The sequence below is a fragment of the Aulostomus chinensis genome, chromosome 7 (genome assembly GCF_037954235.1).
Source record: "Aulostomus chinensis isolate RoL2024-O1b breed Wild chromosome 7, RoL_Achi_v1.0, whole genome shotgun sequence".
Lineage (NCBI taxonomy): Eukaryota > Metazoa > Chordata > Actinopteri > Syngnathiformes > Aulostomidae > Aulostomus > Aulostomus chinensis.
The window spans coordinates 20,400,785-20,544,963 of record NC_141326.1 but is presented as its reverse complement, the minus strand read 5'-3'; the positions used below and the strand labels follow the sequence as shown (position 1 = coordinate 20,544,963).

Below are 144,179 nucleotides of genomic sequence, written 5' to 3'. Positions count from 1 at the left end.
AGGAAACCCTGGGAAAAAATGAGGGTACCTCAATCCCATGCTGGCTATCCTTTCTTTTAAAGAAGGATCATGCACAAAAACCATGAATCTTTGAAGGAGAGGAGAAGTTTGATGCCAGATTTAGCTATTAGTTCATTTCCATGTGTATTCCCTGGGCAGACATTCACATAAGAACCACCTGACATCATTCATGTAAAGTCATCTTTACATGCAAGCTCTTTACAAAGTCAACAAGCCAACATCACTGCACAAGTACATATTCATCCAGGGCAACCACAAAGTTACAATTTATTACAATTAAAGTCAGAACCAACTGGCTTGGTTCCTGAACAGCAAATGTTTTTAAACCATGAGAGACAGACTAGTCACTGTCTGTGTTAAGCTCAGCTTGAAATCTATTCTAATATTTGATGGCTGTAAATAAGAAGGAAGATTGTGCAAAGAAGATCTTTGGCAGTGTGATATTTAAATCTGGAGCAGAATGACAAAGTCTGCTCATTTGCTCAGAATGGAGCTGAAAAAGGCCTTTAGAGGTGGGGAAGCAGTGTCACGAATTCAAACTTGCAGGTATTGAATGTGACTTTTAACCACGCTCTTGGAAGGACTAATTAACAGCAGTCTTCTATTTCTTTTTTTGTTGTTGATGTTTCCTGCTGAGACAAGCCGAGAGATACATTTTTCCAACGGAACAGATGTCAAAAACAAAACAGTCTTCCCTGTTTGTTTATTCATATCATTATTGTTCAACTGCAGTGACTTGTGACAGATCAGATCATTACTCCTCCCAAGCATCTCAATTTGCACAAGTTGGTTCAAAACACCCTACATTGTTCAAAGTACAAAGGAAATCACTGAAATCATGGTGCCCGGGAGAGGGATCCGCATTAATAATGTTGTCACATACTTGCTGTATTTATATACAGAAGAAGGATCACATACTCCTTTACTTCACCACAAAACCACTATCTGTTGCAAGCATGCTTCAAATCCTATTATCGGAAAATCCTGAGTCAAATAACCTCCCCAGTGAATCTCATAGGACCATCACTCAGCTGGCCTGTGTGTGTTATGACAGAGAGGTAGAGAGAGAAAAGAAGAACAGCAGAGTGTTCAGAGCAGCTTCTGAAGACACAGAAGTATAATCACACTATCTTGTGCAGTGGTCTCTTTCTATATTAACCATGCTTGTGAAAAGAGCTTCGCTAATTTTCTCACAGCCGGGAGACAGAGGAGACTCTCCAGCACAGAGAGTCAGAGACGGAACTGAACCGGTAAAGGTTCCAGGGTTGACATGACAAAGTTTTTACCAGACAGGCAGCCTGTTTGTGTGTGTGTGTGTGTGTGTACGGGAAGCAAGGAAGCCTTTTGGCACAGGGTTTGAAGGCTGGGAATCCTAGCCGGGTTAATAAAAGTAGCCCGTGGGGCACTGTTTTTCCAGGCGCTCTCTGTGATGTTTGAATGTGAACTCAAACAAGCCTTCATTATGTGGCCACAGCCCTGGAGCCCCTGGTGCTGGGGGAGAGGCCCTTCCACTGACAGCCATGGTTTGCTGGCGGGTGTAGACGCCTACCCCTCTGCTATGTCTTTTTCTCTCTTTTTCACTCTCCCCTTCCTCTGATCCCGTTCTCCACACTCCTCTTAGTCTTTAATCCTGCATTCCCCCTCTCTTTCCTCTCTAGTGTGATCCTTCCACCTCAATCCCTTTACCTCTCTCTCTCTCCCTTGCTCTAATTCCTCCTTCGCCCCTGCCTTTCGGATGTCTCCCTATCCACACATTTTTCCAATCATCCTCCATGAAGGACAGCTTTAAAATGGGCCCTTGTGAGACCTGGAAGCCTCTAATCCACCATCTTTGTCTGTGGGTTTAGTTTGGTATGAAAGTAACTCTTTAAAATACAATGACAGCTGCCATACATACGTAGGAATATGCCTCAAGACGCTCTTTTTTTCAAGTTTGGTGGTCCACACTACGTGTAGTATACATTTGCCCATCATAGATAACAGCTGTACATCATGATCTAAAATTGACACTCGTGAAAACATACATTATCGCTTAACATAACATTATCCTTGGCCTTATATGCTGCTGCAAATGCTGTTTCATGGGTAACTTGGAGCGGACTGCTGCACAGAAAACATTGTACTTCTTTCAGTGAGTCAGTTTCTCTAAGATCTAGGATACAATGTTACAGGACTCTTCTAAAACTAATGTTCTGTGTCCAACTCCAAATAAAGATGGACATCCAGAGGGAAAGCAAGAATAAGAAGTGAAGAGGCACACAGAGAAAAAAAGAGATCTGTAATTTAAACCATCTTTACCTCCAATGACTGCAGCTGAATGTTTCCTGACCCAGTGGTAAAAATAAGCCCAGCTTTTCTCTTAGTTTGATCCAGAGACACCCGCTGTGTCATTCACTGACAGAAATGATTAAGGGCACAAGAGATATTAAACGTCTGGGATGTCCCAAAAAATAAAATAAAACCAACAATACACATTTGGAGAGCAGTGCACAGCAAGGCGTAGGAGAAATGAAATTGACAAAGTGTGTCATTAAATCTGATTGTAAGACAGTACTACACGTATACTTTCATTGGAACATCTGTTTATGTTGTATGTCTAATAGGATTGGACAATTAGATAAATATACAGGCTACTGCCAAGTCCATCTGCAGTTGTTTTGTGGCAGGAGGTGATACTGAGGCAATTCTGTCATTTTATTTTGATTGGCAAAAATCTCTGGGAAAAAGTAACCTGAAGCTCATTTTAAAGCCTGTGTGAATAGAAACCACCAGTTGGAGTTGAGCCACATGATGGCCATCCTTCATTTCTGACCATCTTTCATTAAACAGGGCAGAAACTATAATTGTTCATGTTTTACAGAGAGTTTAACCTGAGTCAGGTCATACAGCAATGATAAAATCACATCCATCAGTACTGGATGACAGACACAAACTGAGATATGAGAATCGGAATCGGGAGCACATCTCTACTTACAATATTTCCAATAATAATATACAGGCTACATAATTGAGATCATCTTATCTAATTGCCAGACAACGTGGCCATCTGGTTGCCAGCCACCAGTGTGTTTGAAGTCTGTGTGGCCATCTCTGTGTAGGGCTGATATAATGTCTGCATAGCCAGAGGCAAGGAAAGGGCCTGAGACTACTAATCGTCTGCATAGCTCCACTATGACAAAATGATTCATTACCATAGAAACCACTAATGTGAGTCATTTTTGAATAATTATCAATTATTCATGGAGCAGGTCTCAGAGACTGTTCTGTCTGATTTGTAAATGCTAACTAACTACCTTCTCCATCATTTTTCCCATAAGTGAAACAAATGGCTGCTTCTCATCCTGCCTCCACGTCATGTTGTGCACTTCACAAAGAGCAAAAACATATCTCAGCTCATCTTCTTTCCCCTTCAATAAACATTGGAAATTAGATTTGTGATTAATAATCCCACATGAGACAGTGTCAGACATGATGTCTCCTTACCTCCTCTTGGCCACAAAGGTGAGATACAGCAGAGAGTGTTTCATTTGTAGCTATGCTGGAGGCTGTGAGAGCTGTGACACTGACGTGATGGGGCTAACTGACATGGAAACACCAAACGCTCTCCAGGAATCCCAAACACGTGTTTCATCAAGTGGTGTTGATAACTCAGCATATTCTGCCACCGAGAATCCAGGGAGTATCAGTGTCAAAGAACTCCCACTATGTTGGGTCTTGTATCGGGCAATTACGAGGAATCTTACTGCTCTCTCCTGTGGTGAGCACTTGGGACAGGTCAGCAAAAAATGGAGGGTGAGAAGCACTCTAAAGTTGAGGCAGTGTTAAGTCAACACCGCTGAACAGTTTGTCCTGTTGAAAGGTCAGCCATCCTCACTTCCCTATGACCTTTGACCCATGATTTCTTGCCTCCAGCACTGTGCTGTCTGTTCTGTTCCTCCTATCTGTCACTCTGCCAGTTTCAAACAGCGCCACAACTCAACACTGTCTGTGACCTGCATGTTACTGTGACTGGATGCTTGCTACCATTAACAAGAACAGGGCTAACACAGCTCATCCAGTGGAAAGTCTGAATGACATGCAACTGCTTGTGTCACGCTTCAGAGATAAATGGCCTGGGACAGAAGCCAAGATGGCAGAAGCCACAGCCAAGAAATTGCCCCAAACAAGCTGAGAGAAAGAGAGATTTGTTCTATTACTGAAAAGCCAAAAGCGTTTTTGACATTTTTTCCATCAAGGGTTTGTATGTGATGCGTCTTAAGCTGGATTAGCCTTTCAAAATATGTTTTTTTGTTGTTTTTTCTCAGCTCTGGGCAAGGATGTCTGAAAATGATTTCATTTCTTCATGAGGAGTGAGTGACTTCCTTGTGTATATAGAGACATGGTCCAGTTAGATAGCGCTGTCTGCACAGGCTGGAGTCAGGGCTTCTCAGCCCACAGATAAGCGGGGGACAGTTTCTTTGGGTGCGTGCGTGTGAGTAAGAGAGAGAGAGGTTAGCTGAGCAGTTCCTAACATCAGACTTTTATGAGAGAAATGCTTCCTTGAAAATAAAAACATTTTCATTCAATATTGTACTCACTCTGAAAGAAGAGGAATGTAAAATTCTTTCCTTAATCTTAGACAATGTGATACATTTTTAAAGAAACCACCCTACTAGACCGCTCTATGAACATGACAACCAGGTCAACTTCTATCATATCGATAAAGTGTAACATAATCTGCTCAGCTCTGGATCAATGGTCTGATCACTATGTCAACAAAGCATTTTTAATCTGCCACATGAACTCTGATTGAGGGTAAATCAAATTCACTTTTTCATTCAGTAATGCAGACAAAAAACTGCCCCACCATTTCTAATTTAGAGAGACGCGCCATACTGACAATGGATGGATGAAAGAAGGCTTGGGGGAGGCTGGGGTTGTTGGGTCTGCAATGTCGGACAGGACTGGGACTCTGTCGCCTATTGATCTGCCCCCCTGGCACCTCCATGCAGACTGTTGTTGAGAGCAGGTCTGCCGACCCTTTCTTTGCAGAGCCAGGCAGATTTGAGTGGTGCCACAGCCCAGCGGCTGGGATGTGCAGTGAATACAGTCTGCGCAGATCAACAGTGCCTTGTTTAGCTTGTTTTGCTGCTGCTGAGCCAGCTGATAACAGCGGCGCGAGAGAGCAGGCGGCCCTTGGCGGCAGTGGACAAGGCCTGGGGAGGCAGACACTCTGGCAGCAGTTCCCTTCCCACATCCCTCACTCCCCACCCCCGCCTGACTAATCTCACCTCTGTTCTTTTCTGTCTCTTTTCACAGAGGAGGACTGCACCAGTTAATTGCCAAGTGAGAGTGAAAACTATCAGTCAGCATTGCGAGCAGAAAGACAAAAGCGAGATGAACATCTAGGAGACTGACAGGACAGGAGCAGTTAACGCATTCGGTTATATTCAATAGTACAATTTCAACCTCAGCCTTGCATACAAGCTCTGTAAATATATCTCTGCAAAAACATCAACTCTTTCTGCAAAAACAATGATAATGATGTTTTGAAGCAGATCAGATGGAATTAGGTATATTCATTGTGGACACAGCAGGCCAGCATTAGAGGTCTGAGACACAAAGTTAGTGTAGATAGTTTTCCTGCAAGCCCACAGAACACAGAAGAAAGATGGGAGTTGAACTGCTCTCCCCCTCAACACCACAAGCTGTCGTCTCATTGTCTTGGCCCGGCACCAGGCGCTGGAGTAATTGCAGCAGTGTGGCATTGTGGGGAATACTTTGCATTCCGACTTTCACAAGGAAGTTTTTCTTCTTTCCCTCCCTCACACTGTAACCTGCCACAGATAAAACATGTCTCAAACAGTGTTGTTTCCACAGGCACCCTGAGACAATGTGGTGTGTATGTTTGTGTGTCAGGGACAGATTAGTCACATATCTTCTGACAATAATGAATACCCCTCTACAGTATCGTGAACCTACCATTACAATCCATCATCTTGACTCTTAGAACCCTGCTGGTAGCCCAAACAAACCAGAGGATCAGCAATCAATAATGGGGGGATGTTTTGCCCAGAACACACACCCCAAGACCACCCCCACCCATATTCCTGACTTGAGAGGCCACATCTGTTTTTAATATCCTTGCCTCTGTGCTGTGGAGTTACACAATCGTGATCAAGTGTGCTCTGAAAGGCAAAAACACACAAATATGGACAAGGGCGCCAATACCAACACCCTTTAATGGCACACCAAAGGAGTCAAGAAAAAGATGACTCTTTCCCCCATTTCCATTGACATATCTTATTGCATATCTTTCATTTTCAGATTAGAGGAGATGGGTGGAAAAGGCAAAAGTAAAAAAAAAAGTCTTCATCGAGAGTTGAAGCATGCGTGGCTACTTCCTGGACGAGTGACTCTGCTCGTCCTAAAGAAGCTTGCTTGTTTTAAGCTCCACCGTGTCTGCATGGCTGTTTGTGAGTTGCTAGACTATTTTGTTCTACTTGCATCCCCATCCAACAACAAGGAGAAGTAGTTCTGAGCTGATGCTAGACCTGGACTACATGCAAACCCTCCTGAAATTACTTTGCTTTCCATAGGATAAAGAGTCACAATAAACCCACATCATCATGTATAGCATGTCTTTATACATCTGCATATATCTCCCTAAACCACCCCCTCCGTGGATCTCAACTGCTTTAATTTCACATCAACAATGAAACCCTGTTTCTTTCTTTTTTAGATTAAGCGAACTGTAAACTATTCTGTTGTTCTGAAAATCGGACAATAATCCCATCCCCAGTGCCTGATGTAAACACTGGTCTGGCTGATAACTTGTTCTTCGGCTATCGAAGTGCAAAGAACTGGTTGCTGTCTCGGTGTAAAAAGGGTACAAGATGTCAAATATGAGTACTGTAGAGTGTCTGTGGAATTTTCAAGAAACTGTGTCGCCTCATCAGGGGTTTTGGTACGTTTTGACCAGCACAACTGTAAAATTGCAGGGGTACTGTGGAAACACAAAGCAACATCTTGCAAAAACTTCACCTGCTTTGCATTTGAAAATCGATATCCCAACAAGATTAAAATAAAGGTATACATTAGAAGAAGCATGGAGGTTAGCCTAGCACTAAAAGTAAAACTAACCTAAAACTGCCTATGAGAGCTACCCCAGAGCAAAAACAGACAGGCACACACACACACACACGCAAAAATGATCTAAATTACCTTTTGCTATCCCTGACACTTTTCCTAACACAGCACTGGTTACCACAGAGTTTTCCTTCTTCCACTGAGATCTCATGCTGGTGTTCATTTTAGCTCTTTTATGACGATGCCAATTCAGACTCAGCTCTCCCAAGTACCATCATTTAACTATTGGCTTATGGCATTCTGTCATTCTGTCCCTCCATTACAATTATCAGTTTAATTAGCAGATTCTAGCCATTTCTAAATGCTTGTTGAACAGAAGCAAAATTAAAAGCACACCATTAAATCAAAACAAAACAAAACAACATTTTCATTTACAGACCGTTTTCAAATTTTGTTTTGTTGGTCAGTCTAGATTTCCTCCACATCTTGACAGCATGGCTCTACCTATAAGGTACAGAGAAGAAAAAAAAAGGGGAGCAGCCATAACACTGGTGCCAAGAAGAGCAGAGGTTTGAGAAATTGTCAAGTAAAAAATATAAAGAAAAAAAATCAGTTAAATGTGCTATAGCTCTTAATACAGAAAGTCCTATGATTCTTGTGCTTGGCCCTTTTTGTCCTTTGGGCACTAAAACTGAAAAGAAGTGAGAACTTCTGGGTGGCTCCATTCCAACATCAACACACAGAATGGTCCACAATTTTGGATGGAAAAACTTACAAGACAAAAGAGAAAATATGTAGTAACTTGTCAAGCAACTTAATGATGCCACTTTTAACTCCACCCTTCTTAGTCATCTTGTCTGCCATTCAATAGACATTACTCTTTTCCGTTCCCATCGCTGTATTCAGTCCAAAGTGGCGCCAGTGGCGGTGTCTTGGGCATCTATACTCTTTAAATGAGGTCCTGGACGCCTAAAGCTGCCAACTGTTCAAGGACGTTGCACCTGTACCTCCCTCATCGTGACTCACCAAAGACATACTATCTCTTATTCTTTTAATGAGAAATCTCTGACAATGTCTCCAAGGTTCTGATCATTCTACTCAGAGTAAACTTGCCTGTCCACTACCAAACAAGCAGGGGTGCAGCCAAGACAAAGAAAACAATGGGCAGACCTTAATGATGGAGATAGTGTTAGCATGTCAGCAGTGGCTGGGTGATAACATTTATGACCCATGTCTCAGGCCAGGTTTCTGCCTGGGTGGTGCTCTGCTGGTGCCACTTAGTCTTCCACACACCAGCTGATTGAATGTTTCTTGTCTGTTTCCCACAACAGATTGCAAGCTGTCTAGCCATCCTTGAATACCCCCACACCCCACACCCTAAACTACACCCATATTGCAATGCTTGACTGCACACTGTGAAGCAGTGAGCGCTCCAAGTGCTATCGGCTTCATCAGACCCTGATGATAGTGTGGAGACTGGCGTCTGAGCTGGCCGATAGCCGTCAGCACTCTGTTCAGAAATAGAGATGTGCAAGAACAGAAAAATAACACAGACCTTGGCATTCTTTCTTCCTTAGCTTTAATACTGTTGTTAAATCATCACATCTTGTGTTAAATATGCCGTGATCTTTTCTTTGAATATCCAGCCCGCCGGACTTTTGTCTCTCATGTTGAGTTCCATAAATAACAGCGTGCACAGGAGAACGTGACTCTCTACATGTCTCCCTGTTCCCGACCTTTCTCTTCAGTAAAAAGGTGAGGTGATTGCAGTTCAGAGGTTGAGCGCTGGTCTGCTGTGCTTGTACGCTGCAGCTTCCTGTCAACTCTAAATCGACTGTCGTCTATAAAGGCGGTGCAGCCAGACTGTAGTCTGGCAATAGGGTCACCACACAGGACTTTGTATTCAAAGAGGAGAACAAACAACAGAGACCTTAACCCTCAGGATCCTACGCCACTTTCTAATCTCCCTTCAAATATCAGTGGACTCATAATGGTAAAGCTCGTGCACGTTACAGCAAAGTGTGTGTGTGTCTCAATTCATTTCCAAGCTTTTGAGAGGATTGCCACTCTTATCAATCCTCTCATCAGTTCATGAAAAGAGAGCAAAATGTAACATAGGTTTGTTTTTAAATCAATCCAGAGCAACATTGCAGTGCAGTGAATCCTTAGCTTTTCCAGCAGACTTGCAGCTCTGATTGTAGCCATGCTAAACGAGGTCAGTGGAGACTCCAAGTAAATGGCCGTGTCGCCAGTGCTCTCTGCTGCTGAGTCGACTGACGAAATAATGAACCGCACAGGCTTGTTTGATTCCCTCTGGAGACAGCTGAGTGGGAGTCTGATCCACACACAGCCCTGGCTCCCACTAACCCAATCTGCTACACCCTGCTCTTTCTCTCTGTCTCTGACCCAGAGACAGTGTCTACGCGGGCCTTTTTAGGGAACATCTATACGCTGTGATTTATTGTAAATTAAAAAGCTGGGAGCTTGGTTGCACAGCTTAAATGCCCTCTCTGACTACCTGGCCACGCTCCACACTGTCTGAACTGGATTCCATTTCCTCTCATGTCCATTTTGTTGCTATTGTAGCTGACCAATAATTCACATGAAATTGTGTGTTTTCAAGGGGAAGGTTCATTTAGCCCTGCAGTTTGTGGTGCATACTGATCATGCTAAAATTAGACCGCTGGCACGTATTTTATATAAATGTTATATACCACAATATTATGTAGCTGTTCATATTGACCCTGTTGTTAGGCTGTCTATGCTGTCAAAATAGAGAAAATAGTGCTTTTGGCTGGATTTCACTGCACCATGGTAGTGATATAATTATGGGTCTGTGATATTATAGTGCAAAATCCTGAAAACTGGTAAAGGCGCAGTGATGAAGGAGCACAAAAATCTAGCATTCCTCTGGGAAACAAGGAGGTTGGCTAGCATGCAGGCAGTCAGTGGTGATGTGTCTTGGCAGGCAGAGATAGGGGCATTGTAGTCATGGACCCAGTCATCATCATCTGGCCACACATTCCTACCCTATCTGTGCAGTAAACTGCATCTCCTTCTCCTGCTTATCAGCTGTGAGGAATTTTCTATCACAGGCCCTCTTTCTCTCTTTCTCACTATCTCTTCTGCTTGCTTAGTCCGACTCCCTTGCTGTTTTTTTCCTCTCTTCCTGTCTCTTCCTTCAAGCTACAGAACTGACACACAGCAGAAACGGTTAATGGTCATTAAGATAAGGAAGCAAGGAGACGTCAGGCCGCTCCTAGGACCGGCTGGAACCCAAACAGTTCTGATGCACATTGCGTCACTGTGATGGGATGCCCGTGGCCCCCTGGAATCATCACTTGCGTCATGTGGCGCATGCACGAACTAACACATTTAGTCAACATCATCTGCATGAATAGCAATTAGGCGTTGTTCTTCAGATTTAGTATTTTAACTCAGTGAGAGCTGAATGTACAAAGCAAGTGGAACCTTTATGCTAAAACTAAATATGTTCCTTTTGTGTCTTTGTATATTCTGTCTTTTTAATATACTTCTAAGCTGAAAACAGCACTTTTAATAAACTCTGCTGTACAAAGGCACTAGCACCCCTGACACTTGACTTTGGTGCCACACACTGATTGCATTACAATTCCTTATAATAATTTTTTTTTTAATTGAAAAAAAACCCGACTTTTTTGCAATCAGCACAATCATCATCCATTTATAAACCATTATTTATATTAATATTTGTAACAGGCTCAACAAATATAGTATCTGACATGTAAATTCATGTTTTCACCTTGAAGAATCTTTGACTGGTTTTATTTCTAATAATGGTCATCACAAAAAAAACTAAGATTGAGCTATTTCAAAGAAACTGAATTCATGTTTGCCTGAAAAACAGGTCAGATCGAGTACAGTGTATGATTATTTACCACTGATAGTCTCACCAAATGGTAATCATAGAGAAGATGCACTGCATATCCCTGCGTTCTTCATAGAAGATTAAATTGGTGTTTAATTTTAGCTGCCTGAGAAAGTGACAGTTATTTTCTCCTTTCAGCTGATGATAGGAACTACTTCTGCTTCTGCACTTGGTGTTACACGACACTAGACCAGTGCCAGAGGCTGTAAATCTGAACTTGCAGTATCCATCCGTGTTTCTACTGGTGTTTTTCCACGTGCTGTACCACAACTGTGTAGCTATCAAGACCAGACGAGACAGCTCCAAAAAAAACAAAAAACAAAAACAAAACACAATGTACAATACATCAATACAAGTTCATTTAAAAAGTATTCTGTTAGTTACTGTTATTTACCTCTGGCACAGTTTTCTGTTTCTGTATTTACAAGGCATGCAAAACTGAACTGTTTTACCACAATACACAAACCAAGCTTCAATTTGCACATGTGAACTGCAATTTTCACTTCAGCTTAGCCTGAGTGTCTGTGCATTTTGTTAGGGTTGTTATTCCTCTCCTTAATGCACAAAACAAACTGAACTGAAACAGAAACCCAAAAACAGTGATACAACCCTAACGACGGGCTGACTGAACCGTTGCACACTGCACCTGGAATGTACACTTTATGATGACAATAAACATTTTTTTTGTTCCTTTTGCTTTAAATTATGAAATACTGTTTTCTTTGCTCGGTGTTTCAATTACGAAAGACTGACACTGTCTGCGTACGGATTGGCTCCTTATAAGAACTTTTTAAACAATAAACTTCAGTTGAGATAATTGTTTTATAATGTACAATACATCATTTAAACATACACGTCCCTTATAATGCAAGTTGATCTCAATACAAATATTAAGTACAAGCCAGAAAAATGTTAAAAATGTTTGTATACTTTTCAGTGTAGATCAGAGTACAGTTAAGTATGTCATATCTTATTCATGGTGGCAGTCCACTTTTACTTCTTACTCATCAAAAGCAAGTTGCAGTTTTTGTCTTTTAGGGAAATATCTCGTCTCCTACTTTATTCCTCCAATTTAAAGTATGTTTCAAAGTGAAGAATAAAATTATCTTTGCATCTGTGTAGGCAGAAATCTAATGAGCACAGTCTGTCATTAAGAAAAATAAACAAGTAGCAGTACACCACACCAGATCAATGATTTCACACAGGGGATCAATAAAGTATTTCTGATTCCGATTCTACAGTGCAGGTTCATTAGTGGCTTTGGTAACCACTGTAACAACAATCGATACTATCATGTCCTTTAGGCATTTTTAAATCTGGTCTCTACACTCTGAAAGCTGAAATATGGCCACAAGTACTGCCACTGTGCCCATAATCCCATAGTATCGAAGCACAGGCAGAGGGGTCTCTCTCCCTCCCTTTCACCCCTGTGATGACAGACCCCTGAGAGGAGCCCTTTGTTGGTAATTGAGCTTACCTCATTTTCAAAATACCAGAAGCCCTGCTGGTTAATAAAAATGTGTCTATACTGGGGTACATATTTCTGGCAGAAGCCAAACAGCACTATACACAGAAAACAGAGCTCTGCTTGTTAAATTAGACCAGAAAGGTTTGTTTTTTTCATACCCAGACTTTTCTTTGGTGAAGACTTTTTCCCTTGCTGCTTTAGCTACAGTGGGAGAGTGGCTTTGCGTGGAGACTGGATGGCAGGGACCTTAGTAATATCCACCAGGGAGCCTGTAATTAGTCAGACAACAGTGCTGCCATCAGGCCACGCCTCCAGCACTAAGCAGGTCCTGGCGTCTTGTTAACGTGTCAGCTAAAAGACGTTTCCCCTCCTCTTACTTTTTCACGTTCTCTCCGATTCCACTCAAGAAATACATTCTTTAATGCTAAGCGGATAAACCACCTTCAGTGGCATAGTAAATTAAATGAAGATTCTCTTGAACTGACAGTCGCAGAACTTTAACAATCTCAAGGTGTTCTGAGGTATTGATACTCTCAAGAGTGAAGGCTTCTGATAGACAGGATGCTATCCTTCTCCAACAACTCCCTGGAAGTCCTCTAGTGAATTTGAGCTCTATTACACAGACAGAATAAGGCAGGAATGTTCAAGATGAACTCTAGATTATAGCGCAATGAGCTCCATAGTGCTGCACGTGATCATACATAGGCACACAGGAATGCTTTTTCTCCCCACTTGCACACAATCTTCAGCACTAATTATTGGCTATCTTACCATCAGTGAGGAGACTCGCAGACACAAGTCTTTGAAATGTGAGCTTTGTCCTAGCCAAGTCCTGCCTCCCTTACCCCTAATTGGATGATTATATCCAGGACAACATTATTTTAACTTGGACTGAGACGTGTGAGTCCTTTAATGCGGAGTAAATTCCTCTTGACTTGCTATTTGTACCCATTACAAATAGTTACCAGCTTCAGTGTTGTGATGTAAGTGTCAGGTTTCTCTAAATCTAGCTACTTGATTAGAGTCAACAATGTCAAAATAAGCACATCAGAATAGGAAAAATCTACACTGCTGAGACAGGGAAAACTATACTATTAGCAACATGAGAATTGTAAAATGTCAATTAGCAGCATAAATTGCATGAGATTATTTGGTTTGATGTGCTATAAATACTGCTACCCTCTTACTCTGTAAAGGTCTACATGTCTTATTCAAACAAAAGAGCTCATCATGTTCTTTTCCTCCCCAAATCCAACAAAAGCAACGGACATATCCTACTTTAATTTTGACAGACTGAAATCTCATTAATGCCAGACAAAGTCGCTTGTTTAAGCCAACTTGTGAGGGCTCTTTTGTGGTCCAAGGGGATGTCAAATAGCGCGCACCCTTGGTAATTTACACACTCATTTGAAGGCCACGACAGGACTGGGAACAAATCAGGGCTCGGGTTGGCCTCGTCAGCATTTTAGCTATTGCAGTGGTCAACGGCGTATCAAAAAAACTCTAAAAACAGACAAAGACTCTGGAATATTTGCTTAAACTCTCCGTGCCCCATAATCATGCCAGTAATGATAGTGTGTTTGCTTTGTCCAAACACCAGGGGCTCTGTTCTATACACATAGAAACACACACAAAAACATAAGCATATACACACACACACACACACACACACACACACACACACACACACACACACACACACAGAGTGCTTGGATAATGATGGATGTGAAGAAATTACAGACTAAGGGCATTGAGTTTCTATATTGACATTTAAATGCACAAAGCACATAAACAGGGAAAGACAACACTGAGGTCATATTCCACTTACACGGAAACAAACTATTAGCAAGATCATAATGGTCACTACATGGGCATTCAGATTCTGACAAAAGTTTGAGAAGACAAAGGCTAACAAAGACCAGTACACATATTTTACCCTTATTGTTGCATATTACATTATTTGCTATTACTTGTGCTTTCCTACATCAAATATTACGCAAGTATTTAGTTCTCCTGGTAATGACAAACACCTGTATGTCATATGGCTCAGGGATGCAAATGCATGAGTCAGTGGCAATGCATTCCTGAGCCATTTCCCTGAGAGACATTAAAAGCTTGAATAAAAATACGATTAAATATCAAAGGCTTTGGTTAAGAAACAACATACTCGTAGGGGAAAATTGTACAGTTACGGAAAATGTGCCAAACAGCTTGCCAGTTGAAAAACAGGTCATGGAAAAACATACACATCCAGCACAGAGAAGAGGCAAAACCACAGAGTTTCATGGGTAGTCTAGTAGAATCGTCATTATTCATTTAAAACATTATCTTTTCTTTGTTGACAATAACAAGAAATTATGCAGGCAGTCAGTGTGTGTGTGTGTGTGTGTGTGTGTGAGAGAGAGTGTGTGTGTTTCTATTAGTGTGTCCAGGCACATACAAGTGAGCTTCAATTGCATGCAAGGTCATTTCCTCTCTCTTGACTGAAGTGAGTCAGAATAAATTAAGAGTAATACAAACACATACACTAAATCAAATCCTGGTGTATGCATCACCTCTGTCGCCTCTGGCTTGTACACTGCCTTTAACAGTCAAAAGTGTGCCAAGGCATTACTACAAGAGCAGTCAAAAACTAGGCCTGTTACATGGCTCTCTAATTGGAGAGCATCCTGTCACGACACGACACTGAGTGAGTGTGAGTGAGAAAATGGGCACTTGTTTCCTTAATGCTCCTAAGAGGGAAATAGCATTAGTCTTGTCACAAGGTCAGGGTTCACATCAGGGGTATGGTGGCAGGAGACAAGTCAAATGGCCGCCTCGCTGGCGACTGATGTTTGAGGTTATTGACTGCCAAGCCCAGCAGGTGAACAAACACTCTGTATTCTGAGTAACATGCAGCTGCTCCTGAGGAGCTGATGCTGTCATCACCTGGCGCAGAATTGGAGGTAATACAGGGCTCAGAGTAGTCTTTTCAACTGCCTTAATGGGTTTGTGTCTAAAGATTCCTCTTCCCGATTTGCGCTGCCTCCTGAAAAGCAAAACCTAGAGTACTGTAATAATAAGGTACCATTAAAGTGCTGCTCCTCACTTAATTTGTTCCTCCCATATATTCAAATAACATCTGAGCTGGAAAATTCTTAAACGGTAATGAAAACTAACACCACTTACCGCAGTTCTGAAGGCACTTGAATCCCAAACATCCCAATGAGAAGTCTTTACTTCTGACATAAAAATGTTTTTTTGTTATCAGTTTCCTAGGTTGCAATTCTGTTTATCAAGGCTGACATTGATAAAATACATGGTCTTAGCTGAATTGTACAACATACAACAAATTAATTTAAAAGTATTTATCATAAACTACACTTGTCTATAATGACATCATACTCATTATTCTTGATCTTTGTACAGAATTTTTTTTTTTTTTTCCATTTCTCAACCAAAACCTGCTGGTCAACACTACGAGGAAATATATTAGGAAGTTAAAAAAAGTGCAGTGGATGAAGTATATTTTCATCTCGATGGTCAGGAAAGTAACTGAGGGTTCTTGGTAATGTTGTTTAGAAGTTTCAAGACTTTTTGAGGATCTCCAGGTAGCTATTTTTTCTTTGGAGAAAAACAAACATGTATACAGGGGGGTGGCATGGCTCAGAGGTAGAGTGGCTGTCGAGCAACAGAAGGGTTGCTGGTTCGATCCTCACTTCCCCTAGTGACCATGTTGAAGTATCCTTGAGCAAGATACTAAACCCTTAATTGCTCCTGATGGCATTCCAATCGACTGGCAACCTGTCCAGAGTGAACCCCACCTCTCACCCAATGTCAGCTGGGATAGGCTCCAGCCCCCCCCCCCCCCCCCCCCCCCATGGATAAGCGGTAGGAAATGGATGGATGGAAACATGTATGTGAGATAAAAGTGTACCACATATGTTTGCCTTGACCTGGGTGGCTTTCCCTCTGAGTGCAGCACACCAAGCTAACCAAAGAAACGCATGATGCAGAACAAAAAATAGGGCCTTTTTTGTGCTCTTTCCCAGGCTGCCTAGTTTCATTAACATTTAGCCCTTGGCAGCACCAACTTTGGCAAAGGACTGACCTGCTGGATGACCACTGTCAAGGAGCCTCAGCACATCAGGGTATATTATCTCCAACTCGTCACACTTAACCTCACTTCACCCTGGACAGAACCCTCCTCTGGCACTTATCCAGTGAGTTCTGAGAGCAGATGTATTTGATAAGTTTATGCTTTGGTTCAATAGACGCAGTTCAGATGAAGTAAAGCTTGAGAAAAGTCTTCAGATCACCGGTTAAATGGGCCTAGTGGGAGCCTGGTGGAGTGAAATAGTGGCAGCAGACAACCACTCAGAGTCCAGGGAGGAAGTTGTATGATGTTGTGTTAGCAGTCATTCTAACCTTGCTTTGCCTAACCTCCCTCAACTGACCAGGTACTCCCCCTCCCCTTCTCCTAACCCTCATTTTCACCCACAATGCACCTGGAGCAAGGCCAGGGCTGCTGTTAATTTGCCCTCATTATTAAGTTAAAGGCAGCACGGGCGGCAGTGCTAGAGCTAATGAGCAGTGCAAAGCTGGCTGTGCTGCTCCCAGCCTCCTGTCCCAGCCATTAGAGAGTGGAAAATGAGTCAAGGGTTGTGGAGGCATTAATTGAAGACTTGAATGAAACTGTCTCTAATCTGAGTAAACCCTGCTCTGACTGGGAAGGTCTCAACCCTCACTAAGAGACAGAAAAGCTCCTGTTGGGGGCAGAATGTCCATTTCGGTCAACGCTGTGTAGGAGAGTGAGTTGTAGGCAGGAAGTGAGTAAATTGTAAACAACATGTCTGCATGATGAGTGCTGAGTAATTCACCAACAGCACGTTGCAGCTATTATGTACATGAGTGTATGTTTATGGGATTCATGTGTGTAGAAACCTTTTGGCGGTGTTTACGCAGAGATGGTATCTAAGCTTTGTGGGTGGCAAGGTTTCTGTGCAGGGCGAGCAGTGGCTGGCATGGAGGAGCTAAGAGAATGGGCACTACAAAAACACACATGTGAGAGACAACAGGGCACTTGGCATATCTAAAGACAATGTTACACTTCAAGCTTTCAAAGGGTGGAAAAATACTGATTTGTATGGCATAAAGTGTACAAAGCTGTCCAGTACTGTGGAATAGTATCCCTCTTAAGTCATCGCACTGTCTATCATCTAGTTCCTCAGTCAAGACCGTGAGAGACTAGAAGGTTTAGGAGTCCCTATGTTTAGATGACTTTAAGGGTTTTTCCTCTGCAGCCGTGCTAAATTGTCCAAACATGACCACACTGGCATTCATTTGCACTCTATCCCAACACAGCTTATCCTGACCACACAGTGACAATGTTTTTTCTGGGAGATACTAGGGAGATAGCTGGCCAAATCTTTGAAACCAAATCAGCAGCTTACAGAGATCAGTGAGAGGCTCCATTTTGATATTAAGAGAGAGAGAAAGCTCAGCTCACTGTTTAGGTTAGGCTGAACTGGGCTAGGAGAAGAGAATAGCCTGAGGCTGGAAGAACATGGGAGGCAGAAGATGGTGATGACTGTGTTTGCATGAGTGCGTTTTCTAGAATCTTAAAAAAATACCTCTTAGCTTAGATTTAGTGTCAGGGGTCAGAAATTGTGGTAACCAAGCTGTATTCAAGTACCTATGTATGAGTCGGTGGGTTTATATGCACAGTTGCAGATTAGGCCTTTTAATTGGCTACTGTTGCAGTCCCAGTAGTTAATGACAGCAGTATTTCAGCCTCCGGAACGGTGGGTGGCGACATGTAACCTTACAGCTGGTTGCAATCAGACTTTCACATAACAAACAACTTAGCCAAGGGAAGTGGCAACCCTCCAACAGGAGACTTACAAACTTTCAAACACAGGTAAATAAAAATGGATTACTCCCTATGAAGTCTAAACCTTGTCTCCTGATGATAGCTCCCTTGACTGTGCACTGTTTGACTTCCACTTTAGATGCCACTGCAGGGCCAACAGAAAATGCGTAAAATAACTAGGCTAATTTAGTGCCCGTGTTATTGCAACTGTATCATCTGGTGTGTTAGTCTGACTTTGAGCAGTCCAAATACAGTCAGACTAACACAATACATTGACTTTTTCTTTTTTTTCACCATCATATGAACTGGTTGGGGTCCCATCACCTTTTACTGTATAGTTTTAGTTAAGTCTGTGGTTGGGGACAGTCTACAGCAAATTCCTGTCACGGTATTGTCCTCCTACAGGGTCTGCTGCTGATAGAGAGCACTTAGCCATGTTTATAGCTGCACAGGTTCAAAGAGAGGCCAGCAACACAATGGAGCAGGACAAGCTGGCTGCAGCACCGCTGTGTGGAAAACACCATCACACACCAAGAAATCATAACAAGGACATAGAGGGGAAAAACTCTGCACGGATTAAGGAAATTACCATTTTTCCCCCCATTCTATTTCACCACGTTCAATTTTACAAAAAAAACATTTCCTCCACACAACAACAATATTAGCCAAAGGGTCACAATAACGGACCTTTAAGAAAACTGACAACAGGAATTAAGTTCAATCAAAAAAACAAAAACACTCCATATTCCGTCAAAAATATTTTCCAGGTCATGGTGTAAATACCTCACTGATACAAACACTGACCTATGATTGGAGAATACACGCCACAACACCATTGGCTAAAGTGAATGGGTGGGATCATAAGGGCAATGTTGTCAAAATTATTACATCAGTGTGCATGACACTGCTGGATGGTTTTAACTGCTCTGACTTCATGTCGACTTCCCGTCATTAGAACACAAATCTAGGCACACTTGGCGTCAGTGCAGCTGAAGGGCAGACAAGAAGGCCACATTAAAGGGATAAAACTGGAGTTTGGGTTTGAGTAAATGTTTAGCTAACTCAGCTTCATCACCTGTCCGGTATTTAGCTAAATAGTGTGCTGACATTGACCACCACATACAATAAAGGCAGCCAGTCTTCCCATGGTGGCCTTCTCACCCCTAACAGCCCCTGTGACCTGTCCTTCAGCCCCCCCCTCCAACGCTTTAATCCAGCTAACCTTGTCAAAACCACCAGACCTCATTCAGAACAAGCAGAGGACTCTCTGCACGCCAGTTGCCTCTATAAATAGAAATTTCATTGAGGAGCAGCAGGCTGAATGGGAGGTATTGTAAACAGCAGGGCAGGCTAAAGCCTTTCACAGGGCTAACCTGGGAAAGTGATGGAAAGTGACATGCTGCAGCCATGAGGCATGCAGTACAATAACAAACTGACACCACTGTACCACTGTCCAACATCCTTCACTTCACATGTGAAGGTTTCATCTCACATTGTTAATGGCCTCAAATTTACTCTACAGCATTGCTACCAATGTTGCTTCCATTCAGCAACAAAACAATGTGGTTCATGTTCCAATGTAACAACACACGTAAGCCAAGACATTAACTTTTCAAACTTTCCTTTGGTACAAAACACAAGAGGTTTTGAGGGAAGAGAAGGTTGCTTACTTTGCATTTTGAATGGCAACAGTCTTCATCTTTAAAGGGGCCATAAAGCAGATGGTCTGCATAGCTTACCCATGGTTGTTAACAGGTAATAAGTAGATAAGTCAGCAGTTTTTTTTTAGCCACAACTCTTCATCAGCCTGAGTTGAGCTGTTTCACTGATCATTAATTCAGTTTACTTGCCCTGATTTCTAGGCAAGCCAGTGTCAACAAGCCTGTTTTGGCACAGGTTAAAAGCTTTGGCATGGGTCTTCCTCTGGAGGGAAGAACATGTTGTATAAATCAGAAGATTATTTTGTGAATGAAACTGTGCCACGCAGTGACCTAAAAATCTGAGTGACATCTCATTCAGTCAGTCAGCTATTTTGAGAGTGATGTTGTTTCATAGGTGAGACATTTCAGTGAGGCTAAGCACACACATTCAGTAGGACGTGCTGCTGGTGCAGCAGAACAGCAGGAGTCTGAATCTGGCTTTGACTCCTGTCTGGGGAAAGAGTTGAGAGGGCATGATTTTAGATTATATGTGCTTCTATCCACTTCTGGTCCCTTTAGCTCTCCAAACCTTTAACACAAGTTGACAGGCTACAAAGAAACTTTAGCCTAGACAGGCACCTACCAAACCACAGAAAGAGTGAGAGAGAGGGGCTGAACCATGTTTAAGCCACTCATTTGATTTACAATTCACACGCAGATCCCGGCCAGGGGGCAAGGATTTTGGAGAGGAGAAGTCAGTAGCCAGGCTTAACTTAAAATGTCAAATACTTTACTTTGAATTTATGGAAAAAAAGACGGTTCAGAAGACCCGACCACATGCTACCGAACGTTTTTCCCCTTTCTTGAAAAACTCTTAGACACAGACTGGCTCTTTCACTAAGGTGTAGCAAAACAACGAAGTGCTTCAGGCCTGAAGGCCAGTGATACCTGATCATCAAACTGCCACCAATTAGAGCATTAGGAGTAGTCATTTATTTTGCCTATGTTAGGGAAGGTGCTAAACTCCATGAACCATTCCCTCATACCCCTGCTGAAATTTCATCCACAGCAGCCCTGGCCCCACAGAGAGAAAGTGGGATATTGAGGGACTAAGTGAGGCAACGACTCCAGGGACCCTGTCAGACCAGGGACAGCCTGAGAAACAACAGCCCCCCAATCATTCCTCTTCTGTCGTCACAGCACGACTGGGGAGCAAGGTATTACAAATTCATTGTTTATGATAGAAAAAATTTGCACGCATTCAGAACGATCCATCATAGAGGGGCTACCAGAGCGCAGGGCTTGGAGCTGGTGACTGACACCCCCCCCCCTTTTTTTTTTTAGCCTATGAGCTAATGCAGGTAAAGAGTGAGGTTTGGATCTACACTGCTCCCCTCTATACAGCCCCACACCCAAATCTCCCCATTTAGGTATTTGTTGAACCTCCTGCACTGAAACCAGTGTGTGTACAGGAAAAGATCAGCAGCACACACTTTTCCATGCATGGTAGGATATGAAAGAAGAGCTCAATAGGCCAAAAAAAAAAACCAAACCCTCAACAGCAAGAGTCACTTAAACAGATACATACATCAGCATTCACAACACTAAATTCACTGAACTGAATAAGTAACATATTTTCTGCCAGCTACATCAAAGCTGAAACAAAGAATCAGTATTTCACTGTTTGTACATTTGGTGATGAGAACTGACTGCAAAGACAAACTCTGAAGTGTATGCAGAGCGTTTCAGTGAAACAGGAAACTGTGTGTTTGCACGGTGTCTCATCCACGAGATGTTTCCAGGTACTGCTCGAGTGGTTTCCTCAGACTTCCTCTGAAGCTAAGCGGCCGACACCTAAGCTGTCGTGGGTATATCCAGCTCAAACTCATCTATCAAGGAGTGTGAGATACTCCAACATGACAATAGATGGATCCTGATTGTTGCATAACACATAAAGTAAAAAATAATAAAATCACTAGCTTTTTAACTGTTATCATTTATTTTGGGGTTGAAAATGCTTTCAAATAACATATTAACATTAAAAATTCATATTAACATTGAATAAACAGATTTTTACAACAGTGCAAAAAAAAAAAGAAAAGCTCACTCCATCTGAAAAAAAGCACCCTCTGCTGCTCAGCCTCTGAACTATCCATCCTACCACCCATAGAGGCCTCGAACAGTTCAGGATCAGGAGGGCCGAGACTTGCGGGCGAGACAAGAAGTCAAGCTATCAACAAACAAACAAAGTAGCCACAAAAAAGAAAAAAGATTCAGAATCACATGGAACTAGCTTTGGTGTGAGTCAACACACAGAAAAGAGAACAAGAAAAACATGGTTTTCAAGGAACTGTTGGAAAATCTATTTTAGCATAACCAACAAAGCCGATCGCTAAACACATAAACACATAAAAAAGTGCATAAGCCTGCCTTTACAAATCAAACTTAGACGCAGTTAATCATGTTCGAGGCAACAGAAAGGAGTACACCCCAGAAGTCATGCAGAGCATTCTATGGTATCGTTATGAACAACCCTCATTAATTGTAACAGTTCCAAGAGCACGAAGCCCTGGAAAACTGAACAATGGAAACTGCCAAATGTGCTCTTTCTGAAAACCAGACCAGACACAGACATCCCCAGTAAAAGCAATGACAAATATATAATAATATACCTCTTCACTTATATTTGTCATTTGAATTTATATCGGTCTATATTGTGTTTGTTTGAACTGCTGAAGACAGATGATTAGACATAATTCCCTACAATCAAGAGTGGCACTCCTGCATCAGGAGTCAAACCAAACTCAAGACATTTCATCCAGCTGCTCTATAAAAGGTCTCCAACAATAACACCTCCCCACTGAAAGGAAATTCCTCCGCCTTCACTGCTCTGCTCGTGCTGAAACACACTTAATCCTGCTCTGGTAATGAGGTCATTTCATAATCTATGTTTCACCCTTCTTTTTATGATATATCTCTTTCTTTGGTTTACTAAACTACAATATATTGAATCTGTTCTTGTGAGAATGTATGATATACATGGGTATTTCCATATAAGAATCTTGGATGCTTTACAACTTCAGTTTCTCTTATATGTTAGATTTTTCTGCAGCAAAGGTCAGAGGCCTCCAGTGATTTAGGACTGAGGGAGAGGAGGAGAGGAGGCAATAATGGAGCAAGCAGAGATGTTGTTGAGAACTATGCCCTGCCCAAACCAATTCTGATCACCTCTCTGAAACCATCTGATTGTGGCATCAGCCAGCACAGCCTTAACTGGAGGTGACAGTGTGTCTGCCAGACACATTACAAGTCAGAGGAAATTGGAGATAAACAGATAAAAGAATGCAATCTCTGCTGGAAGTAGCGAGGCACAGGGGGCAGGAAATAAACCTGTATTTAAGCTGATTACCCGAGCAGAGTCCCGGCCCCTTTCAGCAGGTCTGTACAGCCCAGCTTCACCACTACCAATGTTGTTAATTAGAGATTTGCTAAGGGGAAAAAAGGCAGCCTTGTCAGACTTGCTGTAGTGTTAGTGATGGCTGGCTGGAGGGGGACATGCAGAGCTCTTAATTGGGTCTGTATGCTGTATCGGTGGCTGGCTGGAGCGCTGGTGATGATTGCTGTGAGCAGGTGGCCGTGGTGGCAGCTCCATGCAGACCGTCCCAGGCCAGCCTGTCTGTTCTTGTCAGGACCTGGAACACTGAGCAGACAGCTCCTGAGCCCCACGCTCATTACGCCAAGTTGCCTGCCCTGTTGCTTAGCAACACTCTCATAGCCCCTCCACAACACTTCCTGCCCAGTCCCACAATGTGACCAACAGTCGTGGAAGACCACTTCACACAGTCCCGCTATGGGAAAAAGGTGAATACACCACTTCTCTCAGAATCCTCTTTAAGTACACTTACTACATTTTTATAAGTACAACATGTCGTACATTAAGTCAGCACTAATGCATCATCAACAATAGTGTGCATTAAATAGCAGTGTGTCCATACCAGACTGAGAGTTGAAAAAGGCACTTAATCCTTGTCAAGAGACTTTATTAGAGCTGAACTGTAGTAGACGAGCATTAATTAGCAGATCAAACAACAATCTCTGTATTTTTTCCACCCTGTCTGATCAAAAATGCCCAAAAATCTGCTGTTTTCATCTTTTTAAAGGTTAAATTACAGCTGTTTTTATTAATCTGCTTTAACTTGTGTAGAAAATGATAATCAGTTTAATGACCTGACCATGTACCTTAAAACATGTGCACGCTTCCACATAAGCACAGGACTACAATCTTATAAACATTCTCATTAAATCTGCTGTTCAAATTTCCCAATAATAATCTTAATTTGTTTCAGAGGATAATAGAATGTAAAGAAGGGATGATTTTTTTCACAATTAACCCAGCATCCTAACCCAGGAATATGGAGAAACAAATGTATCAATCTAGAAATCAGATTCCAGCTGCAACTGTTCCCAGGGCTATATTTTTCTTCAAAACAATCTCGGTGCCAAGGTGAGTCTGGTTGGCACACAAAGAATCTTGTGAAGAATATTGAGTGATACATTTGCTTGAGGCAAGTTTTACAAGAAAACCCCTGAATTTGGGATTGTAGGAGGACAGTACGTTTTCACAACACCATTTTTCCTGTTTTGTATTGCCAAATGTCATTGGCTCATAGGGGAAACCTATGTGCCCAGAGGACATAACCTTTCTTTTGCTGCGGTTAGATTACTCTAGTCAGTAGTCAGCCAAAGTTTCATGAGTCAATGGAATTTTGATGATTGCTTCAAATGAAGTGTAAAAGAATCAATCATGTCAGGGTTTCACTGGACGGACTTGGGAGAAGGGCATGTGGAACAGTGCCTGAGCTGGAAATTGACAGGAAACAGTAGAATGACATCAGTTATGGCACAGCACAGGCCAAGGCCTGTTTAATGAGATGGAGAAATCAGTGGGCTTCTTATAATGCCTTTTAAAACATGGAGCACACCTCTTGACTTCAGTTGAGAGTTAAAGAGGACAGATTTCATGCAGCCACATAAGAAACAGGAGAAGAGTTGGAATCCAATCAAAACCAACATCATCCACTAATATGCAGTGACTAATCTGGCAGTAATAGATGTTATTTTCACTTTTTGCTTCTCAGAGGGTTATGACTTGAAACTGAAATGAAACCAACATTGGACTGTGCTGCACCTAAGATCTGTATTATTCAAGCTGATTTAATCCAGTCAGCAGTCCACTGAATGACACATAGTCCCCACAGTTCTGTCAGTGTTGTGAGTGCAGGCTGTCCGCTGTTGAAAAAAGTCAAAATTAAATCACACTCCACCCTAGAGGTTCTGTCTAACATAATAATCCGCGGGAGGACTTGTCCACATTCAGCGGTGTCACTCTAGTTACTGAAGCTGGATAAAGAGGAAAACTCTCGGCCCAAAACTCACTTAATCCTGCCAAGAAGCCCACAGCATTCACGAGCTGAAACCCCAATGGCCGATCATTTATCACTGGCAGTTTGCACGACTGGAATGTCTCGGTTTGTGCACTCAGAATATCAGACAAGACGGGTGGTGTTCATGGAGATCAGGGCCGCTCTCATGTCGGCCGATCAAAGCGAGCGGGGCTGGCACTATAACCTTCACACACAGCTGTGTCTTCCCTGGAGTTGCACTTGGGCTGCGGGTGCTAGACCTCACTGTGGAAGTGCCTGTAAATAAATGGTTTTGTCACCGTGTTCACACATTCCTCCAACCAATGGGCCTACTCAGCCTTGTACTTTCATTAGCATCGGCTGTCTTCCCCACAGCTGATTGTTGACATCACCGCATCACGTGGATGTTGCAGAGGTAACATAAGACATGAGACAATTTGGGTGAGACATCTACACGGCCCGTGGCTGTAAGCTCCAGAAAAAGGTTCATAATGTTTAAAAGGGGGGGGGGGGGGGGGCAGATGCAGACAGTGTCTCTGCTAAATAAATTTTGCCATCTACTGCTGTAAATGAGCTTTTCCCGAATGACGGGTTTAGCTCTCCCATTGGCTCTCACACCAGAAGCTTGTCACAGATGGATGAAGATATTCAGCCTGCGAGATGTCTGGGACATATTGGTGAGCTTTTCAGCTTTGAAGAATTCATACATAGAATTCATCAATTTATAAAAGGCATCAATTTGAGGCACAGAACAAGCGCCAGTGAGTGGCTGATCTGGGGCTCTTGTCATGTGTTCCAAAACACATTGGTGGGAGGAAAATCAGGGCAAAAATCATGTAACTGGAACCAGGAATTAGAAATACTGGTGGGTTGTTTCCACCAGCTTCTTCATGCTAGGCTAACACACATGTCTCTGAGGAGTTGATCGTTTCATCTATTCTCTTTGAGCAAGCAAACACATAAAAATTATATCTTGAAATCCAGCAATAGCCCTGAAGATTGACCAGGGGTTGGTTAATACGTGTGAGATATTCAGGAGGAAATGCAGGAATGCAGTACCTGTCCAATATAGTCTTTCCAAGAGGAATGTGAGGAATGCCCAAATCTCTGGAGCCAGTGTTTGCTTTAGATGAAATGATAAGAGCCTCTCAGTCTTGCACTGACTATAACTGGGACACTATCCAGTAAAAGAAGCCAAATGGAAGACATTCTAACTGGATAAATATTTAGCTGTAAAATATGACACATATAGAAAGGTGACAAATCAAGGAAAAGCTGTGATGCTTTCATGATTCTTACTGTATCATAGAGTCTAGATCGTCTAACTGTCAAATGATAAGGAAGATAGTCCCTCATTTGGAGTTTTGATGATGGTGGTGGCGGTGGAGAGTGTGGTGACACAGCACTCCTAAATATCTGTGCTCAACAAGCCTTTTTTCAAAGTATTTTGACTTGACAAAGAAGGAAAAGCTTGATGGCCACATTCAGTTTTGGCGAGCCAGAACCAGGGCTTGTCTGACGGTGACAATTAATGGAATAAAGCCATTGTAAATCACCTGTTTTTCCTGCTTTTGTTTGAACCTTTATTTATTCAGCGAACATCCTGATCATATTCACACGGTTACACACATTCATACTTGGAAGCTGCTCAGTGCCAAGATTTGACATTCAAAATGTCTGCAGCGAAAAGGAAGTCAGAAGTCCAGTCGATACAGGAAGAGGGTCTGGTATTCCAGACAAGCGCATATATTTTGTGCCTTTTCAACTACAAACTTCACCTAGTTGGGTTGGATCCAGTTCATGTTTATGTTAACTGTACCAGGCCCACCTCTTCAACAAAATCCACACTGGATCCTGGTCCTTGGTCAAAAAAAAAAAAAAACCAAGGAGGAAAATTCACTAAACTGACTAACTTCCTGAACAAAACAAAGCAGGTGAGGAAACGCTTTTAAGGTGCTGTCACAGCCTAGCATTTGCTTTAATCCAGCCCTGGTGCAGTTCAATCACTGGTATGGTTCGTTTGGGCATATGTGAAAGTAGTAATCGTACCCTGGTGTGGATCAAAACAACCGGTCTGAGACCACCTCCACCAACTGGTACTGGCCCGTTTTCAAACAAATCCCAGTGAAGTTCAAGTAAGAGCAAAATCCAACCCAGATCCGACCAAATACCATGAAGCAAAACAAATTTCAGAGCATTATGGGCTGTCTGTGTGCTGCATTTGTTCAGATGTAAACCAAACGACAGGTAACATGACAGGAGAGGACTGACCTGAACTTCTGTTGAGTCTCAGCATGTTTCAAGCTCCACTCCATTATATACCCCCCCGCTACCGTTTTTTGCTTTGGTCTGCTTGACTTTGCATGTTACACCTTTAGTATGTGAAAGCATCGGCATTCATCATGTCTCTCCAATCATTTATTCAGAGTTTTTTGTTTTTTTAATTCTATTCATTTTATCTGCCATCTGTAGTTCCATACAGACTGACATGGGCTCCTCAGACGTCCCTGCCTACTCATGTAATGAGCCTTATTTTGTAACCCTCCAATTGCTTGACTCCTCTCAGAAGTCAATAGGACTTGTTTATTTGTATCATATTCCAAACTACCTTTCACCACATTTTTAGCAAGGCAACTGGATATTTGAGGCTAAAAAGGCTCAGTAAGAGAGAAAAATGAGTGGGTAGGCTGCAAATAATGAATCATTATGAAAAGACAACAGCAGAAAAGGAAAACAGTGGATTTCCTTCTGGCTGCTCTGACATGACTGGGATGTTTAACTTAGAGTACCAAGGGAGGTGAACCACCCAGCAGGAACGCCAGACTCAGAAGAGTAGGAGAGTACGCTAGAAAGAAAGGGAGAGAAAGAGAGCAAGAGGCAGAATGTGATTAATCACACTGCAGCCATAGGGGCCTGGTCTGGTGGAGGTACTCTTCAGTTCTGGGTCTGTTGGTCGCTTGGAGAAAGGCCAGTGGGACAGGAATGCCCTGTATGGGTGGTCAATTAGTTTACAAACTTCAGCTGTGACAGAGCATTCCGTTTCAGCCCCAGTCCCAAATTCCCTCCCGTCCTCCATGACCAAACCACATCATATCAAGCCCAAAACCTCATGCCGCGATCTGAGGCATTCCCCGAGCTACAACATAAAGAAGCTCACTCAATTTAGCCTAACCTAAATCATCAGCCTTTTGCTGTGGTAGCATAGGATCGCCTTACATTCAGGATCTGCCAATGCTTTTAGGCTCTATGCAGTTTTCCAGGCGTCATTCTAAAAAAACAAAGACCTCCAGTCAATGTCACTTTGATTTTTTTTTAACTTCCAGAACATCCCAACATTCTGCACATCCTTTAGGATTTGGCTAAATACACACCTCTAGCTCAATTCATGTCACAGGAAGAGAATGATTTCAAATCAGAATGTGGGACAAACATTTTTGTCCAGGAACACAAGTGCTTCGCATGCTGATTATCAGAGTTTGCTCGCTCAGGCTTTAGCTACACTCGCTTGACAAATGAGAGCAGCATCATAGCTATGGTGGGCACCTAGCTATACACTTACACACACACACACACACACACACACACACACACACACACACACACACACACACGCTCAAGTGTTGATAGACAAAAACCACACCGTGAGACATACCACAGGGCTGTGGTTAATCTGGTGATTAACACTATTATCAATCATACTGTGTGATCCAGTGACAGCGGGCCCACTGGGACTAAGGAGCTGACTGATTGAGCGTGCTTAAATGTTCATTATCCAAAGAATGAAGGTAATGCAGACAATTTTACATCCTTTACATGTTGCTGACTTCTACTCAGTTGCATAATACGTACAGGGTATGACTGCCTTTGAGCATGGATTTCACTACATAACGGAGCATTTTTACATAGATCTATATCAGCACACAAAAGCACGTATTCTGATTTTCTGACTCTTCGTACGTGATGATTACAATGTAAGCACTGTATTACAGTTGTCACAGTTTGTGTGTGTGCCAAAAATCATGAATGTGTGGGAGCTCAGGACAGGAAATGTAAAGGCTGAGGTAGTTCCTTGGAAACAAAGGCTCAAGAGTCACATGAGCCTTTCCTTTCATAGGCGCCAGTGGCTCCCGTACACATTACTGTAATTTTTCAGAGAGAACTTCCTGGATCGGCCACGCCCACCTTTCCCTTTACCTTTTATAGATGACCTGACTTATGACACATCACAACAACAAATGATATTAACTAAAACAAAGAGTTTTCCCTGTTAATCTATCTGTAATCCTTCCCACCTTTGTTAAAAAAATCTAACTTGACTTGATTCCTGTGCCAAAAAATACATCATCATTTGTCTAGACCTGTATTTTCATCCTTTTGTTCCTCCCCTTTTTCCCTGTGGATACACTTTCATCTGTCAGACTGTGATTTGATTCATTCAGAGTCTCCCTTCAGTCAGAAATGTGTTCTCTTCTTCTTCTCACAGCTCAACGTTTGAGCTTCACTCTGTAGAATGACATGTGTGCACAGTTTTACACTGGAAGACTGTTTTCACATTCATTGATGAAAGTGTACATCTTCTCTGTGCTCAGAGAAAATCAGATTTTAAGAGGCGCTCCTAGTAGCAGGATTTGTGGCATCACAAATATTATGGAAGCTAATCCTGGTCTAAAATTCATCATACATACATTTCTAACGAGGAGCATGGATTAATTGAGTTTTAAAGCTATACAGCACCACCGTTTAGGCGGCTACTTATGGTTAGCCCTCTGTTAGCTTGACAGTTGATAAATCATATATATGTATGTAAAGTAATGCTGCAGCTCTTACAAACTTTCAAATATTTGCAGACTGAACAGATTAAACCACAACAGTAAAAAGAGTCATTTCTCTGGGTTTTTGTGATGGTCAAAACAATTCATCTTCCATTTTACAGCTAAAACCTCTGTAGTGGATCAGCTGGTATCATGTTCCAAACTATAGTTTTAAAAGTTTTAACATAATTGCGTTGCACAAACAATGTCAGACACCCAATGTAGTGTTTGTTGAGGATTGTTAAATACATTAATGCATGCATGGATGGGGCACATGTTGCACATGCCCCAAGCATTTAGACTTCATCAACACAAAAAAAAAAATCTCACCGACTTTCTGAGAAAAAAGCAACGTCTATAGCAAGGCTCTGTCATAGCTGTGCCTTGAGGAAGCCTTGATCAGGTTTTCCCATGATTTACCTGTGACCCACCGACCCAACTGACTCCACAAACCCTTCACCACTCTCTTACAATTTTAGCTCTCAAGGTATCACTTTACAATCTGTATCATTATCTTCTCTCTCTCTCTCCGTCTTTCATCCCTCCACTATTCCAACGCTCTAACCCTTGTTTTACTGGCCCGACTGCGCTGTTCAAAGGTCAACTCCCCCCTTCTCTCTGCATCCCCCGCCTCCCTTCCTCCTCTCCCTTTTAGGAGGCCCCTCTTCCAACACGCCCAGCACTGCATTCCACAGACTGTGGGAGCACCTTCAAACACTGCACAAGCATAGCAGACTGCCACTCACGGCGGCATGCGGGGTGACTGAGCCCTGGTCTCAGCTGCCACCAAGCCTCAGCTCGGGTCTCGATCCCTGCCAAGATAGCTTTGATTGGGAAGAAATTGCAATGTAGCAGCAACAGAGACTGTGTGATGACAAGGAGAAAGCAACTGTAGCTCTAAAGGAGCAAAGTGATAACTGTGCAGCATTAGCCACCTCCAAGCTGCTGAAATCAACTCCGAGTGAAACCGTCGTGCCACAGTGGGGCCTCTCATGTCTAGGCTGAGACGCTGGCAGCTGCAATAGTGGGGCGCAGGCCTCAGAGCACCTTTTCGTCTGACCCCCAAATCCTTAAGGTCTCTACCACACTGACACCCAGCTCCAGTTTCAGCCTCCCAAGCTCCTCTGTGCTCAGCTCTCAAAACAATAATGTTCTTGTACACAGTCACACACACCACAACATGGCAAATGTACAGTGCTGTAATGAACACTCAATAAATCCATTAGCTGACCAACACATGCATTCCAATCTTGAGTATTTCCCTAAAGGAACCGAAGCACTAAAGGTTAAAGGCTAGAGGTACATATATCTTTGACCTTCTCCACTACAAAGGACATGTGAAATCTTTGAAAAACCTGGTAGGTGCTTTGATTTGAATTACTAAAACGAAAATATCTAGTTAATACCTAAATACGATATTTTGAAGAAACATTGGTTTCCTAAGAGGCACACCTCAATCAAATGCTGTTGCACTGTAGTAGGTTATACTGAGTGGACTTACTTTATTTTGTGAACCTAAAATCATGTAAATCATTTAAATACCATGTAAAATAGCACTTCACTACATTCTACAACAATTCAACAGCAGCACACACTGGACACCCACTTGTCATTTCCCTCGGTGCTGCTGTCATCTCATCTGGTTCAGGGACGGTATTTCTGTGTTGTGCCAAATAGCTGCTGCATTTCACCTTAAGTATAGACAAGATAGATCATTACAACAAGTTATGGGCCCAATTAAGATACTAGAGCATTTCACATATGAGGCACATGATGTCTAAATAACACAGTGGCGTTCAGAGTCATAGACTGGATGGCCATTAAGGACATAAGCACAAATGGCATGAGGGTAAGTGAGCTACATCCCATTCTGATAAAATATTAAATAGCATATGAGTGTATTGTAATTGTATGGGTCTAAATAGGGCAGCAGAATTTTGAAAACAGACCTGATTATTATTTTGACTGATATTGCCAGTGCAGTATGATTAGCAACATAACAGGGAATGTTAATTTGTAAATCATTCATCCATTCAAATGTTTATGTTGTGGTTTTATTGGGATATGCATCAAAAAAAGATATTTTCTTAAGTCTCTAAGTACAACAAGATGTGCAGTCGACCTGACATTCCTGCAGAACAACAATATCTAATTTAAAATGCTATGTCAATTCACAATTGGCCTTTAACAAATAATCGCACCCGGCCACATTGAAATTTTGATGAAATCTGAATTAATTATGCAGCCCTAGGTTTAACTTTGCATGTATAATTAAATAAAATTTGGGATTTTTGACACAATATCTTAAAAAAAAATCACCTGTCCGTAGTTCAAGTTATATGACCAAATATCTCGATAAGACTACAGATTTCATCACATAATAATGAGTGGTTCTATTGAATTCATTGTCCAAAACTGCCCACTGTTCAAAGCCCACCTGATTTAGGACACACTGATGAGAGGTCTCTGTGGCTGGCCCTCATGTGTTGGTCCCCAGTCCTGCTGTGTTCTGTGACTATCAATGCACACATCTGGAAGGACTTAGTCAAGGAATCCTATAAAGACCCTAATGGGCTCTTCTAACATTTTTGGTGACTGATTAAGAGCCGTTTCAGATCTTGTTCACATCAATGAGGACCATCTGTAATCTATTTTCACCGAATTCTCTATCTAGCAGCGTTACTAGCACTTAGTGTAATGAAGGATTTAGGGGATACCTGCTGACTGTATGTTTGTTTAAGGTGGGGGCTAGTGGGCTATTTGCCAGCCACTGGTGTTAAGGTGTCACTGACATTTAGTTTTGCTAATGACTAAATAAAACTACCATTTGAGGTCAGGCAACATGAAAGGCACATTTTCACACCTTGCATATGACACGTAGCATACAGTCTGCTGAGGTAGCGTTAGCTAGCAGCCCTCGCTTTTAAGGCCTATTTGGCTTCCAATTGTGTGACCCTTATGTTTTATGAGAGGGGCTAACACCATGAACTACATTTGTTACAAATTAGGCTTTCCAATGCCGTAAAATTGACACCTGCCACTTCAAACCTTTCATAGGAAACGAGGACGGGCGTTGATAACCAAGCTGAAATAAATTGCTGCTTAATTGCAATGAGCGAAATCCGCCTGGTCAACCTGATTGAAGTGAGTAATACAGCTAGCGTTGACTTAGCTAAGATTCGCTTACAACCACACAGGAAATATTTTCAATACACATTGTCTAGTAGTTTAGACAACACAAGTCTCTTACCTTATAAAACTCAGTTCACAGTTATTTAGTTTCTCCCTGGTGAAATTTAGGTTGTAATTTCAGTCACTCACCACAAGATGTCACTAAATACTACGAGCCGCCATCTCGAGTGATGCCTTCAAGTGTTCCTCGTAACATTGAATTTCAAAACTGAAAAGGACAGGAATTATAGTTGTGGTTTTTGTTAATCATTTAAATGCAATGTCTGAGGAATCTAGACCATGCTACAAAAGCATCATAAATAAAAGGAAATACACGTACTTCTTGTTTGCCTCTCTGACAATAGTTGGTCAAGAATGTCTTTCTTGTCTAAACAAGCAACTTCGACAACTGTCAGTTGCAGGTGCTCCATGTTGTTCCACAGACCTCCTGTCAGTCACGCATTGATTGTCAATATGAAAAGGAATGATACATTACGATTATGATCGTTTTAACAATATCAACAATCAGTTATAATAAGAAAGGGTAAATAAACAAAAAAAAAACAGTGCGATGAGGGTTTTTTTTTTTTTGGATACATAGCTTATATTAGCAGTTATGTTTAAAAAAAAATAAACCCTTGATTTGCGAATATGATACTCTGTCAAAATACTGTTATCACTGTAGCGATATAACAGATATTTTATCCCGCATAAAAAGTTACTGCTGTACAAGAACACGGGAGAATCCTTGTAATGTTACATGCAGTGGTCTCTGTTCGAAATATGATGATAATGAGAGGGAAAGGGGTGATGAGATGGTGATGATATCTAAATGCAACCCATGCAAAAACATGTTTGTCGATTCCCAAAAGAAGAATAGATGTTTATCAGTCTAAACCCGTGTGTTGCAAACGTTTGTTCAAATGTGTCAGCTAATCCTTAAAGGTTTATCAACAATGTTTTTTAATTGTATTTTTTCTTTGGAAACAGAGTAAATGGGAGATATCGCGTTCTGTTTTTCTGGAAGTATGAATTCATACTCGTAACGAGAAGTACTCCCGGATATAGCCTCATAGCAACCGGAAGTAAACTTTAGCTTCTAGCTATGTACAACAGCTAACCATCGGCTACCAACATTCAGTCACTTTCGGAGTCACATTATCTTGTGTATCAGTCCTTTCGCCGTTGATATGCAGCCGTAGGCATCACTATATACATAGGTAATGCTCTTACTCTGGTTTCCACTCTCACTTGACAGGAAATAAACCGCTATCTTTGGGTTTCTTACCGCTGTTCTGTTAAACAGTGCTCTTTGTGGCGGCCAGTTTGCTGAACATGGTATTGTACGCTGTTTTCTGTCAAGACAAACTTCAGAGGTGATGTGTACACTGTCTTCCTGCTACTAACGTGGTTTGCCTTGCATTGCATTGCCAATGAACGTTACAGTGGCTGTAAATAGATTTGGTGAACCTTTCGACTGTTAAACAAAGCCCACATAAGTACGACTGGAATGTGTTGAAGAGGCTACATTCCTGTGTTTATATTTCGCAGTTTTACTCGCGTTCTTGGGAAAACGACCTTAAAGTATAATCTCAGTTAAGTACAGGTTATAACAGAAGTATTGTGACACGTTATTATCTTTTCCAATGTGCAATCAACTTATCCTGTAAGAGTTTATGAATGTTTAAAGATATTCCTAAAAACCAGTGTCATCCCTTTCAGTTTTGAGGAATGGTCTCACTGGATCAGAACCAGTAAAGATGCACAGCCGCCTGCAGGAGCTGAAGAAGGAAGAGGAAACTCTCCTTAAAATCAAAGTCATGTTACAAGACCAGCTGAACAGGCTGAAGGTAAGACTTTGAGATATGAGTGTGTTGGACGTTGTTTTGTTTTGTTTTTTTAAATATTAGTGTTCAACGCATGAATATTCTGTGTTTTAGTTTGAAGAGGGGGCGTTAAAATCGATCATTAATGCTCAGACAGATGAAGGAGCCTCTCAATGCTCATTTCCAGAGACTGAGGTACAGTACCAGAGACCGTTACACAAAGCTCATGGTCATTGTGGCTTCACTGTATTAAAGGTCGTGTTGCATATCTAGTTTACATTGTGACTGATCCAGCTTGAATGTGTTTTCATGTTTCTGCTCCTCTTCCTCAGGTTCATATCAATGTTGACGATGAGAGTAAGATTAATTGCACCAAACTGCTACTGAATGCTGCTGTAGATTACGACATGGAAGAGGAGGAGGAAGAGGAAGAAGATGAAGAGGAGGAGGAAGAAGATGAAGAGGATGAGGAAGATGACCAGCTTGAGTTTGTGCCTGAGGAGGACGAGGAAGAAGATGATTACTGAGATTCTTCAGCTTCAGAATTTGCACCATCGTCAACCACGTGTAGATGGACATCTGTTTATTTGTTCACCTGTTTTGTACTATGACGTTTAATTTATTTGGATAGAGTGTTGTGTTGATGTGTGGTGCTAACAGTATCTTCGCATTTGACTGATTAAAGGCATGTGTCACCAGGATTTGACAAAATGTTGGAATTCATGTTTTGAGAAATACCAGACTGGAGTAAGACAGTGTTATTAGGTGCTTCTAGCTTACTAGACATGTTTGTATTTGGAGGACAATAAGCAGAACAGTTCACAAAACCAGATGTTGACATGTGTCTGTTAGCATGGAAATGTATGGCTGGGCCATATAGGAAATTAATATTAAAAGCACAAAATAAAAAGATTTGCATTATATTTGCTTTGTTTTTCCCCTTTTTAATGGTTTATTTTTAATAGCATTTTTCAGTTTTTGATATACGTGGCACTCGTGCATTTGAGAGACAAATTCATAGGTATGTGTTTTCACAATATGTTTCTCGAGGGCTGTATTGGAGCAGATGTATGCTGTCTGATGTATCTAATCTTCAGCTTTAAGCTATGGTCTGTTAGAAAGACTTCTTAATTGTGTTCTTTGAGGTGATACTGATGTTAGATAATTGTCATAACAGGCAGGGAGACCCCGTGCTCGAGCCGGGGCTCAAACCCAGAACCTTCTTACTGTGAGGCAACAGTGCTAACCACTGCACCATCATGCACCGCCCTTTGCCTATGTCATTTTTGACAAAAATATATTTTTTGCCTAAATCAACTCCTTATGATGTTATGTCTCCAGTTTTTTGTTTCCTGAAAAACTTGAAAAAATGACTTGGGGGAGTGTTTTAAGAAGGCAACGTTGCATTCTTGCTGCTGCAGACAAAGGAGCTGTCACAGTGTTCATACTCGCCAAAACTTTAGTGGATCGTGTGTGAATACAAAAACCAGGATTCATTGTTTATTGTAACAAACACTATTAAGCCTATATTTATTCATTTTAGTACAAGAGACTCATACTGTGTGGACAGACCTTTTGAATTTTCTCATTCAAATGTTGCTGTGAAACACTGTCTTCCCTCTATTTTGTGTTTTCAGTTGTTTGCCTCATTTTCAGACTGTCAATATTGACTGCCATCCTGAGCAGAAAAAAAAATCTGCATGCGATCAGAAAAACCTCAAAAGTCTGTCACAGCTTATACAGTAAGAATAACAAAAATACAGTATATGTCTGTGTCAATAAGACCCTTCTGATGTGGCTTGTTAGAGTAGGTTAATACAACTGGACCAATGATGAAAACAAACACGTCCTCTATTGCTGTTCACTTTCATGTGAAGTTGACAAGGCTGCAGCAAACCATGGTGGAGAAGAAGGCCGGATCCTCACTGTCCCCGTTTCCTGTCTCATTTGGGTAATCTAGAGATGAAACAGTTTAAGGTCACAGAAGAAGCTGTTCCTCACAGCTCTATTTGATATGGAGAACACAGCTCACCTGCTTCGAAGATGACGTGATCAACCAGCGGTCTGTCACTGAGCTGTAGGGACGTCCTGACCTCACGAGGACCATGTCCACTGGACACCTCAACGCCCCACACCACAGGATGCTCTCTGTCCAACAAACACACTGGTTGGTCACTTCTTTGTGATCACATGACAGTCAAAATACTTGTGAGAGCTCACATAAACACTGAGGTAGCTGTCAATCACTGAAACTATACTCAGAGGCAGGCATGGGCTTTTTTGACAGCAAACAATTATCTGGACATTATGACACAGTTTGCGTGCAGACACTTGCTTACTTCTGGTAGAAATGGCTGATCAGGGCGGGTTTGATCGGCAGTTTGAACTCGTGCTCCTCATCGTATGGGTTTGTTTTGTAGTGCTGCAAACATGATCTATAAAAATGGAGGAACAGAAAAAAGACAAAAAAAGATGTCATCCATGTAATGATGCACTCTCATAAATACCTGGAACTGTCAGCTTGATTTACTGGGTGAGAAGGAAGAGGCGGTCGTAGGGTAAACCCAGGAAGGTGCTGCAGGTCACTATGATTTCCAGCAGATGGTGCAATTTTCTCAGGCGGATGACTTGCTCCTGCAGATCAACCTCTGCGCTGAGGTAATAACACTGTGGAGTAAAACAATCACACTAACTGTTTTGTCAGCAGTTATTTCAGTGTAGTCGACAGTTAAATGGTTTGGAACTCACCAAATGGTTTAGAGTTGTCAATTCTTCACCTGAGAAGGAAAAAGAAATGACGTACATGAAATGTGATGGTGGGGTTTGTACTTACTAAACCATCCCAAGCCAAATATTATAGTAATACACACACAATCTGGTATCAAAGCAATATAAAAGAGGTTACCAATGAGATAGTTGATGTAATCTTTCCTCATCTTGTCCAGACCCATCTCTAGCAACATGTGGACGGGGGTGACGCCTGTGAGAGACACATGGTCGATCTGCTGGTGGTAGGACTGCAGGATGAGCTTGCTGAGAGAACTGCTGCTATCTCTGTGAATCTGGAAACCAAAACAAAATGCAACATTCACAGATTCAACCCATCATTTCTCTGTGATAACCAGTCATCAAAAAAAAAAACACACACACACAAATTTCCCTGTTTTGGGATCACTGAAGTTCTATCTATCTATCTATAAGGAGCATTGTTCCATACCCAAGGTTTAATGTCACCATATCGCAGAGCTTCAATGACTAATTTCAGACAGTCTCCGATGTCTTGATATGATTTCACACCTGTAAAAAACAACAACAAAAAATTAGAAAAAAAAACAGTTTGGTTAGGATCAATAAACTCAGTATATTTCACTGAGATTCTGACTCACTCCTTCTCATGCGAACCCACAGCTGCTCCACAAAGTCCAAATCGCCTCGCTCCAGGAGAGAGTTGAAAATGGGTGTGTCTGCCTCGCTTTTCAGCTTTGTGCTCTTTCAGAGAAGATGGAGAAGCAAGAGAGTACAAGATATACTCTGAAATAAACATACCTGAGATGCACTCGCTTTGCTCTTAGGGTATTATACCTCAGGTGATTGCGTTGATTCCTTATTCTGTAGAGTCTTTGCTGTGTTCTGAAGCTCTGACATGAAGCAGACAAAAGACAGAGCACAATCTTAGCCCTCCTGCTCCTCGTAAATCTGCAATAATTACACACAAAACAAATACCTGCTAAGTAGGCCTTGGTCAGAGTAACAGCTGACATGCTTTCCAAAGGGTCCAACCATTCAGCCTCACCAGTTCTCAAGCCATCAGCAAGTGCCTGGAACAATACAATAAATAAAAAGTTATGCACCAGAACTTGCAAATATTGCAAGGAATTGCTAAATTTGATCATTGTGAGACACAAACCTGAAGGAACTCCAGCTCCCTGTATATCTCAAACATGGGGCTCCTCATGTCTCCACTGGAAACTTTGATATTCTGTATGTGGATAATGTCAGACTCAGAATGATCAAAATTACAACACTTGTTTCTGAATTAGTTCATAAATGAAAATTCTCTTTATGTAAACAAAAGTAAGTCTTAGTAGTAGAGGGGGGTTTCAAATATCAACGCACTGCACCAGGATAAGTTTACGAATTGATTGTGATGCCACCTTTATCTCAGATTCAGGGTGAGCCAATCATTAAAAACTTGTCAGTTTTACCAGATGAATGTGAAAAAGCCATCTGCTCTGAAAGTTCAAACATCCAGATGAGGAAACAATAGCAAAACTTATTTTGTGTAGAGGGGGTTTCCATTTAAATGACTTAATGGTACTTACCAGTGTAGCTGTGGAGGACAGGGGTGGGATTTCAAGGATACTCTCCACATGACTCCACTTGAAATCCACAGTCACACTACTCTGTGACTCAATTGTGGTGTTTTCAACAACAGTGGAGCCAAATAAGCTGAAGCGGGCACTGCCTTTCATCGCCATCTGGAGGGTATAAAGTTCTAATGTGAACACTCTTACAATGACATTCAAAATAGAGTGAACAGTCACTTACTGAAGATGAGTGATGCCTTTTCTTGTGCTCTTGTTTAATCTCGTCTAAAGTTATGAGAGATTTTCTGTCCACTACTGGACCTGAAATTTAAAGTTGAAATAAAACAAATGTGATCAATATCAAAATCAGGGGAAAATGATAGACAAATTCTATTTAACTTAAAGAGAGCATCTGAGCAGTACCTTTGCATGTGACATAGTATAATTTGACACCAGATGGTTTATTGCCAGCACAGACAGTTTCAGCTCCAAACCAGGTTGTTTGAACTGGATCAGACATGTCACACCGGACCCACAGAGGGAGTAATGTAGGAGTGCTGTCCATGGCAGAAACCTTTGCATTCTGGGATAATGTGTACAAAGACAGCAACTGCCTGCACAGTAACATGAAGGAGAAAGAAATTCTTCTCAGTCACAGTATACTACATAGTTTCACTTGCAATATAATTTTACTTAATTTGGAATGTATATTTAACTTTGCAGCTTTGGTCACCTTGCTTTCATGATAGTGAGTGGCTGAGGTCCCAATTCTGTCGGACATGCACTGACATCATCATCAACAGTGTCATTATCGGCGCAGTCTGAGATCTCGGAGGTTTGCACACCATCAGGATCACTTATTTTTGGAACCTTGTGAATTTAAGAGAAAAAAATAGTGATCCAAAAGTGAGAAATAATAGGGCAAATAATTCTAAATATAAAGTTTCTATAAAAACACTCTGCAGGCATTTATTTTTTATGTAATGTAACACTTGCTTTCATGTTGGTATACAGTTACAATGCTTGTGGATACTAAGAATAAAAATCAAGGCTGGCAAATAAAATCAAAGCTGGCGGAGCCTCTTATTCCACGTTTGCATGTCAAATAGGTAATTGGTGACATATCAGATGAACTGTCAAAATGAGAATCTAAAATGAACAAATAAAAGGTGACCTTCATATGTTAAATTATTTTGGGGCATTTACTTCAATAAAATCTTTTCAGACAATGTAATAAATCAGGCACTTTGAATATTATCACCTTCAGCACAATGTTATTACTCACAACTTTTTCACAGATGAAGACTGTCTGGCCTCCACAGAACATATTCAACACCTCAATTCTGTCTCCATTCCTTTTCAAAATTTGAATATCATCCTGAAACACAAGATATATCAACTTTAAACTGCAATTTAAGTCACGTCAAGTGAGCTGAATGATTGACGTTTACGTCGCACAAAATGAAAATACCTCATATGTGCACGAATCCTTGTTTTCCTCGTCTTGAATAGATCTATAAACGTCACATCAAAAACAATTATCAGCAAGAGGTATCTGAAAACAAGCTAAAGGCTAACAAATACAGCCATCTCCCTTCCAGGCGATAATTAACGTAATACAGCAGAATGTAAACTCACCGAAGAGTATTAAAAAACTCTTTGGCACTTGATATCAACTTGGAGCCCATCCTTTAGTCATGTACGCAGTTAAATAGGAAATAACTAACTTAACTCTACAGTAGACGACTAGAGAGCAACATATCTTGCTGTTTTTGACAGTCGCGCGCTCATTCATTCTGTGACGTAATGAGGTCACAGGTCATCAGTTTAAAGTTGCAGATTTTCTATTTTTAAAAATTCCATAAATTTAATCAAATAATTCTGTTATCATTGAACATGAACTAGAAAAAAAAGAAATTGAAATAATATTTTTTTAGTAAGTAGTTCGGCGTTCTTGGTATCACTCCCCAACACGCAGTGAGAAAACTAGTTCCCACCATGGAAACCAATTGTAAAGCGATAGTGTTTGGCCTTTAAATCAATTTAATTATGTTATTTATTTTTTATCTCATATAACATTTGCATTATATCTCCCTCCATTGTTGTACAAATGGACTGCCGATATATTAGTAATGCCGAAGGCGGAAGGATACATTTCCAAAGCGTCGGCATACAGCTTTTAGAATGCTCTACATCCTTCCTTTTTACTGTGGCCGCCCTGTCGTGTGGAGCGTGGTTCCCGGCGAGCCGAAAATAATTACCGAAAATGGTAAGAATATAGATATTAATCGTGGGTATGAAGTTCGGTGTGACGCGTTGATTAACCCTGGTCCTTATGTTTATCAAATAAGGCACTGTTGATTGCACCAGGAGAGCTAAAGTTGAGCTGTGTAAGAGCAATGAGTAGGAAGCTCAATGCTAGCCAGGCTAACACGCGGAGCCATTTTGATATACGTTAGCTAGGTTGGTGGTGTAACTCGTTTACACGTGTTGTTATATCTACCTCAGTAGCTCGCCAGCGATAGAATGTAGAGGCGTCGAACTTTGATGTTGAGGATCTGGTCCACTATAGTTCATCAGCTTGAGAAAAAATTACGTCTTTAAAAGACTGCCCACAACGAGATTCCAGTGTAATAGCAAAACTTGGCCTGTTAGTTATGCTAGCTAGCTAAAGTAGGCCCCATTGCCCAGGTGATACGTTCATTTGTAAGTAGGTGTAACTTAGATTATTTCGAATATCCTTCCAGCACGAAATAACGGTTAGTTTGCAGTCCCCTGTTTTGAGATTGCATTCATGTTACATTGTAAGTGTTATAAAGTTTAGATTGTCTGCCTTCAAATGCTAAGTCTACATACTCTTAAGCTAATGTCTTATAGCAATGTATTTTTTTCCTGATGTCACTGCATGTGATTAATAATAATTGTGTGTCCTTAGGCCTGTGCCCGACCCCTGATCTCGGTTTATTCCGAGAAAGGAGAATCCTCAGGCAAGAATGTTGTCCTACCAGCTGTGTTCAGGGCACCAATTCGCCCTGATGTGGTGAATTTTGTGCACACCAACATGCGCAAGAATAATCGCCAGCCCTATGCAGTCAGTGAGCTGGCAGGTGAGTGCATGTCAGTTAGTTGGCACTTTTTAAGATATAATATGTGGAATGATAAAGAGACATCAATTTGCTTTTCATCTTCTAGGCCACCAGACCAGTGCAGAGTCCTGGGGTACAGGAAGAGCTGTGGCCCGTATCCCTCGTGTGAGAGGTGGTGGTACTCACCGCTCAGGCCAGGGTGCTTTTGGAAATGTATCCTTGAAACTAGAAATGTTAGTACTGTAATAGTGCCCTTAAATACACACTGGTAAGGCCCTATGATATCTGATACAGTTTTGCAATAATTTAATCCTTTTTTAAGTCTTGCAAGCATGCTGCGACTGGCTGCTATCTGGGAATGAGTTGCGTTTGAATAAAACATCAGTCTGAAATTATGTTGCATTTACAACAGCTAAGTGGTGACTGGTGGCACTGCTGGTGGACAAAAAGATTGAGTTAAGACAGTGATCTTTGATTTTACAGTTGTTTCAATGTTGTTGTCCAATTCTGTTTTTGTTTAACTACAGAAATCATAGGGCCCTGCTTCAAATGTCAAGTCAAACGAAAATTTCCTGGCTTGCAGTGATGGTGTAATTTGCGTCCGACTCTGTGACCAGTGACAGTATGCCTGCTGTCATATGCTGGCACAGTTGATTGATGAACATTGTGTCTGAGCAGGAATTGTAAATACTTTTGTATTGCTTGATTTTTCTTGGCAAACCCCCTTGACTTCTTTGTAGATGTGTCGTGGAGGGCGCATGTTTGCCCCCACTAAGACCTGGCGCCGTTGGCACCGCAGGATCAACACAACCCAGAAGCGCTATGCCATCTGCTCTGCCCTGGCTGCTTCTGCCATTCCTGCGCTTGTGATGTCCAAGGGTAAGCTCTGCTAAGTATATGTAAACTAGAATTGGACGATAGACATTTGAGGTCCACCCCGGAACAGTTTTGCTTTAAATATGTAGCACAGATTAACATTTGGCTTGCTATGATGGTGTAATTTGCGTCTGACCCTGTAGACAGTGACAGTTGCCTGCTGTCTTAAAGCTGTCACAGGGTATTGATGTGTGATCAGTTCTGAGCAGGTTCTGCTACAGGATTGTTGTGTGTATTCTGAACAGTTGTGAATACTAGTAGTAGGTTGGATTTGTTTGTCTGATAGGACACCGCGTTGAGGAAATCCCAGAGGTCCCACTGGTGGTTGAAGACAAAGTTGAGAGCTACAAGAAGACTAAGGAGGCAGTGCTGCTGCTGAAGAAGCTTAAAGCCTGGAATGACATAAAGAAGGTAAAATAGCCACTCAGTGTTAACTGTTATTTGTAGATCAGCCCATGAGGTGATCATATTAAGAAAACACGTGTGAAACTGAAACAAGATGATACTGTCACTGCCTGTTTAGTGTTGGGGGCTGTTCTTTAAAGAGTCATGTGATTGTCTTTAATCATTTTAATTTGACTTTACTTGAGAAATGTTTGCTAAGTATCGTTAATGTACCTGAATATAGTTTGCAAGTACTAATGCTTTGTTTTGAAAAGGTATAGTGAATATATGTACTTTTGTGTTCAGGTGTATGCCTCCCAGCGCATGCGTGCTGGTAAGGGTAAGATGAGGAATCGTAGACGCATTCAACGCAGAGGGCCGTGCATCATCTACAATCAAGACGCCGGTGTCACCAAAGCCTTCAGAAATATCCCAGGTGATTTTTTTTTAATGTTTTTCCAAATTAAAATAAATGTCTGACAATGGCACTTAAGGTGTACAATCCTTAATGCCTTATTCTACTGAACAGTTTGTATTCCTACGTCGAATAGAATCCTATCTTGCATGCTGTCGTAGTTAAAAGCACAGTCGTGACGAACTGTACTTTTACAGGCATCACTCTGCAGAACGTAAACAAGCTGAACCTCCTGAGGCTCGCCCCTGGTGGTCATGTTGGACGCTTCTGCATCTGGACCGAGAGCGCTTTCCGTAAGCTGGACCTGCTGTACGGCACGTGGCGTAAATCTGCCTCCCTGAAGGCCAACTACAAGTGAGTTGCTTTTATGAGACTAAAACACCGTAGCAGGACTAAATTGATCACATGACAGTGATGAGCTTCCACTTCATGGTCCGTGTTTTTGAATATCAGTGATATTTATTGAAGTTCTGAGTTTGAGCATGAATACTGTTCCATTTCATGTTTTCGTTTGTTGTATGAGGAAATTCATCATGACTTATATTTCAGCCTGCCAATGCACAAGATGACCAACACAGATCTGAGCAGGATCCTGAAGAGCGAGGAGATCCAGAAAGCACTTCGCCCACCAAAGTATGAGCTGCTCACACGCTGTCTAGCCTCTTTTTTTTTTTTTTTTTTTTTTTCTGTTGAACTATGATGATTTTCCACTTCAGGTCCGTGTTTCTGATTCCTGATTATCTGGAAGTCCTGAGCAATACAGCGTTAAGAGCTGAAATCACATGTTAGAAGACTTAGTCAAAGATAAAGCTTGTTTATTTTCCATTGCAGCAAGAAGATCAATCGCAGAGTACTGAAGAAGAATCCTCTGAAGAACTTGAGGATAATGCTCAAACTGAATCCTTATGCCAAGACGGCAAGACGTCATGCCATCCTCAAGCATGACCCTACGGTGAGAAACAAAATATTTTCAAGGTGGCATTTAGAAACTCAAGTTAGCCTCTTACTGAGTGAGATTCTGTCCGGTGTTTTCACAGATCAAGGCCAAGATGCTGAAACCCAAGAAGAAGCCTGGAAAGAGGAGGGCACCTGCGAAGCCTAAGGCAGGGGCACCTGCGAAGCCTAAGGCAGCGGCACCTGCGAAGACTAAGGAATAAATCCAGACAAAGAGCAGAACTCATTGTTAATTAAAAGAGTGGTTTCAAACGTATGACTCAGATTTCTCATTCAAAAAATTTTAATTCACAAGACTCAAACTCACAAAGATTTTAAACTAGAGTTTAAAGACACAAGGGATGGAGGAATATCAAGCACACAGGTTGCGAAGCATTAAATCTTTTTAGAAAAAATGGCTTTTCAGGGCGGCCTGCAATATAGCCTTAACAGTTGAATACATAGTTAGACTTGGCATGTTTGTTTGTACACTACATATACACACAGATCGCACAACTATATCCAATAAACATAGGGTATAAATGATAAAATGTACTCGGAATACAAATTTGAGAACTTGGCGAAAGGGGTTGGTTGTAGTTTGTCGACACATGAGATCACATTGCTGTTCCACCGTGGGTTGGTGTCAGAGGCTGATTAAGTCCAATGGTGCTACACAACCAGCCAGCAAAGTCGACCTGTTCAGCCTCAGACTGTTTAATAAAAGGATGCACCTGAGGACAGAATGGAGAGGTGTGAGCTCAACACCAAAAGTCAGAGGAGGTGGCAAAGCAAGTAATTGTATGAAAGGAACACCAACCATCAACTGTTTCAAGTCTGCTCTTTCTGCGGGGTTCTTTATCAAACTGCAATGGAAACACATGTGTTGTGTATGTACCACCACCAGAGGGCAGCAAGTCCAACGTCACGTCGAATTTATTCAACAGGTGATAAGGAGAATTTGCTTTACGTACCATTTATTCACGAAATCTTGAAATTCAGAGCCAAATATCCCAGGCAGTTTTGGTGGAGGCTGTAAATCCAGACATTCACCATTGGTCAAATACCCAGTGGCATGAATGCAGATAACCTAACATGCCAACGTTTCCAGGTCTCTTGATCATATCAGGGTACTCACCTCATTGACTATATAATCCAGTAGCTCAAAGATGGCCATTGGTGGTCTGCTGTCGGGTCCATATGCTGTGGGGGAGGACATAAGCAGCTGCAATATTAACAAAACCAAAACAAAAACCCTCCTCAGAATTCTGAGCCTGTGTCATGACAGACGTACAGCTGCCTGGCCGTCCAGGGGGCCGAGGCTTTGGCGAGGACTCAGAGGCTGCTTCCCCTTCCATTGGAAAACCAAAAATCTGTTCCAGTTCTTGAGCGTCAGGCGGTGGAATAGGGAAGCGACCGATGGCCATTTCAACCAGGGACAGTCCCATACTCCAGATGTCTGACTGGACAGAGTAATGGGTGCCCTGTAAACGCTCCGGCTGCACAAAACACACAAGATATATTGTAAAATAACTACAATCAACACATGTATACTGGCAGGTGTTAATCACTCTTCTGGGTGCGGTTCTCTTGCATCATGAACAACTATTTAATGTCTACAAAGATTATGGTTGCATGCCAAAGCAATGCAGCAAAATATTAATGTCCATTACATTATGAAGAGGTGGGTCAATGTGGATGTTAATATTATAAATTGTGCTGTAATTATGAATCATCAAGTCCAGACCTGAGAGTAGACATGCTTGTAATCGCTGCGTTTGAGGTGTTTATGTGTGCAGCAGAGGAAGGGGAGTATTTCTATTTTGACTCACAGACATATAAGAGCGTGTGCCCACAAAGGAGTTCGCCATGGAGTCTATAAGCTGTCCGCTCACTCCAAAGTCACACAGCTTGATCTCACCACGAGAATTCACCAGGATATTAGAAGGCTTGACATCTGAAAGAGGAACATGCAGTATTCAGAAGAACATGGGGGTGCGCTGGAAACCCCACAGAGCAAAGTGTTAAGGCCTCTGTACATGTTGAGCTGTTAGTCCGACCAAACCTATGAACATTTACATCTATTTAGTTTATTGACGATGGGGAAATTAGGTAAATATCAATACTCTGCTGCAGTTTATCAACAGTGGTCAATTATGCATTTGTATAAATACTGACATGTTTTAGTAATCACAAGTGACTGACCTCTGTGCATGATCTTGTGTTTCTCCCTCAGGTAGGAGAGCCCTTTAATAACCTGGAAAGGTAAATATTTCATATCAGCACAATCAGGATACCCTTCACATGGGAGGACATGATGTTGAAGTAGGAAAAGCAGAGGTGGAATCAAGCGACGTTAATGATGGAGGGATTCAGTTTGGTCGAGCTGTCTGATATTGTGCATCGTCAATCTGTAATGTAGCTCACCGGGACAATTGATAGATTGAAGCCGTTGTTAATTTCAGTTTTTAAACCTGTGTTTTTATGTCACGACGCCCACAGTGAGATGGGCTTCAGTAGTTTATTAGGATGAAAAATAAAAAAGGTGCTTTTAGCTAAATGCCAATGTACGTATGCTGACATCTACCTTAACTCCTATGTGTGTTTGCAAATATCTAGCTAAATGTTCCAATGGGTATGCTCATATCTATGCTAACTGCTAATATAGGTTCTATATGCCTACTGCATTCTCTGTCTTAGTTTAGTTCCGAGCATACTAACATTTACCAAGTACCCTAAAATATGGTCATCAAATCGAGCTAGACTGTCACATTTGCTGTAGTGCTTAATGCAACACCAGTACAGCTTTCGGGAACATGGGACTACTGGGAGATGTGGGGGGTGGTGGAGCTACTTACAGCAATGCTGACTTTTCCAAGGATCTGTTCTGGAATCTTTCCTGCTTTCTTAAGCGACTGGTCCAGGGATCCACCATCCTACGCTCAGGGGGATGACAAATATGAGCATGAACTGTTGTTAGTCTCTGAGTTTACGTTTCATATTTGAAATTCAAATTTTTTATTTTTTTACAACAAATAACATCTTAAAACTGACATTGGCAGTCACGTTATACTTTTCTACTGCTATCATAAGTTATTTATTTCTTGTATCAGAAACATACACTCATGTGTTTACCTACTATTTGTAATTTCCTTTCTGTTGTATACGACATACAATAATGATCGTTTTCTACATCTTGCAAATTATCCAAACTTTTTGAAGCATTTCGTGCTTATTTATTGAGCAACGCTATCTGAGGAAGGGGGCTAGATATTACTAGAATGTGGAGGCGCTGTACCATATGCTCCATGCAGATGCTTATTTCTCCATCACTGTAGAAAGCTCCATAAAAGCCCACAATGTAGGGGGAGTTACATTCATGCAGCACCTGCAGCTCCCGAATGATCTGGTTCCTGATGGCAGGTTTGATCTCCAGGTGGATCAGCTGGAACACAGGGAACATCTGATCATGACCTCATTTTAACCCTCATATTAATCCCATCCAGAGTGACATAAATACTTTTTATAACCTCAGTTTAGATGTCGTCTTGCTCCCTGTTTGGATGTACATGCATGGAATTAGAAAAATGTCATCTAAGAATTTACCAACGGTTTTCTCACAGTTGCTTCACCTAAGCTGTTGTCTACATTTTACCTTTCTCGCCATGATCAGGCCAGAGGGTCGGTGGGAGACCTTGAACACCACCCCTCCGTTACCCGCTCCCAGCTCACATATCTTCTCAAAATCATCGTCCTTCAGCTCTCCAACTTTCTGCTTCTGTGTCAGAAATGCTTCCAGACGTTTCCGTTGCTGCTCGTCCAACTCCAGCTCCTCAAGTTTCTTCTGCAGCGCCTCCAAGTTTGTTCTTAAAAATAAGTTGGAAAAACAAAGATGGAGATGAGTGATGCATTCATTATTAACGTGTTCATCCCTGAATAAAAGCTTCTGGAGTTCATTCAGACAGAGCTTTTGCAGATGTTTCTTTCTCTGAACTACGGTCTGTTCCCACAGGGCACATGAAGGAGCTGCGTCCGGATCTACTGAATCTATCATATCATTGAGGCCAAATCGAAAACACAGAGCTTGGCGTGGGATTCTACTACTGCGGTTGCCCCCGGGAACGATGGCAACCAACCAAGGAGCTGCAGACAGCCAGCAAGGGTGCGTTTCAATGTTCCTTCCCTGATCAGAATGTGAGGAAACTGTTGTTTTCCTCTGAGTGCAGACACCGCTCCACTAGTGTCGTTGCCATGGCAATGCATTTCCTTGAGAAGTCAATTGTGTAATAAACTCTGTGACCTACTGCTCTTTGACCTCTTCTTCGCTTCCAACCTTGACTTGATGTCATCTCAGCAGCTTGTAATGCAATTTTTTCAAATTTTTGTCTTATAAAAAAGTAAGCATATATCCCGTTTGAGCAAAATCACTTTCATGCAAAGAAAAAAAGCTGCAAATAATTAAAACGATAATGTTTTTTTAAAACCATTTTTTTATTTCACAATTTCATTGTAAAAATCACTGCATGCTGCATCCTTATCAATTAGTTCAAGAGCCAGTCCTCCATATTTGCATTATAATATAAACTTCAAGCACATTGGTTTTCTTTGTACTTCAACACGACTCGGAAGCGCACAGCAGGGGCCACACGCTGCTCCAGCACTCAGTGGAACGAGGGTTAAGTGCTTTTATTTTTGACAGTGGGCCTGCATAACCATGGAGACGAGGCGATGAGTTCGAGTTGGCTGTGGGCGGCGTGGGCGTTTTGTCGACAAGAGCTGAAGGTGGAGGATGCTGGAGATGCAGAGATGAGGAGCGAGCTGAACACACTCCAAACGCAGTATGTGGGAGGGACTACAATAACTGAACACTGCAGCCCCCCCTGTAGGAGTGGAAGGAAGCGAGCATGACTCTGGCCTCTTGTACTCCATCCACACAATGTCCAAGGACATCCAGCAGAGAGGCAGAGAGTAGACGTTACGGTTATCATAAAGATTGTACGGTTGAATAAGTCTCAAGTAAAGAGGCTGCGGTTCTGAGACCTACATAGGTTTTCAATCCATTATAGTTCCAAAATAATATTTCCACTCGCATCTATAGACAATCAGCACAGAAACTGCAGTTGCACGTTAACAGACTTTTATCTCCGGCTCATTATTTATGTGTGAGTGTATATCATGTGTGCCAATGTGAAAAAATACACTTTCTCTAGCAAGAACAAGCCAAAAGGCTCAGTTAGATAAAGCAGATTTGCATCCATCTGTCCCAGTGTGAACATCCAATCTTCCTCTCTTGCTGCTCTATGAGATGAGACAGGTCAGTAGTGAGATCCCGATTATTTCATACACTTAATTCTTCTTACTGTCCTGACATTTATTTCTTACTCTGTTTGTTCTGTAGAATTGTACCTGCATATTATCTGAATATACTCTTCACACTATTTTGTATTATCCAGCATGTTGATAGATAAAAAACAACAACATTTCCTATCTAATTATTCAGGTACTATGATGGTAATCCACTTTAAGGTGGATTGTTCTGATTTATTGTTATCATGTGTGTTTATGTTTACTTAACTGCATCTGGATCTGTGAATAATGAGGTTTGTTCCATCTGCTGCCAGAACAGAAAGTGAATACCAATAAACCTGAACCCTCGACTTTTGATACACGATACATTTATATTAACAATGGATTCTGTTTTAGAGCTTTAAGTATAATCAAACTGAAAATCAATGTTAAAGAAGATAAATATATATCTATAATAAATACATGTTGTGTATTGCAACCCCCCCCCCCAAAAAAAAGAAAAAAGTCATTGCACAACAGAAGTCGGAATAATTCAAAATGAAGCTGATGATTTGATCCACTTGCAAGCTTTGTTTGTTCTCCCAAGATAAATTAAAGAAGATCTTATTCAGCATTCTTGAGTGGGATGACAGTCCTTTTTTTTCTCCAACTCATCCAAGAGTTCCTGCCATCATCGGCACCACACAAAACAAAACAAGAGCATCATTGCAAAATGGAATGTGGCATAATAATCAGCTTTCTCTGGCCTTTACAGAACCACGAGGGAACAAATCCAAGAAACAAAACAAAACAAAAAAATCTTGGAGGGGAATTTTAGTGATGCTTCGTGACTGAGGAGCTCTTGAACAAGTCAGATTCCTCAGCGGTCAGATGAAGGTGTAAATAGTTTGATTTCTGTCCAGGCAGAGTATTGTCACGTGTATTGTTCTCTGTAAGAATGAATGTCTTAGAATCAAACAAACCCCACACAGGTGTTTTTCAGTTCTTCCAGCAGATAAGAGGCCAGGCTAAGGTCAGTGAGACGTCAACAGAACTTGTGTATTAACAAGAACAATGACGGCTGAAGGAAGCCAGAGTGACGCACGCACAAAGATTCCTTTGATCCACAGTGGGATCAAAGCTTCTTCTTCATCTTCTTCTTTTTTTTTTGACTTGACGAAGATCTGATATCTATTTGTCGCATGCTCCCAAGCACCTGCAGGGAATTTCATTCAGTTTTGTAGGTAATATTAATTTAAGAAAAAAGTCCAGCTTGTGACAAACTGCAGAGTCTTTGTTGTCAGTGTTTCTATTCGAGGTATGAACTGAGGCATGGCACAAGTGATCCCAGAAACACTACGCCCCCTGACTTGACCTTGACAGCACCCACGCATGCCTCTTCCTCCTATTTGCTCCATTAGATCACTGTTTGCACCAAATATAGACACCCGTCCTGTTTTAACAAATGTAGAGCAAAGGGGCCTGGTTCTTTAAATTCACTGGACCGAACTAATCCAAGCTCTCCACAAACATCAAACATCCATCTTTTGGTTCCAGAAGGCCTTGGAGGCATATTACCCTCCACCAAGGAGGTCATGTTTTCACCTGCATCTGTCGGTTTTCACAGACCCCTTCAGTTTTCAGGAAAATTAGTTGAAGGATGTAGCTTATATTTTGGGGCTGAACTGTGTTACGGTTGGTTAGATACATTTTTTTTATTACGACTTTTAAAATGATAGTGAACCTACATGAGTGTATAAAATCAACTGTCCTCCTTCCTTGTCATCTTTAAAAGCCAGCTGTTCTGGTGCTGACATAGATTCCATTCAAGTGTGGAGCAGTAGCTTTAGAAAACCAGGCAGAAATATCGCAGCCGAACACAACGGGTATTGAAATCTAGCAACGGACCTCTTCTCTCGCTCCCTCTCTCACCGTGTACGCAGCTAGCTCAATTGAGGTTTTTTTCAATAAACCCTTCATCGATACCTGACCCACCGCCAACCTCTTCTTCACTGTAGCAGAAGCTGCAGGTAGAACCCCCATCCTCATCCTCACGATTCCTTAAACAGGCCATTTCTGTGCTGAACACCCTCAACTAAAAATAGCAAGATAACAACTCAAAGCCCGATTCTGAGGTCGAACAAGCATTTCCTTCAACCAAACATGACTTGATGAGTTTCGAGAGTGGTTCAGGTGAATTGCTCAGTTGAAGAACATTAACTACTGTGGTGCAAGAAGTGGAAACACTTTTGGAAATGGCTCTACTTCTCCGTAACAACTCGAAATTGGCTCCAGCTTTTTAAGTATGGATTCATCCTGCTTGGAGATTTAAAATGTTGGTGCAGGAGTTTAGTTACATGCAGCATGAAGAAGAGTTGTGTGTTGTGTGTTGTGTGTTGTGTGCGGGGAGGGTTCTAGTCATCCACCATCCCTGGACTGAAACAGAGCTACTGTAGGGTTTCCTACAACAGCTGCACGCAGGGACACAACTGGCTTTTTAGGGAAAAAAGATACACCAGCACTGTACAGCCTGTCAGCAGTATGTCAGTCTAACTGTCACAGTACACGATACAGTCAGGCGTTAATGTACGCGCGCGCACACACACACACACACACACACACACACACACACACACACACACACACACACACACACACACACACAAACCTACTGGCCAAACTCTAATCCATGAGCCTAAAATCAGTGCTTTGTTTAAGAACCTGATCAATTTATTGGCCATTTTATCAGCCAGCCAAAGATGTATTGTATCGGCGTTCTGATATGTGCCAATATTAAAAAATTGTATTTTTTTGCAGCATTTTTTCAGTCATGTATGTCAATGTTATGCCATTACTTTGTAATGTTATAAAGTATTTTTTTAATGAAGAAAGTTTTTTTTTTTAAAAATAAATTAGCTTTTTGGGTTCCTTTATGGGGCTGCACGGTGGTGCAGTGGTCAGCACTGTGGTCTCACAGCAAGAAGGTTCTGGATTCCAATCCCGGCTCCAGCATGGGATCTTTCTGTGTGAGTCTCCATGTTCTCCCTGTTCCTGTGTGGGTTCTCTCTGGTACTCAAGCTTCCTCCCACAGTCCAAAGACATCAAGAGAGGACGAGGCTGATTGATACTCTAAATTGACTGTAGGTGTGAGTGTGAGTGTGAATGGTTGTCTGTCTGTATGTGTTGGCCCTGTGATGGACTGGTGACCTGTCCAGGGTGAACCCTGCCTCTTGCCTGAAGGCTGCTGGGATAGGCTCCAGCCCCCCCGCGACCCTTAACAGGATAAGCAGAGGAAAATGGATAAATGGATGGGTTCCTTTACATTGATATATGGATAAAGAATTGGTGCTCAATGAACAAAGAAAGGGTCTATTTTCAATCCAGCACATAAATTTCACTATATTAGTTGTTCAAATCAGTAATTATTAATTTTTTTCTGCTCCAAAATCCCATACTGGTCGAGGCCTACTTCTATCTTTGTGAGGACCTTCATTGATTTTCATTCCATAAACCCTAACCCATTAACCATCACAACCAAATGCCTGACCCTAACTGGCACCCTAACCCTACCTTGGGTCTAAACCCGACCCTTAAACCCCCTTTTTGAACTTCAAAAAGTCCTTTAAAGTTTGACCAGGCAAAATATCCTCAAGCTGTTGGTTATACACATATGCTGGTCCTCACTAAGTAGCAAATACAAGAACACACACGCACTCACTTCCCACTGTGGTGTAAAGAGGAGTCCTTCAGCAGAAACTTTAAATCTGAATTCCCAAAGGTTGCTTCATCCTGACATGCTGCTCGTCGGCCCGCCACAGCCTGCACAGCAGCAAGAATGTGGTCAGCTCTCGCCAAGCATGATGTCATCGCTAGCAACAAACAGGCGCATTTTTATCATACTGATCTTCAAACCATCAAACTGTTTGAACAACAGCTAATTTCATCTTTCCATTTGGGACTAAAGCAGAGGTTTACTCTTCAGGTCTTACCCGAGGATGAGGTATAAATATACTAATGATCATACCGTGTAGTTCACTATTACTTCTCTGGGTACTCCAAGAAGCTTTAGAAGTGAAAAAAAACAAAAACACATTTATTTTATCAACTAAACAATCCCAAACCAAAAGACACGCAGTACATTCTATAACAACAGCAAAAATCCTTCAAATATGTTTTCAAAAAAGCTTATTTTTAATACTTTTGCCATTTGCCTTAATGATGAGAGGATTAACTAACTAACTGTCAGTGATTATGAACTTGGATCCTAAATGTTGAGCTATCATTAAAGTTTTCACATAGCGATCTATCGTGTTGTTCATCTCTGAGGTCTAGCGTCTCTTAAGATGCACGATACCAGGATGAAGCATTCCATCTCTACAGCGCATTAGAGCACCAGCCATCTCAGGGATGACATGTTATGTAACCTGATCCAGCTTGTTGCTGGACTGACTGAGCTTTTCTCTGCCAACTGAGAACTAGAGCGTGGTGTCACAACTACTCAACATCTCCATTATTTTATTTATTTATTTTTTTTTGGTGGTGGGAACAGGCCACCACAAAACTTTTCCAGCTCACAGAAAAATGATTCAACAGAGGTCAAACACTGACTAATCAGTGTCTGAACAGAAGGAGCTGCCATCCTGCTCATCTAGACACGATTCCAGGATCAGCATCGATCTGCTGGGCTGATAGAGATGCAGACATTTACTCACGTCTCTACTCACTGTACAAAAAAACAGTTTTGTTGCATGATATCAACATTTTGTATTTTACTGAAAAACACGTGTGAAAATGTTGTGAATTTGAACAAGTGACACCTTTCTTTATTCCCATATATATTTAGAAACGCCAGTACATAACACAGGTGATTTACAGAACTGTTTCATCATCACAAACAAGAGATGATGAGCAAAGACGATTACTGTTAAGACTGATAACGTTTTACTGCACGGAGGTGCAGTGGTCAGCACTGTTGTCTCACAGCAAGAAGGTTCTGGGTTTGAGTCCCGGCTCCAGCACGGGATCTTTCTGTGTGGAGTCTGCATGTTCTCCCTGTTCCTGTGTGGGTTCTCTCTGGTACTCCAGCTTCCTCCCACAGTCCAAAGACATCAAGAGGGGACGAGGCTGATTGATACTCTAAATTGACCGTAGGTGTGAGTGTGAGTGTGAATGGTTGTCTGTCTCTATGTGTTGGCCCTGTGATGGACTGGTAACCTGTCCAGGGTGAACCCTGCCTCTCGCCTGAAGGCTGCTGGGATTGGCTCCTGACCCCCCGCCTGCCACCCATAACAGGATAAGCGGAAGAAAATGGATGGATGGATGGATTTATATATATACTATATAAAAAAGTGTTTTTCTGTTGAATATGATAAATTGAGTGCATTTGGATTTTTGAGAACAGGGTAAAATGATCAGTCAACTCATCAGAGGGTTTGCGGTCCAAAATAACATATTAACTGTGAGAATCATCAGTACCTTCCCTAAATACTTTTATGGCACTGATCAGTTTTCTTAACAACTATTGAATATACAAGGAAGCCTTGTCATTCAGTATCAGCCAAGCTGGGATTCATATATTTTTTGATGTAAAACTGATTTAAACGATAAGCTTCCAGTGTCCTGAAATATAAAACTAAAGAACAGAAACAGATAAATGCAGCTAAACTGATTTCTATTCCCATCTTAGAACAGCAACCCAATCCTTGTTCTTGTGCTCATTCAGGAAAAAAATTATAAATTAACTGTTGATGGGGATGATTAGTTATCAGTTGCAGCTCTCTAGTAAACATCACGCGCACGCACACACACACACACACACACACACACACACACACGCGCACGCACACACACACACACACACACACACACGCACAGGGCTCAGGCAAATCATTTCATATCATAGAGGCAAATACTGTAAATATGGCTGTTCCCGGCGTAGACATAGACTATTGATCACGCATCCGTCCTGGTGATCAATCGGTATATCGATAAACATCAGACTGCTAGTTTAACACTCACTCCGTGGCGCCGGTTCCGTTGATAGTGTTTCCATCGGGAATGGGGTTGAGTTGAATCGGCTCCGGCTTCCTTCTCTTCTGCATATTACACGCTATAAGCAATATAGACGAAACCACGAAGAAGAAAAAGATCTGGTCTGGTACCGGAGGAGAGAAGGAGAGGACGAACAGAATGGCAAACACTTCGGTGCTGTCATGAGCAGGAGGAGCAGCGGTACTGATGATTTTCTAAACGGGTGGATGTGAATCATCCGGAAGATGAAACGTCACGAAAATATTTACATTGGTTTCCGCATGGCTGTGCCGGGGATAGCGCCCCCTCTGCTGGTGATGGGTGGTTTTACAACCCTGAGGTGCTTGCAGGGGCGTAGAAAGGCTTCCACGTTGACCTTGTTGACCGTGTTAATCGTGGAGGATACAGCCACCAAAAGGAAGAAAAAGCACATATTACCATTTTTATTGAATTCATGAATCATTAAATTCAAGACCCAATCTGTTTTCTGTTCATAGAAAAACTGAAAAAGTGCTATAGAATTCAAATTCATGAAAAGAAATCAGCGGCACGGTGGTGCAGTGGTTACCACTGTCGCCTCACAGCGACCGTAGGTATGACTGTGAGTGTGAATGGTTGTCTGTCTATATGTGTTGGCCCTGCCATGGACTGGCGACCTGTCCAGGGTGTACTCCGCCTCTCGCCCGAAAGCCAAGATAGACTCCAGCCCCCCCCCCCCCCCCCCCATGACCCTTAATCAGGATAAGCGGAAGACAATGGATGGATGGAAAAGAAATCAAATCTAGCTCTGCATCTGATTTATTTATTGAAGCCCAAAATCTCATCAGCACCAGCATATGATTTAATGGACCCCATTTCATATATTAAGTGTCTTTTATCATGGCCAGTGGGACTTTTGCAGGAGCACGGATTAACATGCTTGAATTAAAAACAAACAAAATCACAATTCTCTCACTTCTCCATGTCATAAAACTGTCTGCAGCTTTGCAGTTTGAGTATTAAAATTGTTTATTCAATTTTTACACTCTTCAATGCAAGATGTTCCTGTAGGTAACTAAAAGATAGAAGAACCTCTTTGCTCTTGTCCCGCTGTATTTGAGGTGCATGTTGACTCTCTCCGATTGTTAGTCAGAGGTTGGTGGGCTGCTTCAGACAGGAGCCTGTCAACTCGTCCAGTGAATGATGAATCAGCTGTCAGTCCTACTCCAGCCATTTGGATTAAATATCAAGCACAACTTGAAACTGGCTGCAATTCTAATAATCTGCTGCGAAGTCTCAGCAGACTGTCCTGGCACTCACAAGGCCAGTGAGCCGTGCTTGGTTTACCAAAAAGCATCAAGCTTCCAAAATCATCTTCTTCTTCATAAACCGGGAGTGACAGAGAAGAAAAGATTAGTTGTGACCTGTCTCAATCTCATGGACAAGAATCATATTAATTCTAAGTTGCTTTTGACAAATTGGGGTGTGGGCACCCAAGCACATCAGACCAGACTATAATAGTTGACTCCCACACGGGCCATAAAACGGCCTCACTTTCAAAAAAGAATGATATTTTCAGTGCGCATAACCTGTGAGAATGAGACGCGTCCTTCAGAGGCGCTGTGAGCCAGTGCAGTCACGTAACAGATATTATTCACATAAAAGGCTTTTTCATCAAGCATATACAGATTCATTTGAAGGTTTGGCTCTATAGTGTCTGAGATTTACCCTCCAGCTGACTGGAATTTAATTTAGGAGGCTGAAAACGGTGAGCATTTGTATTCAAAGTCCTCCGTCTCTCAGAGAGGTGTTCTGTTTATGTCACCTACTCAGATGTTTGACCTTAACTCTGCACGAGGACGCATGAATCTGATGAAAGCGTCTCACTTCAATTTAAATTAAAACGTGCGCTGGTGAGCAGGATTTTATGACATCACATCTGTATTCGTTTTTGCAGGCGACTGTAGTTCAGAGAGCTGCAGTGGGAGTCCAGCAGCGAGCTAACACTGGTGATCCGCTCCTGAATGAAATCAACAATATTGCTAATATAGAATACAGACATAGTTATTTACAGTTTCTGGTCAGTTGTTTACACCAAAAATGTTCTTATCTGTTTAGAATGATTGAATATCACAGAATATTGTGGAAAATAATAGATCCCCTGTTTAAAAAAAAAAAAACCCACAATGGTAATTTCTTTATAAAATGAAGGAAAAATACATTTTCAGCATAATTAATATTATCACTGTCAGGGACACATCATTGATTTTCAACAACATTTATTTTTATGCTTTTTTTGCGCAGAATCTGATTTTCTTTTAATGCTTCTGCTGTATATAAAGCATAAAATACACCATTAAAAGCAGTTATGATCAAAATTAATGATCCCAAAACCATTAAAATAATGAAATCCTTTACTCCGTCAAATTAGGCTTCCATTCTGAAGCGTCTTCAAAATTCCAGCTTTTCTTCATGTCTTACTCATATTCTGACTGAGACATGTCAGTGATCAGTAAAATAGATTTTTATGGACTTTCTCAATACGTTCATGCACTCCACACTCATCTTTTGTCATTCTTTTTTAAAAAGAAAGAAAGAAAAACAAAGGGGGGAAAAACAAAGGGGAATGAATGTATTTGCCCTAAAGGTAAAAAACAAAGACAAAGAAAGAAAGCGTTATCCTTTTGAAGGCAGTAGTCCAGAATGAAAGCCCAATATAATAGAATGCATGATTTTTTGCTGATCAAAACATTCTAATGGGTTTCAGTGGGACGTATTTGTCCTCCGGTTAGTCAAAGAAAATTTTTTGTTATTTTTTTTAATCTGGAAAAAATAATGCTGCATAAAAGTCAACATTGTTCCAAGACTCTGGCATGTCCAGGCTGTGAAAAATAAAAATTCCATTGTCCTGAAATGCTCCACAATATAGCAGCAACTCTTGTACAGATGAAAAAAATGTGTGTTGTGTGTATGTATGTTTTTTTTGTTGTTATTGCTTGGCAAAAGAGTGTATTATGGGGGGGGGGGGGGGCTGGAGCCTATCCCAGCAGCTTTCAAGCAAGAGGCGGGGTTCACCCTGGACAGGTCACCAGTCCATCGCAGGGCCAACACATAGAGACAGACAACCATTCACACTCACAGTCACACCTACGGTCAATTTAGAGTATCAATCAGCCTCGTCCCCTCTTGATGTCTTTGGACTGTGGGAGGAAGCTGGAGTACCAGAGAGAACCCACACTGGAACAGGGAGAACATGGAGACTCCGGGGCTCAAACCCAGGACCTTCTTGCTGTGAGGTGACAGTGCTGACCACTGCACCACTGTGCTGCTGTTGTTAAATCATATTACAATAACTGAAAACGGAATGCATTAATCTGACATGTCTTACAAAGTGGGACACATTCACTAACTCCTTAAGAAACTAAAAATCATTAAATGACCCTAACCCAACGGATCATCAAAAATAGTGAAAGATTATTCAAGAAAGCAAAAATAAACCATTTTGAAGCAAGTTGCTATAATTCATTCCATTCGCGTTAATAGAATCAAAATTATTACATTTAAGCGGTGCGTGATGGTGCATAAGGGCTGGAACCATCCATCCATTTTCGATACCACTGAGGGGTCACATGTGACAACTTGAAATGTCCTTTCATCCTGTGATGTGATTTAAATGTCCATACACAGCTTGTAAACGCTAAATTGGATGACTTCATGTTTCTTTTTGTGTGGACTGACCCTTAAATGCAAACAAGTGAGAAATCAGCACAGAGCCAGCACACTTTAGGGGCGCTGGGAATTGAACATTGCTACAGACATCAGACAGGCCACCAACTTCCAGCTCCAACACGTTTACTCTCCAGACTTCAGCGTGCCACGAGGAGACAGCAGATGAGACATAAAAGGGACGCGCACAGATGCACTGATCGAGGACGAGCAGCGATGCTGGAGAACCAGAATACGCTATGTCTTGTTTGATGCTGTGGATTTGTTGCCTCATCCACCACTACTTTGTTTGGGGAGTCGGGGATTTGTGGTCAGGGATTACAGCAGGACACAGAGGCAGCTTCTGAAGCAGTCGATAACAGCAGCCAGTTGCTCCGGCTGAGAGGAAAAAGCCAGCAGTTGAGGTCTCAAACATGTAAAATGTGTTCAACATCTCAAGCAGGAAATGAGTCACAGGATGGGGACGAGTGTGTACTCCTGCATTCTTAAAATAACCGTTCAACATTATTGACTACATGTGGATAAGATTGTTTCCTTCACCTTGAATGTTCCTCCCCGTCCCTCCGGGATGGAGAATATTTAAGTGCAGGCTATAACTTCTTCATCTTTCTTTCTATAGAATATGCCTCTAGCAATATATGATTTTCCACAACTGGCAACGAGAATAGAACAGAGCATGAAAATGATCGTTCCAAACAAAGGAGAAAAAAAAATCAAGGAGGGGAATAAATAACTTCAGAGTATTTCCAAAAAGGATTAAAATTTTGTTTGCAGATCCTTGAGTTGCGGAATGGATTTTCATGTTTCACACTGATCATTATGTCCCTTAGCTAGCAGCAGAGGGAAGGTGCGGCTGTGCCTGTCTGTTTGGATGAGATAACTCAGCAAGCTAATACAAACGCAAACTGTGTCTTCTTTTACTTTTGGCCAGATGTAGTTCATCTGGAGATGAGCCAAAGACGGCACACAGAGGACAGCAACACTCTGAACGTGACTGCAACGGTATTTCCAAAGAAGAGCCGAAAACAGAAACATTTCATCTGAGTTAGAAGTACTTGAAAAAGATGGAGCTGTGACCACGCGCGCGCGCGCACACACACACACACACACACACACACACACACACACACACGCGTGCGCACACACACGGGGCACACTGATAGGTGATGGAGGACAGATGCGGGGAGCTACCTTTGTGTGTGCGTGTGTATGAGTTGGAAAGAAACTTAGTTTATTTACACCGCACCTGCACAGCAATGATTTTTGGTTTGGACTCTTTTCTATTTTACTCTTGAGTTTCTGCTTTTCTGTATTTTCTTATTGCTCCTTGTTTGCTCATTTGCACAAGTTTTTCTACATATTTCCTGTTTTATTCTGAAAGTTACAATCCTACTCTGCTTGTTTTTCCTGTGTATATCTTTTTCCCTCCTTTCCCGTGTGCTCACCTGTGTCTCATCAGCTCATTAGTCCTCCTCCTCACTCACAGCTTTGTTCCGTGTGTCTCATCCAATCAGATTCCTCCCTGCCCTCACGCTCCACCACCTGTATTTTACTTTGTTTTTTCTTTCAATCTTGTTTTCGTACCTGCTCTTCTCCTACTGCGTTACCAAAAATCTCCTTGTCTTTCTTTAGTAAGGTTTTTTTCCTGTTTATCTTATAACTTGTCATAGACATCAGTTTTGTCTGTGTTTGGTTCCTCTTGCCACCACTCAACAATGTAACTGGACAACATTTTCTTTCTCAGCTGAATTACTAGTTATTTAACAAATGCCGTTCCTATTTTACTTACAAAGAGTATTAAGCAACTGGTTAGAGGTTCAAAGGAGTAATCATGAAAAACTTAAATGTTAAACTTGTGATTTAAAAAAAACATTTATGGTTCTGTTTCTATGCTGGTGTGATTACAAACAAATGAGTGTTTCATAAAGACTGAATTTTTTTGTTTTGTTTCACACAACGGCTAGGAAACATTCAGAAGTTGATGCAGAGGGCCTCTGTGCTTATTTGATATATTGGAAGATGATAAGTGGTGAAAAGTCTTTAAATACAGCTTGAGTGGCTCTGCAGCAGGCAGCCAGCTGGCCACCCACTTCTGCATTTAGTTAACTGTAGCCTGCGATGCCAAGTGACCAAAATGTAATATCTGGGTGAAGTCTGGTGCTTTTTCACGGTAAACACTTGACAACTGATTAAGTTTAAAGTTGAGGCGCTGCGTCTTTCAAATATTAAAGTCGATGTTTAAGGAGATTTCAAGTTAAATGTTGGAGATGGATGTTTGAGCAGCTTCAGCTTTAACGTCAACCTGATTGTCATTTTCAACTCTTAATTTAACGATCTTTTATACCACATGTACTGACTTGAATCGAGGTCTGGTTCCAGATGCTTAGGGCCTCGCTGGAGTGCAGCTCTGTCAGGTGTTGGTCCCTGACCTGAAATGGTGCAGTTCTTATATTTTGAACAATACACACTACAACTTGAGCTATGTAATTCTTCCAGCAAAAAAAAAAAAAAAATCAGTCTGTCCCTCAATGCCTCCTTACACCTCTAGTCTAAGATAATGGGTACCACAATGATTGTCTGGGACTACTTTCAGCTGTGGATGAATACATATTTAGTGCTCTGGTGAGCAGTGGCAGAGCACTAGTTTCATTTGTTTTAAAATTTAGTTTTCTACTTCATAAGGGTCACGTCATCCACCCCCAAATGTATATGGCTAGAAAACCAGCAGGCACATCCCGCATGTGAATGTACCCCTGAATCTGTGTGCTATTTAGCTGCTACTCTTTTCCATCCTCTTGTGATAAGCAACTCTAATGGTGGAAAACTGCCCGGTCTGCAGGCTCACCGATTTCGGGAAAAGATGACATCAAGGATAATCATTATTTTTTTAAATATATAAAGGGTATGAAATGGAAATGAATCTTGGAAGAGTTGTTGGGCTGGGCACTCATCAGGGGGTACCCGTGCTGTGCTGGACTCTCCTCCGTCTCCACCTCTAGTGAGCGTTCACGGCAACATTACCGAGCACCAGGGTTTCACCAGACGGACAAAACCTAGAATCAACTCATTCCTGTTTTAATTTAAGAATGAAAAATAGCCTATAGAAAATGAAGCTTTTAAAATGCCTTCCTTTCAACGAAGACATCATGCATGAAGTTACACAGGCACACACCAGGGTGAGCTGGTGCTGGTGGATTTTGAAGAATCAAACTTAAATATCGGAGGAAAACCTTCTACTTGGCTGGGTAGTCGCATCTTTTTTGAATGGTTCAGAGGAGAACTGAAATGTGCATCCTGGCAGAAAAAAGTATAGGATGTAATTACAATAATTAAGCTCTTCCGGGCAATTTACCTCCTTTCCTCTCATATTATATTGAGCTGTAGCAGGCAGGTATATCTAGCAGGCAGATAATCTTTCAAGAATGTCCATAAAGCTACAGGTTGTAGCATATAAGTGGAGTGTGTTTCTGAATTGGGTCGTTTTTATCCGAAGGATTTTGATTGATGTGTGTGTGTGTGTGTGTGTGTGTGTGTGTGTGTGTGTGTGTGTGTGTGTGTGTGTGTGTGTGAGAGAGAAGAGGCAGGATGATGGTGCAGCATCAGCACCAGCACCCATGACGTCACTTGAGTTTAAAGTGGGCCGCGCTTCAGCCAGTGGAGGAGAGAGGAGAAGAGAGGAGCAAGGAAGCAGCGGCTGTTCTGCTCGCTCGCAACACCTCAACTCTGACCGTCGCTGGGTTTGACAAAGAAACGACGCTGTCTACTCCTAAAAGCACCTTCTTCGTTTTGAGTTTTGGCACCGTTTAAAGATGGAAGACCGTGTTGCACCCTGGACATGTAGAAACCTCTTTTCTTGACAACTTTGAATCTCCCGAGGGTGAGTTTTGAATTCTCTTCCCAGAAATAAAAATGTTTAGAGTGATGCTGCAGCAGCCATGGCATCAACGAGACTTTTGGATTTGAACAGCTTTAAAAAAAAAAATATTATTATTGTTTTATTTTTGTTTGTGTTGTTTATGAGGTCCGCAGCCTTTTTGGCTGTGTTGTCGCGTCGATGTGACAAATTGTGCTTTCTACTTAATGAGGCTGTTGGCGAGTGTGTCAAATGTGCGTGCTGAGCCAAAGGAAAGGGCTGTATCATCCGTGAGACTTTTCTTATCTGCTGCAGTCGTGTGTTGTGTTGTATTTACATGAAAATGCAAATTGGAAAATTGGGAATGCTTCAGCAGCTGATTTGAACTGCATCAAGCTGCTATAAATTTTGAATATTCCTGCTCTTTTTTTTCTTAAGTTTGGTGTGTGGATGTATTATCTCTCACTTCTGGTATGTAATGTTGCGTTTGTTTGCATCATCCTGTGTCTATTGTTAAATTCTTGAATGCAGATTTTAAGATAAAGTTTTGTCCTTCAAAGAGAACGAGGACGACATCCAGCAACAGTGACGAGTATGATGGAAATGACAGATCCCGGGCAGCATGCTGTTTCATATATACGCCACTAGATGGCAACAGAGCGCAGGCTAAAGGAGCAGATTAAAGTTACATTAGTGCACGAGTGCATGAGCAGATCTGCACTGTGGTTTCATAATGCAGTCATTACGGCTGTTGATTTCCTTTGTGGGACAATATTCAGGCCGAGAGACCGTTTTGTAAAATCAATGATTTTGTAAAATCACTGGAAGATTCATTAATGGCATACAAACGCTCATGTGAATCCAGTGGAGTTGTACAGTAGCAGTTGTTTAGCCCCATTAGAGCAGCACCCAGTGCAGCTGAAGCTCTTCTCATTACAGCAATTCGGCTTCAAGTCATTTATCATAAATGCACACTGGCATGACAACAAAGCAGGTTTTGACACTTTAGATACAGTCTGTTTTATTAAAATAAAACTAGTTTATTACTTTAAATCTGTATATATATATTTTTTTAAATACATCGGCTTCACATCTATATTCAATTTGTAGATGGAAATAGTCACAGAAACAAAGATGAGCTGCCTTTTTACGTATCATGATTTAAAGTTAATTGCTGCCTTTTTAATTAAATGTCACATCCTGATTGTTTTTATTGTGGAACATATATTGAAGTGCCTCTGGTATCAAATATGCGCCACAAAATTACATTTTCCCTTTAGATAAAAGCACAGCGCTCTCAAAATACATAATTTACAATAAATATGTATATGGAAGTTTGGATGATTAAATCAACACAGGTTTGATTTATTAAAGAATTCCAGTTACCATGTTGGATGGACCATCTCCTCATCAGAGAAAATGGAAATGTAGACCACAAGCTCTCATGGCTATGACTCAAACTTTCCGACACATTGACTATTTATTACCTTTTTTAATATTTATCATAGCAGCTTAAGTGGGCACATTTAAACCCAATTGAATACCTTTGTATTGATGGTATAAATTAAGAGTAGAAATGACTTTGATTCTAATTCCTATATTCATTTGCATGTACCCCCCCCCCCCGTGATTTCCGTCTATTGAGGGAAGTATGCACTTAGATCCACTTTGACGTGTTAGTTTATTCCTACTGTGAAGTGGCCATTTATGATTAAAAATACATGATATGTAAGTTGTAGAATTCACATACAACTTTTCACAACTTCCGCTAGGAAACAAAGTGCTGGAAGATTCAGTTCAGCCATCGGTTGACATTTACCTCTGGTAATTCTGACTGAAGCTAATGAGACCTACATCTGGAAAACATTTATCTAAGTTTGTGAATGACTGCAGAGCAACAGATCCTTCCAGTGCACAAACGTGGCCGGTGCATTGGGTATGGTTTTTTTTTTTAGTGTGTAGTTTATATTCTAGTGAACCCCTTCAGCTGGAAATCCTGACATGTGTCTCAGTCGATACGTTTAATTAGTGCTGATTAATGAAAGTGTGTGGCCGTGGAGGACTGACACTTCCCAAGGACACTTCCTATTGGCAAACAGCAAGAAATTGCTTTCTATAGTGGGAATTTGCAAGACGTAGATTTTACATAGTAATAACCATTCACACTGTAGATAAGAAATAATTGAAGAACATATGAGACAAGTGTGTGTGTGTGTGTGTGTGTGTGTGTGTGTGTGTGTGTGTGTGTGTGTGTGTGCGCACACACTGTTTAAGCTTATGTTTGATTTAGATGGCAGGGTAATCTATTCTTTCATTATTCAATAACTGCATTTAACATTTGATCAGCTGCTGGTTAGGACCTGTGCTGTCTCAGTAATCTTTTAATCATTTGTGAATTAAAAGATTTAGAAACGGTCTCGAGTGCATAAGTGGAAAAACTTGTTTTCAGGTATGTACAGGAGAGTCCAGTGTGAGGAAGGATAAAGAACGGGAGAGGTCAGGTTCACACGGACAAATCATAGCAGTTGGCTCAACATGATGAACTGGACGTTTTGTTTTAAACTACCTCAACATTCTGTGATATTGCAACACAGACTTACGTCTGGAGAATGTTTTTTTTTTTTTTACCCCACATTGTTTTTGTCAACCCCCCCCCCCCCCCCAAAAGTAACAGCTCCGATGACCTTTATTCCGCAAATTAAGCTGTTTGTGGTTTGCGCTGACTGATAGATCTTATTTCAGCAAAAGTGCATTGAACATTGAGCAAACACCCTGGAGCCATAGCAACTACATTAACAAAAGTTAATGAAATATATGGAGGCAGGACCTGCGCTTTCTGTTACTTTTGAGAGCTGTGGCATTTACATTTTGTACATAAATGGAGAGGGAATGAAAACTGTGGAACCCTGCAAACACATCTCATTGCTCTGTTACGTTCAAGCCAAAGGAAACCTTTTCTGTTGAAGCAGACACAGGTTGTTTTTCCTTGTAAGGCTGAATAGAAGATAAAATATACAGCTATGCATGTTTTGCATCACAATTTATTTAACAGCAGTTTTTTTTTTTTCTTAAAAGTGCAAAGTGATGCTAAATTTTAAAGGCCACAAGATGTTGCTCTAAAAACAGCCTAGCTCACTGGCATTGAAAAGTAAGAAGACATCTGCAATTTAGATTCAGCTTTAGTTCTATGTTAGCTGTCCCAAAGGTCTGACCATGTCTGCATCTGATTATGCTTGCATGCATTTAATTAGTAATTTGACAATGTACTGCATTGATGCCAGTCAGCCAACACTCTGCAGAGGAATAGATTGCCTGATCCTGATATTCAGCCACAGAAATGATGAACTCAGGATGATTTCAGATACAGGAGCTCCAGCGAGGGGCTGGGTTAATCCCCCCTCCCTCAGGTGCAGCTGCTCCAGGGACGCGACGCCACATTTCAGCACCGATGCTGACTGCGCTCAGATTAATGCACTCATCGGTTCCTTTCTTGTTTGTTCTAATGGCAACAGTGTCCCTTGCGGGGAATCTGGTGCTTTTTGCATGCATCTGATGAAACCAGCCACTTTATCCATTTATATCTTGTGAGAAACTAGAGCCACAATTGGTTTTTACATGCCTGGACTGTCAGTTACAGTGCAGGGTAGCGCGCGACACATTTCCTTGCAGAGATACAGGAAACACATGAGCAGTGATGAGAATCCAGTGTGCTGAGATGTTGCGCTGTGGTGATAATGCTATTATTCATCATTATGTCTTGGACAGCAAAAATCCCCCCTCCATCTCAGGCACATGCTTTATACGCTTCGTTAGGTCATCTTTGTTATTACCGTGGAAATAATTTAATTGTATATTTGAAATGTGCAGAAAAAAATAGAGATATTTATCTCGAAATTTTTTTAAGAGTTGAGTGCAAATACTTTCAGATACACAGTGAAATTTAATATTTAATGTTAATTTGACAGCATCATAAAGGCACTGAGAAGATGGATGAGTTTCATTTTATAGAAGTCTTCAGTTGTTTAGAAGATGATTCACAGTCACAGAGCAAAGTGATATTTCACCTCTGAAATGATTGGGGTTTTTTTTTCTCTTCAAACAGACAAAATCTAATTGTGGAAACTTTGCCTCAGTCATAAATTAGTGTTAACATCTGAAAGAGGGTTGAAAGGTTGAAATGGATTTAGGGGGCGAAAAAAAAGCCTGACGAGGTTTCAAGCCTGTCTGATAAAAGATGTAATTAACTCGAAAATCACCTGAGTATGAGGCCACGCCGCTCCTACGTAGGCGTCTCTGTACTGGTGAGTAGTGGTAGGTGTCAGTGGGCTCGCTGACATGGTAATTATTCACATTTCATATCATACAGCAGCCCTGCAACATGATAGATGATCATCCTCTTGACAAACGCGGACAGGGGAAGAGTTTTTTGGCCGTGCCACATTTGGACCCACTATGCTCAACTTTCCATTAATAGTGCAATGCCTATTACAGTGTTATACCTTGCCTCTGGCACCTATTAGAGAAGGAGCTCATCATGGTATTTTTTTTTCCTTGTCTGTGTTTGTCTGCATATTTTTGGGGTAAATATATTCATCTGGATTTATGCGGAAGGGAGATCTCATTTCGAAAAAGAAGTGCACACTTAATTGCCCACATTGAATGGATACCTGGCATATTAGCGGCACGTCTCAGCCACGCGCTGCTCTCCTCCCGTTTAATAAAGGTTGCAGATGCATCATCTCACTCTGTGTTCCATCCTCTGTGTCTATTGATGGATCTCTGCGCTATCAGCTAGGTGCTCCCAGTCCTCCAACACTAAGCTCCTGCGCTTATTCAGCAGCCGGGAACCTTGCTTGTGATCAATGGCCAGCATTCAGGACTGTGTACGGACTGAAGCACATCTGGGATTTGGATGCTGAATAACTGCCCACTCAACAGGGGCGATTCATGAATAATACACCATCCAGGCAGCCCAGTGACCCATCTCCTTTGGCCTCTCGCTGGCAATGCTTTTGCGCTCAGATCTGTCCAGAGAGCAGTGGGGTCGGGGCACAAATACTTGGCGCCCGTGGCACCAGCAGCCTGCAACAACCACCGGAGATTAGAGAGAATAATGGAATAGACAGAGAATAAGTGTGAGGTTGCAGAGGGGATGAACACAATTTACAGAAATGATCATCATTGATGTTTGTATGTCTCTATAGATTTTTAATAGACACATCAAAGCACTGTTGCAGTGGGTGCTCTTTCTATACTGTCTTTCTATGGACTAGTTTCATAAGACAGTCGTTGCTTCTTTCTTAAAGGTCCATGTGTATTTGATATTTTTGCTGTAGGCTAATAATTTTTCTGCAAGTGCATTGAATTTTTATTTTGTTTGACTATCATTTGCTTTATCTGACTGCATAACATTGAGATGTACGAAACAATCATCTGGTAACACACATACCTGTACTACAGAGGTGCGGGGAGAATTTGAACAACCCAATGAATATGATGATTTATTATTCGGGTACGCTGACTGTTTTTCCATTGTTTATTCTTATGACTGTACAAGCAAATTCCTTGTTTTCTGCTGTGTCTTCTGGGTTCACTTGGTATCAGTTTCCACTGAAGTCCTTCATGTCGGTGATGGAAAAACAGACGAGCAGGCCTGCTGACCAGAGCCGTAAGCAACCTTTTGTTTTGTCCCTTTATTTTGAATCCATTCAGTTCAAGTAGGTGTATTTGTGCTCAAGTGGATTCAAGAACATTTAAAAGGTTGTGGTCGTAAAATCGGTAATACATCTTTAATGCTAATCCAGTTGATTGAGCTTTCATTGCGCTAAATTGAGATGGCCCGCATCTACAACTGTGCGTCAGTAGCATATTTTCGGATTCAGTGGTCATGATGGCGAGCCATTCTTCTCTCTCAGGTATTGATGACTGTTCCAGAAGGTTAATGTGCGACACTCGCAGAGAAGGTAAACCATGGATCTTTAAAGAGATGTGGGAAGTGTTAGAGCTAATTGAATGTGAGGAGATAAGGTTTTCATCCAATTTGTTGTTTTTGGAGAAGAAATGCTTGAATATCCACAGGTTCTCCGTTCAAACCAGAAGCAGCCGGACATCATACTGGTATACAACTGTTTGGCATTTCCACGAGACAAATGTGAATTTCACTAGACCCGCAACGATTAATCGTTGGAAAGAATGTGACTCAACTATTTTGATAATCATGAATAAAACTTAATAGAATTATTAACTCAGGTTTTGTTTTTTTTTCAAGCAAAAATGTCAAAAAATCTGCTGGTTTAAGTTTTTAATTTCAGGACCTGTTGACTTTGTGTCATTTATGACAGAAGTGAAGTCTTTGGACTTGATGGAGCAATTTCAAGACTTTACATTTGGAAATTGTGATCATCATTGAAAGATTAATCGATTTAATTAAGAAAATCAACATGTAAAAAAACTTGGTTCTTGCAGTTAGGGCCGCACGATTTTGGAAAGCTATTTCATTTGATTATTTGTCATTCTGACATACACTCTCATTTTTTGTTCGAAACAACAATTAAAATGATAACCGTGAAATCTTTTCTTAAATCTGTAGAAAATTTATAGAGTGTGTGAGAAGGACATCTCTGGATCGCCATAATTTTAAAATAGAATTTTGACACATCATTTGCTTTTAATAGATACTGCACCTTCCTGCAGTTTCAAAAATGCAAAAGGCCCTATTAGGATTTTGGTTACATTTCGATTAATTGTGCAGCAGCCCTAGTATGTAACGTCATGTTCCTAAGACAAATGTGAAGATCACCACTCAAACGCTCCTCTCAGATCTCAGTGATACGTCTACACATAAAGCAACGGTGCGTCTTCCTCACTCCCCTCCCGACTGCTTCACACACCGCTTACCCTGCGACATTTGGGGCGACTTTCTCACTGCATGGCTTCTCACATCTTGGACACTGACACAAAATAAATGAAGACACAAAGAAGACACAAGGTTCAGGAGGAGTTGGGGATGGGGGGGTTGTGGCTGAGGTGTGAAACTGTTGGGGTGTAAAATTGCCCTCGCAGCCGTGCTGTTGTTTCAGCATTTCATAGCGAGCTTCTCAGCTAGCGTCCACATGTCTGTTCGGGGCCTTCTTACCTCCATGTTTTTTTTCTGCATTTGTTCCATCTATAGCATAGCTCTGCTGAGTTCAGTCCTGTGGAAGCTGTGGAAAAAGAAAAACACTGTCGGCCCTGACTGTTCAGGACCATGTGAATATACTTTCTTGACAAGAACTACAAGAGAGTAATTCAGTTTTATTCTGGTCCTGGTGGGAGAGAGCAGGAGGTTCAGCATGCTAATATTCACACGTTAATTTGTCCTAAGATATTCAACTGTTCTCCTGCAGCTCTCATTACTCGCAATCAGTCACAGGATGGCTAATTGTCTGTGTGGGGAGTGAGTGTCTTACTGGGACGAGGACTAGTCTGACTGGTGCCGCCATCAGGTGACAGCGGGACACCAGAACCTGGCCACGCTGAGGGTACAGACATGGAGCCGAGAGCTTTGCAGCACATTTGGCCAGTCAGTGTGATGCCTGGGGTTTGTTATTAGAAGCATGGGGTGAAACACGGTGACTATTATAAGCAGCAGGCTGAGTGATGAGGCATCAGGCACATTGTTATTTTGGTTCATTAAGTGGTCTCTAATTAGTTTTCTAACAGAAAATGTTGGCCTGAACCTGATAAGTGGTGACATGTTTGTGATTGGAGATTGTGCCTCTTAAGTAAATAAGAACCCAAATCCAATTAATGTGGAGTTTGGCATGAAGAAACTATACAACAAATAAAGGCAGATTTTCCTATATGCTTTATTGTTTTATATATAGTGTTTACTCACATTAATTTCAAATGTTCTGCTCTTTGTATTTTGAACCACCATCCTGCTGCCCCCCCCCCCCTCCCGTGTGTCTGATTCTACATTCATAAAGCTCATGTTAGACTAGATTAGCTCTTATGATGTCCATGAAGAAATTTCTCATTATTGCCTGTGGTAGAGTGCGAGCAGACTTCTGGCAGAGAACTCACAGGACAGTGTTTGTCTGCTCTGACAGGCTGCAGAAAGTCTTTGTGCCCAGAGTGAAAGAAAAGTATGAGGAGAGTCTCCCTCCAATGGGCTGTGTCTGGTGTTGGCCTGCCCTGCGGTAAGGCAAGGTTATTCAGATGAAAGATGGTGTTGAGATTAGTGAGCCCTGCCTGAGCGTGTGGACGTCCAGCATGCCGCACTGCGTGATTTATGAGAGTCGTGATATCAGCGGTCGCCACATGAATAAACCATGTGGCCAGAATTAAGCTCCTGTTAAACGACGCACAGCATTTTTCCAGGTGCCCCAACCTCCAAGGGGATAGCACAGTCATGAAAGTTGTGCTGTTGTTTTTGCTGTATCATGAAACCCATTTTTGATGACTCAATGCAGCACCGCAATCTTCGCCCAGGATGAATGTTGGATGATTGTAAATCTACCAGTGGTTTGATAGACAGTGAGAAAGAGAAATTGCGGCTACGAGATACAGGTTAGAATTCAAACTTCCTCCTACAATTTGACTAATTCGTTCCCACTAATTAATCAAAGAGTAACAGCCAGCTGGGCTTTGAGGAAGTCTTATTGTGAGGCGAATACAATCACGCCAACGGGAAGAGGATCCAGATCTTGATAAACGGTGGAGTGAGATTAATGAGCATCACCGAGAAATTAGGTTAACACACCAGTTACATGCTCTGCAATTACAAATTCAAACACAAAGTAACTTTTTATGCCTGAGAGTTGTTTTTAAAATTCATGCATCGCCTCTCTCAGCCCTTGCTGCATCTTGAAGACTCTACGTTTGGTGTGATCTTGCGTTAAGCTTTGAAAATGGTGGCTGGAGTTGGAGAAAAACTCTCCCAAAAAAAGTTCTTCAAAAGGACACATTTGTACCCTTCCTTGATGATAATGCTTTAAGACTTATCAAGTTTGAGATTGACCTGAAAGGTCAAAGGGCTTTGTTAGCTTTGCATGAACAGATGCTAAAAGATGCATTAGGATCTCCCAAATATCTCTGACGTGCTCCCTTGGAGGGCCTCCAAATGTCTCAGTATTTTTGCTCTCAGTAAACGTCAGTCATCCATTCATCCATGTGTTATGGAGGCACTTATGTGGTGCTGGTGAAACGGCGCTTGTGTTACTGCTGAAGAAATTTCATATTATTTGCCATTTTGTGCAGTGTAACAGGCTCAACCTTTATCTTGCTATCACAGATGTGGTGTGAACGGATCTCATCTTCATCCATGCTTCTGCTCAAGAGGATGGCAGTGACAGGCATCTGTGCAGCTGCATCTCAGGCTTTGCCCATGTCCTGTCATCCGTTTCCCTCCGTGTGACATGTTTGCTCTCCTTGACTCATTCAGTTTCATGTGTGGTAAACAACAGAAGATGTGTTAGTCGGGTCTAAATGGGGGACAATTAATCCCATCTTTATGGTTTATTGAGGACACAGGGATTATTCTGTGTGCTATCTCCATCCCCCCTCCCTGATAGCAAAAAGCTATAATCGGGAGTCATTACTTTACCCTTCTTTTGGACTCTCGGGGCTTTTAGGCTTTGTATGGGGGGTCTATGCATTAACAGGTTGTGTGCTTTAGTGTCACAGTTGACACTGACAAGGGTGACGCCTATTCAAATAGTGTTATTTATATTCTGTAACTTCAGACCTCTGAGCGAAGGTGTTGCTCCTGTTCCACCAGTTTCAACTGAAGGGAATGCTGATCTTTGAGCAAAGCTCAGATTGCAAAGTTGATACAGGGTGAATGGGAATGCGGGGGGGGGAGGGTGGGCAAAATCACGTTTGGAATCCAACCATAGTTTGCAGGTAGGGGGGTGCAGATTGATGTACAGCCCCAGAGTGAGTATCTTGAATTTTAGAAGCCAGGGATGTGATCGGAAGAGGGAATTAATGTCTGAGAATCTTGGTTGGTTCAAGACAAACAGGCAGCGCTGTTCTGGATAACTACTTTTGCATCCATTGATGGAAATTTGAATTTTAATCATTCATTCATTGCAAAGTCATTGAGCTGTGGGACTGTGAGCAGGATTTGTGATATTACAGATGTTTCGAGGGCTGGTTCTGGTCCAGGGTTACTTCTGTGTGCCTTAAGGCAATTTGAATATATCCTCTGTTTCATACAGTATATTATCAAACGTACAGCTTACATGGAGTTGCCACAGTGGTCGAGTGCCCTGGCACTTTTTCCTGGGAGACTGACAAACTGCATCTGAATGCTGAGCATGTTAATGATATGAATATTGCACCTGTGCCTTCTGTCCCTCCTGTCCATCTCCGCTCTCACTGAGAAAATCATATGCAAAAGCCAAGAGCTAATGCAGAAAGGAATTATCTTCCTGTTCATGAAATCTGAAATCAGAAGGTCAGTCATAAACAGGTTGATGTATGAACATCCATATTTAAGTCATAGTCCAGTCTGACATTCAGAGGATGTGAGGTTAATCCATAGCTGCATCATGTCAAGCTGACATTCCTAATCATTGATTCGACTGACAAACCACAACCTTCCCATGTAGATATTGAGGCATAAAACTGCTCGTTTTTCCACTTTTAAAAAATGCATTGGTAGCAAGCCATTAAGCTGCCCCCTCTCTAAACAAGCCAGTATAATGTGTTGTATGCTGTTGGAGGAGGATGAATGTGGCTGGTTAATGGAGAATAGGAGCCGTATCTCCTCACAAAATCAGCATTTTAAATGCTATGTGTTTGCCTGCTTGCTGTGGTCAAGGCAGATGGCCGCCCACACGGAGCAAGAGTCTGCTTCAACATTTCTGCCTGTTCAAAGCCGGTTTATAGTCGCCCATCTGTCACTGAGTGCTTGCTCATGGGAATTTTCCTGATACCTTTACATTCCAATCAAATTTTAAAAGCATGATTTTAGACCTGCTCTATGTCACGAGATGAATTTTGTTGTGATTGGCCACTATATGAAGAAAATTGACTTGTATTGTGAACAGTCACACTAAAAGTACTACAACTCACCATCAATTGTCATCTGTGCAATGTTAAACAAAAACGAAGCTTCAGTCACCCTGACAAAGCGACGGCTGTGAGAGTCAGCAAGGTGTGTGACAGCTGGCACTTGATTTTATGAAATATTTGGGACTTTTTGGACAACAGCACAGCAGTGCCTTCCTCGCAGTCCTGGTGGAGTTCAATCGTATAAGCCTGGACAATGATTTACTCTAACTTTGTTTAAACTATTGTTAGCTAATGAGGTAGTTTCCCTGCCGGAACTGACAAAAGTTTTCTTCTGATTCTGAATGGGTGGATGGGTGGATGGATCGTGCTGGCTAAGGAATTTTGTGCTTTGAGAAGTTTTAGAATCCAAATGAGATACTCCATAATCATACTGTATCTCAAACTAGTGCTATGCTTTCTGCAATGATTTGGGATATAAACTCCATTGGAGGACATCACCGAGTGGATAATCAGGTCCTTTTTTTGTGTGTGTGTTTCCGCCTGTTCTGCTTGATGACTCCTGAGATCTTCTGTTGCCATTGACCGACTTGAGAGTCAATGCAGAAGAACCTGTTTTAAAACAACAACCAATGCAGCCATTCTAAAACCTGATCTGTTGTGCACGTGTGGGGAACATAGACTCTGGGCAATATAAGTTGAAGTACTATGAATCAGTTTTGGAGTGCAATGGAGGATTTATACACACTGGACATAAAATGATGAATACAAAAGCAGGAAATAGAGATAAAAGGAGACTGCATGCACATCCGATCTTTGTTGGGCAGGTGTTGAGCCCAGAATAGTAGAATATGGAAAGAGAAAAACACCTCAGACAAAATAGAAGTACCTATTAAATGTATATGAATCGTATACTTGAATAAGAGAATTTAATAACAGCAGTTAACACATGTACAACATTTTTTTTACTGTCAGCAGCAGAAATTCAGAGTTCTTCATGTCCCGACATGTCATTGTCCTCTAACTATAATACTCATAGGTATGCAGCTGAAACCAGGGGGAGCTGTGTCTATGATGCACCACACCATGGCCTCTCTAATGAGGCCTGACTCTTAATGACGCTACCCCCAGCAGCATGACAGCCACGGCCAGCACTGGGGCTTATCTCACTGGCACTCTGTGCTGCGTGGTTACACCTGTAACCTTTAGATCACTTCAAATTAGGCTAGTCTGATAATCCCTCAGCAGTGATTACAAAACAGATTGAGTGGCCGGAAGAAATCTCATAAAAAATGTATATGAACACTCAGCTTGAATTTAGAGGAGGAACAATCGGCTGATTGAGTGAAGACATGTTGCACACTGAAGCCCACAACTGATCAGGCATTCTCTCTGCTGTGCCAGACAAGATTGCAATACCAAGCCATGTTTCTGTTGACTGGTTTCATTATGTAGATGTAAATTAACACTTGCAAGACGAAAGTGAGGATTTTGATAAATGACCACATAAAGCATCCACAATGAGCCTCAATAGCAGCTGGGATCATAGATGGGAGGTGAGGGTCTGACTCGTGCCACTCTTCCATGCCTGCTGAACATCAGTCACGGAAGAGTGCGGGAGCTGGTCAGCCAGGGGACGGGGTGCTTAATTGCGCTGCACTTTAATAAGTCACACACTGAAGACACACAGCTTTAATCATGCAGATGTCTCTGCTGATGGGTAGTATGTGGGACATAGGTGGCTGCAGCTCATCAGTGTCAATGTTTCTGCAGGCAGGTGTCCGATGTTAGCCGTGGGTGTCCATGTCAAGACGCTCAAGTGCTTATCCCCTTAGACGCTACATCCTACGTAGAGCATCCATCTATACCTGACCTCCCATACTTTGCACCCGTGTCTCCATTAATAGTCTAAATAGCCACATTATTCTGTCAGTGGGATCAGATGCAACATCACAGTGACTGAGAAGGTTTTATAGTCTCAGTAATTGAAGTGGTGAGAAATTGGAGACAAATTCATTAAGGGTGTATGAGTTCCAGCGTAAAGTGAGCACGTTTGAAGTTAAAACAGAAACAAACTGTCGGCTGATTTGCGGAGGAGTCATGCAGAAGAGCCCCTATCATATCGATCCAAGTTGGCTGTCACATTGCTGCAGAATAAAAACATTTCACTTGGACCCACTTGGAAATCTTGTTTTCAGTGGTGTTTGTTTGTTTATTTGTCTGGAGGATTGTGCAAAAATGATGAGGCTGATCTCACCAAACTTAGCAGAGGCGTTCAGAATGGGCCAGGTAAGGGGCAGATTAGTCATAGCACCTGGTGGCAACAGGAAGTGACTTCTTTTTTTTACTTTCACCAGATCACCCTCAAATTTGGTCAGAAACGGCTTAACTTGATGACGGCCATAGAACAGGAAAATGTTGTAACTGGACACCAAATCATCGGATCTTTCCCAAATTTCACAAATTTGTTGAACCTAAGGGCATCCACAAGCTGAATTTTAGTCACAATCACAGCACCACCTAGTGGTTACAGAAACTAAGCCTGATGTCACTGAATTCCACAATTGCTGTGTTGTCTTGACATGATGCACAGCTAAATCAGGTGTTCTCTAATGCCACCTAGCAGCTTGATATTTGGTCACCACTGCTTCCAGCTTTGATTAGGTTCCGAGCAGGAACGTGCAGCAGCCTTGGAGGACGCATGCCCTCCGAGTTCTTTCAAGCCACAAGTGCATTTCCTTTGTTTTGTTTTAAACATTTAAATGTTAAAATCTGGAAATGGTAGGCATCCTCATGCATGGCAGAATATCAGTGAGTTTCTTGTCCTTGACATTTAGATTTTTAAAGTCGCTAAGCTGTTGACTGACATATGCCTCAGACGAATACCTCCGCGGAGTAGATGGAGACCAGCTCTAACAAGCCAGGATATGGCATTGAATCCCAGCGTGATGGCATAATAGCACTCACCTGGACACCAGGTTTGATTTTAGATCAGACATTAGTCATGTTGGTGATGTAAGTAAAGAAATATGTGCCCCCTGCATGGCGCTCACAGATCACATTGGATCGCAACACATATGCAGCATGACACAAAAATTTCTGTTCATTGCATCACACACATCACAGCATGTGGCTGTGTCTTGATTTTGCACCAGCTCACTATCCAGTACGTCGTCCTGGATCATAATCAACCGGATCCTATTTTAACTTCCTGTGGGATTTAAAAAGACAAGAAAACAAAAAAACAGACAAAATGTAATCATATTTAGCTTCAGATTTGTAGTTCAATTCAATTTCACATCAGCAAAACCACAAATTTAATGCACAACATGTAATGATAATATCTTCAGGTAGTGATATCGCATTTATTCCATCCATCCATTTTCTTTACCTCTTACCCCCTAGGGTCCCTGGGGCGGGGGCGAGGGGAGGCTGGAGCCTATCCCAGCTGACATTGGGTGAGAAGCGGGGTTCACCCTGGATGGGTTGCCAGTCCGTCGCAGGGCCACCAGGAGCAATTGGGGGTTGAGTATCTTGCTCAAGGAAAATTAAACACGGTTGCCAGGGGAACTGAGGATCAAACCAGTTTACTAGACCCGTTTACTACCAGATTACCAGACGGCCACTCTACCTCCAAGCAATGCTGCCCCTTTTGCATTTATTATTTGATCTTTTTTTTCTATTTAGAGCACAAGTGTGGAAAGTTTATTGGACAACATTTAAGTTCAGCTCTCCATTTGATATCATTAGTTTGTACAATAGAAACAATGGGTCGACTCGTTGCAAATGGAAAAAAAAAACCATGCAGAATATAAATTAAGTGCTTTTATTTACACCTTAATACAGAGTTCACAGCAGAATTCTCCAGCCTGCCCTCTGACCTCCTGGAAGAATCATAAAGAGTAGTGTTAATGAGCATGATGACAAACACAATATTGTTCTTTTCTTACCCGTATTATCATTGCAATGACCCAGTGCGTAGGTTTTTTTTTTTTTTTTTTAATGAATACAGATAACATGATTTTGTCAGGTTGTGGATGAGCCACTTGTGCTGCTTCAAGTGTGAGCAGAGTTCATTGTATCGACCCTCTTGAGTTAATGTAGGCTTTTATTCCTTTGGGTAAGTTAGTGGCTGTGTGGATACCAGGTAGGAGGAGGAACATTGTAAAATGGAATGAGAACTGTGTGGTTGGATGTGGAGGCTGCACAGAGTAAATTGGCCTTTCAGGGGCAGCTTTTGTGAATTATACCCCTGTTGAGATTCTTGATCCCATAAGAAATTTATGAGTGTGCGTGTGTGTGTGTGTGTGTGTGTGTGTGTGTGTGTGTGTGTGTGGGCACACACGCATGCGTGTGAGAGCAAGCAAGGAAGCATGTGTCTTCAGTGTGTCATCATAAGCTCATTATTTTTCTTCTCTCCTACAGATCTGCAACCTGTCATCACTTCTCCCTGCGTGTGTGTGTATATATGTATGTGTGTGTGTGTCTGAGCACAGCAGCACTGTCACTTTGTGCTTCCCAAGCCCCCTCAGCATCTACAAAAAGGGGACCACAGGCTGTAAGCTTAGGTGAGCTTAAATCCACGAGCCTCTGGCTACTGGATCCACTGGTGTCTTTCTTCAAGGGTTCCATAGTGCTCGCTTTGATTCAGATTGTTGCGAAGCCAATTCAAGTTTTTGTTTTAATTTGTCATTTATTCAGCACCAATTCATGGCAGAAGTTATTTCAGGGTAGTTTCTGATAAACCACCCTTTTTATAAAATCACAGACACGACGTCTATGAGCAAGCACTTAGTGACACTTGTATCCAATAAACATGTTTTGATTGACATTTTGAAGTATAGATGGAATTTTTTCATATTTTCACATCACGCTTGCTGGAGGTGTTTGTTTTTTTTGCCCTTTTTTAATATATAGTAAATGTGCAGAACTGGAGATGGAACCCTCACCTCTTTGCAGAAGCTCTGACATAGCAAATCTTTAACTCGCATTACTGACCAGCTGTTTTGCTTTCCTGAATATTCCCCAAACTTCTCTGTCTCCAGACAGCATCCGACACGGCCGTTACCAGCTGGCATGAAAGAACAATTAGAAGTTGTCCAGCTGGCAGGTGGCTGCAGATAGTCCAGAGGACCTCTTCTTTGTCTTCTGCTCCATTTCTCACATACCTAACTTTGCCCATATGTCATCTGCTGATGAAAATATACATTGCCTAGCCTAGTTTATTCATATTGAAGCAGATGTAGCTAATTCAGAATCCCTTTTTAAAGTAATTTCAAAAGAATTTGCTTGAGAATTGAATGGAAACATGATTAGTTAATGAAAACCTCCCCTTCAACAGGAAGAGACCTTGAGCAGAACCAGACAGGTGGGCGAGTCTCGACCGGTAGTGTTGAGAGGGGATGATCTTACAAAAGCAATGATGGATGTTAAGCAGGATCATGGAGGAAGAAGGTATTTCTGCTGCTCTGGAGGAGGAGGAGAGATAGTACAGACCTACAGCAGAGAGAAGATGGAGAGACAAGCAGTAATGGGACATGAATGTGTACAGGTGGTGAGAGAGAGAAGCCCAGTGCATCATGAGAGATCCACGGTAGCCTATAGGCCTGTAGCAGAGTAACCAGGGGATCAAGATAAGCCTGAACCACCCTGAACTATAGGCTTTAGTCAAGAAGGAAAGTCTACTTTGAAAAGCCTCAGAATCACTTATTCAGGATAATCCTAATTCTATCATCTCTCTGCTTCACTCTGACAACTTGTGAGGTTTGAGAAATGTGAAATGACAAGTTATGAGGTATCCCACTTGTCCAGAGCTGCTCAGAGGAATGAGGGCGGTGATCCAATCACAGGAGCAATAAAAGCTTTCTAGTCTATCAAGAAGCGTCCCTGTAGTATTTAAGTGGATTATTTCAGAGAATCACCTGAATATGAAAACAGCTGTAGCCTGTTACATGTGTGTATCTTGATTAAGCATCCTGTTAAGGAAATGAACATGACTTTAACCTCTGCCTGCTGAGATGAACTGCTACTTAGAGGAAGTGGAGGCCTGATTGATTTTCCTTCACATGTGAGTGAACTACATGCGGCCATCAATGCCGAAGATTAGCTGAACATGTGAATGCCTGTGTTATTGGATACAGTCACTCAGAAATATTGAACCCATCTCCTATAACGCATTAAAGCACACGGGGCACATCTATCCTTACGTACACACGCACTGTAACGTTTGCCCCCACAGATTGATCGAGCCAAATAAAGATGAATAGATAATGCAGGATTCCTTTGCATTTACACGCGTTTGTTGCTTGAGTAAAATATGAGCCTTCTCATCACCAAGGTTGATATCTTATTCACTCTGCTGAGACATACTGTCATGTAAAATATATCATTAAGTTACCACTGAAGACATTCAGGCACGAACCTGTGATGTGTTGAGTGTGATGCACGTTTTCCTTTTCCTCCGTATTGATTTGCTGAAGGTAAGACCCGTGTGAGCGCAGAACCCGTCATTCCTCTTGATCACATGCACTCATCCTTTGCTGATATGGCTAATGAAATAACCTGCTGGTCAAAACAAATCAGCATCTCCGTCACGGGCACAGGGAGGTTTGACCTCTGAAGGTCAATCCCAGAAACTTCTGTGCAACGAGGATTGGCTTGAAAAGTTCTTGGTGTAATGACAATGGATACTTCAGCTGTATTACACTTGTTCAGTCTTTGGAAGGGCACATTGCATGAGTAAAAATGATCTTGATTAAAAAATATAAATCGTCTGCTTCCAAAAAACTCCAGGGCACACTGAAAGGGTTCATGCAAAATTTAAAGCTCTTTATTTTATATGGCAATATAAATTGAAATATTACTTTTCTCTCCTCGAGTATTTAGATAAGCTAACCAGCTGTATTATCGGAGTAAAGATGAGCCGGGACTAAAATTAAACTTTTTTGTATTTCGAGCTATAAATTGTTTATGAATTAGCAACCCCATTTAATTGTGCACAACATACATGCCCTTTACCAGTACCAAAGGTGTGTCTAAACTTTAGAGAAATTAATCAGATCCTGCCAAGTTGGAAATTGACAAACTATTTCTTTTCACTCGTGTCCACCCATCCATCCATCCATCCATCCATCCATTGTCTTCCGCTTATTCCTACACGAAGGGTCGCGGGGGGGGGGCTGGAGCCTATCCCAGCGTCAACGGGCAAGAGGCAGGGTTCACCCTGGACAGGTCACCAGTCCATCACAGGACCAACATAGAGACAGACAACCATTCACACTCACAGTCACACCTACGGTCAATTTAGAGTATCAATCAGCCTCGTCCCCTCTTGATGTCTTTGGATGGTGGGAAGAAGCCGGAGTACCAGAGAGAACCCACTCAGGCACGGGGAGAACATGGAGACTCCTAACAGAAAGATCCCGTGCCCGAGTCGGTACTCGAACCCGGAACCTTCTTGCTGTGAGGTGACAGTGCTGACCACTGCACCACCGTGCAGCCCCTTTTCACTCGTGTGTTTGGACAAAAAAAGACTTAAAAGTTGGAGAAGTTTAACACAAACCTTTTTCTTGTACCACAAGCAAATCACTATATTTGTCTGAAATCCAGCCTTTTTATCATGTTGCAAGTATTCATCTAAAGCAATCTGTCTCCAAATCATAGGTTCCTCTTTTTATTTTTTGCAAGGACAAGCAAACCTAATAGAAACCTCACTTGAGCTGACATTTAGATGCTCTTTTTTTCCCAGGCACAGGTATTTGTACAAGACACTTGTCATTGAGTGGTAAATATATACAAAAATATGTATAGAGATATGCAGTACAGTGTATTACAGTTTTTTTTTTTGCCAGGTTTACTTTGCTTTAACTTTGGCAAAAGTGATTCGATCATTTTCAGACATAACGTGTTTACTTCACTGCAAGTTCCTGACCTCCACGTTACAAGACAAAAGGGCCATGTTGTAGCCGTCGCCTGTATTTTGGACCCTGCTCTCCCTTCACCATTAACAAAGAGCTTATTTGATAAGCTAACATGAAACCAGGCCCAAGTTTAAGTCAAAGCGCATCTTTCTTCTGTGTTGCCCTCTTAGATTAAATGATGGAGTCGTTTGCTGTCCTGCTGGTCCTTCTCGTTGCTCTGGGGTTCCCCACTCGTGTATGGAGTCTCAACCCGGATGACCCAAATGTCTGCAGCCACTGGGAAAGGTGAGCATGTCTACAAGTGTTTGTCTTAGTATGATGGATTTGAGATTTTAGAGGAAATCTGCAGGGTTTCGGTTCCTGGGGGTGAGAGTGGAGTTTGATCTCTGAATGTTTTCAGTGATCCTGCAACAAACACTGAGCCAAAGTTCCAGATCTGCTCTCCAAGTCCACACAGCACTATCGATCTGACACAGCTGAAGTCGCAGAGCCGAGAGGGATGGGAGGAGTTGCCGCTTCAAATGAAATACGCAGGCAAATTGATCAGTGTAGTCTCTTTCCGATCAATCACCACAGCCATAGAGCCTGAATAATTATTAGTTATGCTGGGTTGTGTCACTTATGAGAAATAAGCAGGAATAATTTCTGTCCTTGATGCAAGGGGGAGGAAAGAAAACTGTGAAGATATATTATGAGGATTATTGCCTGACCAAGGTGAGGGTACTTAAGATTGTGGTTCCACCTGGTTGGCATTGAAATGAATCCCCTAAGTGGGCTGTACTCGTGGCTTTAAGGTCCTACAATATCCTCACGCTGTCTTTCCTTGAATATGAATCATCAAAAAAGGCTCTTTATTTGACATCCAAGCAATCGTATTACTCTCATTGAAACCACGTGCTCTGACAGGACCTTTGTGCTTCTTTTTTTTTTTGTTATTTCCAAGGAGTTTAGAAAGCTTAGCCGAGCTGATTGTGACTGCGGTAACGTCCTTTTCTGTCTTTTAGCTACGCCGTGACCGTCCAGGAATCCTACGCCCACCCGTTTGACCAGGTCTACTACACCAGATGCACAGACATCCTCAACTGGTTCAAGTGCACAAGACACAGGCAAGTTTGAAGGAGTTCCTTTCATCAACTACTCGACCTTTATTGTCCTCCAAAAACCAGAGCTGGCAGCAAATATGCTTGTTAATGTCTGGCTGACAGTGAAGCTAGGATGCCTCACTGTAATCATCTTACAGTAAATGGTTTAACTACTCCAGAAGGGTTTATAGTGGGCATTCAACTAGATCAGTACACAGTCACCTACCAAACAGCAACTTTAATGTCTGAAACGCATCATTCCAGGACCTTTTAGTTCTTATTTCTTTCGTGTCCCTTTAAATCTAAATCAAAGCACAACTTTAACCTTCTATTTGTTTTGCTGCCCTTCAAGATGTGTGTGTGTGTGTGGGGGGGGGGTCCATGCTTTATATCTTAGCTGTCTCGGTGTGTCTGTTTTTCCAGGATCAGCTATAAGACGGCTTACCGGCGGGGAGTAAGGACTATGTATCGGCGCCGCTCGCAGTGTTGCCCTGGTTACTTTGAGAGCGGAGACTTGTGTGTTCGTGAGTATCCCCCCCCCAACATCCTAACAGATAAAGGTTATATATATATATATATATATATATATATATATATATATATATATATATATATATATATATATATATATATTGCATGTAAGATTTAAAGAAAAGTAGGAAATGATGGAATTGATTGAATGTCATTGCGGATGCTCGCAGACAAAGCCGCAACTACCCGCCAGACTGCTGTGTGCCCCCCCCCCCCCCCACCGCCTCCACACTCTGTGTCAACCAATAACACTTCACCTCTACCTCCTCCCTTAGTGAGCCACCATCCATGTGGATTTACTCACTTTAAAATGATTGGGCATGATTTAACATGAAGGCACACAATTTTACACCATAGGCTGCTCCCTGCTACTCTTCCAGCAAGAGTAATTTAATTGAAGTTGTATAACAATGAGAAAAATTAATGAGCCAAGTGGGTCCTGGTTACAGACTGAGTAGGTATTGCACCCCCCATAAAACCACACAGGAATTCAATAACATAAAAAGAGCAGAGGCCGTGAAAATTGGACTGTAGCAGTATGCTGATAACAATCCGTCACCGTCTTTTTTTTTTTATAGCTTCATTAATGGTCATTGATTTCTATTTTTATTCTCACATCAAACTGAATATTTCTGCATGTTGGCCAAATAGATAGAATATATAGCTTCTGAGACTTTAAGGTTTTGATATTCTCACCACATCTAATGTTTTATTCCCTTTAAATAAAATTAGAATCACACTTTAATATTTTCCTAGATCTTTTGCAACATGAGCGAGTTTTTCCTGATGCCCCATCCAAGAGGGTAGATGCTTTATGACCACAACTGGGCTTGTCCTTGTCTGGGCTTTAGTGGCCGCAGGGTAGTGGAGCCCTTGGAAGCCGGCCAGCAAAGAATAAGAGCAGGTGTGATTATCTTGGGGTCTCGGGGAGGAAGGTGCAGATTGATCAATAATGTGTCCATTAACCATTTGACTGGCAATGAAGTGTTAACCAGGTGAATCTACAAACGGTATAGGTGCCTCTCTAATTCGAGCTCCCCATTTCATGATCAATAGGTTTTATTTTAATTTAACGTCGAGTTGAGAATGAAAGCAGCACCCCCCCGCCCCCCCACGCCACCAACCTCCAGCCCTCCTTCAGGTGAAGTGAGGCCGATAGGGCAGTTTGCTTTCTGCTGCCTTTGCAAACTGTTTCACCCCTTTTAATCCTAGCACTCTCACTACCAGGATTAAGAGATTTGTACTCCCCGAGCTGTTTTGCATGCAGTGACAAAAGGGTGCATTATAGAGAAGATCGACCCAAAATTAACTCAAGTCGTATTTCAGGACACTTTGTTGTTTACTGAACGTAAAATATCCTCAGTGTGTGTTGTTAGTTTGCTGTAGCGTTCTCCATTTGTACCATTAAAGTAAACAAATCTCTCGTGTATTTGTTTTTTAATTCAGGACGCAGTTTTTTTTAATTATATATTTTTTATTATATGGAACCACGTCTGGTATCTGCACTATGAGAGACTGCTATCTGGGGATGTAATTTCCTTGAATTTGCCAAAAATAATCACATAACAGAGAATACTTATGACTCCAGTTCAGCAACATGAGGATGAATTTTTCCTCGGATTGAAGGATTGTTTAGTTTTCTCAAAGAACTTTGATCTGTTTTTCTGTCCCTGAAGTTTCCATCTAGAGATTTTTACAAAGTCTGTGACCTTTGATCTGTCAAAGGTCATTACCTTGATCCATAACTAGCACATGAAGAGGATGTGAGGAGCTCATTTCCCTCCTAATAAGTGTAATTATTACAGTTGTGCAGGAGGAAGTGAAAGGAACTCACTAATGATAAAGAGCTTGGAATATCTTTGGAGGCTGACAGGCTATCCGGGGCTGCACGCTCCTCCTTTAGACCAGCGTTTAGACCAGATGACTTCTGCCTGACGCTCACTTGGCCAGTGGTACAACATATTCACCCCTCTAAAAATGTCTTTGGCTGCAGAATTAGTCGGGTTTTGATAAAGTTCCAGGCATGCGAGCACATTTCACATTTGATGATGGGGAAGATGATGAGATTTTTCTGCAGAAAGGGATTCTGCGCCTTTGATTTCTTTTTCATTTGGGCTTTGTTGCATCTTTTTTTTTTTTAATGCTTCAAAGCCACAGTTTTAAAATAAATCATCTCAGTGTGATATAGAGGCATGTGGAAGAAAGTTTGGAGGGAGTTGTTTGATATGTTCTGTGGGCATCTCTTTTAGCCATCAGCTACATCACAATACACTTTAGTCTACTACAAAATCTCTACCACTAGAAAAAGGATAAACAAACAGAGCAGTACAAGCACAGTCTTATTCCTGCTAGAAAGCTCCACAAAACAGGGAGAATAATGCAATTAGCAAAGAGATTATAAAACAAATCTACTTCATAGGACATTTAGAAAAGACTGCAGTTTGACTGGACAGGAATATAAAAATTTATTAACAATGCACAACAATTACCAATTAGCTCCATTGTTCCCCGTTCTGATAACACCTCTGCATAATGAGTTAGATTAGCCTTTTATCTAGATGAAAGACTCAATTTTCCAACAGATTCCTTAGACATGAGTTAAGCAGAGTGATTCATGAATTTCAATTAAAATGAAAGACCTACCTCCGATTTTATTATGCCATCCCTTCAGTACACCGGTTCAGATCTCAGGAGAAGGGTACGCTTTATCCTTTCTCCCATATTCAAAACTTCATTTCCATATTTCTTTTTTTTTTTTTTAAAAAGGATGTGACACATTTGCATTTTCTCGCTGATCAGAATTTGCTGATTGAAACTAAACGAAATCAACTCATCCAGGTGACATTGAATTTGTCTCCTTCTCTTTTGAATACTCTGCATACTGCAGACTCATTGATTACAGGTAGTCGATCTCGTGCCTTCGTCAGCACAAATGTTGGAGCACTTCCCCTTTTCTTTTTGCTGGCTTATTGTAATTAGACAGTTTTCTGCTAGAGGACTTATGCTCAGAAATCTGCCCTGAATTATCTTTCAATCTCTGGTTTACCATATTTGCCTTGGGAGCATTTCTCTGATTAGCCCCGGCCTGTGGGTGTTTGGGATTCACGTCTCTTTCTCCTTTCCCTGCTGCATCTCTCCCACTGGCAGTGGATCCTAATCGAAGCCTGATTGAGTGATAATCTATAGCAGCGGTGTTCAGGCCTGCTGCCAGCTCCAGCTGACCTCGCTGCCTGCAGGATGAGCTTCATAGTATTCACCTCCGAGTTTATGTTGAGTGTGTATAAAAAAAAAAATGAAAGGCAGGTGTTCTCCTGCTGTTTTGTTTTGTTTTTTTTTACTTTTGTCTCAGTCATAAATCAAGAAAACAAAAGGAACAGGATGTTGGATGAGCTCTTATCAGTTAAGACAATGGTCTGTTTATTCTGCTGCCCTTGGATTGTGTATCATTCCTCTGCACCCCATGTTAGAGGACTGCTGATTCCCATCAGGCAGCCTGACGGTCTCCTTCCACAGATAAGAGCCGGTCTGCCTTAACCCTGCTAGCCAGATGACCTTGCCTGCCAACGTTTTTGTCTCGTGCCAACTGTTCCATATTTTTGCCACTTTTCTGTCTTTGTTTCACCTAAAGACAAAACAAAAACAACCCATGTAGATCACATTATTATCCAGCTGAAACAAACTTCCAAGCCTTGTGAACATGCTCCCAGGCATACTAATGCTGCACCAATCAATTGCATGCCGTGTTGCTCAATATGAATGATCAAGAAAACTGCACTCTTAGTAAACAGTGCTGTGCCTGGACCTACAACATTAAAGCATCAGTACATGACAAAGCACTGGCTGATCAAATTAGAAGGGATTTACAGCTTGTTCTTATGGCTCAGCCTGCTGATAAAAGCTCATTGTGGAAAGTAAAGCTATGTGATAAACCGTGATGTTGACCAAGGACTCAATCTCCGAAGAAATAATTTAGTCTGGTGTCAGATCCTGGAGATGGATGTTGAATATGAGTGCCACAGCTAAGATTTAGTCTCTTGATGGTATTAAGGAGATATCGAGTGTTCAGTTTTATGGGCCATTTTGTTTCAGCTGTTATCTATGCACTTTTCATTATGCTGTTTATTGGTGGTTTAATGATGTTTTACTCTGTTTCTGTGTGTGTGGGCTCAATTATAATCCTGCACTGATGAGGGTATGTTTCTGTGTGTTTCAGCTCTGTGTACAGAGGAGTGTGTCCACGGTCGCTGTGTGTCTCCTGATACATGCCAATGTGAGCCCGGATGGGGCGGACTGGATTGCTCCAGTGGTGAGTGCACTTCACTTCTAAACCAGCTATTAGTCACTTAGTCTCATTTACTTCTAAATGGCTTTGACAGCCTGTTAGTCTACAAGACTTTGCTGTTGTTCAAGTGTTTTGCCTCAGTGTACGTCTATCTCAAAGCTGCTCAGCTTTGTATCCTCTCTTCTTAGCAAACACAGCCAATGGAACAGGTAAGTCACAATGAATTCATTTTCATTTGCTGGAAGTGGAAGTGATTTGCTTGATGAATATAGCGGATGGATGGATGGCTGCATCCCCCCCCCTGTGTCTACTGAGCTCTCTGTTATGGTCTTAATCATGATTAGACTGGTGCCTGTGACTTGTTCAGTGGAATGATAAATCAATGCCTCGCTGAAACAAGCCATTATGCGGGCCTCCCTGTTTACGGGGTTTACCTCAGCTCCCAACTGGACCCCAGAAGGGATGGCAGGGTGGACTTAGGCACATGCTCTCTGCAATCAGCTTAATGCTGGAGTGTCACTGAGGCCAGACAGGAGAAAAGGATCTATACTCACTCTCTAGTGATATTTACACCTGCAGAGAGATTGAGAGGTCCTGTTTTGCTCATGCATGTTTGGACAAAGATAACTCTCATGACCCAGACACCATTTCTGCATCAACACTCTCACTAGCATTTATTGCCTATTGCATATTTAAGAATGACAAATGGGAAATTATATCAGTTGCGTTATTGTACAGATCTATGACTTTTCATTAGCAAGAAAGCCATTCCCTGATTAGGAACTGTGTGTAAATCAGCTGCTGCGGCACTATAGCCGGTTGGTGGTGGATTCATTGGCATAAATGACAAGCTTGGGCTGTTTGCTGCTGCTGCTGCTGCTGCTGCTCACTCCTGAAGGCGGGTGAGAGTCCAACAGGGAGGATGTGAGGTTCAGGGGCCCCCAGGGACTCTCCCACTCCTGGTTGGTTAGGAGTGCAGCCATGTGTATCTTTCTGTCTGCAGGTGCTGGGCTAATCCACTTTATTGAAACAGACTTGGTGATTGAGACAGAGGCATTATTCATAACTTTAGATTTCCATAGCAGGCAGGATTCCAGGTTTTTTTTTTTCATTTACGAGCTTTCATCTGTAGAAATGAGGAATGTGTGCCAATTTTTAAATTAAGTCTGCCCTCTTTTTCATTCGTGTAAATGGTTCAGCTTTCTTTTTTTTGTATTTCACTGTAAAATGTACTTAAAACCAGTGCAGATAGGTGAAATGGATATATCACTTTATGCTCACACGGACTGAAAAGCACACACTGACATCTATTCAGCTCCAACACAATCAATGCCATGGTTTATTTGCTGTTTATTTTACTGCTATTATGTTTGAGTAGAGGTATTTGTGCTCTCATAAAAGCCAATTCCCCGGTACAATAGCTGGTGAGAGGGCAGAGTGAGCTGGTCACATAATGAAGGATGTGTGAATGTGATAAAAAGTGTGTCGCCCAGGCTTGGAGATGAAGAGCTGCCGTGGGATGCTGAGTGGCCTAAAGCTGAAGTGACAGCCTTTCTGCCAGTGATCTGGCGCCCAATCAAAGGCTTGGACCTCATTTCTGGAGCAGCACCCACCAGGAAGCTGTTTTGTATATGGGTCAGGTGGTGAAAATAAAGAGTCGGACTGTTTGTGGCCAGAAAAGCGAAGGCGATAAGGTGGGAGGGATTCACCAAGTTGTATTGGGAGCGGTTGGGAAGCTGAAGAAAGATATCAGCTGTTTTGCACCTGCTGGCATCCACCCGCTGAAGCCAGAAAACATTTCATCCTCTTCCTTGACCCCAGGCAGCAGTCCCGTTGAGACCCGAGCTGCCCTGTGACCCGCTTGGCGTCCTGCGGTGTCTTAGAGTCTTCAAGGACACGGTGGTTGATGTGAACAACAGAGAATAGCTGTTCATTGTTTGAAAACACCTCATTCTACATCTAAATGTGTGGATTTGGAACATCTTGAGTTCAGATCTCCCAACAGAGGGATGAATGATTAATTGCTGGTTTGTGTGTGTCTGTGTTGTGTTTGTGGAACGTGGTCCTGAACGTTTTTCTCTAATGACGTGTTATGCAAACATTATCAGTTCCTCATTTACCAGCTCCGGGCGGGAAAATGTTGTCAGCACTTGCACCTGTCTGTCTGTCTCTGTTGTGCTTGTGTTTGCTTTTGTTTCACCTTTTTCTCTTTTTATACTAAAAAAAAAAAAGTACTGTTTGTTATCTTGGTGCCTCTTTGTATATTTGTCTTGATAAACAACACTGTTCCTTGTAGAATTTCATAAAAAAAAGGAAAAGGTTTGAAAAATAATGGGCTACAACAGCGACAGGAACACTTCCGAAAATAGCAAATCGGATAGCTGGAGCTCTGCTTATGGGATCAGCAATATATCTTAAGTCATTTTAGTCTACCTTTGTAGGTCGATGTTTTGGCTGCAGTTTGCAACATGTATTTTATATGCCGCTGTGAAAGATATGAAGCAGGGAAATAGAATCTTTGTACAATATGAGTTTATTGAATGAAAACTTTTATCCCACCATTTTATGAGTTTCTTCACTTTCTTTTTGTGAAGTCTGAGAGAAAAGAGCCCTTACCTGTGGGATCCTGTCACATGTTATTCAATCCTGAATGAGCCTGTCACACAGGGTCCCTAGATTCAGTTTGGCTAATAACAGTTTTTAAATGAAAATAAAACAAAATTGGAATGATGTACAAATTATATTTTGCGGCTACCGCCATCACTTTTGATATATTAGCTCCACTGACCATTGATTTCATGCGGATAATAACGTCTTCCGAGTCCTCAGGTAAAAGAACTGTGCATATACACCGAACCGTGTGATATTTCTTCCCTCTGCTTTCTTTGAGTTTACTTTTCCTTATTGGTGTGGAAATGTTCGCCCACTTGTGCAGAGATACTAAAAATCAATGCTACCAAGATGTGAGAGGTCCAAGGAGTAGTTTAGCCGTGGTAACTGCAGAGCATCCTTTATGTTCTAAGAAGAAATCTATCACACTTTATAGCCAAATCTAATGTGGTTGGTCAGCCGTGGTCCGTGAGGTAACATATTCCTCCCTAATGTATTCAAATGGGAAGTCAGCCACTGCTGCGGGTGCTATACACATGATTAATTGATGAATGTAGCCTATGAACGCTTGTTTATGGGATATTGCACCAGGCAGGGGGGCGACTTACTTCGTGATAATAGTCAACTAAAACAGTAAGATTATTCATTATTAAGGTTTTAAATCAGTGATTGCTTTTTATTAGATGCACCAAAGAAAGAATTTAGGGCTGTGATCACAATGGACTGCATCAAGCAGCAACGGTACATATTTCCTTGAGCTTCATTAGCTTCTTTTATTGCAGCCCCAACCAGCACAGCTGAGATATGAAAGTCCGGCCAGACCAAAAGCTTTCGAAAACACTCAGGCGAGGACTCCCCCCGGCACCCGACTACAGTATTTGCACGTTATTCTCAGAAGCTCATCTAAGCCAGAAGGTTTCTCCAACAGCTTGCATCCCCGTCCAAGGCCACGCAAATGACAGACTGGGAAAGCAATGTTCATACAGAATTACTCCTGCTCAACACATCACTCCAAATGTTGCTTTTCTTGTCTCCCATCTTTTTTCCTCTCCATTTTTCTCAGAAATAGGCAACAAGTCACTTCTTGAGAAGATCCCCAAAATATGGAAAAGTGGGATTTGATCTCCACATCAACTTCTAAATCATTCGAATTCCTCATTACACCAGAATAAAAAAAAAGACATTTAGAGAGAATGGTAAATGTTCTGTGTCATTCTCAGTGAGGCTCCTTGCTGCTTGTGACAGTCTATGCCTCATTCATTTAGCAGATCACAGCGCCCAGGCGATGGTATTTCTCCAGGGGACAGAAGCTGGACCCATCTATTGAGCCTTGTGAAACATAGTCACAGCCTCTGTGTGTTTGTGAATGTGTATCCGAGAGGCTGCGCCCTGCTGTGTTGACAGAGCTTTGTTCTTGTTATTTTATGTTATTTGTATATGTTATACTCATGGGGAGCATCACCGCCAGTTTATATCCTGTCAAGTATGTGACATTTATTCTTACCGATCACAGAGTTCCCATGCATGAAGGTAGTGATGCAACAATATAACAAAAAGTAATGAGATGGGTGCATATGCACGTATATTGAATATTGAAAGTTTTTGCTTTCTTTAATCATTTGTCATTGTTACTACTGGCCAGTAGAAGAGATCCTTGGATGTAGAAAAACAAAACCCTCCTCAAGTTGATATTAGGCTTCGGCAGTCTGAGTTGACAACTCAAGGGAGTTGTCTTCCAAAGTCAGTGTTTTCAGGACAAACTTTTGTATTAAACAGTCTGTGACTTTGAGCTTCAGATGAACTTTGGAATAAATTTCTCACAAAACAAGGACGGTAGATTTTGTCCCACGTAACTCCCATCGGAAGCCATATTGGGAGAGGGATCTTCTTACGGCTTCTATGAACTGAAGAAATTATAATAGCTAACACTTTTTAAAAGCTCATATGGCCATGTCAGTGTAGAGACATAATCGTTTTTCTTAATTCCAATTTTTGCAGCTCAATTTATTAAATTACTAATTAGAAACTGGTCATTAGTAAGATGCTACCACGGACACAAGTGGATTTAGTGGCGGCAACTGCAGCCAAACCCGGGTTAGGAGTTGATTATATAATTTGGAGTCAGACACTGATGTTGGCTCTGTCTCTGACAGAGATGTTTCAGGATGAGGCTCTTGACAGCGCCGCTCTCAAATCTGTCCTTGTGTTTCTTTTAGCTCATGTGACTTATGTCTTGCATAAATCACTGTGCTCAGACATCATCCAAATAAAATGCGGCACATGTAGCCGACAGCCTATTTTTGCTCCTGGTGACACGCAAGCTGCTCATTAATTAAATGAAAAAAATTCACATTAGAAGTGACCGGGACATTCTTTTGGTGGGATTTTGCAAGAGTATCTGATCTAACACACGTAGCTCTATAACATTTTCTGTACATATTAGCCTCATCGGCCCAGTATGCAGATTAACTTTACGCTGCTCCAAAGATTTTGTGTGCCATCCCATTAAGCAGGATTTATTGTTCCCTGAGAGCTCACTGCTCCATTACCTTTGGGGAAATGCCTCAAGAATTTGTGTGCGTGTGTGTGCGGTTGGAGTGTCGTGTCGTGTGTGTGTGTGTGTGTGTGTGTGTGTGTGTGTGTGTGTGTAGGGGGGGGGGGGGGGTATGGGTTGTTTCCATGCTTATGACCTGAGAACAAAAAACAGATAGATATCATGGCATACAGTGGAGACCGTTAGCATGATAAAATCATTTGGAGCAGGTACAATTTCCAGTTGTACTGGTCGTTATCACATTGATGTTTGTCATTGGTCTGTAAGAGGGGAGAATTAAGAGCTTCTGGAACACCCTACCCAGCTCTGAGAGTCTGCATAGATGGCGTGATTTAATAAGGACATTAAAAAGCCTTATCTCCTGTCCTTAAGAGAAGGTCAGTGTGTCTAAAATAGCTGAAATGCCATGATAACAGTTTAGAGAGATAGGACATCTCCTGAATACTAATGTCGAGCAATGCTGTTTTAGGCTCATTTCACAGTCTGTAAGTCACACTTGATTTTGTGGCCCATCACCATGTTTATGAAGTGTGTTTCCAAAAAATCAATAGATTTTTTTTTACTGATCATTGCTTTTCATGACCTGTTTACAGTTTGGTGTGTGGTCGGCATCCCTTTTTACACTTGATTTACAGTGCTTTGGTGTTAAAACGCTATCCCGTGTGCTAAATTTTCTACTTTAAGTCTTCAAGGAAATTTTTCCCCCTATACCCCCCCCCCCGACCTTTTAAAATGGAAGCAGTATATTCTTGTTCCTCCTTGTTAAGGCGGATATACTGTATGTTTTGTTGTGGACTTCTGAAACTTTGCTCTGCAGGATTTGATGTAATGAGAAATTTTGTTTCAGGAGCTTTAAGAAGCAGAACTATTGAGGATTGTACATCATGATGAGACAAAAGTAATAAGAAACAAACAGTTACGACACAAATATAGCATTGACCCCAGCATAGAATGATGTGTGCATTCTCTCCCTCACCTTCAAAACCAAATGTTAAAGTACAACACTTTAGTAGTGAGTTATAGTACTATATGTGTTGGGCATTAAGACAAATGCTTTTGGACAGGCAGACTAAAGCAAAGGTTGTGTTTGATGGATCAAGGCCAAAATAATAACTACAGTTTCAACCCATCTAACTGGATTTAGGAGATGGTCCTTACTTATAGACTCAACTCAGTAGAATTCAGAGCACTCCAGTGTGGCTGCATTCACACATTCACATGCACGTACACTCATATATTTTGGGGAAGGCACTTTGCAAGCTGCCAACCAGCTCAACCACTGGGTGCTGTCATGATGTAGAGCACTGACATGTTCACTTGGAAGTTGGAACATATCTACTTCCTGACCAAAGCAGGAAAAACAAGTATAATTGAAATGTCAGTCTCATGGCCATTTAATGTTTAGACCTCATTGCTCACTCGGAGATTTACCCTTTGGCTCAATGTAAAACCCCTCTTTATGTAAACCCAACATCTAAGCAGACGCGTATATTTACAATGCATCACATTCTCACAAACACCTATCAACTCCCTGGCGGCACTTTGTGTTTAATATTCTCACACACACACAAGCATAGCATTGATATGATAACGCTGCATGCTAATTAGCTGCTAGCCATTGTACCAACAGGATTAATGAAACCCACTTGGGGTTTAAACCTGAAGTATGTTTTGTAACACCGATTTTCTCAAATGAAGGCTCTGACAGTGACAGGACCTCACTTGGATAAAGAGACATAATGACACAGTGGGGGAAACAACAGAGGTCATCTCAGGGTTAGGTGCTTAATCTGCATACATGCAAATACAGGAGAAAAGTGGTAACTACACACAGCCTGTAACTGCTGCATTACTTTGCATTTTTACCATGTAAAAGTAATGCTAAAAAAAAACAAAACTCTTTGAGCTTGACAGACTGTGTTACTGCAAGGAGCACGAGAATGGCAGGAGCTTTATAGTTTGTCCTACTAAGTAAAGTGCCTTGTAATTTACACAAACAAGAAATCTCTACTTGTTTTGATGAACTAAATAAGTCATTTCTATTTTGAAAAAATATCAATTTATATTTGGGTAACCTTTGATGACTCCTTCCATTTCCTCCACCCCTAAAAGAAGACTGACAACCCAACTGAGTTGCCTATGGAGAGGGCAGAGCTGGATGGTTCTGGGGAAGGTCTCTGAGGTAGCTGAGAAGGTCCCAGGTAGTGAGGCACCACTATGGACGAGATAAAGGCTCCGGATATTACGGAGGTGCCTTTGGTGAAAAGCTTCTTCAATGTTCTATGAAGGATGGGGACAGGGCCTTTGGACTTGCACACCAGGAACTGGAAGGCAAAGCGCTCACCAGTGATTGATGACTAGGTTTGGATAGTGTCTGGAAGAATTTCATCATGAACACAAGAATTTGAAATCAGTTTCCTCTGCTTAGTGGCTAGGTTGAGTCTTAGAAATAGAGTCAGGAGACTTTAGAGACTTTAGAAGGGAGCTTGGAGTAGAACTGCTGCTCCTTAATGTCAGGTGGAGTCAGCTGAGTGTCTTATTAGGACCCCTCTTGGGCACCTCGGGAATGGTACCAGGCCCTTCGGTTGACTCAGAATGTGCTGGAGCGAGCTGGGCTGGAATGACCTCAGGGTTCCCTGGGAGTACGTCTGGGTTACCTTACTCAGTCTGATGCCATCGTGTCTCTGCTGATCCGGGGCAGAGTCACGATAGCAGCAGACTGAGGGAGCAGCAGCTGGATTGGAAGAGGAGGAGAGCGAGTGTTGTCCTCAGCCGACTGCTGTCTTTTTGTTGTAGCCGTAGCCAAACACATAGAGCTTTCTCCACATGCAGTGATCAACCAATCACCTACCACACACAGCACAAAGTTTATCAGTAACAGAGCATGCAGCACAAAACTAATCAGCATCATAAGCTGTGAATCAAAAATTCTCTCTTCATCTTCTGACATATGTACCTCCATGATCCCTATGGGTGCTCCAGTCTGAGGCCATTATCAGTTACCCATCATAAAATAAACCAAGGTCTTCTTGTGACTCAGTGTATTCTTAAAGAAATTAATATGTTGTAGATATTTTTCTTTCAAATCTTGTGAGAAAGCCCTTTCTTTTTGGCATTTGAGTTCTTCAGATGCTGTGTTGCAGTGTCCTTGGTTTGCTTGGGAGCATATTAGCAGTCTTTCATAGATCCTCTGGTGCCCCTGCAATCTCCTGATGTTTAACCCTGGACTTCATTGGAGTGTTGCAGTGATTACAGGCCGTCCAGAGGAACATCGATTGTCCTGCTCCTCCTAGGCAAGCCCCACACAATGCTGACGAATGAACTTGTGGCCCTGCCAAGTCCAATTAACTGTCAGTGCCGCATCGACGAGCTCCTCCGTTTGTTGAGAGTGAAGAAAAACAAACTTTTAATCAAATTTGCCTCCAGGCCCTAGGGTATTTGGGGTTGTATTTTGCATTCCACTGTGTTCTGCCTCGCCTGCAGTTGTGCCATCCTCTCAGAAGGTTATATTGCATGTTGTTTGTCTGAGATAGCAGAATGCCCTGCACCTCACTTTAATGGCAGCCCTATCTTCCATTGTCCGTGACTGGCGACTCATCCAGCGGTAGCATCTCAATATTATTCAGCCATAAAGCAAGATGACCCCAAACTTAATTTATTCACCCACAGTGACATTGTTTAACATAGAATCATTGATCTCGTCTGTGACATAGAATCACTCAGGTATCTTTGACGTGCGCTCACATTAGGAATAATGAACTATCTTGTAAGAACATGCAGTCAGCAAGCACCAGTGTCTTGAATATCAATAAAACCTTTGACTAGCAGATCAATAAAAGCGCAGGTTAAGATCTTGCCGAATCATTTTTTTTTTCAAAGAATTAACATCTCTACAAATATCCTTTACAAATTTGACCAAGGTTGAGATAAACAACTCTTCTCTCCTTGTCTCTGATTAGAGTAATGCAGACATTAAAAGCACAGAAAATCAATTAAATTGGTGGCTTTTGCCACAGAGGGAAAAGGAAAAGGACAAAACGCAAAGAGACGCTATCGCATAGCGGGGGCATACTAAGTGGACATCGACAAAAAGGATCTGAATGATAAAGATCAGAGGAAATTTAAGGGGAAATGCGATCATTAGCAGATACAAAGATGCATTTGAGAGGCTCTAATCTGGATTGTTGTTGTAAAAATGACAAAAAAGACACTAAAAATGTTCATTTAGATGGGAAAAAATGTAAAAAAAAAAAAAAGATTCGTCCAAGTATTGTTGTAGAGTTACGTTTAGGCAGGGGTTTAACATGTCTGTCGTGTGAACATCAGACCTTTCAACTGAGTTTAGCTGGATGAAAGACAGAAAATGCTGACTGATGTACTCAAAGTGTTGAAACCCCCCTGAGAAATTACGATTGAAACTTGATCATGTGATTCTCTCAGCTTTGTGTTTTAAACATTGTGGTATGATCCAGGGACTCACTTTCATCCAGGGCGCTGGGATACTTTAGTATGAATGACAAAATCGCCCTCTGCTACTGAACAATAAAAAGAGGGTTAAGGTCCATGGATCGATATCACCAGTCCTTGCACTCACTCTGACTGTTTTGCATGGATTTCTTTGTCTTCTGCTTGTTTAGTTTAATCAAAAGTGACCAGTGATTAAATTTGTTGTGCTGTTTTAATATTTGAAACATTATTCCCTCACTCATACTAAATGTCATGTGGACTGTGATTTGGGGTTTAAGACCCTGCTGACATACTGAAACTTGATTAATTTCCTCTCTCAGTTTTCTCTCTCTCTCTCTCTCTCTCTCTCTCTCTCTCTCTCTCTCTCTCTCTCTCTCTCTCACTCACTCAAACACACACAAAATTCTCCCTGAGCTGCTGTTGTAATCTTTACTTCACTTTGACTTTGAGAAACGGGGAGAATAATTCATGGGCCCAGCGAGTTTCAGAGACAGGAAGAACAACACTTTCACAGGCAGCACTTCGTTTCAGCTGAACTCCAGGATTTCCTCTTTTTTTCTTATAGGAAACTCTCTGAAGGAGCCACATTATCCTGGAGAGATGATTGTGTAAAGGGGGGGGGGGAAGCCTTAATCTACAGTTTTGCTGTGTTAATCAAAAGCTAGAGATGATTTCCTGTCCTTTCATACTGCACCAGCTATCTATCTCTATTGCGCTGCTTTTCATTCCTAATTAAGCAGAACGTAACACCGTAGTTTTCAAACTACAGGATCTTATGCATCAGAAAGTTAATTTATACTTTTCTTGTATTTTGAGGGTCTTTTGCTGGACAGTTTAGATGATTTAATTGCACAGGATAGTCGTACAGATGCTCACTTTGAGTAGACGGAAGTCCTTATCGCTCAACTTTCCCCTCGCTAAGTGTGTGTTGGCAGTACCGGCGGTTAGGCAGGTAGAAACTCCCTCCAAGATTTTTATGGCTTTATGATGAGCATTAACATAATGAGAGATCATTAAAAAGCAATTAGCCTCATGTTTGTGTATGCATATGTTTCTGTATTGTTTGGATTAATTTGGAACGTGGAGGATTGTCCATCTCTGCACTAAACCATGTTTGTGGTAATGGTTTTTGACAGAACCACACTGCCACATATGAGATAAAAATCTAAATTTTGAGTAAATAGAGTTTTTTAACTCGGCAGAGAAAGATGTTCAATGGCATACTAACAGGAAAAATAATGTGATTAATTCTATTACATGAAATTAAAACTGAAATCATGTACACACACGCGCACACACACACACACACATACACACAGATATATTTCAAACACTATTTAAATATGTTAAATAAATATGCCTTCATTTTTATGAAGTTCACTTTACAACTTCCCAGGAAATTAATGAAGTTGTCATAAAATATTGCAATGTGAAAATAAAAGAAATAAAAAAAATGCCCCACAGTTTAATGGGTTCTTTCCCCCGAATTAACTTAGAAAAGGCAATGAAACTTTACCGGGTCATAACTTCCACTACTCTTAGATTCTTTCTCTGTTAGTAAGTTTTAGTAGTCTTTGAATTTTTGAATAGGTTCAGTTAATTCAAATAATCAAATTGATAAATAAAAAAAAAAAACAACCCTTAATTTACAACCTCATACTCCTTCTGGTTCCTGGTCTACTTGTAAATGAAACACATTTTTCAGCCAACAATAAAAACCATCTACAAAGAAACAATCTTGAGGACGGGCACTAAGTTACACAATTTTATTTTTTTATTTCAGCTTTAGAAGTGTTGTTTGGTCGTAGTTTTAAGGTTTTAGGCTAAAAACACAACTTCAGTTATGTGTCCGGTATTTAATAGCGCTGAAACAATAACTAAGCTAACATAGAACAGTAACGATTTCATGTTTTTGAGATGGAAAATACTGTGCATCATCAAAAATCTCCCCATTCAGCAGGACCAGTTTCACTGCTGTCAGTATATCAGTTATATACAAACACTTGGAAATTCCTGATAAGTTTCAGTGTAAACATTTTTAATCATTTTTCTTATGTGCTTTCTACAGATGCTTTGGCTGCCCTTTGTACTTAAGAAATACTTCCCCGTGTGTTAAAGCTGATTACAGCCACTGTTTCAGTGCCAACTTTTACTCTGCAACTTTCTAGCTTTAAGTGGGGGGGGGGGGGGGGGGTATTTGGCACTGGGTGGGCTGTGGGTAATTAGTAGTTTGGAGAATTTTCAGGTAAAGTAGACACCAGCCTTAATCTCTGGCTTGTGTTGTTTCGCTTCGGTCTGCTCGCCTTTGTAATTGACTGGATGACAAGTGGTTGCTTACCTTGACATCATGAGATGACACTGATTTTTCTCGGCGGAAAAGGTGTTTTTTGCGCTTGTACGTTAGTTAGCTGTTGCGACTGGTTGAAATTGGCCCATGATGAACAGTGATAGACACATGGTTCACCCAATCACTTGCAAAGTTTTTCTTTTAAAAGTTTCTTGCCCATTTCCGAACAGGTTCTAAAGGTTACTTCTCAGATTGCTGTGTGTAGTAAACCAGCTGACATCTCAGGTGGTCACGCAACCGTAGGGGAGCCGTCACGGGTGTCCTGACGTGCCACTTACGACTCAACATAATTCACGTCAGCACTAATGATCTAACTGTGATGCAAATACCCAATTTGAAGCCATACGGGAAGAAAAGCGTTGTTTTCTCTTGTAAGCAACATTTATTTCAGCTTCTTTTGTCCTCATGGCAGAATGAAGACTCGTGATAATCATGGAACACTTCAGCGCCCGATTAAAGCACATTACAGTTTGGATGTTGGGCAGCATATCATGTGACAGATATATGCTAAGATGAATGCTTCCTGGTTACACGATGCTGAATGCACAGTGCACTAGTACTCTGGAGGAGCTTGTCCTGACAGCTTCAGGCGGTAAGATGTTATAATGTCATTATAGCCTGACATGCTGGGCCGGTACACATTTTTTGTGTTGTGTTGTTTTGAAAATGCATCAAGCAAACCTTGCTTTTATAACCTGCCATTTTCAGAACAGCAGCGTGGCACGCACTGTACATACTGTAGATGATTGATGTCTTGTAGTTGTTAATGGCTCACTTATAACAAGTCTAAGAAGCAGAATGGCAGAGGCAGTCAACCATGACTCTCTGCTTTACACAGAAACTCCCTCTAAGCACATAAAAGTGCACTAATTCACTCTTTGTGAACACATTTAACAGATGCAAATGATCTCGTTTAGTTCCTCATTTAAGACCTGCTGCTGCATTACGCATAAAATCAGTCACAGTTCCAGCCAGTTTTAGCCACACTCACTGCAGCACTCAACATGATCGACAGTGCAGGTGAAAGAACCCTCAGATTATTTTCACAGCCGTAGCAGAGCACACCAGACCACCTGTAACAGTGATTAGCACCCTGTGGCTTTAACATCGCCAGTGATGAAGAGCTTGTAAAGGCTTATTCTCCCACAGCTTCACAGGGAGGTTTGTGGGCTCACAGACCCACTCCAGTTTGCTTACAAGCAGCTATGAAGTGTGGATGAAGCACGACTGACTCTGTTGGACGACAAACACACACAAGTGGAGAGGTACAAATCATTTGTCAGGATGGTTTTCGTGAATTTCTTAAGTGCAATTAACTCCGGGCAACCTCAGCTAATGGGAGACAAACTCCTTCAGATGAATGTCAACCCTCACCTCATACTCTTCATCCCCTCTTTTCTCAAAGTCAAACGTAAAGGTCACCACTGCTCTGACAGAAAATTATCTACTGACTAGCTCACCGGTCCACCTCATCCTGTACACAGACAACTGTGGGATTTCAGATTCTGAGGAGCTTCAAGTACTCTGATTACACAGTTCCCACTGATTCTACCTACAGTACAGCTCAGTAAGGAAATCCAGGGTGGTGCTCACTATCTAGACTAAAATCCTCAAAAAGAAATAATCTCACTGCCCCAATTTAGGAGCTAAATGCTCAAAATTGAACTTTTGTTTTCAGCAACAAGGCCAACAATTGCAGTTCTTCCTCAAAGAGATGAGGAAGTTCCAGGTCGAGGCTTCAATACTGCAAGTGTACTAAAGATTTATTTTGGAATCCATCTCCCATTTTAGCACTTTAGCAATTCGCTGGCTCTTGGGGCCTCTCAGTTTCTACAGTGGTGATGATTTTGTAGGAATGTGCTCAAACCCTCGACTTGGGGGACCATTAACTGTATTCTGCTCACCACCTGGAGCCTACCTCGTAAGTTTATCCCTCAAGGAGCCCAGGGTCACACAAACCTCCCCACCACAATAAGGATCTGAAGCTAAGTTGATACTAACTTAGTAAAGAGGGTTTTTAACCGAGTCGTAAAACCCGGTCGTAAATTATCACTGTACAATATCTGCTAAGTCAGCCTTTCTTTTTTCTTAATGGTTTTTCAGTTAAATGCCTAAAATAAGATCTGTGGTTTAGTCAAACTTAAGAATTTTTTTCATTTGAACATTTGTTCATGAAATACAACTGTTCAAGATATTTGAACTGTCTGTGTTTTAAAAACAATAGTTTCTAACAAGTGGCTCAACATGACGGCAGAGGTGGTCACAGTCGATCACCTTCACAAAGCTGATTGAAGTCACGGGATGCTCGTTCACATCTTCAGGTGTAGGGAATCCATGTCAATGCTACTGTATCTTGCAAGCTGGCCTACAAAAAGTCCCTGCAGCATTCTTCTAAAAGGAGGTTTTAATTTGAAGAATCTCATCATTACTGTAAAGCTAAGCACGATAATTTGCAAAGAGGGGCCGCTCATCGGTGCGGATCATCAATCATAATCACAAAAATTATGATGACACATGATTTCACATCATCAGAAATGAAAAGTAAAATTGGCCTTATATTCTCTACAGATGTCCAGCAACAAAAGTGATCAGTGCACCAGTGGCAGCAAATTATACTGCATTATTTTTTTTTAGGTAGTCTGTACACCCTTCACTAATACATATCACCTTTTATCAAAATAAATTCCTGCACCTCAGAGCCAGAAGTGCAGCATCTAGATGCTAACCGAACTCCATCCATCCACTGGATTCTTTTACTCTACTGTTTGTGTTTCTTTCTATTACCTCTATTTGTGACTCTATTTATCCTTATTCCGTATTTTTATACGATATCTTTTTTTTTTATGGGATTGTATCTGAGTATCTGTCCATTGCACAAAAGAATTCATAGAAAACAAAGTAATGTCTTTAATTGAATTTGAATCAAGGAGAAAAATAATAATCTTTTTTTTTCGTAACGTTTTAGGTCATGCAGTTTATAATTTTATCCTTTGACCTTTCGAGAAAATGTTGGGTTGTTTTTTGTTTTTTTACCAAATTGCACTCTCTTTTAGTTCATATTCTCGAGGGTGCAAATTGGTCTCTGTTGTAGATCTGAACTAATTATCCAGTTCTGGTGGAAGGAAAGGGTAAGGAAACAAATTCTTTCAGTGTTGTGAAATATTGTGGCAATAATAGCGGCGCAGCAAACCTTTCCGAAGTGCTCCTCTGAGGATTCTATGACTTTCTCATGATGCTGATGGGGGTGCCGCTATTGATATTATATGAATTAGTCTCTGCGCTGTGACCATGCCCCTCCACATCGACTGCTCTTGCCCCATGGCACACTCTACTTCATGCTAATTAGAATTAATAATTGAAAAAAGGAAATCAATGTGTGCAAATTAAGTATGGTAACAGTTAGTTTGATCAGGTTGACATTGTTTTTGAGCTGCCACACAGTTGTTCATGACCGATGTCCTCGAGTGAGTATGATGCAGCACTAGCTGACTTTATTTGTGTATCACTGTGGAAAATGGTCCATCGTTTCCTCTGATTGCTCTGTTATTGTTGTCCTGTGGAGAGAGAGAGAGCAAAGGGTTTGTTTTCTGCAGGACAGGGGGAAGGGTAAATTATTAATTGAAAGGTGCAGCAGGCTGTGTAACAATTTGCTGATACAGAGGCTTTTATGAGCTGTGCCAGGTTGTGTTGAACAAGTGACTGGTTTACTGCACGGAGGCAAAAGCATCTTTCACAGTCTGCTTGTGTTACTGCTCAACACAGCCAGCTTTATTAGAAAGAGGGGCCATTATTTTAAGTAGCTTCAAGTGGGATTGTCTCGAATAAAGTGTGAACCTGGTCTTGGTCAACCGCTGGCCCTGTTCACCCTGGGAGCTGCCAAGGAGCCGGCTGGCACCTGCAGGGCCTGTATTGATCCAGGTTCACATCCTAAATAGAACTTGGACAAATGATCAGATCCTCTTTGGAATAAACAGCCAACTAAGGCTTTTTGATCAGTAACACAATGTCCTAAATGAATTAAGTTATTCACTCATTAGTTTTGGGGTTTCAAACAGGCAACAGTCAGATCTGCTCTCTTCAGATGATCCCAGGTTTTACATGGCGCATTATGCTGAGCTGTCTTTGCAGCAAACTGTGTTCAGAGTCTCTTTGCCTCAGGGGAATGTGATCACACAGGGTCTCACTGAAGATGAATTAGGGCAGGACAAACAGAACACCCAACAACAAAAGCTGCAGCTCACTGCTATTCCACTTCAGCACAACTGCCCTCATGACTATTGGCACTCTTCTCTGTGTCCTTACAAATCCATTTCTCAAGCTCACAGCAATGTGTTTAGACTGGCATTATCATTCATCAGAGATGTTTTTGCTTCGTCATACTGGCACATTATCAGTTGTTAACACTATTAATGATCACCACACGGGGCAGAAGGCCTCATCATTATTATCCTTCCATCAGACCTTTTTTTTTTTTTTTTTTTAAGAATTCCACCTCCATTTTGAAAAGGGTCACATCAAAGGTCATTTGATGTGTTTTATGTGCCACAAGATACATTTGGACACATGTTGCAATACGTGTTGTGATGTTGCATTGCAATAAATTGTCATATAATTTGCGTGTGATACGTTGCGTGTGATATGTTACATCCTGATATGTTGCGCTGCAAATATGCTGCACTGTGAAGCATTCCATTCCATTAAGTTATGTTGTGTTGCTATACGATGCAATATTTCTACCAAGTCACTAGCATTACCATCCTACAGCTAAACAGAACACTAAAGTATGTTTCAAAAACTTGATGCAGGGAACAGGAGATGCAGTACTGAAACATGTTTTCATGACTGGCCAGCGCTTCCTCTGTAGGTTATACATTTTCCTTGCTTTATCTGGTTGTAGTTATTCGGGTAGGCAGAGAATATATGTTTCTGCTGTGAACGAAATAAATAACCACGCAATAGATGTCTGCAGAACACGAAGGGGGCAGTGGGGCCTGTCCTGTTGTCGATTGGCAGATTTTACAGCCACAGGTTTAACAAAATGGAGAGACATTTATCACTCAATGCAAATTTACCATTTTACACAACATTCATCACTTTCCCTCCAGACCCCCTGTCTACTTTTCACTCTATTAGTCTGGTGATTGAGTTTGGGAGCGATGATGAATAGCTGAATGTAGAGTCTGCCTTTTATTGAATAACTCCTATTACAAATAGCTCATAATGACTGAAGAGCAGAATATAACATATTCTTGTGTCAGCTAAATTGCAGGGAGAGTTGTTTCATTGTTCCTTTAAAAAAAGGATCCTTTTAACGTTTTATCTAAAGAAAGCCTATCTCTGCATGCCATGTGTAAATTGTTACTTGCTCGTACTCATGCAGGTCATGGAGTGTAATTTGAAAATGTAGACTTGTCAAGGAAAAAGAAAAAAAAATGGAATAAAGTTGGTTGTACAAAGCATGACTCAGATGACTTGGAGGTGCTGTCTGCTCATGAGGCAGTGCAGGAGACTCATCAAGGCAATGAGTCATGCTGATTTGGTTTGCCAGAAGCTCTGCTAAAGAGTAAGCGAGGAGTAAAAGCCTCTCAGGAGCCAGAGCATTTTGCCTTCTAATGTCTTGTATGAGTTAAATTATTCCTCAAGTGTCAAGAGTGTGTGTTATTAATAGCTTCATGACAGTGAGTGACTCGGGCAGAGGCGAGTGAAGTTGGGCTGCGTACCAACTATTCCAACAGCAATAATTCTCCAATCAAAGCTGTTGAAGATGCAAGTGACTGTCTGCAGTCCAGACCTGATTCCTCTGGTTTGTATTTGCCCAGCTGAATAAATGAAGTATGAAATGCGAATGCCATTTGAATGCAGAGAGATATTCCGTTTTTAAAGAGCTTGACTTAGCCCCTCATTTTGAATTTAGCTTTGAGAAGCTTATGGTAGTTTTCTGTGGCACTGACTTCCCCCTCTAGAGAACAGTGTCAAACATTCTGCTGAGGAGGCCGAGTTCAGGAGAACTTCTGTGAATGAAGTCAGCTGCTGAAAGCTGTTCGGTCTTAATCCTGTTGCAGCCAGCCCCTAATCATGCAGACTCCTGAGCACACTTCAAAGCTCAGCACCAACATGTTGGCTCTCTCAACCCATTCTTTGGACATCACCTTCAGAAGTTTACTATCTGCTCCTACCCCACAGTGTGATCTGTTTTGTTCCAGCCGAGGGGATTATACACAGCACCTTGGGATTGGACTTCTCCCTGTATGTGAGGTTATCCACGTTCTGTGCATTATGAGCTCTGAGGGTCCAAGCTGACTGGTGTGTGTCCTCTCGTTAGGCTCACTGACCCAGACCAGATCACTTAATGGGTTGGATTGCAGCTTCTCTGGTTTCAGAGACCCGTGTGCTGTTTGTTGCAGACACGGACACAACCCACAGGGAGTCCTCATCACGTCGCACAATTTAGCTGCACTCGCTAGAGGCTGAAGTCTTCGTGCAACGTGCAACTTTTTTTTCAGTTTCCGTCTGTTTTTTTGCCGACAGCTCATCATGAACTCTGACTTTTAAATCACAATTAAATGCTGTCAGGACTGAGAAGCAAGAGACTACTGGGTAAAGTTTGAGGAACCTCTGTGTTGTAGAGAGACAGCAAGATAATGGGCTTTGCTCTAAATGTGCTGAGGCCTCTAACTGCAAGCTAAAGATGGTTTAAAACTTCAAATGGTAGCATTTGTTCAGCTCCTAAGCACCAGAAAAGTCTGCAAATTATTTCTGTTTTTCTCTTCTGCTCAGGGTGTTTTTTTTGGGTCACTGACATCATATTTTGAATTACTCAAATAGAAAATGCGCGATGTATTAATGTGATCAAGGTTTGAAGCTGAACAGAGCAGTGATGGTGAGTTTAGTTGCAGTGCCTGTTTCTGTGATGGAATAAAGTCTGAGTGCTTATAGGCTCTTAAACCAAGTTGTTGCTAAAATCCTCATCTATTACCTTGGCCACCCGCACACATCTCAGATTTAATGTGCCGGGGTCGTTTGCGTGGCAGCAGCTCAACCTTCAGGGAACTCATTCATGCCAGACTCAAGGCCAGGAGCAGATTTGATCAAATCAATGTGAGCCCTGTAATGTGGCCCTTAGTCTGTCCAGCTGCGGAGGCAATACTGCATTAGCCCAGTGTTTCAGGACCCCCTCTGTGCAGACCTGTCTGTATCAGCAAAGGGCTGATCATCTTCCTGCTGTGTACTTGGAAAAACAGGCCTTACTATCGGCCATGAAACAGGGTTTCATTAAGCTCCCACTCTGGCTGATCACAGCTCTGGCTAGCAAGCGTGTGTACAAGGAGGGGGCGTAGTGTCTTTACATTTACAAGTAAGCCTCCGATGATGTGCGAATCAATAGTGGAATATTCGCCGTCCTTGCTTCTGAGCCGACCTGGGCCTCAAGCTGGGCTTTTATGTGAGGCAATACAGCAGCTGCTGATGGAGAGACAAAAGTCCATACCAATCACTACTACATCCTCACAAGAACAATTACCGTGGTGAGAGTGACAACCGCTTAGCGTAGTGCCAATTGTTCCTCACATAAGAAAAATGTTTGTTTATTTACACTGAAAGATTAACTCTTGGCTTGCAATTTGTGTGACTTATCGAGTGCTTCTAAACAGACCCATCCCTTGTGACATGTGGGAATTGCTTGTTTTATATTACCATTTGGTAATACCACAAGGCTATTTACATTAACACATGTAAAGCAGTCGAGTTGTGTAACATTGCCAATTGTCTGGAGTGTCAATATAAAAATACAGCTGGGAGAGCTAATTGTGCTGCTAACTGTTGGTGAAGGATGCCAGCTCTGCAGGGTATTTGCACAGTCATCACAGGGGATCTGTCTAATTGAACCTTTCTGCTCTATTACTCCATGTTCAATACAATTAGAGAGCTAATTGTGAATTTAGCAAAGTTTGAAAACTGGCCATTTTACAACTGAGCAACAGCGTCTGTCTTCTCACTTGAAGTTGCAGCAGCACAACATATATGAATAAAAACATGTATATGTATAAAAATGCAAAATCCTAGTCTTCTTAATATTTGCATCCGCCTGTATCTTCTCAGGTTGTGTGACTGTTTACTTCCCTTTTTGCAGTGGAATTTCATGTCGTTATTGTCTATGATGGTAACGCAACAGGCCCGTCAATAACAAACTCAGGCCAATATTCACCAAACATCATATTTTACTTGTTAGTTGAACTTTATTTCACCAAAGCACCATCAGGACTTTTGTCTGATAAGCCCCTTTTAAAAGAGACTGCTTAGAGTGCGGCAAACAATAAGAATTAGCTCAAAACTCTGTTGTTTTTTGAGAATTTTTGGCCCATAACAGCTTTTTTTTTTATTATTATTATTTCCCCTGCTGGATTTCACTATATGATTAAGTCTGAGTAGCTCTTATCACCCATGGTTAAGATGGAAGAGAACTTTTAGTTCCTCTTTTAGTGCTCAAGCACCATATGTTTTTGCAAAGTTAACTTGTATTTCAGAATCTAAGCCAGTGTGATAAAGACCCAGAATTGCAAAGATGAAGAAAGAGTCAATATTTGAAGAAGGACGAAAACAACTCTAACACTGCTTCTTCTGTGCTGTGGGTTTGTTTATTGCCAGTGAGCATCAGACAAACTAATGTGGCAACTGCGATTGTTAGATTTCACCAGAGAGACCAACATTTATCAGAATACTCAGAGATCCAAGTGAAATTTAACAAACCAGCATTGAGCTGCCGATATCAAGAGTCAAGCTGCATTATAATGACTAGAGAGCACTCACCTCCACACAGCTCTTTATAGAGAATAGTAACACAATATCATCAGAATTAGTTGATACGTTTTTTTCCAATTGCCCCAAAAAAAAAAAAGGTCGGTGGATGTTCAAAATCCAGCTCATTGAGGTCCTGGTTGTCCTCCACACCTCTGATCCGTAGCATAGGCTTGATGTTGGAGCTGAAGAGTCTGAGCTTTGTCCCCTGACCAACCAACACATCCAAGTGAGGCTCAGATGGGTTTCACCTGGGTCACAGTAGGTGGGCTCCAACTGGGCATGTGTTCAGAGTGGGCTTTAAAGGGGGTTGGTGTTTGAACATGGTGAACATTGACAATGCATGGGTCCTAAGTAGACTACATTTTTCCGTTACGCACACTCTTTGGAGCCCATCTAGGGCCCATCATCAGCCTAATGTGATGCCTCCAAGGGAACAGAGAAGAAAGTTTTCTGGGCCCCAGTTGGGTATCCCAGATGGGCCCCATGTGGGTGTGCTGGCTGATACCATTGGAGCTCTAAATGTACATCAGTTGGATGAATGAAGCCCCTCGTCTTGTGATTCTTTCTGTGACGTTTGCTACCCTGTCTGTCCATGACCCTGCCCAGTTTTATCCCTCAATCAGGATAAAACTGTAATCGTTGTCATGTTGATGAACATTTACAGAATATTTATTAAAGTTGGTACAATGATGGGGGAGATACCGATGTGTTTTATGTGTTTTAAGAGATCTATGTACATATGGGACCTAACCTCTGAGCTAAATCTAAATATGGATGAGGTTTGGTTTTTTTAGCGGAAGATGAATGTTATTAATATCAAGCTTATGGGCTAACATTATTAACTAAGAAATACCTCAAACAACTACTTTGGATTACTTTTATTTGATCATGATGTCAGATGTATTCAAGGGTGTTGGCTGGTGCATAATATGCTTTTACTCTGCTCTGTCTGATGCTACTTGTCTCTGTGCCTGCAGGCTGTGAGAGCGACTACTGGGGACCTCATTGCAGTAACCGCTGCCAGTGCAAAAATGGGGCTAAGTGTAACCCCATCACAGGCGCCTGTGTCTGCACTGATGGCTACCAGGGATGGCGTTGTGAGGAGCCCTGTGAGTATGGTTACTACGGCAAGGCGTGCCAACTACCCTGCCAATGTCTCAACGGAGCCACCTGTAACCACGAAACAGGAGAGTGCATCTGTGCACCGGGCTACACAGGGGCTTTGTGAGTTCCAGCAACATACTTATTCCTTTTCAACTTTCTGTGTGATGTTTGTAAAAAAAAGAAAAAGAAAAGAAGAAGTGCCTTCTTTTTGTCTGAGTGTTTTCTTGATTTAGATAGCTGCAGGCAGACATGTATATCTGACACATCTGATTCTTGAATTGTGTGATGACAGTTGCGGAGAGCGGTGCCCCTATGGAAGTCATGGGTCTCAGTGTGAGCAGCGCTGCCCCTGTCAGAACGGAGGGACGTGCCACCACATCACCGGAGACTGTTCCTGTCCTATCGGCTGGACGGTAGGTGGCTTAAGTAGAGATGGTGATGTTCGAATGATGATGCAAAAAGTAGGAGCAGTGCAAAGGAAATTGATCAGCTGATTGTGGCAAAATTGAAAATGATATATAAAAAACAACGTTCTAACTTTATTTTAGGATGCGCTGGATATTCTGTCTGGAAAATGTGATGAATGAGAAAAAAAATCTTCGCATTATAAACTATTCCAGAAACAATTCAAGTGGTGGAAATTTTCTAAACCCTTATGGTGAGACCAATGTTGATGGAGGTGCAGAATAAACCAAGAACAAAATGATTATTATATCACCACCTGCAGGCCAATCTCCCCCCAGAGTACTGTGTGTTTTTTGTATCTTTTAAAGACTTGTTGCAAAAAGAAAAAAAAATGCTTTGGTCATGTGTATTTTTTTTTTTTTAACCTGTCCTGTTCAGTAGCTGAGTCATGTGTATTAAATAATTCAAAATGGCTGTAAATATATGATTTCCTTTCAGATTCTTTGGAATGTTGTCCTCATAAAAACAGGTTGTTTTTAATGGCAACTGTCCACTATTATTCTGTACACACATCATGTGCAAACAATTTGCTAAACGCACTGGAGGATGTGTTATCAAGCAGCTTGGCTGCTACCAGAATTCCAGAGAACTTCATTGTGCTATTAATCAGGTGTAAACATTGCGCCTTGATAATGTGATTAAGATCAGAATCATCTACATGTCCTAACTGGATTGTTGCTTTAGTCCCAAGTGTTTCAGTCCTAGAGAGGCTGCTATGTCTCTGATTGTTGTGTGCTGACTATTTCTCTCAGGGTTTGGTATGTGCTCAACCATGTCCTCTTGGGAAATACGGAATCAACTGCAGCAAGGACTGTTCTTGTCGTAATGGCGGACTGTGTGACCACGTGACCGGGCAGTGCCAGTGCTCAGCTGGCTTCAGCGGACGCAGGTATACAGCTGTGACACATCTGACAGACGGACTGGTCGGTTTTGATTCGCGTGTTCTCCTACTTTGAGAATATCCCAGACAGGGGAATGATTTATTGATGTTAGTATTTAATCCAAAGGAACGGTTTCATTCACTGACCTATTCTCTTTGTTGACTTCTAAATGAGGCGCAAACCTGTTTTAAAAGAGAGAAGAAATGCTAGAATAATCTTACACTCAAGAGAAATAGGCATTCATAAATGCCCATTAGTCCATTTGAAGGTGAAGTGGAAGCTTTTAAGAGGGCTGTTTATGTTTAATTAATCTCATACGTCTTACTGACCAGCAAGGTTTCATGCCTTCAGCCTTCATCCTCCTCCTCTCCCAGCTTGACCATTGATCTCACCGTGGGCTACATGCTGTTTGGATTCTGCTCATTAATTATAAGTAATGGGTTTATATTAAGGTCTCATTGAAATCCACAGCTCTTTTAAGTTCCTCGCGGCTGGCAGAAGAGCCCAGAGCTGCTTTAGTTTATTTGCACAGCTAAAGCAATTGTCTGTTGGATGGAAACACTTCCCAGAAAAAACCTTTACTTTATTATTTTTGAAAATTGCCCTCATTCATTTCATCGGTGGCAGGTGAATTAATCTGGCAGGAATAATCTGAAATTGTGTTTGCCCTCATCCTCTCCTGTCTAGTATAATAATACCATTGTCGCCTGATAAAACTAAACTTCAGGGAATATGAACATGAAACAGAACTCTTCCATTTTATATTGTAATAGAGCTATTTGTAATAGCTTTGTTAGACTTGAAATTTATCCTCCTCTGGGACTATATGGTTAAGTCATTACATTAAAGTGAAAAAAAAAGCTCTTTTTAGTCTAGTTCAGTGCTAGTTCATTTGGAGACACTCCTCAGAAATGATCATTTCTGTGCTTGATGAGGATTATGAGTCCAACCCCTGCAGAGATATGAAGTTCTGACTGCTTACACAAAAACTACAAAAACGTACACTGTTTTGGTTCGGACGCAAAAATGCAGGACAGTATGTTATTTAAAGGAAATTATATGATTCATAAAAATGTATTCATTTGTTGAAAAGAATATCCTCAATTAGTTCAGTTACTTACTTGGCTCAGTTTGAATTCAAGGACGACTTTTTAGTACGTTTCATCAATAAAGTAAACAAATGATTTTTCTGACATACGATTCTTGATAATAGTTGAAGGATATTAGTAGTCACCTAATATTTGCATACTAAGTTGCGTTTTAAATCAAATTTTGTGTCCATTTTAGCCATATTGTAAAATTTTATCATTTATTAAGTCTCTTGTCTGATCTCAGAGGTTGACATTTTACATTCAAACCTTCATGTTCTGACTTTTTAGAACAACAAATTAAAAGAAAGTGTTGTTGTGTCAATGTTGTCCAGGTGCCAGGACGACTGTCCAGTGGGCACCTATGGGCCACAGTGTAACCACAGGTGTGAGTGTCAGAATGGAGCCAAGTGCCACCACATCAATGGAGCCTGTCTGTGTGAAACAGGATTTAAAGGCCCTAATTGCCAAGAGAGATTCTGTCCACCAGGCCTCTATGGCCTCATCTGTGACAAGTACTGCCCTTGTAATACCACCAACACTGTGAGGTAAGTGAGATGGAAGACACGCACACGCACATGCACACGCACACGTACAGCCGTCCTCCGACCTGCAGCCCCAAATGAATAAAGACTTTTCTAACTCAGTTTTGCCTCATCTTTAGCTCTGAGCCACCACTCATTCTGAAGTCTGAACACCTCTTGGCCATGTCATCCAGTTAACTTTTAATCGCGACCTTTGCTTCATTCATAATTCCTCAGCATTCATAGTTAATGCAATGTTAATGCTCTGATTCCGTCTGGAGTTGGGCACCAACCATAGAAGTCATTACAGAATGAAGGAGAAAAGGGACACTTCATCTGTCTCAAACAAGCACGTAGACACACAGATGGATGAATTGCTGTTGGTGTAGACTTCACACTCTGACCCGGCTCAGGAATTATACCTCACCTCAATCCTCGTCTTTTTGTTGTTCTCTCATCTTTCTTTCTTATTATGTTGTACAGCTGCCACCCACTTTCTGGAGAATGCACCTGCTTGGCGGGATGGACAGGGCTTTACTGTAATGAGAGCTGCCCGGCTGGATACTATGGGGAGGGATGCATGCTGCCTTGTAGCTGTACCAATGGAGCTGACTGCCATCCTGTCACAGGCTCCTGTACGTGTGCCCCTGGGTTTATGGTGAGTCTAATATGGTCCTCTCTTGCTATGTAGTTGCACTCACCTCAGTGGCCACTTTCAGGCCAGTGTTCTTATTACAAGGACATAATGTGATCTGTAAGCAGGGAAACTTAACTTTCTGAGGATCATCTGTATCAGCTTGTACATCCTAGATCCTGAAATCGCTCTTGGCCACCAGCAGGATATTAGCGGTATTTCTCTCCTTGGTGGAATATGTGCTATTTTTTGTCAATTGATTTTACGATATCCAAAGATCTAAAGTCAGTTTTTCAAGAGGGTCAAATAATGGCAATAATGGTCCACAAAGTAACACATATTCAACATATGAGGGAGAGAGAAAGATGAGGAAAAGTGTAAAGGGGGGCCAAATCCCCAACGTTTGGGTTAGGGTTAGTATAGTTTCCACAAATTAGTATTTAGAAACATTTAATATGTTGGTACTTTATTCTCTTTTACTATGACACCATAAATTTTACTTTGAATGTGGAAATTCGCATGTTATGGCAGCTCACAAGTACAATTAAAGTATAGTTTACTCACTTTCTTCATTATGGACCGACAACTCCTAACTATGCTTAGACATCAGTTCTTTCATTAGACTCATAGCTCATTTAACTCTTGCCCCATGTAGTTTCTTCACAACAAAACAATAATCAAAGGACAGAGCTGTTGTTTCAATAATGAACACAGATGCTGTGAAAAAGGCTTGTCCCTCTTCTGTATGCTTCACTTCTTAAGGTTATAGCTTTGGTTTATATTTCACCTTATCTGTGGTCATGTAAAATATTCTCCCCAAACTGTGGTAGTTATTTCTGGAAGTGGTCCAAGCATTACTTTGGAGGATTTTTGTACACATAAAGGCTGAATCAAGGTGAGAAATTTTATTATCACGTTTTAATGGATGTTGCAACAACCCTTTGCAGTGTGTATTTCAGATGCCTTTACTTGTAGCGTCAGAGAGATGGGGAAAAGCTTGGATATTTGTCCCTCAAGCGTTCGGTAGAAACTTGATTCTTTGACCTATATATCATGTTCTCACTTAAGTCAGTTTGTGCAGCCATTTGGTCTGTTTTTATATCTGTCAAATTAGTTGTGGAACTTCAATCAGTTTCTCAATTTGACTTCTTGTTTTGCAATCTGAGGTTACAGAGCAACAGAAAGACCAAGAGGGTACATTTCTGCCAGCATAACATTTCCGTGGAAATTGCCTGTGTCTTACAGCGGGCTACCATGGTGAATTGAGCCACGGAGTGAGGCCGCAGACTGTGTCTTAATTTGCTCCACCTGTTCTCTTTGGCGGCTGCTGGGGAGGTCTGCCAGATCTATTAAAGAGAGCTAGAGGGCAGGAGTTGGATAGAAAAGGAGGCAGTCAGATGGGAGCAGACGCACTTCACATGGAGGATTAGAGTGTGTATGTGCGGAAAGAACAAAAACCGTGAGCACAACTGGTTAGTTAGGAAGATATCGAAGTTGTGATTGTGGTTATCGCCTGTTTAGGTTTTTCTTTTTTTTGACGCATGCATGACACACCATAATAATCACCTAGCAGTGCTTTTCAAATGTTTTCAATGAAAGCGTCGTGGCTATGATTGCTGGTGAAATCACTTCTCCAGGGCACAGCTGATAGGACTAAGCCTCCCTGCTGCATCTTTGTTCTGGAGTCCCATCGGGGGGCAAACCTAGCAAAGTGCTGGAGCAGACTGAGCTCCTGCACGCTTGATTTAGCTCTAGTAATTGGACATGCTCTTTTTGACTGGGACAAAGTGATTACTTGTTACCTATTCAGGCTTTGTCCCTTGCAATCTTCAACCCGTAGCTATGGTACTAGTTCTACATACAGTATGTCTGTAGTTTCTTCAAAATCTGTTGATACTGCTAAATCTGTTACAGTTCCACCTGAACTGTAATAATTTTCAGTTAGAATTTTAAGTTTGGGTTTGTTTTCTGTTTTTCCTTAATTTCCCTGTTACAAAGTTCCTGTTTTATTTTGAAATCCCTTCCCCTCTATGTCTTGATTTGTTGTACTTCCTTTCCTTCCTTCCTTTTTTATTGTATGTGATCTTCTGTGGGGTGGCACGGTGGTGCAGTGGTCAGCACTGTCGCCTCACAGCAATAAGGTTCTAGGTTCAAGTCCCAGCTCCAGCACGGGATCTTTCTGTGTGGAGTCTGCGTGTTCTCCCTGTGCCTGCGTGGGTTCTCTCTGGTACTCCAGCTTCCTCCAACAGTCCCAAAACATGCAAATGGAGACTAAGCTAATGGGAAACTTTAAATTGACTGTAGGTATGACTGTGAGTGTTGTCGTCGTATCTGTCCGTTTTCCTGTGTCTTGTAAGTTACGGCTGTTGAGTTGGTCTGTTTAGTTGTCTAAGTGTTGTGCTTACTGTATCAACCCATTTCCATCCATCCATCCATCCATTTGCTATTACTTATCCTGTTAAGAGTCGCGGGGGGGCTGGAGCCAATCCCAGCAGCTTCCAGGCGAGAGGCGGGGTTCCCCCTGGACAGGTCACCAGTCCATCACAGGGCCAACACATATAGACAGACAACCATTCACACTCACAGCCACACCTACAGTCAATTTAGAGTATCAATCAGCCTCGTCCTCTCTTGATGTCTTTGGACTGTGGGAGGAAGCTGGAGTACCAGAGAGAACCCACACAGGAACAGGGAGAACATGCAGACTCCACATAGAAAGATCCCGTGCCGGAGCCGTGGTTCGAACCCAGAACGTTCTTGCTGTGAGGCGACAGTGCTAACCACTGCACCACTGTGCCGCCCACATTTAGGCTATTTATCCACAAAACATAAAATAAACGTACCCATTTGGTTCCTATATTAAATGATTATTTTTTAAATCAGAAATGACACTGATGTCTCATCAGGTCTTAAAAAGAGCACAACCTGGATGTTGAATCGGGTCTAAGAGGGATAAATCTTCCCGTCTGCATTGTCTGTGTTTGGATCCACCTGCTTCCACAACACAAACTGTAATAAAATCAGAATATATTAGTGATACCAAAATGGATTCCAGGCTGCCTTTTGTAGGTGGAGAAAACAAATCATTTCCCTATCTCTCGGGGCTTTCGAACCTCATCAAAAGGTTCAGAAGTTCATTTTCTGTCTTGCTGCATGAATTTTAAACTGCAGTCACTCTTCCAGCCGTTGGATGAACTGTTAAGGAGTGAGACTGATTGGTAATTAGCGTTGCCATTTGCATCCAATCTCAAGGGGTACCTGGCTGATCAATGTTGTGTCAGTAAGAGGCATTCTTGGGGAAAAAAAAAGATCTTCAATTACATTAAGATACTCAGAGGTATGAATTTAGCGGCTTGGCCAAGGACGACCTGGCTTCCTCTCAGCAGTGCAGGTCTTTCTGCTGCCTTCATGGGTTTTGCAGTTACGTAAGGTCCTGCTGCTCTCGTGCGATGGACTGACAGCCCGTGTATTAATAATGATACCCCACATACAGACTTCTATCCTTCACAGCTCAGAAGGAATATGAATCAGGCGACTAATGAGAGAGCTGCCTTTCCCTCTCTTGAGAGCAGACCAACCACAGGTCTCTGCACCATGAGGGTGAAACCAAGTGGAATCCAATGCAGCCAAGGATGCAACAAAATCCATGTGGTCATTTGTGGCAGGATGACATTTTATCCATGATCCGAGACACCAGTAAATTGCCTGTGCTCTTAAGACAGGCTGACAAATTTCCCCCGAAACTCCTGCCTGGTTGAACTTCTCTCCACGCTTAACAAATGTGACAGAACTGCTATTGTTAGCAGTCTTGAAGCTGTCATTTTCACTAGAACAAAGGTTATTGCAACCGATTGATAAAAATTTCATTCACAGACGGGGGCTTTTATGTGGTGTACGGGGAGGAGAGACGTTTTAAGATGTGTGTTCTGCCCTTGGCGTCCAATGGCACATCTCCGCCTGCCTTCTGTTTAAACTGAGTTCAAAATGATAATGAGAGCAGTGAGAAGCCAGCAGTCCCCCAGTGCTCGAGTGAGAGAAGCAAGAGCCACTCAGGACACCTCTGAGCCACTAATTGGAACTCTAAATCATTGTGTCACCTGTCACTCAAAGCTGGGTTTGTCAGGGAGGGTGTTGGAATCCATAGCCTGTCTGTGATCTCCAGCTTAGGGAGGGACGAGACTAGTGAAGGTGGGCTGTGCTCAGCCTTTAAAGTAGAGAAATTCTAATCACAGCAGGCTACAGAGGACAGGGAAGTGGTACACTATGTCCTTTACCAGAGAGTTCACTCTATTGCAGTTTTTTTTCCCCTCAACCTGGTCCTGCAGACCCACTGGCCTGTATGTTTTAGAGAATTCCCCGCTCCTATACATCCAGTTCAAATGATCAGGTTCTCATGTAAATCTTCAGAGGCCTCACAAGGACCCATTCATTTGATTCAGGTGTGCTGGAGAAATCTAAAACGTGCAGGGCAGTGGGTCACTAGGTCTCCCATTAGTCATCTTATTAATAGATTTAGAGTCTGCTGCAGTCTTTTAGGGACATCTCTGGGAACACTCCTCTCCCCTTTTCACACAGAATTTGATTCCAGCTTGGTTTTGGCTAAATTCTCCAAAATCCTTTTAATCCAGCCAAGAGTGTAGAAAGCTCTGGACTTCCTCCAATACACATTATCATCAGCCACTTCTGCAAAGATCTTCAATGGGAGGTAAACTATATTCCTCAGGTCCTACTCTGGTCCGTGGTCATTTTTGAGCACTGCGTGTGTCCCAGAGCACCTTCTAAAATTGTATCCCCTGTTTTGAAGTGCATCATTCACCTGGAAAGTTGCTCTACTTCAGAAAGGACCACTTTCATCTGAAAAAAAATCTTAAAAAGAAAGTGCTGTGACTCTTTTGTGGGACATCCCTGCCCATCCACTTTCACTCATTCAGAAGAAAGGGAGAGCAGCGGTGGCATCAGCAAAGACCCTCATAGGGTAGAGAAGAGTCTGCAACAATGACAACAGAAGCAACATCGATTAAGTCAGATACAGCATGGAAAGGAGGGGTTTGTGGTGAAGGTGGGTTGCAAGACAGCATTCAGAGGAAGCAAGCAGAGTAGCAGATTAAAGTAGATTAAATCAGGCACCATGAATGACTTCTGACAATAGAGTGTGTGAAAGAAGATAACTGGGTCTCCAGCTAAAGTGGGCTGCAGGAACATCTGACCGACAGCTGGTACAAGCCTGCCTGAACTCATGCTCTGCTCCATACAAGTGTGTTTAGAAATGAATTTGTAATGTTGAAGGGCATTTCTTTTTCTGTTTGTCACTTCAGGTCCAGGGTGGTGCTAAGATTTAAATTTTGAATGGTCTGTCTGGAGTTATTTTTTCTGTGTCTCTTAATTATAAAAGTACGTTTTGAAATAAAAATGATTTGAATTGAAATCGAAATGATAGCGGAAAGCACCCAGCCAACATTTTATCTTTGTCTAGGACCAAAATATTTTCAGTGTAAAGATAGCACTTTATTTACCCCAGACAGTTTATATTTATTACAAGCAGCACATGCGACAATATTGTTCAGAATGGGGTGAAAATGAAACCCAGGTTCCATCTATCATGTTTATTCTCTGCCGTGGATGGTGCAGACCCATACATCCATTCATTTACAGCGCCACACACAACGCTGTCACTTTATAAGCTCTTCGCAACAGATACAATCTACGCTCATGCTTTCAAGGTAAAAAAAGAAGAGATTGCACAATAAATATATTGTACCACATTAAGCTAAAAGCTTGTTTCTGTGTAGTCCTTAAGCAAAGGTAAAAGTCAGCTGGGGTGATTTTTTTTTTCTCCTTTTACCTTTACAGCTTAAAATAGACACGATTAAATGTCTGAAGAATTAAAATCAGATAGGTAATGCAACTCGCCAAAGAGGGAATTTACCAACCATAATCTCAACATCATTAATAGTTTAATAATGTTGACCAGTTAGCTAAGTGAGAGCTTCAGGCATGTTTTTTTTGGGTTTTTTTTTTTTTTTTACAAGATCTATATTATTTTTAATTCACAAGACATTCAGATACGTTTATAATTCATACTAAGATACGGATGCTTTGAGAAGGTGAGCCGGCGCAGGCCTACTACTTGAACCTCACTTATTGTACTAGCATGACCGGTCTAAATAAATAATTCAATCAGCTATACAATGCAGCAAACCCTCCCTGCTTCTCTTCTTATTGCTGTTTTAGGTCTAGCTGAGTCAGCATTTATTGCCGTGCCTCATGACTTTGCATTATTTGCACTACAGGGGGAGGACTGTGCCTCTGAGTGTCCTCCTGGTCTCCATGGGCCGAGCTGCATGTCCACCTGCTCCTGCCACAATCACGCTTCCTGCTCTCCTGTCGACGGCTCATGTACCTGCAGGGAAGGTACAGCATAACTCATTAGCACATCACGGGATGTAGAGGATCTGAGGAGTCCGATTGTTAATGTGAATGAACAGCTTTTGCACACGCATTTATATATGGTCGACTTTTATGTTATTTTATTGAAGGGAATATCAGTTTCAATGGACAATACAAGTGTGTTTTGGCTCTTGACTCTGCTGGGACATCACTGGAAGTAACTGGTGCCATCACGGTTGGCAGCCTTGCTTTTTGTTAACTTTTGCTTTTTTCCATGGATCCGAGAAGGTCTCAGGGGCTTATTGACTGACTGACCCCCCACGTTGAAACAGGCATCTAAGAGTCTTGTGCCGCAGTGACAGCAAATCACTGTTTCAGCAGCACAGCAGGCAGCAGCCAGTTTTGTTTCTGATAACAAAATGCCAAATATCAGGCCCCGGCCAAATATATTAGCTGCATTTTTCTAAGTTTACAGTGATCAGATGCAAAGATGCTACAAATGCATGTTAGAGTTTTGACCACGAATGATATGATCTGCAGCTTTGTCATTTTATATTGCAATATTTACTTCTTTATACACTTATCTCTCTTTATAGTTGACAATATGGAACTGTTAATTATGGCTGGACTATATTGGTCCATCGACCATTGGGAGTCATATGAGGAAAAACCTGAATAAAACCCATCAAGATAAACATCAGGCAGATTGCTTCCTATTAATGACCTGGGCAGGAGATAGTCATAAAATGCTGGTTACAGAAAAGACCATTTCGACTGGATCACCCCTTCATCTTTGTGGGAAACATATAATCTGCTGCAATTAAGATAGAAGATTAAATTTCACACAAAGAGAAAATTTGTGTTTTTCTTTTTGGACCTTGATATTTGTGTCTCTGAAACATGGCTGTAATATTGTGAGTTTAGCCAGTTCATCACTCCACAATCAGCATCAGATGTGAGTAGCGCATGAGACAAGGTCAGCACAGGAGAACTGCAGAACACTAATAAATTTAGTCTATACTTGGGCCTTTGTGTACTTTGTGATTTATGCTAATTGATGCTACAACACTGTAATTTCCTTTTTGGAAATAAAGCATTCCATTTATTGATCTGTCTGTCTTCTGCAAACCTATACACAGACAAAAAAACTCCATTGCTTGCTAAAGATGGCAATCAGCATAGCAATGCATACATTTATTGCATTATGAAAATAAAGACAGAGGTTAGGTATACACTCGCTTGCCAATTTAATTGCCAGCTCTCCTGTGCTTAGATCAGCAGAGAAATTGGTCCACTTGCAGCATATGTCGACCATAATCTACAATAGTCAATGATTTTATTTAACACTATGGAGAAATTGTAAGTAGCTGTGTAAGATGGCGGACGTACTTCTGCATGCTCAGCTCAACTCTGTGGTTAACGTGGAGTGACTTCGCCTCACAGGTTACATGAACTGATGCAACCCTCTACATGTTACAGGGAAAGTACTGTACATGCGTGCAGCGTGGACGTGTAACTCACGCAGAGATTTTTTTTTAATGCCATTATCATTGCTGTTATCATTCCTCCCACGGCTCAGATGTGGTGGACAGCTGATATCATTAACTCTGTGACCATGAGACTGCAGACTTTGTATCCAAGTGCTCTCATCGTGATCTCTGGGGATTTTAAGCACATTAACTACAACCCTGACCACTTTTAAGCAGTTTGTGGAATGCAAGACAAGGAGGAGAAAAACCTGGTCCCCCTGAATACTAATGCAAAGGAAGCATAGTTCTCCCTCTTGTAGGCAGATTAGATCACAACCTGGTTTTAACCTCAAGTTCCTTTACAAACCTGCAGTCCAATATCAACCAGCGATGACTAGCATTGCCTTTATAATGTCATAGGAATTCCATGAGACTCTTCAGGCTGTTTTGAGGTGAGAGATTTTTTAGGATGTCAGTGGATTCACAGACTGCATAACAGATTATGTACATTTTTGCATGGGCAGCGTAATCCCACCAAGACTGTGCACTGTTTCCCCAACACTAAACTCAGGGTGACTGAGGATATCAGGAGGAAGTGCCCTTCAGGAGTGGAGTGAGAAGTTAGTGCCGGCTCACATTTAAACATCACTGAAGCATTAAAGAGGATGGCCCAGTAAACTGTTGTTGGTAATCTGCTGGCCCACCAGCCATTTGTGATTTTAAAAACTAAACTAATCCCCCTCAGAGCCTTCAGGCCTGAAGAATCTCAGACCTCAGAGTTTCCTTTGAGAAAAAAATACTTTGGCTATCGCTTAGAAGTGAATTAACAAAAATGCCATTGTGCTTCAAACACAAGTGCTTATTTTTAACTTTGATTAATTTCTTGGAGTAATTGCATAATAACCAAGTCGTCGTTCAAGACCTCCTGAACTCGCTTACTCACTGCACTTTTTTTCCCCGTCAGAGCAACACATTGTATTTTTGCTTTAGTGTTTAGATGTATTTATATAGTAACATCATTACAATGGACATGTTTCCTTTAGACCTACAAGAACAATAAGGAATGGAAATATATTCTCATATTACTGCTGTGTCTCTTTCACACAATAATTTTGTAACACCCCACCCCCTGATTTTGCATCCACTGTGAGAATCTTAACCTCTAAATTGAGAAGCACTGATGTGAAATGTTTCATAAATAGTGCAATCTTTCTGTCCTTAGTTGTCGTGTTTTACTTGCTATACTCAATGTTGTGCCAGTTTTTTCCTGTACTATTGAATATCAGTATATTTCCAGAAGACAGAAGTTAGAAATTCTCACTATCATGTCACAGTTTTGTCAAAAGAACCCTCAAACCTTTAAGCTGTTATTATGCTGTTAACATTTGGATTCTTGTTCTTTTGAGTCTGTCAAAGTGTCATTGATAAGGACACCAAACCACTAATTGCTCCTGATGAGTGGGTTGGCACCTTGGCAGCCCACCACCACCACCATCATTGTGTATAGAAATGGACCTCATCTATCATGCCTCCTGGATGGCAGAAGGAATGAAGAACTGTGGGTTTCAGCTGCGCTCAGAGGGGCAGCAGATGGTAGACACTGAAGGATGGGAACAGTCAGATGAACAGATTCTTGTACAAGTGTTGCTGTGAAAAACGTACAGAGATACAGTATATGGAACTGCTGACAGTAACCAGGATACATACACCGGATACATTCTTGGGTTTGATCTTTAGAGATTAATACCAGCAGAACAGATGAGCACAGATCCAATAAAAGATCAATAGAACATTGTTGTCAGGTTTATGAGACAAAAGAGACCATGTTGGCCATTCTTGTTGGTACACCATGTCAGTATTTCTCTCACATGTCAGTTTATTGTCTAGTAAAGTACCCAAACACTTGTAAGACTCCACTATTTCTGTAGTCTGGCCATCAGTCACTGGGGTGACAGGAGAGACGTGAGAATGTCTAAAATCAATACGAATGTCCTTTGTCTTTGACACATTCACTGATAAAAAATGATTCATTCACTCACTATAACTCTCTATCATCAGCAGACGTCAGTGTGATGGTTTTCATATAAACTGCAGTAGTCAGAGTGCAGTGCGGGGAAGAGGGGACACATCTCAAGGGACGGATCCGAAAAAGCTCTGTTTTTTTGTGTTTTTCATGTAAGGAAGTCTAAAAACTTTAATGTTGGATGGTTATTGGAGCTTTTAAAGTGTGTATAGAGAGTAGCATCATGAAAGCCCTAATGAACATCACCCGAAAGTACGCAGCAGATTGTAGCTCGACATGACTAAGTATTTTTGCACTGTTTTATGAAGGTTTTTATCAACTCTGTAATTTAACTTGTAAATAATCCCTTCATGTAATGTAAAACTCCACTGAGTAATCATAATTAAGTCTACAACTTAGCCAGATAAACTGAACCAAAATGCATCTGCAAAAAAAAACAAACAAAAAAACATGAGCAAGCGTCTGGTTCCAAGGCCACCGGCAATCTGGCTTCAAACCAAACTTTTTATTTGCATTTTTGTAGCCAATTAGCCCGTCAGCAGGGTGTAAATGGACCAACCTGTGGCAGGCAGAGGTGTGGAGAGTTAACCTTTGACCAGAACCATAGGACCCAAGAAACCAAGCAGAGACAGTCAAACAGGGTGATTGCATTGGGAGGAATTTAGATGAATTACAGGTACTATTCCTGATGCATCCCTTTGATTTTTGGGAGCTCAAATTGCTTTAGTCTGATTCATTAATAACTTCCATCATTTAACAGAGCTATGTGCTTTGCGGGGATTTTCTACATTTTGAAAAGAATTCTACTTCTATGTTTGAAACCAGCGGAATTACTTGTAGCTGAGTAATATTTCATCATTAAAACAACTTTCCATCTCAGCTAAATCGTGCTTTTTTGCCCAGTAATCTTTCACTTTACATTACAGCTGAATACTGTGTATTTACAGATTTTTACGTCAAGTATTTGTTCTGTCATGATTAATGAAAATCGCGCTCACATTTTCATTCACTCTGCTTCACCTAAACATGTGTACACACTCAGGAATGGAGAGAAGAACATTTCTGAGCTTAACTGGTACACTTTTGAAGAATGTTCTCTCAGAGGTACATTTGTTACCTCAAAAGAACTATTTTGGTCTTAAAGGGGAAAGAAATATACTTTAAACAGGACAGAGTACAGAACTGTCTTTCAAAAAGGGTATCTGGAGAACAGATGGGATGGTGTTGACATCACATAGTGCCTCCTCCATCACCGATAAAAGCTCATACAGAGCACAATCATTTTGTCCTCTCACTACTAATATATTGATAATTCTCTTCTGGATGTTTCTCCAGGCTGGCAGGGTGTGGACTGCTCCATCCTCTGCTCCAGTGGTACGTGGGGTCTGGGCTGTAATCAGTCATGCTTATGTGCCAACGGAGCTGCTTGTGACCCTGTCGATGGCACCTGTACATGCTCCCCTGGGTGGAGGGGGGAGCACTGTGATGAGTCATGCCCTGTAAGTCTGCAATGATCCTGCAGGTCGCGAACCCTTTTGTAGTGACATACTTCTTGATTCATGTCATTGTTCCCCTGTTTAATGGCAAACTTTTAATTGTTGTCAGGATGGCACCTATGGCTTGGAATGTCGCGAGCGCTGTGACTGCAGCCATGCAGACAGCTGTGACCCCGTGAGCGGCTACTGCCGGTGCTACCCCGGCTGGACAGGTCAGTACCCCTTTTGGAAAATTACCCAAAAATAGTCATTTATTTTCATTAACGGTCTGAAAGTCAAAGACATTGCATTGTGGCACATGTACGGTTTGTGTTGTTTACTGAATGTCTAAGCTTTAATTAAATGTTTGTTCTTCCACTGAGCTGGCGGGGCATATAAATGAGAGATGTTGAGAATGTAGCTCTAAATTCTCTCAGTAGACATTCTGGATGCTAATATGAAATCATACTCGTATTTTAGCTTTTATTGGTAATACATGTAACCTAAAGTGACTCATCTGATACACATCTGTAGGCCTATTCTAATCATTGGCCCAGAATGTTCACAAGATTTAAACACCACTTTTTTTATTTTGGGCTCAAGTTGTTGTTAAGTTTCCCTTAACCCAGTGCCATGTTTATTCATCGGAGGCGGGTCAACTTTTTCTTTCAGGCTCCCAGTTTGAACTCCGATCCCTTCTAGACTCAAATTCATAGTTTTACGTTTACATATGTCAACTCACTGTTCCTTGTCATTTCAAACGTTTGCCAGAGGAGGAAATTGTGAATGTCACAGCAAGGGTGAAGATCATTATGCTCCATCTGAATGTCAGATTCAGGGGACTAGCTGAGGACCTGGTCTGGGTGGAGAGGTGCTGCCGGAGAGGGAATAGATTCAGCAGGAAAGGTTAAGTCTGTGAGCTCTCAGCAGCTCACTTCATTCAGCCTCCTGAGCTTAGGGCATTAATTCTGGGAAACAATGTGGGTTTTATTATCTGCAAGAATGGACCTGGCAAAAAACAGGCCTCTCATGCTCTGAATCCTGCACAGGTCGGAACCATCTGTCTGCCTTAATTGAGTCACCGGGGTGCAGGACTGGGGGCATCATGAAGCCCAGTGGGTCGGACAAACACACATACATACATATGAGAATCGTGGAGGCTTGAAAATGGGCTCTCGGAGAGATGGAGCACATAGAGAGAGGAAGATGTGGAAGTCATCACTGGATTTAGTCAGGGATGTGGAACTATTTACAGAAACAATGGGGCTAGTTTTGCAGTAAACACTGTCACATCACTGAGTTGGTACTTTACTGTCAACTTGCTCTTCTCTGTTTTTTTGCGGTTGGCATAACCTGTCAACAATCTCCAGGAGTGTGTATAGATGCAAGTGGCTAAGCTGTGTGTGACCCGCACAGTTGTTGCTGAACAGTTGTAAGCCTGACATCAGCCAACAGAGATTTAATAGAGTGCTTTGACTAGACACTCGAAGCAGGAGCTTCGTTCTAGTCTATTAAATAGGACTCTGCCATTTATTTCTGCAGAGAATCAAGCCCATGTCATAGAGCAGGTAATGTGAGTGTGTGTTTACATGCACTCGAAGAGGGAACGAGTCAAAGACAGAGAGAGAGGGTTTTGCTTTTCTGTGCTCACTCTCAACAAATTGGATAGTGAGACCTCTGGCACTTCTCAGCGAAAAGCCTCCTTTGAAGAGACTTCAGTCCTGGCTTCTTTCAGTCTTTCTTCTTCTCGCTCACTAGGCATCCAAAGCCCCTCTGTTTGTCGCCATTAGAGTGAAAAGTGTGATGCTCTGTCCGCATTCATTTTCTGACAGGAAAGGCAGTCACTGTTTCTTTCTTTCTTTCTTTCTTTTTTTTTTGCCATGCCTAGCAGAACCTCAAACATTCATGCACACAAGTGTTGCCCTTCTTTTGATGTCCATGGCTGAGCTCCTGACTAAATCACTGCAACCATAACATTTCCTCTCCTTTACTCCTCCATTCCACCCCTAAGGTGCCCTGGTTACTGTATAACATTAGTCCCCAGAGTTTAGTCCAGGTTTAATTCAAAGGTACCGCACTAAGGCTGCTTTAATGGCCACACCATTCTTAGATATTCAGACTCAAAGGAAATTTCAAATGAGGCTTCGAACTAAGAGTTGGTGCTTGAAAGGTTGCTGAGTTTGTGTGTGCGTGTGTGTGCGTGCACATATGCGTGTGAGTGCATGAGAGAATATGTGACTTTATGCGTGTGCCTGTGTTTGCAAAGATATATTTCATTTTATGAATTTTAAAAACCTGCATGTATGTTCAGCCCATGTGACTTTGCCACTTAGTTTTCAAAGACACTGGTATGACTGAGAGAAAATGTGTTGCTCTGACGGATGTTCTAATGCATTCATGTGCACACTGAGAGGCCTGTATGGATGCAGCGTGGTTCTTTTTTTTTTTTTTGCGTTTGTTGGTTGGAGCTGAGCCAAGCACACAGTGACACTTCCAGACTGTGCTCTTGTAGCCTGAGATCTTCCCTTCGGCTCAGTACTCGACACCAGCTTTGGCTGAAAGAGAATGGGAGACAAGCTCGGCCTCTCTAGAGAAGTAACCCTGTTAATCAGCACAGTGCACTGGCACCAAGCCCCCCGTCAGATCAAAAATAAAATACATTTGGAAAGGAGAAACTGAGAAAGGATGGGCCCAGCTTGAAGAAAAAAAACACCATCCCAACACTTGCTGCTTCTTCATTTTGGGGCTAAAATCGATCAAGGGTCCATGCTGAATAAATACTCGCACAAACCTGCTGTGATCAGACATTGTGAACGCTGCCCTTTTCTGATGTGTTTTTACAGATGGCAGCCTATTTAGAATATTTCAACATATCAGTCTTTACCTTCTTGGTGTGCTTTCACCAAATATGTGTCATTCTAGGAATCCACTGTGATAATGTGTGCCCACAAGGCTTCTGGGGACCCAACTGTTCAGTCAGCTGCTCCTGTCAGAATGGCGGATCCTGCTCGCCAGAAGATGGCACATGTGTGTGTGCACCTGGATACAGAGGGACCTCCTGCAAAAGAAGTGAGGCTCCCCTTCTCTTTCTTTAAACAGTCTCTTCATCCGATGGAAAATCATGGGATGCAGTAACAAATGCCATCTCAATACTGACCTTGTTATGACCTTCAAGGAAGTGTAAAATGTTGAGACAGCTGGGGAGAAGCACTTAGTTGTCAAGCGTAACTGCCTGAGTGTAAACCCTTCATCACAGCTATCATTTAATCACAGTGTCTTTACCCCGGCAGCATTCCCCAAGACACGCTCAAACACAGACGCGCGCGCGCGCACACGCACGCACACACACACACACACACACACACACACACACACACACACACACACACACACACACACACACACACACAGTCCTTACCCTCCTAGCCTGTCCTCAACAACCAGCTCACAGTGGGAGATTCACCGTCCTTGCCCAAGACTCATCAGAGAGCATGCTTGCCGGGAGTGCCATCACCGCTTTCTGAATGGGGGTCCGTCTGAAGCCGCTCTCAAGTGATGAGCTTGCTGATTGGAAGTGAAATTTGCAGTCACAAACCTGTAAACATCAATTTGAGCGGAATGTATGAGAGAATCTTAGACAAGCTGTGTGTGTGATTACCTCTTGAAATTCAATATTTACACAGATAATGTTCTCATCGGGTGAAAAGCTCATAACTGTAATTTTGCTGTTTTTGCTTGCTTAAGCGTTAATTGAATTGATTACATGGTTCTCTGGAGCCTGATAAAGGTGTATCACACCTGGGCTTCTGCACTTAAATCAAAACCCACTGGCCACGGTCAATAATTCCTGGGTGTTGGACTGCAAACAAGGATGAGTTTGTCGATTCCTGAAATGTATTTTGGAAATACCTGATTGCCTCCTGAGGACAGTAATAGGAGACTAGAAATCTTCCCAAATCTCCTGCTGTGAAAATAGAAACATAAAAGTTCCATCTGTATTGAAATAAGAAAAGGCTTCTCATCCAGTCTTTTGCCTCTTTTATGGTGGGACCATTACTCACTGTAAAAAATGTGTAATAATTGTTATATTACCTTTTTCAATGATTCACAAGCTTTCTATAAAATCATTAATAATGAACAGTTGTGTGTTTCCTGACATTTATAGATAATGAAGTTGCTCTGAAGGCTGAACATAAAACAGATGTTCTCAACTCTCTAAACTGTTTTACTATTCTGTCTCTGGCAGCACATGAAATGGGAGTGATTACATTAAAGACCAGCTTTTCTGATTTCTCACCCCCTTTGCTCTCTCTTTGACTTTTCTGCTTTAATTCTTCCAGCCTTGATTTTTCTGTCCTCCCTTCTTCTTTCCGGTCATGCCATTGTTTTAATCGTTATCTACCTCTTGTTCCATCAACATTATTAACTGAATCCCTCTCTGGTTCTTTCACTGCTGCAGTTTGTTCTCCGGGGTTCTACGGACATCGCTGCAGCCAGTCATGCCCTCAGTGTGTGCATAGTACCGGGCCATGCCATCATGTAACGGGCCACTGCGAGTGTCTGTCGGGCTTCACCGGTTCTCTGTGTAACCAAGGCAAGTATCCTTTTTCTGTCCCCTTGACCTTTTCCTGCTGTTTCACTTACTGTCCAATTCAGTGTGGTTTCAGTTTCTTACACTAGAAAAGGGTAAGTCCAGTAAAAAAAAAATTGAAAAAGTCCTGGCATTTTTCTTAACATACAGTAAAATCTGCATTTGAATTTGGGAGAATAGGACACTTAGTGAGTTTTGTATTTTCATGTAAAATAGAAGGAGCGTATCTGTTTTTTACAGTCCAGTAATGATTTCTGGAAAATTTGGAGCCACTGGGTCAAAGACGTAGTTACTCTGGAGAAAAATGTTATTTTCCGATGAAATATTTATATGAAATACAGGAGGAAGTACAATTGAACTAAGAGGTGTCTAATTTGTCCAGTGTACTACAATGTTTGGCAAAGAGTTGGAGTTGCTGGGTCAAGTGACATGGAAAAAACTGAAAAAAAACAGAGGTACATTTTCCATTAAACATTTGAAGGAAGCAGTGAAATTGTTTAAAATGAGGTCCTGTCCACGAATAATATCTGGTATTAATCTGAAGTCACTTGTTCCTGTTATATGGAAACTAAGAGGGAAAAATGTATCCATCCATCCATTTTCTACCGCTTATCCTGTTAAGGGTCGGGGGGGGGGGGGGGCTGGAGCCTATCAATCAGCCTCGTCCCCTCTTGATGTCTTTGGACTGTGGGAGGAAGCTGGAGTACCAGAGTACAACATCAGGCAATAATACCTGTGATATTAAATCAGAAAAACGTACTCTAAATGAGAGTAAAGATAATACAATGGAACATACAACACTTTTACCTACAATTTTATTTTCCAAAACTCTATTTTGATGTCAAATACTTGATCTGTACTGTACTCACTGGCTGTAATTCGATCGACCTGCTGCCCCTCCCACTCGTACATCAGCCTTGAAACTTTTAAGAATGATTATTGTCAATCCCAGATCAAAATGACGACACACTGTTGGGAAGATTTGTCATGTAAATCTTCCTGTTCCTCTCCCTAATTCTGTGACTAGAGCTGCATGCAAATTTGCTTCTTTAGGGATACAGAGACAAAAGGTCTGCCCTTGATTAGGGTTTATGGTTTTATTAGGATCTCTGTTAGCTAAAAAAAATTTGTTTAGTCCACCTCTTTGTGATAAAAACAACATTGCAGTGGAAAGACTCAGACAAATGATTCTTGATCACATCATTTCCATATTTAATGTCTTTGACGAGGACCTTTGATTTGCATTCTTTTTAAATCTAATACACGACACACATTTTGACAATATGGTAAAAAGTAATGAAAGCGAATTTTTAAAGAAAGCAATATTACAAGTCAGCTGAAGCCAGGGACATTAAAAAGAATTCTTAGATAGATGGAGACTGCATGAGAAATGGTGTTTTTGTACTTGACAGGTCAAATATAATTCATTTATATCACCTAAATTAGAAGTCATCGTCCTGTCATCTCGCTTTCATTGTACTCAACATTTGAAGTAGTAATGGCACCACTTGGAAGATAATGTGGATGAACAAAGGTAACGTGAAATCGGTCTTCATCAGTATGTTGATGAAAGAACTGTAGATTTTACCTCTAATAATTTACTTTTTTTTTTAAATTAAAGAAAAGCAGCAGGATTTTTTTTCTCCAAAATTCTCTTTCATGACTTTGAGGAATGTCTTCCAAATAAAAGTTTAATACGTTAGGAAAAAGGGGGAAAAAAATAAGTCCTAATTTGTCTGGACTATAATTACTAGCAAGCAGGCGCGGGACCACAAGGGGCGAAGGTAGCAAACAACATGCACATTCTCCTCTTGTTTAGCCCTGTTGGCGTCCTCACTTGTCCTCTGTCCAGCACACAAAGTCCCGGCCTAATGAAGCTCTCCCAGTGTGATGAGGCTTGAATCCCCAGCAGCAGCAGTATGGGGGAGCCAACCTCATGGCCTAATGACAGCCTGCCTGAAGGAGCATGAAAGAGCTCTCAAGAAGAGTGGAAAGCCAGTTGAAATGTAATCATTAAAATCACCCCATATGAAAATGAGTCAGACCCATCTCTTTTACAACCAGTCGCCTTATCTGGGATCTCTGCAGCTGAACTATTCTCTTTATATGAGACCTTTGATGTGTTGCTGCAGCTGCCTGATAACGGTGGATACGCACACCTTGCTACAATTTGTCCCACTGTCCAACAAGAAAACACAATGGAGGTTTCATTGGAAATGACATATTTTATTGAAGAGTGCCGGAGAACGTTAAAATATTAATTTCATAAAAAATGTATACAGTGGTCTGTGTACATGGTCTATTTTAATACTGTGGCACATCAGTTATTCCACTCTAGTGAGTAAAAATGGGGCAGTTGTGTCACTGGAGGCAGTGATTGACTCCTCCTTTTGTCAAAACAGATCACCTCATGTCCACTCTAATAAAACAATACCATCCATTAGAGGAATGTGCTTGCATAACCTTTCACTGAATTAATGGTTTGTAGAGGGATTATTTGCATGGAAGAGATGATATGCAGATGAGAAGTGATGTGGTGTCCTCTGCAGTCTGTCCGAGTGGCAGGTACGGGAGGGCCTGCTCTGAGATCTGCCTCTGCACCAACAACGGCACCTGCAACCCCATCGATGGCTCCTGCCAATGCTTCCCCGGTTGGATTGGAGAGGATTGCTCTCAGGGTATGTCTCCACTCCTTCATCCTGTGTCTAATTTGCTAATTTACTCTGCTAATTCACTCCCCTCTTTATTATTCCTTCTGTCATTGTCTCCACTCCTCTTTTCCGTCTCACATTTATCTTCGTACACATGAATCGTTGTCCTGACCCGGCACATTCCAAGAACTGCCCTCAACCTCAGCTGATGTGATAGTTGCGTAAATGATTGTTGTAATGCATTATGCTCTTTGATGTACAGCACTGTAGGTCAAACCTCATTAGCAGAGCTTTGAGCCATCATGTCATGGGAAATGAATGTCTGGTATTTTATTGCACTCAAGTGAAGTGAAAACTTAGGATCAGACAGATTTGGGGTTATTGAAGCTGATACATCTGGCTCACACATTACTAACGAGAGAGTGTCTTACTATGAGATCACACCATTCAACATATTTACCATCGGACCCACGAGTACTCATTAGTCATTAGTGTATGGGCTGGACAACAACGGTTTTCAAATGAAGCCTTTATTTTGATCACCATGACACATCTATAAACTTTTGTGAACACCACATCTGTCAACAGCACCCACAAGAGTATTTCAAACTGCCTCTGTGTTAGCTCCTGCTGCCCGCAAGGTGGAAACACTCTCCTGAGGCTGGTAATCATTGGTTGGTTGAGGGTTAAACTCATACTGGATTTCCTGCCATGATCTGTGTGAAGTACACTGTGCAGTATTTCCTTAAACGTGTTTTATATACTCTCCATGTCCAGGTTATGTGACTATACCTATGTCTCTGGTGTCTGTAGCTTGTCCCTCTGGGCACTGGGGCCCTGATTGTCTCAACTCGTGTAACTGTCACAACGGAGCACAGTGCAGCGCCTATGATGGGGAGTGTAGGTGCAGCCCCGGCTGGACCGGACTCTACTGCACACAGCGTGAGTCTCTACCACTCAGTATGTACACACACAGTGTCACCTACTGGCAATCCAGTAGAACTGCAGGAGATGGCAAGCGAGGAACAAGACTTGTTCCAGAGACGGAACTGGATGATATTAGTTTATCATTTCCAGATGTTGAGACAGAGCAATGTCATAATCGGTTTAATGGCTACTTGTTACCCAGGGAAAGTATAGATCATCTACATGAGTCTACTAACTTGGATTCTGTTATCTATCATCCAAAGGGTTTTATTCACTCTTTTTTGTGCTTTCAGTTGTCTTGTTCTTCACTTCCACCTTCGTACCATATTAACACCATAACCACTGTTCCTGCTGAAGCAGGAAATGTTTTATTCCTCTTCATTTGCATTGTCCCTTATTGTGTATGCTGCAGAGACATCGAATATTATTGATTTCCCCGTTCCCCTGCAATATGACCTTGCCTCTTAATGTTGTCCTCCTATCTCTTTGTTTCTCCACCTCTCTCATGCCAACATTTATACATGTCTGTCCCAGGCTGTCCCTCAGGGTTCTATGGCAGGGATTGCTCTGAAGTCTGTCGCTGCCAAAACGGCGCAGACTGTGACCACATTACTGGCCTGTGTGCTTGTCGAACAGGCTTCATTGGGACAAGCTGTGAGCAGAGTTGAGTAGTCCCGGCACATTTTAGCTATGCAAAATTAGATGATGGATGAGTTTGTGTGTGTGTTCTATAAATAATTTCACTCCCACTCTCTAAGTGCTTTAATTTTGATGGGTGTAGTAATGCATCTCTCCTATGCAGAGTGTCCTGCTGGTACGTTTGGATATGGTTGCCAGCAGCTGTGTGAGTGCCTGAACAATGCTACCTGTGACTATGTGACTGGAACCTGCTACTGCAGCCCTGGATATAAAGGCATTCGCTGTGATCAAGGTGAGAGCTGATTGAGATTGTTGTTCAAACACTGATATGTGCACAGGGTTTAATCAACCCACTTTATGTGTTTTCCATGTAGCAGCTCTGATGATGGAGGAGCTGAACCCCTACACCAAGATTAGCCCGGCCCGAGGCTCGGAGCGGCAGTCCGCGGGTGCTGTTATGGGCATCATCTTTCTCCTCCTCATCATCATGGCCATGCTCAGCCTGTTTGTGTGGTACAGACAGCGACAGAGGGACAAAGGCCACGAGATCCAGCCCAGTGTGTCATACACACAGGCAATGCACATCACCAACACTGACTATTCCCTGTCTGGTGAGATATTGTACATAAAACATCCACCTACTTGTACACCTTACTGTGTCCTTTTCCATTAACTGCTTATTTATTACATCTGTCAAGGAGGTAATGTGATCACCCATGTGTTTGTCAGCTGGATGTATTAAAAATGAATGGATGATCAAATTTGATCAAAAATGGTGGAAAGATAGACAGTGATACAAGGAACAGGTAACCAACTTTTGAAGGCAATCCTGATCAAGTTATTGATCCTTAGTACATGACAATATGACTTTTATTAACAGGTGTGTATGATAGAAGTCACTTGAGTAAAAGAAAGTCGTGGCAAAAATAGGGCTTACATTCTGGCATTTCCACACTTTTGCTTGATTGAGAGGAAAAGATGCGGTGGTGTTAAAAAAAATTTAAATCATTCCACAACACAGCATGTTTCTGACTGAATTTGATTTAATGTGTGCATTAAACCTTTCAACCTGTTGTTGAACCCCCTCAGAATGTGGCAGCACTGTAGCAATGAAGACCAGCGCTGCTGAGGTGAATCAGAGCCAGAGCAGCAGCAGTAGCGCCCAGTGCTTCTCCAACCCCAGCTACCACACAGTGGCCCAGTGCAACGTCGTCTCAACCATCTCCAGCAACCTGGATGGCACTCTGACCCTCAAAGTATGACGCACGCACGCACACACACACACACACACACACACACACACACACACACACACACACACACACACACAGATATTCATATATATATATATATATATATATATATATATATATATATATATATATATATATATTTATTGATCTTGAGCTCTCGCTCAAAAAAACAACCATAATCTCTTTTTCCTTTCACAGTCGAGCACCCTGAAAAGCAGAAATGGTTCAGAGTGGAGAGCCTATTGCAACCTCAACGACCTAGGTTAGTTCTCCTTGCTCTTAACATAATAACACTGCACATATCCCCAATATGGACTTTGTTACAGTCGTCACTTCAAGGGCATAGACACGTGTCATTAAATTCATTTTGGCGCTAGCTGGGACACAGCTAGCCTGCTGAGAATGAAGATGAACCAGGGGTTTCTTGTTAGACAGAACCTTTGCTCTGATTTTGATAAGATATGCGGATGGGAAGAGAGGGCAGTGGTGCTGAGGTGAGTGGGGGTCAGTGTGAGCTCATTAACACTCTTTCCATTCCCCTGTGACAAATTCTTCTATGATGGCTTGCACTAGGTCAAATAGCACTCTTACATTGTGGAAAATTAACAGAGGAAGAAAAACTGATAATAGCTAAAATCTCTAGTCTGTTATCTGCACTATCTGAGCGCATCTCCTTTTTAGAGGGAATACACAAGCTATATAATTGTCGTCAAATTCTGTTTGTTAGCAGCACGGCGGGAAAGTAAACATGCACTTTTGCTGATTTATTGGCTCATCAGCACATTTGAATAATCAGCACATTTCCAATTTAAGTTAAAGCACCCAGCAGTTCAGTCATAATAACAAGTCACTTTCAGAAAGTCTTTCACAAGCTCTCTCAAGTGATGGAGGCATTTGTTTTTGATGTTTTTCTGATGAAATAGTTATGACCACTGCTGATGAGATTGCTAGCCTTTGTGGGAATGCAATATCTCCTCACAGTCCTGTGCATTACTTTCCTGAAAGACTTCATGCCTTAACGTGAAGTTTCCTGTCAGCCACGGCTCGTCAGGTGAACGTGTGTGTAATGCTTGACTTTTGTGTTTTGACATTTGTAGCAGATGTTCAACAGGGGGAGACACAGGCTCAGAGAGGATCCAGAAAAGGTACATCACTCACTCTTTAGGTGTGTGTGTGAGTGTGAGAGAGAGAGAGAGAGAGAGAGAGAGAGTGACAGACAGACAGACGATATATCCTGATCGTCCTTCCTAGCACTAACAATAAAAACCCTCATATGCTGAACAGCTCATGTATCAATTTCTTGGTTTCTAATCCCATCTGAGACTGTTATTTCTCTGACCTAAAATCCCATATCATTATCGTCTCCATGATTTATGTGAAGACTCTCTGCACTTTGCACAAGATCATGGTGGGCTATGGTTTTGTTCCAACAGTAATTGCTCTCCATGGCTCGGTGCCCGATACGTCATTTTGTCTCCCACACTGTGCAGTCAGTGGTGAATCTGAGAGACCCAGGGGTGTGAAGAGTGGTCTGAAGGAGCTTTGCTGCGGTCACTAATGAGGCTTCTTATCAGACTGATGAGACTGTTATAGATGAGATGGGCCTACCACTCGCTCCCCTTTGTGCTCTGATTACTATGTACTATTATTCACCTGTCGGAGACAAAAGAGGAACAACTTCTTTAGAATGGCAAGCAATTTCATTGCCATTTTCGATGCCACACTTTGATGTCCATTTAAATTTTAATGGTAATATCAGAATACTGCTGCACATCAGTGACAATCTATTCATCTCAGTTGAGACTGAATATCCTTGTCTGGCGGCAATTGCAGATTACATCAAGGGCTCCATGTGCAACAACAGCTCCTGCTCCCTGAATAGTGAGAATCCATACGCCACCATTAGAGACCCGCCAGGCCTGGCCTGCAAGCACACAGAGAGCAGCTATGTCGAGATGAAGTCCCCCTCCCACCGTGAAGTGCCCTTCGGAGGCACTGCCACCCTCCTGGGCAGTGCGAGCAGGAATGTCTATGAAGTTGGTGAGTGTGTAGTTGCTCTGGTGTATGGAGCACAGCAGGGTCCTGCAGCTTATGGCCTCTCTGGTTTTGTCCCCGGCTGTGAGCCTGTACAGACATTGTAAGCTGAGAAAAGAAGAAATGTGACCTGCCTTCGTAGTGCATGTACCTCCTTTTCCTCAGCCTGTGCCTGCCACTCTTTACCCTCCTAATTTTCCCTCATTCTTTCCTAAATTATCACAGAGCCAACGGTGAGTGTTCTGCAGGGACCCAATGGAATGGCCACCGGCTTCTCCCAGAACCCCTATGATCTTCCCCGCAGCAGTCACATCCCTAGCCATTATGACATACTGCCCATGCGTCACAGCCCAACGCACACACCCCCGCCACACCCAGAGAGCCCCAGCTCCCTGCTCTAGAGGACACACCCTTCACACACCCCCCGGCCCTACCAGTGTGCCGGGATCATTCCTCCACCAAATCTACCAACAATCCTCCCTCTGTCTCCATGTGTGGTCAATTAGATACTGAGGTGCTGAGATGGAGGGATAGCCACACCTCTTTTTTGGACCCTGCTTTCTTTGGCGCTCTCACTCACTATTTTTGTGGCCTGGAGGGAAGGGAGAAAAGAGCATCCCACACACCAGCAACCATTCACCCATTTTATTTCCTTATAACTGATTACTCAAGCTGCTTCATGACTCTTTATGGACCTTGTGAAGGGGAACATAATGGTTCCAAACAAAGCTAAGGCGGGCATATGTGTAATGGATGGGCAGATTATTTACAGGGACAGAGCTATCCTCACGCTCATTTTAGGCCCATGATATAGGCTTAATATTGACGAGCAGCCAAGTGTGTATAATGTCCCATAAACTAGAGTGAAGTGTTTTCCTCCAAAGAAGGATATTTGTGTGTGTGTGTGTGTGTGTGTGTGTATATATATATGTATATATATATATGTGTGTGTGTGTGTGTGTGTGTGTGTGTGTGTGTGTGTGTGCGTGTGTGTGTGTGTATATATATATATATATATATATATATATATATATATATATATATAGCAGGCAAATATGATCCATGTGTTCTGCAGATGAGAATGATATGAAGAAACAGAAGACAATGTAAAATATGGAGACAAGCCCAAATTGATTAAGCACGGATGCGCAGTAAATAAAAAAAAAAAATGCAACGGTCCTAGCTGTCATGCAGTGATGATCACACAGTCGATACAAATGCGATCGGTGTCTTAAACTAAAGAGCATTTGTGGTGTAGTTGAGGTTATGGACCACCCAGTGTATCTGGACATGCATCCAGATCACCTGACTTTATGCATTTACAGCATTACTGCGAGTTACAAGTGAAGGTTTCAGGTTTGGATTTTCCCCTCATTAATGAAGTGATATTGTGTTGTTTTCTGTGTGAGAGCTTTTTTTTTCTTTCTTGCAAATGTCCTTGGTTACATTTTTATTTTTAAATATTGGGTGTTAAGAAAGAATTGCTTCAACCCTTATGTTATGTATTTTTAAATCTAATTTATTAATTTATATCGGTGATGGTGACTTTTATCAGTGTGACACTAGAATTTTAAAAAAAGAAAAAAAGATGAGCATGATCAGACTACGGATACCCACTGATGTAGATAAACACAATGTATCTTCTTGTGAGATGATCAATGTCATTTTGTGAACTGTCTTTGAAGTCACTTGAATTGCCTCAATTTAGTCTCTCTCTCTCTCTCTCTCTCTCTCTCTTTCTTTTCTTTTTTCTTTGACCAATTCAAGACTCACAAATACCCCATGCAGTTACTATAAATTAAATATATGTAAAAAACAAAACAACAATGAAGGAATAAATAATTTTTAAGATTTTATGTTTATATCACACAAATTAACTTTGTTATTTATTAAAATTAATTTATTCATTCACTATGTGAATTCCATTTCATCCTCTGTAGAAGCAATAACATGTCGACAATCTATGCCCAGACAGCATTTCATTAGTGCTGGACATGAGTCAGTCCATCTTTGACCAGTGTGGTGACAGTGGATCATATTTTACGTGACTGTTTTGGACGGTATTTCCACTTGCTGTCATATCAATGCTGCTTGTTGTTTTTGGTACATACGTTTCAAAATTAAAAGCCCTTCCTGTCATCAGAAATCTGTTTCGGTCAGGTTCATATCCAGGATAGGTCAGCTCTAGAATTCTGCTATTTGACTATTATTGCATATTTTGTTTCAAGCAAGATTTTCCTTGAGTATATAATTATTGCTATGCCATGGTGGACAGTTTCTCTATTATGATGTCGATTTTTGATAGTGCTGTTTGGTGAAATTGACCACCAAAATGAGCTTGACAAAGCAAAGAAAAAGGAAGGATAGAAATGTATGAAATGCCCTCAGCCAGATAATCCTGCTTTTCTCATTTGATAAACAATAATCAGAATAATACCTCATTCTGTTCTCTTCAATAAGAAGCTGATTACTTCCTCCAAATCTGCCCCTGTGGATTTTTTTGTGCTACAGAATGTGATGAACATGGCGTACTTTTTTTTTCCTTTTCAAGAAGTGTCTCTGGTTAGAGATAAAATATTAATTTCTTGCTGCACTACATCGAGTCACATCTCACGCTCACTCAATTTTACTGCCACAAGCTGAATGTCAGCATTCTCACCTGGTGGCTACAGAGATGTGGAGGAAATAATTCAGTGCCTACGTCGATTGTTACATCTTTAACAAACTCTTCAAATGTCTTTCGAATTGATCAGTAATTAGCATGGAAGATATTTTTAATAGCTCCCTGCAGCACCCACTGTCCCTGCTTGTGCTGTCACCTCACTTGTGTTGAAGAAAAACAACCTCCATCATTGATTATTACAGACTAATTTCCATGAGACCAATCGTCTTAGAAAATTACCTGACAAAGAGTGAAAATAACTCGATAAATATCTTTCAATATCCAATGTACCCATCAGGTTTCAGTACCAATCATGGCAGCTTTCATGAGGGGTTAACGCCTCACTCTCTTTTGACACTGTTACATGACATTTAAATTCAAAGTCTTCATGATTCAAGTGAACTCGTGAATTCAAAGTTGTCCATCACAGTATCTTGATTTTTTCCCCCCCCAGGTTATCTGTTTTGTTGCACATTGATGTGAAAACAACATGACCAATAACCATCTGTTGCATATTTGATATCTAAAACCGCAACAGGACCATCCCATGAGTACACTTCGAAGTCTTAAGATGTGGTTGTAATATTGTTGAAAGTGAGAAAAGCCTCCGTAAGCCAGGTGACCCCAGTAGAAGGGTTAGATTGTGGTGGGGGGCACCTCAAATGATGGACATGCCATCCAGCTGACTCTCAAAAACCTCACCGGAATGGAATGCAGTAGTGAAGTGAAAGAGGTAATGGACCATATACAACTAAGGACAGCAAAGAGAGCTGGAGGGAGTGAGGAGCATGAGAGGTCGAAGTCACACTCCAGGGAGGTGAGTGCTGGAGAGATTTTGATTTTGCGCTATGTTGAATATCGTCTCAGTGCAGAAATGTTTCATCTGATTTGTCATAACCGAGAGTTAACAACAGTAGCAGCACTGAGATTTAATGTTACTTAAAATGAGATTGAGAGAGGACAAGTTCAAATGCTACTCAGTGTAACATGCTACCAAAAAGCTGCTTAAACGCTACCTCTTCAAATGCAGGTCTGATTACTGCTGCTTGGGAGGCAGCTGCTTTTTTCAGCTGTCACTGTCACAAAGGATCAATTTACTTTTTTTCATGCATGACATATTCTGCCTATCTGGATCAATTTAGATGAGTTCGAATTCCCTGTTTGTCATTAAATGTGTGATGTATTTCCCTCATCCTCACCAAGGAATCACTGAGAGATCTCCAGATCAACTAATAACTGTTACAGGTACACCTGATGATATCGGACTCATCCTGTCCACTGTTCTTATTACTATTTTGGTGACAAAACCTAACATATTTTCCACTTAATGCCCTGTTTACTTTACTTTATTACTTAATTATTCATGATCCAGTTGTCTTAGCATGTCCTGTACACACATGGTTTTCATTCTACTTAAGAGGACAGGATCTACCGAAAAAAAATATTTCTCTGGGGTTCCACAAGGCTAAATCACTGGGCCACTGTTGTTATTCCTATTTTGAGTGTTGAAACTTGCCTGTTACTTTCTGTGTATTCATCAAAGCACTATGCAACAAGCAGGTCTTATATAGGAGGTTTCAAAATCTTAGAAACCAATCTACAGTTTCTACTTGACAGAGTACCAAGAGCTGAAACTATCAACTATCAATCAGGTTTCAGTGCTCTTACAGAGAATTTCAGTTGCGGTACAGCGTGATCTCTCTCCATTAACAATGCCAATATAATTAACTCAGTCAGTTTAGAGCGTTTGGTTCCCAAATGGTGTTATCCTACTTCATGGACAAGAGTCATTTCAGTTATTTATTTACTTTTTTTTATCTGCAGAAACTCATATGGGTCCCTGGGCCACTATTCTCATTCCTTTGTCAGTGTTGAAACATGTTGAACAGTCTGCATTTTTGCAATTTTGTCTTGTTTGCTTTCTGTGTATTCATTATAAAATTGTAAATGGCTGGTTTTCTGGGGTCAGAGGAGATTCCCTTATCCAATTAGAAATTAGAATTGGAAAAATAAGGCAGTTTTTATTCACTGTAGGGTAAGTAAACTTTTTTCACCAAAGTCCCCATCCTAAATATTATTCCAGCTCTCACAGGCCCAAGTGTGGACTAAAATGGTCGTTGGTGTCTTTTACATTGAAAGCTTTGGACAGCTATAACTTTTGAATTCATTTAGGACTTATTCACAGTCCCACCTACACCAACCTGCAGACAATCAGCTCAGGCAGCCAGTGACTGAATCTGCAAGGCAGAAAACATAAACTCTCCTTGCCATTTCCAGAGAAGCAGCCACAAAGCGTAACCAAACAGACAAAATTTGAATGTGGTTCAGAGGAAAAATAAGTGCCTCTAGCAGTTCTGCACAAAGCTCTTGAATAGAGTAAACCTCTGTCAAATTGTGGCACTTGTGAGCAATTGTAAAATAAACAGACATGTCATATAAAAAAGAGCTTTTGGTGGGTGGATACAGGCCCATTGAACAAAGTAGCACTGTGATTATTAAAATGTAACATTGCAGAGGCAAAGAGGACCTTTGGGGACTTTTCCTGAGTAATGCAAACCTGCGGCATAATTTCTGCTGCAGTCATCCTTTTTCCACAAAACCTCCCATTTCCAGGAGACGATACCTCTAAATGCTTTGACAGAGTTGCACCTTTAGTTTATTCCTATGAGGCTTCACCTGGATGCTGACCACACAGCTGCTGGATAAGCTGTCCACTCATGTTTGTCTGACATGTTCTGCTGAGAGCTGAAGAACTAATATATTTCCGCCACAGTCCAAGCTCTGTTAGAATTTGTATGTTCCAGAAAATAACTGCCATCATTGCGATCAGTGCTCAGTGGTGTTATTGAAAAATGTGGCATTTGAGAACACTCAGCCGGTGCAGCATGAACTGTGAGGATCCATCCTACTGTACCAGAGCTGGTTCTTTATGTAGCCATTGTTAATGCTTAATCAGTATTCAACCCAGTCTCACGGATCATTATCTCCTCTTCTGTGCCTGTGACTGTTCCCAAATTCAGATCAAAACTACACAAAAATCTTCATAAATCATTTACCATTGTAAGTCTGGAACAGTAATTATAGGACGAGGATGTTATCTAGATCAATATAATTAGGGAGGTCAGCACATGCGAATGCTCAGCAGCGCTCAGAGCTGATGGCGACTTTCTTTCCGAAAGAGGCAGAGAAACTCAAGATATACTCGTTCCAGGTTTATGCTCAACTTGTCAAATGTTGGCCCACGTTATTGAGATGCAATCATTGATGAGATAGCAATGATCAGAGATGGAGTCATCAGTTTTCTAGAAATTAATTGGAGCCAGCTACTGCGTGCAGGAACACTCTTGTTAAATTTTCATATTCAAGCTTTAATCAGCAATATTTCATGACATAGACCAACTGCAGTGCATTCATCAGTCGAAAAAGATTATTTATGTAATATGCATCACTTAACTTTCAGCTGTGCACTCACTTGGAAAATTTAGAGAGCAAGACATGATGTATTCAAAACTAAGTCAAGTATGAATTCTGTCTTAATTTAGTCACAATGTCATTATCTGCCCAATCTTGCTTGATTAGCCGGCAGACCTTGATTACGGTTCCAGTCTCAAAGGGTTTCACAGCACCCACATGTTAAAACTCCCAATTAAAATTATGTTCATTAATCCTTCAATGAGAACAATAACCCCCTGCATCGTATCAGCCGAAGTGAAACCGAAGATAAA

The 144,179-nt window shown here is 41.7% G+C and overlaps 5 protein-coding genes and 4 non-coding genes across 10 annotated transcripts; 7 read left to right on the top strand and 2 right to left on the bottom strand.

Moving 5' to 3' along the window:
• The first annotated feature begins 34,430 nt into the window (after window positions 1–34,430).
• snapc5 (small nuclear RNA activating complex, polypeptide 5) lies at window positions 34,431–36,109 on the top strand. 2 transcript variants are annotated; one of them, XM_086207811.1, is made up of 5 exons: window positions 34,431–34,580; window positions 34,667–34,736; window positions 35,083–35,210; window positions 35,301–35,381; window positions 35,519–36,109. In XM_086207811.1, exons 3-5 carry the CDS (start codon window positions 35,121–35,123, stop codon window positions 35,711–35,713), a joined length of 366 nt encoding a protein of 121 aa, XP_086063937.1. In that variant the 5' UTR covers window positions 34,431–34,580; window positions 34,667–34,736; window positions 35,083–35,120; the 3' UTR covers window positions 35,714–36,109. The 2 variants fall into 2 exon arrangements, with proteins under 2 accessions (XP_086063937.1, XP_086063936.1); XM_086207810.1 differs by lacking the exon at window positions 34,667–34,736.
• Window positions 36,044–41,343, bottom strand: zwilch (zwilch kinetochore protein). The gene is made up of 18 exons (XM_086207809.1): window positions 41,132–41,343; window positions 40,965–41,007; window positions 40,779–40,871; window positions 40,227–40,363; window positions 39,917–40,107; window positions 39,735–39,814; window positions 39,509–39,664; window positions 39,094–39,165; window positions 38,911–39,004; window positions 38,769–38,824; window positions 38,573–38,675; window positions 38,404–38,483; window positions 38,092–38,248; window positions 37,935–37,963; window positions 37,717–37,853; window positions 37,526–37,621; window positions 37,219–37,334; window positions 36,044–37,142 (listed from the first exon to the last, which is right to left on the bottom strand). Exons 1-18 carry the CDS (start codon window positions 41,179–41,181, stop codon window positions 37,054–37,056), a joined length of 1,779 nt encoding a protein of 592 aa, XP_086063935.1. The 5' UTR covers window positions 41,182–41,343; the 3' UTR covers window positions 36,044–37,053.
• A 322-nt stretch (window positions 41,344–41,665) lies between these two features.
• Window positions 41,666–45,460, top strand: rpl4 (ribosomal protein L4). The gene is made up of 10 exons (XM_086209091.1): window positions 41,666–41,762; window positions 42,429–42,600; window positions 42,686–42,792; window positions 43,320–43,458; window positions 43,742–43,866; window positions 44,146–44,275; window positions 44,452–44,608; window positions 44,804–44,887; window positions 45,086–45,206; window positions 45,292–45,460. The coding sequence occupies exons 1-10, from the start codon at window positions 41,760–41,762 to the stop codon at window positions 45,409–45,411; spliced, it is 1,158 nt and encodes a 385-aa protein (XP_086065217.1). The 5' UTR covers window positions 41,666–41,759; the 3' UTR covers window positions 45,412–45,460.
• On the top strand, window positions 43,158–43,256 carry LOC147258963 (small nucleolar RNA SNORD16). The gene has a single exon (XR_015117371.1). It is a non-coding gene; the product is annotated as a small nucleolar RNA SNORD16 (small nucleolar RNA).
• On the top strand, window positions 43,564–43,663 carry LOC147258962 (small nucleolar RNA SNORD16). Its single transcript, XR_015117373.1, has one exon. It is a non-coding gene; the product is annotated as a small nucleolar RNA SNORD16 (small nucleolar RNA).
• LOC147258961 (small nucleolar RNA SNORD18) lies at window positions 44,661–44,732 on the top strand. The gene has a single exon (XR_015117369.1). It is a non-coding gene; the product is annotated as a small nucleolar RNA SNORD18 (small nucleolar RNA).
• Window positions 44,946–45,012, top strand: LOC147258960 (small nucleolar RNA SNORD18). Its single transcript, XR_015117370.1, has one exon. It is a non-coding gene; the product is annotated as a small nucleolar RNA SNORD18 (small nucleolar RNA).
• map2k1 (mitogen-activated protein kinase kinase 1) lies at window positions 45,087–56,765 on the bottom strand. The gene is made up of 11 exons (XM_086209090.1): window positions 56,492–56,765; window positions 48,843–49,053; window positions 48,486–48,632; window positions 48,046–48,123; window positions 47,393–47,444; window positions 47,020–47,144; window positions 46,482–46,686; window positions 46,326–46,390; window positions 46,162–46,220; window positions 46,008–46,053; window positions 45,087–45,921 (listed from the first exon to the last, which is right to left on the bottom strand). The coding sequence occupies exons 1-11, from the start codon at window positions 56,572–56,574 to the stop codon at window positions 45,805–45,807; spliced, it is 1,188 nt and encodes a 395-aa protein (XP_086065216.1). The 5' UTR covers window positions 56,575–56,765; the 3' UTR covers window positions 45,087–45,804.
• A 5,002-nt stretch (window positions 56,766–61,767) lies between these two features.
• On the top strand, window positions 61,768–140,422 carry megf11 (multiple EGF-like-domains 11). Its single transcript, XM_086209089.1, has 27 exons — window positions 61,768–61,839; window positions 63,787–64,085; window positions 83,149–83,263; window positions 83,983–84,084; window positions 84,484–84,584; window positions 88,805–88,897; window positions 89,062–89,082; window positions 110,625–110,871; window positions 111,044–111,164; window positions 111,969–112,105; window positions 113,521–113,733; window positions 114,193–114,367; window positions 120,634–120,754; window positions 125,558–125,721; window positions 125,828–125,930; window positions 128,620–128,766; window positions 130,157–130,291; window positions 132,838–132,966; window positions 133,753–133,881; window positions 134,401–134,529; window positions 134,669–134,797; window positions 134,880–135,116; window positions 135,595–135,761; window positions 135,957–136,020; window positions 136,856–136,903; window positions 137,592–137,798; window positions 138,018–140,422. Exons 3-27 carry the CDS (start codon window positions 83,154–83,156, stop codon window positions 138,191–138,193), a joined length of 3,405 nt encoding a protein of 1,134 aa, XP_086065215.1. The 5' UTR covers window positions 61,768–61,839; window positions 63,787–64,085; window positions 83,149–83,153; the 3' UTR covers window positions 138,194–140,422.
• Window positions 140,423–144,179: the final 3,757 nt, after the last annotated feature.

What these genes read in the sequence shown, in the direction of transcription:
- snapc5 (XM_086207810.1), top strand. Translation starts at nt 35,121, where the DNA reads ATGCACAGCCGCCTGCAGGAGCTGAAGAAGGAAGAGGAAACTCTCCTT. An exon ending in ACCAGCTGAACAGGCTGAAG is followed by an intron (nt 35,211 to 35,300) that starts GTAAGACTTTGA and finishes TCTGTGTTTTAG; the next exon opens with TTTGAAGAGGGGGCGTTAAA. An exon ending in GCTCATTTCCAGAGACTGAG is followed by an intron (nt 35,382 to 35,518) that starts GTACAGTACCAG and finishes CCTCTTCCTCAG; the next exon opens with GTTCATATCAATGTTGACGA.
- zwilch (XM_086207809.1), bottom strand. Translation starts at nt 41,181, where the DNA reads ATGGGCTCCAAGTTGATATCAAGTGCCAAAGAGTTTTTTAATACTCTT. An exon ending in AAAGGCATCACTCATCTTCA is followed by an intron (nt 39,665 to 39,734) that starts GTAAGTGACTGT and finishes TATACCCTCCAG; the next exon opens with ATGGCGATGAAAGGCAGTGC. An exon ending in GGGAGCTGGAGTTCCTTCAG is followed by an intron (nt 39,005 to 39,093) that starts GTTTGTGTCTCA and finishes GTATTGTTCCAG; the next exon opens with GCACTTGCTGATGGCTTGAG.
- rpl4 (XM_086209091.1), top strand. An exon ending in CCTGGAATGACATAAAGAAG is followed by an intron (nt 43,867 to 44,145) that starts GTAAAATAGCCA and finishes TTTTGTGTTCAG; the next exon opens with GTGTATGCCTCCCAGCGCAT. An exon ending in TCCCTGAAGGCCAACTACAA is followed by an intron (nt 44,609 to 44,803) that starts GTGAGTTGCTTT and finishes CTTATATTTCAG; the next exon opens with CCTGCCAATGCACAAGATGA.
- megf11 (XM_086209089.1), top strand. Translation starts at nt 83,154, where the DNA reads ATGATGGAGTCGTTTGCTGTCCTGCTGGTCCTTCTCGTTGCTCTGGGG. An exon ending in GTCTGCAGCCACTGGGAAAG is followed by an intron (nt 83,264 to 83,982) that starts GTGAGCATGTCT and finishes TCTGTCTTTTAG; the next exon opens with CTACGCCGTGACCGTCCAGG. An exon ending in AATACCACCAACACTGTGAG is followed by an intron (nt 113,734 to 114,192) that starts GTAAGTGAGATG and finishes TATGTTGTACAG; the next exon opens with CTGCCACCCACTTTCTGGAG.
- map2k1 (XM_086209090.1), bottom strand. Translation starts at nt 56,574, where the DNA reads ATGCAGAAGAGAAGGAAGCCGGAGCCGATTCAACTCAACCCCATTCCC. An exon ending in GCATCTGCATGGAGCATATG is followed by an intron (nt 48,124 to 48,485) that starts GTACAGCGCCTC and finishes CCCTGAGCGTAG; the next exon opens with GATGGTGGATCCCTGGACCA. An exon ending in CCCTGGACGGCCAGGCAGCT is followed by an intron (nt 46,391 to 46,481) that starts GTACGTCTGTCA and finishes CCTCCCCCACAG; the next exon opens with CATATGGACCCGACAGCAGA.